Raw genomic sequence first — 135,570 nt, forward strand, 5'->3', positions numbered from 1 at the left:
GGGGAGCCGCCCCTCGCGGGTCTCAGGGCGCGAGAGAGACGGTGGCGGTGCACGAGACTCGGTGTCTTGTGGGCACTTGCCTTTGCTTGCCGGCATCGCCATTGGTGGCGTAGTGCAAGACGGTGATCGGAAGAGCCTCGGTGTCCCGTGGACGTAGGCGTTTATGCCGAACCACGTTACATGACCGTGTCTACTCGGGAGTTTGCATCTCTCTTGCACTTACCTCTTTACTTACCGCATTACGTTTCCGCACTTACTCTACCTTGCATTCCTTTACTTTCCTAGTTAGTTTGATTAGGATTAGCTAGGTTGCAAGTCTTTTTAGGGGTAAGTAGAGAGTAGCATAGATAAACCTTAGTCATAACTAGCATGCGTAGGACGTGTTAGGTTTATCTTATGCAAGTAGTTTGAGCCCTAGGTTAAAAAGCGATTAGCGACCCTATTCACCCCCTCCCCCTCTAGGGTCGGACACCCCGGTGATCCTTACACCCGGCCCAGCTCGCACGCGCCAGCCCAGCTCCACCCGCTCCCCTCGCCGCCTGCTGCCGCTGACCGCTGGGGCCCGCCCGTCAGCCCTAGCACTGTGCGCCTTTCTCCTTTCCCTCAACCACCCGCCGCGCCTCCTCTGCTTTTGCCGGGCGCCGCCTGCCCCGCTTGCTCTGCCGATGCCAGCAGCCGCGGCCGCCTGTCCCCGCTCCGCGCCAAGAGAGGGAAACCGCCCAACCGCACACCCTTGACAGCCTGCGTGCCCGCGCCGAACCCTAGCACCCGCGCCGCGCGGCCGGATGTGTGCCACGTGTCCCGGCGCGGACGCCGAAAATCACCGGCCGTCCGGCCTCGCCCAAGCCCGCGCAACCCTAGAACCCCTCTATATAACCCCCCAATCGGATGCTGCAAACCCTAGACGCCTCCCCCTTCTCCCCAATCGCCGCCGCCGCCGCCACCATCGAGAAACAGAGGAGGCGCTCCAAGCCAAGGAAGAGGGGGAGAAGCCAGGAGGAGAAGCAAGGAAGGGAAGGAGGAGCTTGACGCCGCCGTCACGCCAAGCAAGGAGGATCCGGCACCACGCACACGAAGAAGAGGAAGGAGCTCGACCACCGCCGCGCCAAGGGAGAAATTGAGGAGGAGCGCCACGACGCCGCGCCGTCGCCACGGACCTCCACCACGCCGGCGCCCCCGTACGACTCCGTCGGCGAAGCAGCGCTGCACGGCACTACTTCGAGTCGTCGCGGCTGCACCTCGCCACGGCACCGAGCCCTTCCTCCACGAGCCGCCGGTGAGCCATCGTCGCGCTGCCCTTTTCCGCCTCTGTTCTGCTGTCCGGCCGCCATACGCCGCCGATGAGCCTTCGTAGTAGCCCAGGTGCCCCCATCCCACCTTTTTCTGCAGGAGCTGAGCCCCGCCGGTGCTACCCTCGCGGTTCTGGCCGCCAGACCGCCGCGAACACATGAGCACGGCCGCTGCACGGACCGAGACCCCGCCTTTTGGCTTGGCCGCGAACACCGACCCGCCGCGGACCGTGCCCTGCCTTTCCCGAGCTCGCCTCGCTGCCGACCTAGCCATCTGGGCTCGACACCACCACGCCTAGACCTGCCTCGCCACGAGCCTGGTGGACGCGCCCACGAACACGACGCCACGTTCGCGACGTTGCCACCCCTTTCGAGCTTCCGTCGAACACCTGGGCGGCGTTCACACCTAGCACACACGCACACCTTGGCCACACACGCGCGAGCCGCACCGGATCTGGTCTGCCGCACCAGATCCGCCCTCCCGCTGACAGGTAGGACCCAGCTGTTAGCGGGCGGGATTACACTGTCCCGCGGGACCCGCCTGTAAGAGAGAGAGAAGGGAGAAAGAGAGAGTTGTTGGGTCATGGCCTTTGTTTCGGCCCGTCAAGCCGAGCCGCCCCGAGCCGGCCTGTGGAGCCGAGCCCAAGTCGATCTGCCAAGCCGAGCCGTGTCTGAGCCGGCCTGCGAGCTGTTTTATCTGAGCCGGCCCGTTCCTTTGAGCCCACCAGACCGAGCCAGACCCATCACCTTGAGCCGGCCTGCCATCCTTTTCAGCCCAGTAGACCAAGCCGCCACTCCCCTTTTTCCTTTTTACCCAACTGACACGCGGGTCCCACATGTCATCCTCTAGTGAGTGGCTGACTGGTGGGGCCACTGACACGTGGACCCCGCTGACCTGGACGTTGACCGTTGACTGGTCAATGTTGACCAGTCAACGCTGATGTCAGCAGGAACCGACCCTGCGCTGACGTCATGGTGACGTCAGCAGGACACGTGGCATTCTCCCGTCCTGCCACATGTCGGCCCTGTGTGTTTTCTTTTTCCGAAAATCATTTGTTAATTTCAAAATTATATTTAGGCTTCAAAATTTGATAATAAATTAACCGGAGCTCCGAAAATTATGAAACTAGTTTCATAATTTTTCTAAAATCATGATCTACCCGTTAGAGTAGGTTTTGGTGTGATTAGGATCTTATTTGGATACTTTTGTGCACTTTTGCACTTTGGCCCCTTAGTAATTCGTAATTGCGAATAGGCCCTTAGCGAGGAGGAGCTGATCGACGCCCCGGACGACCAGAGGACCCAGGAGGACGTCCCGGACAACGAGAAGACTCTGGAGATCTAGGACGACTACGAGAAGTCTCAGGTTCACGCCCATCTATGATTTGATTACCTATTAGGCATTGCTTGCTAGAACTGCTATCGCTTTATTACTGTTATGAGATGAACCTGCATAGCCAATTGTGTGCCCTTATTCCTTGAACTCCTAATATAAACCATGTTTGAATGGTTGATATGCTTGCATGTGTATGTGTGGGATTTCCTCGTGATATGATAGTCTTGGCGTGAGTGGAGATCCACCATATCAGGAGTTGGTGATTAGGGCTTTTAGCAGGGGCGAGCAAGTTGACTTTACTGGGGGTGTGTGTTGGGCACACCCTGCGAGCACCTGTTGCGGGTGCATGTTTGTGTCGTTGGACACGGTTGGACTTTTGAGGTGTTTTGTGGGCCTTACCTGTAATGGGTGCCAGTCGCGGACCGCTGTGGCGGATACGCATGAGGACGGAGATGCTCGCCCCGGCATATAAGGAACCAGTTGGTGTAACTATGATTAGTGGGACTTTGTGAGCGTGCACACCATTTATCCACTATGCGGGTGGATCCGGTCCGAGGCTAGTAAGCGTGGTGCCAAGCCTATAGGCGGATGTAGTATCGGTGCAGGGGGAGCAGGTGTGGACCTGACGTTCCCCGATTCGCGGGATTCATGGGAATCCTATTCTAGATGGCTTCACAATCCCGGGGTGACCTCTTGCGAGAGAACGCGCCCAAACCCAGGAAAGCAGGATGGTGCCATGGCTGCTAGTTCTTGTTCTTAGTAGACTGGTGTCTCGATGTCAGTCGGCTGGCCTCCGGCTGGCAGCGATTCGAGTGGGTACAGGTGTACAACTCCTACAGGGTGAAAACTATATGTATAGCCGCGTACTCGGTCATGTACATTCCTACTCTTCTGTTACTTTCATTAGTTAGTGTGACTTGATACTTTTCTACCTCCCTCTAGCCTACTTTCTTGCTTGGATAGCAGCTGAGGTGCGAGGAGAGGGAGTTCTCGCACCGACTTGGTTATCAGGGACTTGGGTGAGTCTCGGAGGTGTGAGTTGACCGGGAGTCTGGGATGCCAGAATAGAGTCCGGGATGCCGGAATGGCCCGCGTCAGGTGACTTGGCAGATGCTATACTTTGTTGGTGCTACGCATAGGAAACCCTAGCCTTATCCGTTGACTATTTCTTATACCATAATGCATCCACTTAAAGCTTGCATACGGATGGTGACGTGAACCTATCCCGTCCTTGGGGATAGTTTGGTAGATGCAGGATCCGACTCGAAGATCGATGATGATTTTGAAGGAAAGACTAAGGACGACTCATGCTTCGCTCAAGTTTGCATGTGGATGAAAGAAGACGTCTAGATGAAGGATGCCCAAGAAGTCTAGCTACCGCTTCCGTATTCTGGTTGTTCCCTTTTAGCCCAATGGGCTTGTACCAGATGATTTCGTACCACAATCCACTGGGTTATGTAATAATTAAACCTTTGTTGTGTTTTATCGCGAAGTATGACTGTGATATGTAATTGAAATGAGTTCTGTATGTGATAGCTACTGATCCAGGGACTATCACGACGATACAGGGAGTCGGGTTGTCCGTTCGACAACCCGGTTCGTTTCACTCCACCACGCGCGGGTGCTGGTCGGCCAGCACTGCGTGGCACCGGCGCCGGCACCCTCCTGCTCTGTCACCGTCCGAGCAGCGGCACCCTCCTATTCTTATTTTATTTATCTGTAAGAATGGTTTGTAAGGTATAATCATGTGTGAATTAATTAGTGTTATTACCTGGGCAACCAATCAGCAGAACCAAGCAAAAGGCATGGAGATGGAGATGCAATACGGAAGTGTCAGCCTCTGTGTTGTTCTGGCACTGATAAATAACAACTAACAAGGTATATAATATTCACAAACCAAAAATGTGAAAGCCATTAATTGTGAGGTAATTTATATGCATATATATATGAATCATATACACAGTCATTGCATGTGAAACTGTGTCCAGGTTACTTCAGTGCAAAATTGTGCAGAGAATAATGCAGCTGTGCTACTGCTTGTGCAGTTGAATAATAAGTTACAAAGCACATGAAAGAAAGAGGCAATAGATTATACTGTGACTAAAATAGAACTCATCTGATTCCTAGCAGCTTTCACTTCACTAAGAATTGCAATAGTATGGCCAGTAGCAGTTGAAGGTGGAACAACTTTGATCACCAGGACAAAATTAGAAAAGTAACATTCCATGGGATGGAAAATCAACGACGTTAATAAATCATAACAAAACCACAAATATCTCATGATATTCTGAACTGTAATGATACTTACAGAATGAAAAGCCTCCTTGATGTCATCCTGCGATGCATCCTAATCATATTGGCCTTTGCAATGTTGATGTTGTAGTTGAATTGCAGGGGCTGTTGCATTTACCACATAGCATCATATAAAAGCAGAAGTACTATTGTGTGATTTAAATTTAGTCAAATCATATACTATAATGAGATTAGTTAAGTTGGATGGCAGATGCTGTTGAGCTTCATTTGAAATGTGACATAAAATGGGTAATTCTATAGAAAGAAAAATACAAAAGAGTAAATGTCAGCCCCTTAACTATCTTCCCTGTTTATGGACCAGGATTGTCTTTTGTTTATACCTGAAGCTGCCTGACCTTGTGCAGTGATCATGCACTCAGTTCAGACTTGATGCAGTAAGCTTCTTTAGTTTGAGCTCCCTTGCAGAGAAAATATGTACATTCCTGCAGAGATATTAGGTGTACATCGGTTGTGAAAGGATCTTAAGATGCCTAGAGGGGGGTGAATAGGCAATCTGCAATTTAAAACACTTAACAAAAGGAGTCAGACACAGACTAGCCCGGATACTCCGGGTATATGCCCGGATACTCCGGGTTTGGTGGTCCGGAGTATCCGGAGCTATATCCGGAGTCTCCGGGTTTGAACAACCTGAACCGAACCTGCAAGAATCTCTGTATGAAAAGTAGATCGAGCTAGAGAATGAGTACCAGGGGTTCCTTAAGGTTGATATCCAACAAATAAAGTTCACTAGAAACTCGTGAGTGAGTAGATCGAGCTCAAACCCTAGAAAAGAAGTCTCACAAGCAAATGACAACGAAATTAAGTAAACTAAGACAAGGAGACAAGGATTTGTTTCTCGAAGTTCACACCCGAAGGTGCTACGTCTCCGTTGAGGAAGGATTCGAGAGACGGTGCTCAAGAACCCCTATGCTCCGCTCCCAAGGGCGAGATCACCTCTCAAGCCCAAGGTTACTTACTATGGATTCCTCGGTGAGGAATGGAGATTACAAACTTCTTGTGCAGCTCACAATCTTGGTTGAGCAATCACAAGCACGCCTAGCCGTCTAGGAGCACAAGGCTCCAAGAGTAACAAACTTGAATCCGCGGGCTTGACCAAAACCAAGCGCTCAAGAGATGGGAATGAGGCTCACTCGCTTGAATCCTTGCTCTTGCTTGCTTCTCACTCAAATCCCTCAAGGGAATCACTCAAGAATGGAGAAGGGAGAGTGAAGGAGCTCTTTTTGGCTTAGGTTTGAGTTCTGTTCGTTCAAAATGGCAAGAGAGAGGGCTGAAGGGGTATGGAGGGAGTATTTATAGTCTTCAGCCCAGAAATAGCCGTTGGGCGAAAGGGTACCCGGAGACTCCGGGTATATGCCCGGAGACTCCGGGCAACCCTGAGTTTTCAGCCCAGAAACAGCACCCGGACACTCCGGGCAATGGGGTCCGGAGTATCCGGCCCTATACCCGGAGTATCCGGGTCAGGCAGGGAAAAATCTTCGGTTTATGGCTCCTTTGAGTTGTTTTGTGGCTCATAAATGTTTGTATAGGTTCTCTTGAGCGCTAGATCTAAATCAAAACCCTTGAACCAAGTCCCTCTTGATAGTACGACGTTCCTATACTCAAATTTCAAAATCAAAATCTAATTTCTTGAGTAAACTTGAACTTCGCTTTTTCATTTTCTTTTCGAGGGTCGTATATCGTCACTTGATTCACCTATACATGTTCACCACCTGCACACATGCTCAATTACACGATTAAACGGACATGTGTTTTGTCATTAACCACCAAAACCCACTTTAGGGGCCTAGATCACTTTCAATCTCCCCCTTTTTGGTGATTGATGACAACTCACATGTAACTCATTTGATAATCATAAAGCGAAAAAACATCTAGCATATAAGAGCTCCCCCTAAATGTATGCCATTAATTTTGAATTTCAATTTTGACTTGACATGTCAACAATTGGCATATTTATCGAGAGAAACACAAAAGCTCTTATAAGTTTTACAGCGGGGTGAACAGGTGAGTGCCAAGAATATGTGTGATGCATATGACAAGTTATCCACTCAATAAAAAGTGTATCTGTCAGCTGGACCCGGAGACTCCGGGTATATGTCCAGAGACTCCGGTCAAGATATCCGGAGAATCCGGCCTGTAGCCCGGAGTATCCGGCCTTTCTGAACCAGAACACAGAAAAAACAGAAAAAACAGAAAATCCACAGCTCAAATATGTCACACACTAGCAGAAATTTCTTAAAAAATAACTCAAGTTCGACAGCTAAGCACAGAGTAGCACTCATTACAATGGATCTCACACCACATAGTCCTTATGAACGATCAAGAGAGTTTTAAAACGAAGTGGAAACGACATAAGTTCGATACAAAGGCTACACATGCCCAAATGAGTACATATATGGCATTTTCACTCCCCCTTTGTCATCAAGTGCCAAAAAGGGAATGAAAAGACGCAAGAAGTCCATCTACTCATCATTTTCATCTTGGGCGGCATCCTCGGAGGTATCCTCATCTTCATCGGAGTCGGGGTGCTCACGACAGCCTAAGGGCTCATCTTCTTCGGTCTCCTCATCCTCATCAAAGATCTCTTGGCTACTTGGAGGAGCACGGCGGGAGGAAGAAGTACGGCGACGAGGAGAACGGGGCTGACGACGAGCACGTGGAAGTGGAGCATGAGTAGCGGCAATAGAGGCCTCATCGGCGGCATCCCACTCAGCAAATGGATCATCAAAGTCCGGGAGCTCGCAGTGAGGATCCAAAGGAAGTCCCAAATGACCCCGAATCTCATTGATGGACCTTGAGTTCTCATGCACATCATTTGCAATATTTCTACACATTCCAAAAATGCTGCGGAGGGCCCTCTTCACAAAGGAATCATGATGACGGTGACGAGACGATGAAGAGGCACCCACAGAAGATGGAGCAGGATCATGTCTTGGATTTCTTGTTGCACCGGCATGAGCGGGAGGAAGAGGTGGTGCATCACCTGAGCGGGCACGCAAGTGGAGAGGCTCATGCTTAACTGTCTTCGGAAATGTGACCTTGGTCACCCTCTCTATCATATACATGATGTAAGGTGCAGCAGGAAGGGACTTCTTGGCTTCAATCATAGTCCTTCTTAGCTCATTCCAAATGAAGTCCATAATGCAAAAAGGTCTACCACTTGGCAAAGTCCGGGCTAGAAGATTCACTGCATAGTATCTAAGTGCCACCGGATCACCATCCTTTGCATCAATGGTTGCTCTAAAGAATTGATTCATTGCATAGTAAACCGGCAAGAGATGGTTTGCTTTTCCTTCTTGAGCACAAATAGGATTGTAGAACAAGGTGGGTACTTGATATGTCTTGAGTTGTTCCTCCACATGAATAGGATCTCTCTTCTCATCCTCAGTGCCAAGTCCAAGTAATCTAGAGAAGGTCATGTAATCCACTCCATATTTTACTCCTTCGGTGGTCCAATAAAATGCAATCTCATTTTCATCATAATATAAAGAAGAATGAAATTGACCAATGATCTCTTCATTCCAATCATAGCGAAAACCCATAATATCATAGAGACCTATCTCCTTGCACTTTGCCATAGCCTCATTAAAGAATGGATCCTTCATGTTCTCATAATATTTCCAATCCACGTACTTGCAATGAACAATGGGAGCACGAGACTTACGCATCACAACTGAAGAATAGAAATCTTCGTGAAGCTTGCACCAAAAGCGCCGCTCAAGACCTTCACTCTTGTCATATCTGTAAACTTTCTCTTTGCGTGCCTCCCTAAGTGCCACATCTTGCTTGTAATAGTTTCTTTCCATCTCTACTGTGAAACCAGGCACTATCCCAGGTCGATGAAGCCTTGGAATGTTAGGATAAGTGCGCTGCCCGGGAGGGTACTCAACTACCAAACGAGGAGGGGTCTTAGGACATATGTCATGAGCAATACCCTTGCTTGTTGGAGTTGGACGAGATGGAGGAGCTGCTGCTCGGCTTTGCAAAATGTAAGGAGCTTTCCTTGGCTCCTTAGAACTGCTCCCAGCGGGTTCCTTCCCGGCACGATGATGTGGACGCAACTCCCTTGGAGGATTTCGAGGAGCATCTTCCCTTTGAGTGTGAGGATCATGACGCCTCTTTTGTCTCCGTTGCTCTGCGTCCTCCAAGGACTCACCAGCGCGTGGCCTCACCATGCCTAGGTAGATAACAAAGATCAAGACCAGGCTGGATAGAATTTGGAAGAAAAAGATGTGCTGGTGGAGATCGAGTCCGGAGACTCCGAGTATATCCCCGGAGACTCCGGCCCAGAGGGTCCGGAGTATCCGGGTGTATATCCGGAGTATCCGGACAAGAGCACCTGAAACCCTAAATTTCAAGAATCTAAGAATTTGACCATGGGATTTGAATGAAACTAGAGAAGAATGTTCCTACACATGCTAGGAGGAGATGCCCTAAAGATTTTTCAAAGAAACCTACAACATTGGGAGATCGGGTGATCCGAAGTTCAAAAATACCTTTGAAACTGTTGAGAGCGCGGGAACTTCAAATCCAATGACTCCCCGGAGTTTCCGGAAGGGAGGAGAGTCTTCTTTCAAAGATTTACGAGTTCTTGATGCTTGGAAGAGTGGAATCGCCCCTAGGGCGTGAGTGGGAGAGTGGAGAGGAGAGGGGGCGGCGGCTGTGGTAAAAGGAGTGAATGTAACGGTTTACCCCGACCCCCTTCGGTATATATAGTAAAAACCAGATATCCGGAGTATCCGGCCCCAGGGCCGGAGTATCCGGATAGTCCGGAGTTTCCGGGCCCTGGGCCGGAGACTCTGGCTCCCCCTGAGACTCAGTAGAAAGAAGTTCAAAAGAACTTGATCTAGATGGATTTGGCTAAGATAGATTTTGAAGATCTAATGGTGTGAGAGAAATTACTCAACTTGAGATCAGCCAATAATCAAACAATGGAAACAATGATCTCAAGTGAGTAAAGTGAAGAACCAAGCCTTTTATAAACACAAAATCACCCAAATTTTTGAAAGTTTTTAAGAACTTTTCATTTTAATAATCACTTAATCTATGATCACTCAAGTGTATGCAGTAATTCAAGCTAGGTTACGAGAATCCAAGATGTTAAGTTCACTTCTCAAAGCACAAAACCTTGACTCATCTAGAGGCTTAGTAAAGATATCGGCAAGTTGCTCGTCGGTGCTTACATGTTGTAAAGCAATATCTCCCTTAGCCTCATGATCCCTCAAGAAGTGATGACGAATGTCTATGTGCTTTGTTCGGGAGTGTTGTACCGGGTTGTTTGCTAATTTGATTGCACTCTCATTGTCACAAAATAGAGGAATTGCATCAAAATGACAACCAAAGTCACTCAACGTTTGTCTCATCCACAAAAGTTGTGCACAACACGCACCGGCGGCGACATATTCGGCCTCCGCCGTGGACAAGGCTACCGAGTTTTGCTTCTTGGAGCTCCAAGCTACTAAAGACCGGCCAAGAAATTGACAAGTCCCCGTAGTGCTCTTTCGATCCACTTTGCAACCGGCATAATCCGAATTGGAATAGCCAAGTAAATCGAAAGATGAGCCCTTGGGATACCATAAACCAAGGTTAGGAGTGAAAACCAAATATCTTAGGATTCTCTTAACTGCCATCAAATGACATTCTTTCGGATTAGCTTGAAATCTTGCACACATGCACACACTAAGCATAATATCGGGCCTAGATGCACAAAGGTAAAGAAGGGATCCAATCATGGAGCGATATACCTTTTGATCCACGGCCTTGCCATCTTCATTTAGATCGAGATGCCCATTGGTTGGCATGGGTGTTTTGATGGGCTTGGCATTTTCCATATCAAACTTCTTGAGCATATCCTTGATGTACTTGGTTTGACTAATGAAAGTGCCATCCTTGAGTTGCTTGATTTGAAATCCGAGGAAGAAGGTCAACTCGCCCATCATAGACATCTCAAATTGCTTAGTCATAATCCTACTAAAATCATCGCACCAAGTTTTGTTAGTAGAGCCAAATATAATGTCATCGACATATATTTGGCACACAAATATATCTTTATCAACTTTGCGAGTGAAAAGAGTAGGATCGGCTTTGCCTATTTCAAAGCCTTTCCTTAAGAGAAAGTCCTTAAGGCATTCATACCATGCTCTAGGGGCTTGCTTGAGCCCATAGAGTGCCTTATGGAGCAAGTAGACGTGGTTTGGGAATTTTGGATCTTCAAAGCCCGGTGGTTGCTCAACATATACCAATTCGGAGATTGGTCCATTAAGGAAAGCACTCTTCACGTCCATTTGATATAGCTTAAAATCATGGTGAGTAGCATAGGCAAGCAAAACACGAATTGATTCAAGCCTAGCTACGGGAGCATAAGTCTCACCAAAATCCAAACCTTCTATTTGTGTGTAGCCTTGAGCAACCAACCTTGCTTTGTTTCTTGTCACCACGCCATGTTCATCTTGTTTGTTTCGAAAGACCCATTTGGTTCCAATGATATTTTGCTTGGGTCTTTCTACTAAGGACCAGACTTCATTCCGAGTGAAGTTGTTCAATTCCTCTTGCATAGCCATCACCCAATCCGAATCATCTAATGCTTCTTCCACCTTAAGAGGTTCCAAAGAAGAAACAAACGAGTAATGTTCACAAAAAGTAGCCAAACGAGATCGAGTGGTTACCCCTTTACTTATACTTCCAAGGATATTATCCACGGGATGATCCTTTTGAATTATGTGATGAACTCTTGGATGTGGAATGGAGGATTGATATTGGATTGGTTCAGCTTCTCTATCATCTTGAGACTGATCTTGATGTTGAATTGATGCCTCAGCTTGAGTGTCCCGGATACTCCGACCTGGAGTCCGGATACTCCGGTCAATATGTCCAGAGTCTCCGGCTTCATATCCGGAGTTTCCGGGTTTTGCAGCGGATGTAGAGGTAGATGGCCCTTGAAACATCAACACATCATCATCGTCATTGTCCACTTGTTCTTGAGGTTTTATTTCACCAATCGCCAACTTCTTGATAGCTTGACTTGATGATTCTTCCATTCCTACAACATTTTCAACTTGCTCCCCTTGAGAGCCATTAGATTCATCAAATGTCACGTCACACGCTATTTCAACACAACCGGAGGTTTTGTTGAAAACACGATAGCCATGAGCATTTGAGGCATAACCAAGAAGAAAACATTCATCAACTTTAGGTGCAAATTTAGAGTTCTTGGGCTTCTTGTTAAGAATGAAGCACTTACTTCCAAAAACTCTAAAGTAAGATACATTAGGCTTTTTACCAAGTAGGAGCTCGTATGCCGTCTTGTTCAAGATCTTGTGAAGATATAGGCGGTTGATTGCATGACATGCCGTGTTGATTGCTTCCGCCCAAAATTTATCCGAGATCTTGTACTCATCTAGCATTGTTCTTGCGGCCTCGATGAGAGTTCTATTTTTCCTCTCAACAATTCCATTTTGTTGAGGAGTGTATGGAACCGAAAATTCGTGACCAATGCCCTCTTCATCTAGAAATTCTTCTACATTAGTGTTCTTGAATTCGGTGCCGTTGTCACTTCTCACTTTCTTGATCTTAGTTTCAAATTCATTTTGAGCTCTTTTTGCAAACTTCTTGAAGGTCTCTTGCACTACACTTTTGTCATGCAAAAAGAATACCCAAGTGAAACGAGAATAATCATCAACAATGACAAGGCCATATTTGTTACCACCAATGCTAATGTACGCCACCGGGCCAAAGAGATCCATATGTAGAAGTTCAAATGGCTTGACGGTGGTGACGATGCTCTTTGATGGATGTGGAACACCAACTTGCTTCCCGGCTTGGCATGCACTACATACACGATCTTTCTCAAAAGAAACATTTGTTAGTCCTAGGATGTGATCCCCCTTTAGAAGTTTGTTGAGATTTCTCATCCCAACATGAGCTAGTCGGCGATGCCATAACCAACCCAAGCTAGACTTTGCTATCAAGCAAGCATCAAGTTGAGCCTTCTCTTGAGAAAAATCCACAAGATAGAGCTTTCCCTTGAGCACCCCCTTGAAAGCAACGGAGTCATCGCTTCTTCTAATGACGGTTACACCCTCGTTAGTGAACAAACAATTGAAGCCCGAATCACAAAGTTGTGAGATGGACAACAAATTGTAACCAAGTGACTCAACTAAAAGAACTTTTGAGAGAGTGAACTTTGAGTTTAGATTAATGTTACCGGTACCAAGCACTCTTCCCTTTTGATTTCCCGCAAAAGTAATGAAATGATCTCCACTTGATGCGGTTATTGTTTCGAACATACTCCTTTCTCCGGTCATATGATTTGTGCATCCACTATCAATCACCCAAGTTGATCCACCGGAGGAGTATCCCTACAAAACAAAATTACTCTTTTCTTTTAGGTACCCAACAATACTTGGGTCCTTTAATGTTAGTCACAAGAACTTTGGGCACCCATACATGCTTTTTCACTTTTGTGTTCCACGTACGGTGTCCTACAAACTTGGCAACCACTTTACCACGGTGGTTCCTTGTCAATACATAATCGGCATAAAAGGATACATGAGATGATTCTTGTTCCTTGATCTTAGTTGGGTTAGAGGCCTTGAACTTATCTTCTTTGAATGAGGATGCAACGATCTTAGCACCCTCATCACATGTTGTGCCTCTCTTGATGAAGTTGACATGACCATTTTCTTGAATTACATCATTTGTCTTATGAATGGGAGTGGTCATGTTCACTAGACCTCCTTGTGCACCCAAGGCGGTCTTGTTCTTGTTCTTGGTAAATGGAATGGCATGTGGAGTTCCTTGCCCATTCCTACCAAGTCCCTTACCCACTTCAAACCCAAACTTGCTCATGTATCTTGACCCAAATCCCTTGGTGTGTTTCTCAAATTCACCTACCTTGTAAAGGGAATTTTCTTTGGGACTTGAGTATGTGATGGAGCCTCTTCTTGCAACAAGTGAGTGAGTCTAGAGATTTCTTTCTTCATTGCATTCATCTCAACATGGTTAGTAGCACAAGTTTGAATATCAATATTAAAGCACCGTGCACATCCATTACTTGTAGAGGGACTAGATGAATTAGATGTCTCTTTAGTCTTAGAAGTACTTTCCCAAAGAGTATTAAATTGAATTTCAAGTGTCGTGTGATTAGCTTGTAAGCTTGTCATGCTCTCTTGAAGTTTCTCATTATCCTTCCTTAGGAAAGTGTTAGTGTCATTGACAAAAGAAAATTTTCTAGTCAAATCATCCACTTTTTCTTTTTCACTAGAGAGTGACTCTTTCAACTCAAGAAGAGTGCCATCCTTGACTTTGATTGAGTTCACAAGCATCTTATTTTCCTCCCTTTCATAGGCGAGGTCCTTTTCAAGAGCCTTGAATTTTTCTCTCTCAAGTCTAAGCAATTCTTCTTGTGTTTCAAGAGTCTCATCCGCTTCATCTAGTTTCATTACTAATTTCATCATTTTAGTTGCGGCCCCTTTACCATACTTCTTGACTAGTTTAGCAACTTCTATTTCATTATCCAATTCATCGTCCGATGAGTTTGGAGATGTTACCTTAGAGTTTTTAGCCATGAGGCACATGATAGGAGATTCATCTTCATCATCGGTGAGATCTTCAAACAAGCTTGGAGGATGTGGAGATGACGCCTTGAAAGCCATGATTGCAACATCTTCTTTCTCGGACTCACTTTCTTGTTGTGAATCCCATTCTTGACCAAGATGTGCTTCTCCGACTTGTTTCTTGTATCTTGATCTATCTCTCTTGAATGTGCTTTCTTTGGTGTCTTTGTTCTTCTTCTTCTCTTCCGAGCAATCGGCAATGAAATGCCCAACTTTGTTACACCCAAAACTTGGCCTATTAGACCTTCTTCTTGGCTCATACTTCTTATTCTTTCCAAAGTTTCTAAAGTTGCCTTTCCTTAATGCTCTTGTGAAGTTCTTGATAAAGAAAGCCATTTGCTCATCATTAAGCTCTTCATCATCATCACTACCAGCGCCTTCATTTTTTGAGGATTGGTTTGCCTTTTCTTTGTCTTTTGATTTAGCTTGAAGTGCCAACCCACTATTCTTGGCCGCTTGTTCTTGAAGCTCGGCTAGATCTTGGTTAATCTTGACTCTCTTTAATTGATCATGGTGAGCCTCAATTCTTCCAAGTACATTCTCGGCGGTGAAGTGCTTGAATCCTCTTTCGGCTCTAATCAAGCTAGGTAGAGTAACATCCCTAGCCATATACACGGTCAAGAGCTTGTCCACAATCTCACGGTCGCCCCACTTGTCACCACCAAGAGATTTGATTTGATTTGTGATTTTCTTCATGCGGTTGTACATCTCTTTCACACCTTCATCCTTCTTCATGGAGAACAAGCTCAATTCATCTTCTAAAGTTTTGATTCTTGATTCTCGTACTTTCCTTGATCCTTGATGGTTCACTAGGAGAGTGTCCCAAGCATCTTTGGCGGTTGGAGCATCCTCTATCTTGTCAAACTCTTCGGGACTCACGGATGTGTGTAGGATGTTCAATGCTTGGAAATTCCTTTGTAGCACATATGCTTGAACCGGGGTTGGAGTTTCATCTTCATCCGGAATTTCACAACCAACTTCCACAACTTTCCAAAAATCCTTGTGGATTGCATTCATATATCCGAACATCTTAGTCTTCCATTGATTATACCCGGTACCATCAAAGAAAGGTGGCTTGCCCATGTGAATTGATGCATTATGCTCACTAGGTAGAGAAAAAGTGTAATCATGAGCAACTCTTCTATAATCACCTTTGCCTTTTGACTTTGATGAGCTGCCCTTGTTTGAAGAGCGTGGGGCTCTTCTCTTGGAATCGGTGTCGGAGTCATCACTAGAGTCAATGATAACTCGGGAGCTAGTCTTTTTTCTTCCTTTGCTCCTTCTTCTTTTTCCTCCATGCCTTCCACTCCTCATAAGACATCTCATCATCGGATGTCTCTTCTTCACTTTCTACTCCACCATTCTTATTCTTTCCCTTCTTGTTGTTGTTGGATGGCTCTACATTCTTGTCTTTGTCTCTTTTATCACTAGGATCACATTTTTCACCTTCATTAACCGGAATCTCTTGATTCTTTTCATCATCCGACATCTTGACCTCTCCGGACGGTTAAGCCCTTTGAATGGAGAGCCAAGCTCTGATACCAATTGAAAGGATCTTAAGATGCCTAGAGGGGGGTGAATAGGCAATCTGTAATTTAAAACACTTAACAAAAGGAGTCAGACACAGACTAGCCCGGATACTCCGGGTATATGCCCGGATACTCCGGGTTTGGTGGTCCGGAGTATCCGGAGCTATATCCGGAGTCTCCGGGTTTGAACAACCTGAACCGAACCTGCAAGAATCTCTGTATGAAAAGTAGATCGAGCTAGAGAATGAGTACCAGGGGTTCCTTAAGGTTGATATCCAACAAATAAAGTTCACTAGAAACTCGTGAGTGAGTAGATCGAGCTCAAACCCTAGAAAAGAAGTCTCACAAGCAAATGACAACGAAATTAAGTAAACTAAGACAAGGAGACAAGGATTTGTTTCTCGAAGTTCACACCCGAAGGTGCTACGTCTCCATTGAGGAAGGATTCGAGAGACGGTGCTCAAGAACCCCTATGCTCCTCTCCCAAGGGTGAGATCACCTCTCAAGCCCAAGGTTACTTACTATGGATTCCTCGGTGAGGAATGGAGATTACAAACTTCTTGTGCAGCTCACAATCTTGGTTGAGCAATCACAAGCACGCCTAGCCGTCTAGGAGCACAAGGCTCCAAGAGTAACAAACTTGAATCCGCGGGCTTGACCAAAACCAAGCGCTCAAGAGATGGGAATGAGGCTCACTCGCTTGAATCCTTGCTCTTGCTTGCTTCTCACTCAAATCCCTCAAGGGAATCACTCAAGAATGGAGAAGGGAGAGTGAAGGAGCTCTTTTTGGCTTAGGTTTGAGTTCTGTTCGTTCAAAATGGCAAGAGAGAGGGCTGAAGGGGTATGGAGGGAGTATTTATAGTCTTCAGCCCAGAAATAGCCGTTGGGCGAAAGGGTACCCGGAGACTCCGGGTATATGCCCGGAGACTCCGGGCAACCCTGAGTTTTCAGCCCAGAAACAGCACCCGGACACTCCGGGCAATGGGGTCCGGAGTATCCGGCCCTATACCCGGAGTATCCGGGTCAGGCAGGGAAAAATCTTCGGTTTATGGCTCCTTTGAGTTGTTTTGTGGCTCACAAATGTTTGTATAGGTTCTCTTGAGCGCTAGATCTAAATCAAAACCCTTGAACCAAGTCCCTCTTGATAGTACGGCGTTCCTTTACTCAAATTTCAAAATCAAAATCTAATTTCTTGAGTAAACTTGAACTTCGCTTTTTCATTTCCTTTTCGAGGGTCGTATATCGTCACTTGATTCACCTATACATGTTCACCACCTGCACACATGCTCAATTACACGATTAAACGGACATGTGTTTTGTCATTAACCACCAAAACCCACTTTAGGGGCCTAGATCACTTTCAGGTTGGTTAGTGTTTGTTTGGTTTGGTAGATATCTAGAGAGGTGGTTGGCAGGACATGAACTATATATGAACTGTTTGAGAGTAGACAGTCTCATTCCAATCCTCTAGTTGCTAATCTACTTTCATAACCACATCAGCCGCCTGATCCCCAAATTCATATCTATCCTAAGTCCGTAACCTAAATTTGTGGCAAAGCTAGGCAATTATGCAAATCTACAGAGTACACCACACACCTGAGATTCAGACCAGCAGTCTACACAACAAGTTGTGGAGCAGCTTGGTTTGGCATCTCGGCAGGTGGCGGCGTCCGGCCTGCCGCGCACCCTGGCGTGGCCTCGCCTCGACCAAAGGGGGCACTGCTGGCGCCCCCCGCTCCGGGACGCGTTGCCCCGATCTCCCCTGGCGCCAGCAGGATTGGCAGCTTCTTTCCTCCCCCTCATAAGAGCATCTCCAAGAGTTTGCCATATTTTATTTAGCATATCTTGTGTTTTGCCAACTTCTAAAAAGATATGCCAAGTAAAAAAAGAACTTATCTCCAACAGTTTGGCATAATTCACTTGCCAAATCCAGATCTAACTTACATCAGGAACCCTGAGAGAGAAACAAAATTATATTTATGCCCTTCCACCTCTTGAAAACTTAAATCAGGAACCCTTCTCTGTTATTTATTTCTTTTTTCACCCTCCCACCTGACTAGAAACCACGATGCCAACCGCGCGCCGCGCGCGTATATTTATGCGCTGGAGGCTGGTTTTTCCCAAGTTGCCAAAAATTGCCAAGTCTTTTGCCAAACTGTTGGAGGAGTATTTTTAACGTTTTTGCCAAAAATCAAAGATAGCAACTCGATTTGCCAAACTGCTGGAGATGCTCTAAACAGGTTTGATTTCCCTCACACATCCATCCTCCAGATTATGTATCAGCTACAAATAATACATTTATCAGTACATAATAAAACAAGTATAGCATATAGATGAAAGTTATCCAGGTAAACGCAATGCATAAATGGCACCTTCAATATATAAGGATCATTTCATGGCCCTTTGTTTGATCCAAGATAACCACCCTTGTCACTACATGTGCATGAACCACCCAGGAATTCTGGCAACACAATGTATAAGCATGAACAAATGTCAAGAACTTAAGGTTGAAAATATCTAGAGAATGAGTTCAGATGAATGCCATCTCCACCTACCTCGAGTCTATTACTTCAAGAAGCTTGCTCTGGTAGTTAGTTCGAACCAAGAACCTACAGACAGAAGAAAGATATATATGTATGTTATAGCAAACAAATGACATCTAAGAATGGAACATAATTCCTGGCATTTACATGAATCTTGGATGACATTTTTGGGTCAATGAAGCCCTTCACACAGATCAACTTGAACCCACTGCCAGCATTCACGATAACACTATCAATTGAATACCATTAATGATAATACTATCACCTCAAGGATGGTGTCGGCTCCGAAGTCCTTCCTCCATTTCAGCATCTCCGCACCGAACTTCTTGGCTTTCAAAAACCTGTGATGAGACATTTGTCTGGCAAGTTTAGATCCTGGCATAGTGGCATTTACAAAAAAACAAAAAAACGATGCAATTTTCAGAAACCAAGAACACAGACCCTTTCTTCCCCCACATACCAGACATAGCGCGGGTAGGAGATAACCTTGCGACACAGATCTGAGTAGGAAGAAACGGAGCAGTGGCCCAAATCTCAGGGCCAAAAAGAGATTAAATAATGGAAATCCCCAAATCCCCAAAACCTAACCCGAAGATTGAAGAAATCCTCACTGTGCGCAGCAGTACGCGGCCAGGCACGGGCGAGCCGTGGAGCACTAGGGAGGCCGGAGGGGCCCGCTGGCCCGGTGCGCTCGAAGGCCCGGAGGGGGAGATGGAATCCCGGCAGCTGACCGCGGCATCGAGCTTGGAGGCGCCCACACTCGCAAGTGGGGCGTCAGGTGGCCGCAACCTCCGCGCGTCACGGCGGCCGCACCCGGCACGGTTGAAGGCGGTGGCGCCCCCACCTTCGCCGCCAGCGAAGGGCCTTGCCTCGGCTAGCTGCGCGGCGGCGGGATTCGGCCAGTTGCGGTTCCGCTGCCGGATCAACCTCAGCCGCCACCAAATCGACCTCCGCCACCGACGAATCGATCTCCGCAGCCTCCAAATCGAGCTCCACCTCCATCTCTCTGGCTTCCTATTTGGAGACCCGGAGGCCGGAGGTCGCTCCGTCCGCGGGGCCCGGCGTCCGGCTGAGGGGGCAACCGGTGCGCGTCAGGGCGGAGGGCGCCGCCGGCACGGCTGCGGCGGACCCGGAGGCCGGAGGCGGAGCATGGGGAGGCAACGCATGAGGCGAGGAGGTGCAGGACAGGTACCGTGTTGGGATGGGGAGGCGGCATCCGGGGGGCGAGGACGGAGCGGCGTCTGGGGTGGACCGGCGGCCAGGCGTCGCGGATCCGCCGGGACGGCGCGAACGGTGCGGAGCTGGGGACGCAGATCGGCGATGGGGCCGGCGCGGATCCGCCACGGACGGAGCGGCGGCACAGCTAGGGCGGAGTGACAGCAGCAGTGTCGCGAGGGCGCCAACGCCGTAACGAGGGCGGAGCGAGGACAGCAACCCGACGTTGCGCCGCGACTCCTGTTTTTTGCGATAGAAGAATCAGCGGAGATCGGGGAGGGGGTACCGTGTTGAGCGGGCAGGTGGGTAGACAGGCGAACGCTGCCAAAAAAACCGGCGGAGGGGGGCGCGGGATCGCGACTCAACGGGGATGCGCGATGATTTCAGTCTGCCATTCTCCCCTGTCAAACATTCGGTGTGTCCATGTGGGCCCAAAAATAGAACTTGTGAGGTGGGTATGTGAGCTAGTTTTGGTGAGAAGTGTTTTAATTTCTATGAATCCTTATAGTATAGATGCATGAACGAAATTGGAAACAAAAGAGGTTTGTGTGGCTAATGAGTAATCTTGTTGTACAAACAATGCTAACCCAGTTAATTAATATTTTATTCTATGTTCAAGATATCCACACGTAGGACATAAATATAGCTGTTAAATTACGCTTTAGATATGAGATCCGAATGCGTCCAAGTGTTCTGGTGGTGACACTATTGACAGGTACGTACGGCAGCCAATGCAAGTGGATATATAATATGTTACGGACTTGGACTAGACTCATTCCCGTTTTATTTGCTGGATCCTTTTAGTTTTGTGAGCGACGCTTTACTTTATATTTGGGGGTAGTTGTGATGATCCACAGGACTTGAAACAACAAACTAGTTCATACCCCAAGTCTTAATCAAAATATCTACCTTTTGTGTTACTCGCAAAGAAAAAAAAGAAGATGTATCCACCGTACCACTTGTGGACAAGAAGCCCAGTTTACTAATGCTACTTTTATCAGCCATGCATACTAAATGCAACATGAATGGATAATCTATCTTAGTTACTTTAATGTTTTTGCAATATTGCAATCTAGGCCTTGTAGATCCTCGATGCCACACAGACGTGACACAGAAGCATGCATGCAATTGATGATGCATGCATGCAGAGTGGATAAGAAGAGATAGGATCGAACAAGGAAGTGGCCCACGCACAAGGATCGGACACTGGTCACTTGGAGGAGGAAAAAAAAGCTACCTGTACTGCAAAGATTCGATGAGGAAGGGGACGTACACGCAGGCATATCATGCAGCGGATCGGATGCAGCAGGGATCTATCAACATCTTTTGAATGGGATGCAAATCGGTAACTTTGATGTACCTCCAACTTTATAGTACTATTTTTTCTAAATAAGATTTTATTTTGACGAACTAGTATAAATATTTAAATTATAAAGGATTGAAGGTGCACATAAAAATCATCCGAATATAGGCACTACCAGAAATCGGATATACGCCGAGTGTAATATATTTTGCCGAGGGCTTAAACACAGGTACTCGGCAACGAGCTCATTTGCCAAGTGCACGAAATAATACACTCAGCGAACGAGTGTCTAAAGCGGAGCACTCGGCAAAGAAGAGGAATCCGGTAGTGAGAGAACGACTAACGAGTCACTCCTACCAATGTAAGATCGAATCGGTGCAGGCTACTCCACTATATGCAGAATCAATATATATAGTTGAGTATATTATTGCGTTTCTCCATTCCAAATTATACAGCATTTGTTGTACATCTAAATATGTGTTATGTTTAGATACATATACATGTACACATACGTTCGATTGACGGTGTCCACATATGTGTACGTGTGGGGGTTCTGGCCGGGATTAAAGATGCACAAATCAAAGAGTGTTTGACTAATTAATGTAGTAATAGTGGCATATTGTTATACAAATTAAAGAGAGAGGGAGGGGCTTGGCGATGGAGAGCAAGATTAAGCAATTTGAGTAGACAGCGAATGGGTTAATCAGGACAGGATTATTGCAGCTAGCAGAGATGTGTGTGTGAGAGAGATGGTCAGGGGTATGGTTACGTGTGCTCACGTACGCCTCTCATGCAGGCGCCCAAAGAGATCATCGATCGACCCCCTGCGGCCACAACTCTGTGGTCGCCACCTCCTTGCATACATTTGCTACATCGACAGCTTATAATACGTACTAGTAATTTACTTAGAGCAAGGTTTATGATACAACCTGCTGTCGGCAGTAACAAAGGCCATGTCAGCCTAGCCCGTGTTTAGATGCAAAAACCAAAATTCCAAAAAAAAAATTCCGGCACCTGCATGGAGATTTAAATCTAGACGAAATAAAAAACGCATTGCGACTGCTGTCTGTAAATGGCGAGACGAATCTAACGAACCTAATTAGACTGTAATTAGATGCTAAATTGCTACAGTAATGCTACAGTAAATGACCTCTAATGACAGATTAATTAGGCTCATTAGATTCGTCTCGCGATTTACAGACGAGTTCTGTAATTATTTTTGTGATTAGTCTATATTTAGTACTTCAAATATAGAAAGATGTTTTTTCAAAAATTTTACATCGCGCAACCAAACAGGGCCCTAGTGGTGGTGGCAGGTCCCGCCATCTTTAATGCTCTCTATGCAATATGAACCCGTGTGAGAGCCTATCCGTCCACTTTTTTGTCGGTGATTCGCTCGATTATTTCTCTCTTCTATTTTCTCTCTCTCCCACGTTGGATTCCACTGGCTCAATGCCACTTATAATACTTCTCTTACTATGTTAGTCATATTTTCTTCTATTATATTAGTTCTCTTCAACTTAAACCAAGAGTAGTACAAGTCTTTCCCCTTATACTCCCTCCATCTATTTATATAAGATGCACACGCATATCAAAATTCAAACTTTGCAATTTTTGACTAATAATTTTACTATTTTTTACAATGTAAACTTTATATGACTGGATTTATAATCAAATATATTTTACCATGATTATAAGTTTGTAACCAAGTGATATAATATATGACAAATGAATGATCAAAGTGTTACTTGAAAGAGAGTGTCATGTTATACTATACTTTATAAAAATAGGAGGGAGTAAGTGGTAAAAGGCTAAAAGCCACCACTCTACGTGCCGAAATAAAGAATAATCTTGTCGATGTCATCCGCACCAAATAAGTCAGTGACCATATATGATGATGGAATAAAGCATTCAATGGTTTCCCATTCTTTTCTCCGCGGATATTTCGTCTTCGACTGTACTCGTGCTGATTTATTTGGACACTTACAATACACTACGGGTGGCACAATATAATACACAAGTTTCTTTCCTTTTTACTCCTCTCTCCTCCTCCTCCTATCAGTTAATAACATTGTGGTGAAATTAAGTATGGGTAAGTAACATAGCATTTTCCATACCGATATCTGTTATTTCTGAACTTTAGAGATAGTGAAAATTCGATTCATGCCACCACAACTCCGTGAAATTGGGTTTCACGTTGAAAATCATGCCACTCAATGGCATCGATTTCAACATGAAATCAAAAATCGTGAAATTGTAGTGGCATGGATCCAAATGACCCTTCGAGATAACACTTTAATAGCCGACATAGTCCGTTAGTTAGCCTATAATTTATTCGCAGGACATGTAGGCAAAAAAAAAAGGAGAACAGAAGAGGCGGCGTAGACTGCACACTAGACCACCTGGTTATTCTTCCTTTTTGATGCTGTGTACGCACGTGCCACAAACTGGACCACACGTTCAGATGTTGATGCAGTACTGATGCTCCCATTGATTATTCGCACCTTCCAAATGAAGTCAAATAGGGCAGGAAAACAAAACTTTCAAACTGACAACAAATCAATTATTCTCTACTGAAAACAAGTGTCTAAAATCTGCAATAAATAAACGTAGGTTATGCGGGTAGTTCTAAATTATAAACTATTTTTAAATTTCTTAGAGATATAGTTATTTTTGCTATATATCTGGATATACCGTAAATCTATATAGTAAAAACTATATATATAGATCTAGAAATTTAAAACGAACTATAATTTGAAAAGAAAGGACACTAACAAATTTGAACAAACTTAAACTACGGAGATTTATAACAAACTAATTACTTCAATTTCAAAATTGATTAGCTTGTTCTAAACGAACGGAAAGGATCGGACGTACACATCCACTATATCATTAATGTGTATTGAAAAAATGATCTGATCAAAAAAACTAAGGCCTTGTTTAGTTGCGCTGTATAAATTTTTTGAAGTACTAAACATAGACTAATTAAAAAATGAATTACAGAACTCGTCTGTAAATCGCGAGATGAATTTAATGAGCCTAATTAATCTATCATTAGAGGTTGTTTACTGCAGCATTAATGTAGAAATTTAGTGTCTAATTATGGTCTAATTAGGTTCATTAGATTTGCCTCGCGATTTACAAGCAAACTGTGCAATGCGTTTTTTATTTCGTCTAGATTTAAGTCTCCATGCAGGTGCCGGAATTTTTTTTGGAATTTTGAACTTTGCAACTAAACAAGGGCTAAGGCCTAGTTTAGATCTAAAAATTTTTTGACTAGAAATATCACATCGAATGTTTGGATACATGCATGGAACATTGAATATGGACAAAATAAAAAATCAATTGCACAGTTCGCGTGTAAATTGCGAGACGAATCTTTTGAGTCTAATTGCACCATGATTTGATAATGTGATGCTACAGTAAATATTTGCTACTGATGGATTAATTAGATTTAATAAATTCGTTTCATTGTTTATTACAGATGGAATTTGTAATTGTTTTGTTATTAGTATACATTTACCACTTTAATGCGTGTCTAAATACTCCCATCTAAACTGTAGGCAATAGCTAGGCCCTGTTTGGCTCCCAGACTTTTTTCATAAGTCCCTATCACATCAAAAAGAATCTTAATATTTTATAGTATTAAATAAAATTTGTTTATAAATGTTTTTAACAACTGAGTGCTAATTCGCGAGACGAATCTAATGAGCCTAATTAATTCATAATTTGCTACATTGATACTACAGTAACCATTCGCTAATCATAGATTAATATACCTCATTAGATTCGTCTCGCAGTTTAGCCCCAGAGTTCTGCGGTTAGTTTTATAATTAATATTTATTTAATACTTTTAAATACTAAAAAGTTCCAGTGACTTAAAAAAATCCCTGGAACCAAAACAGGGCCCTAGTCGTTCTGTTTATAATAATCAATATAAACAGCATTCATATTCCCGATATAAACAGCATTCATTTTCTCCTCCGCGGTGAGTAGAGATCGATATCATCAATTCATCATCCAGCTAGCGGGGCCAGCCGACCGCGAATCTTTCCACCCTGCTGGGCGGACACGAGCTCTGTTTGCCCATCGGGCGGTCCAGATGGTGCCACGTGTCCGAAATCCAGCCGTCGACGCCGCACCGGCGCACCCGAAAGGCCCACGCTCGCTTTATCCGTTACGGCGTCCCCCACTTCGCCTTCCTCCTGCCCTCCGGCCATGGAAGCCTTCGCCGGCGCCGCCCCCGCGGCCGGCGTCTTCGCGGGCTCCGGAGCCGCCGCGTCGCGCCCCTTCTTCCTCCGCCGGCGCGGCGGCGCCTCTCGCTCCGGCCCCGCCGGACGGCTGCGCCTCCTCCGGGTGCCGCCGCCGCGCGTAGGCGGGGACGGAGGGGACCTGCCGCCGCTGGACAAGTGGGACAAGATGGAGCTGGATTTCGGCCGCTTCCTCGGAGAGGACCCCAAGCTCACCCTCGCAAAGGTCGCCCCATTTCTATGTATTTCTAGTGCTAATCATCCCATGCCTAGATAATACTATGATGAGTAGGATAAAAATGTCGTCTTCTGCACCCTTTCGGTAGAAATTCGTGCTGGGATTTCACATTGGCACATTTTTTCAGTAAAAGGATCGTTTCTAGCATGGTCGCAGCGGCATTTATTTGCGGTTTAGCACTCTAACTTAGCCGTGGCCCGTGGCTGCGATTGCTTCATAGTTCATACCTTCAGTTATTACCTTGGTAGTAATTATGAAACCATGCCAATCCTATAAAATACTCTGTGCCATGCGTGGCTACTGCTTCTGACATGTTGTGCGTGATGCTATCTGATGTACACCATGACACAACCCACTTGATATTGTGTTTGGAATGCATGATTTATATTGCTTCATTTTTTTTCTATCTACAAACAATTAGCATGACTTGTATGTCTCGTGATCATTATTTCAGATTCTGGTTAAGAAGTCAGACCCAGATGCCTCATCCCTCGATGTAGAGAAACTGATTGCCACTAAAAAGGACAAGTTAGATGATATTTTGAGGGAGTTCTTGGATGCTAATAAGAAGGATCAGGCTTTCAAAACACCGGAAAGTGTATCCCCAATGAATACGAGACAACCGGCAATAAGCAAGCCAGTTGAAGGCAAGAGTTCTTTGAATATTTCAAGGCCTGTGATGGGAAAACCGAAACAAGACGGGCCTCCGTTGACTTTACTGCGACCAGCAGGAAGCAAACCGAAGCAAGACGAGCCTTCTCTGTCTCAGACCAATTGGGAGACCTTGTCACGGCCAATTGGGAGCAAGCCAATAGTACGGGGCACTCCGGTACAAGATAGTTGGCCTAGCAAAGAGAGTTTAGCTGCTGCAACAAATAACAGTGAAGTGGGGAGCCTCCCAAGAACAACTGATGTGGATGTCACCTTGCGGAAACCCACCGTGCATCACAGTGAGAGTGAGGATGATGATTTGAAGTCAAAGCTGAAAATGAAGCCAAACATTAACCTGAAAATGAGGAAAGATATGAATGAGGACTTAACAAACATTTCTCTTCTTCAAAAGCCAGATGTTACAAAAGATGATGTTACAAAAGATATCGCTAATCCAGACCAGGACCATGCCTCCGCTAGTGCTGCCACTATTTCTGCTGCAGAGGATAGCCGCGATTTTGAGCTTGAAACTAATGGTGAATCGCAATGCCCCCAAATTTGTGACCCAAAAAGCAAACTGTTCTTTTTTTTTCTCTCGAACACGCAAACTATTCCTTGGAAGCTCATGCTGTAAATATGTTCGAAATTTCAGGTCTTGGCGCAAAATTAGTGATTGAAAACGTTCATGAACCATCTGGGCTTGATGACGATTCTAGTGCAGGTAAGGAAGGCATGAGGAAGCTGTAATTTGTTTCTTTTCAACTATCACGCTAATATAATGTTGGTGTTTTCAAGGACTACAGCCATCCAGTCAAACTGTCATTCAAGAAACTAATAATTCTCCTGGTTCAGTGGATAACCAATCAGCTACTAGCAACAATTTCTCTATGCAGGCTTTCTTACAAGGAAAACCTAAAAGGTACTTTTCTTCTGGAACTGGGACAATGCAATTATATTTTAGCATATAACTTTTACCAATTGATATCTGCATCCTTATTTGAAGCTCACATGGAAATATTACTGACATGCTAGTTAAAAAGTAGGGATTTTTACAGTGGTTGTGAAAGATCTGTTCCATTCCTGTATTTTCTCGTCATGGTATTCACGTGCTTTTCATTACAAAATTATCTAATACACATGCATTTTGCTATTTTTGTGCTAATATCCTAAAACCTTACTTATTTTATGAACTTCCTTACCATGTTTCATGCACATTTTATTCTTTACTCCGCACCGAGACTTGCAGTTGCATGACTAGATAGGTGGTTATGACATGTGCACATGTATTATTTTGGTAACATTTTAAGAACATTCCATTGTTCCATGCTCTTTTGCTTTTTGAAATATCGTATCGTGAAGGTTTATGCATGCTGTCACCTAACTAACATGCTGGTTATTACTTTGTAGAGAAAATCTATCTGCTGAAATATTGCCATCTCCAGTTGATGAAAAGATGAATGCTACTGATAATAGGAATTATGTTGATGATGGGGGAAATGTCTTACCATCAAAACTTGAGGTAATTTACTGATATTTTAGCTTCAGTATCTCAAGGTTTTTCAGAACACCCCAAAACTTGTTAGAGTGGATGTAGCTTCAGTGATGTGATGAGATGTTCTCCATATAGGGTTGTACTTGTATACTTGACATTTATATGAATCTTAAGTTACTGAGTCACTAATGCAGGACATCACCGAGAGTGACTGGACTAGGTTAGAGCATTATGCAAGTACTGGGGAAAAAGTTGAGGTGGAGCTGATAAATTGCAGTCCAAAGGGATTTGTTGTAAGTTTTTAGCTCGTTTTTGAATATTCGCCTATTTTATCAAACTATTGCATTGTTCTTGTCTGAGCTCTGTTACGACTTCCTTGCTAGGTGTCACTTGACTCACTGATAGGTTTCTTGCCATACCGTAATCTTGCTACAAAATGGAAATTCTTAGCTTTTGAGACTTGGTTAAGAAGGAAGGGTGGTGATCCTTCCTTGTACAAGCAGAGTCTGGGATTAGAGGATGGTTATGAGATTCATGACAGTAACATAGAACCTGAATCTAGCTCAGTCTCAGAAGTAGCTGGTGAGGATCAAGAATCTCTTCCATCTAAGCCGAAGTTTGAAGATCCTCTTCGGGCATACAACCAAGAGAAATCCAAGTTTTTGTCTTCATTTATTGGTCAAGTATGCATCCGGATTTACTGTCTTATCTTTCTGTTGCATCTTTATTATTGTACTTAACACTGTTGTTTCGCAGAGACTCCGAGTGTCAGTTGTCCTGGCTGACAGAAACTCAAAGAAGATATTTTTCTCTATGAAGCCAAAAGAGAGTGAAGAATTGATTCAGAAGAAGAAAACTCTGATGGTACTTTTCTCCTAACATAAAAATAAATTTAGCATAAAAAGTTTAAATTATCTAAGTGCAAAGCACTGATATCTAACAGCAAGTAGCAGGGGAATCGATAAGTCTTGTATGGAATATATAACTCTTTCAGTCTGTGTGCAGTACGAGCTCATGACTCGAATCCATAACATCTTTGTAATCCTACTTGTAGCTGAAATGGAAATACGCTCTCTCTATTACTCTAATTGGTTTGCACGGTATTCACTATTCACTACTGCCTTATTATGCAGGCTAAGCTTAATGTTGGAGATATTGTTCAATGCACTATCAAGCGATTTGTTTACTTTGGGATATTTGTCGAGGTAGGTCCAGTTCCATCTTCCATCTGTCATTGTATGATTTTTCATGAAGTATTGGCAGCTGACTATTTCGTTCAAAGGTTGAAGGGGTTCCTGCATTGATTCAGCAATGGGAAGTATCTTGGGATGATACCTTAGATCCAGCAGTTTCTTACAAAATTAGTCAGGTAGGCAATTTGCAGTTGTGATGCTCCCATTATTGATCTTCTCCCTCTTTTAGTTGCTGGACTATTGGTACTGTGAGATGATGAATATACTGCGAATATTGGATGATATGTATTGAGCCTCGTAGACTATTTATATAGTATATGGTGGCTTGGATCTCAAGCAATCGTATGTCAACATATTTTATTGTTTAGGGGGGATTACACTTGTTTTCTAGTACAAGTCGCTACCAGTTTTGCTATGACTTTTTACAGTGATTACAAATTTATAATCAATAATCAATCCTAACAAATTCTATCCCCTACCATAACAGCAGGATCCTATCGGATCTCTTCCATATGCTCTAATAGGTACTGCAGATCAATATCTTTTGCTTGGAAAAGATATGATTATGTTGACAAAATGTTAGAGAAGCCCTTATAGATTGTCATCTATTTTCCTTCTGATTTTATCTTTCTACCTTCAACTCTCACAGAAACACTCTATTCTTTTTCAATACTGCTAAAACGCTCATAATATTATAGTTCTTGAGATACATTTTTTTTCATTTGCAGGTTGTGGATGCTAAAGTTATTCAACTGGACTATAATAATAACCGCATATTTTTGTCACTTAAAGATGTAAAGGTACTGGGCTTATCCCTTTATCTCTTAAGTTTTCAGCATGTTAAATTTGTGATTTTCAGAATTTCTTTTGTTAATTCTTGCCCCTTCCTGTGCTATGCAGCCAAATCCATCGGTAGGTGCTTTGGAAGCAGTCATTGGTGAGGACTTATCACTAGGTGGAGCTCTTGAACCTGTACAAGCAGATTTTGAGGTTTGCACGATCTCATCTTTCATTAAACATGGTTTAAATAATGAATATTTTTAAGGGTGTGGAGTTCTGTCTTGCAAAAGCATAGTGTGTACCATGAGAACCAAGCCTTCGTGCAATGGTACACTTTATTCCATCTCCGCTGATGGGGCCTGTATCGCATGTGTGCACACCACACATGGGGTTTGTGTTGTCCTAGGGACATGTCTGTGTTAAGAGTCCATGAAGAACTTGGAGTGCTCTACCTGAATTCAATTCGGTATTTTAAGCTTGGGATCTTCCTACTTATGATTTTGGGGTCTTAGAATCATAGTCCCTTTTCCTTAAAAAACAGAATCGTAGTCCTTTTTTGGTTGTCTTTGATCAAAGTCACATGTTCATTTCAGAGATATGTAAATATTTGTTGAGTGTACCAATGCCTAGATAATTCGGGTCCTGCAATGGTTGTGTACATGTATCAAGTATAAGGCCTTGTACTGATCTACTTTTGTTCGTTTCATGTTTCCTGGTCTTCATTAAGTGCCTTGTTCTGCAATGTGGACTCACCCTTTTATGTACGATTTGAATATTTCTAGTGGCCTGAGGTGGATGCCCTTATGGAGGAGATGCGAAAAATAGAGGATGTAAGAGATGTTTATAAAGGACGATTCTTCCAAAGCCCAGGGTTAGCTCCAACCTTTCAGGTATAAGATCCGCAACTTGGTTATTGGGATCCCTCCACTGAAATCTTTTATTCCCTAAATAAATAGATTTCTCTTGCCAGGTTTACATGGCACCTGTGGTTGGTCCGAAATACAAGCTGCTCGCACGGTATGGGAACAATGTGCAAGAGGTATGGACTTTTAAGTTCACAAGCAGGTTCAATGAACATAATTGCTAAGTATAGACAATGTTATCCTAAACGCTAAATGGTAAACAGTCGGCCACCCTTTGTTTAGCGTTTAGGCTGTTTAAACGGCGTTTAGACAGAGTTAAACGGTTTAAACGATTTGGCATGGTAACACTAAAATATACATATTTTATGTACGTAAATATCAAATATGCTAAAATATACATATTTTATGTACGTAAATGTCAAATATGATATAATGTCAAATATGCACATGTAAAAATTAACTATTCTACCAAATAATCTTTTTGGAAGATATCTAAATCCTGAGACATTTCATATACTTACGATGCTAATTAGTTCGATATTGATTGTGGTAGTTGTAATCCTCCTATAGACTAAATTATAAATTAAATGGTCATTTAGCTCATTTAATCACGTTTAACTCGAATCTAATTAGGCGGTTTAGACGGTTTAAATAAACGGTCAAACTGTTTAATTCACCGTTTAGGGTCTAAACAATACGGGTGACCACCGTTTAGGCGCTGTTTAAACGGACTAAATGGCTGTTTAGGCAAACAGAGAGTATAGATTGAATACAATATCGCTTTTTTTTTTCATTTGCTTCTATTTTTTCTGCGCAGGTAATGGTGGAGACGACACTGGACAAAGAGCGGTTGAAGGAGGCTATTTTGACGTGCACAAATAGGGTTAGCTGATTAGCTAGGATCTCGGTGCTGCACATTGGACGGGATCCTTGAGCAGATTATCTTGAGAGTCATTTTAATTTGTTTTTGCTTTCTCTTCCTTTTTTCCCCTGCTGTTTCTGGGAGGACTGGCAAAGGTCTGTGCAGAAATACTGTGGCTGTTAGGGATGAAAACGGTCGGAAATGGTCGGCGAAAGACACCACCACTTTTACTTTCATATTTTTTTATCGGAAACGAAAGCGGTACGGTATTTTCGGAAACGAAAGCGGTACGGTATTTTCGGAAACGAAAACGGCGCCGATATTCCGGTAATTTCGAAAACGGAAATATACGGTCGAGAACACATTGATAACGGTCGAAACCTATTAAAATGGTATTTAAAAAACGATAAACATATCAAACAATAGAGCATAACATTAACAATATGACTTGATACATCTCATATGCAAGTAGTGAAGATTCAATTAAGATATTAATCCAAATATCGAATCAATCTGTGATAACTGACACATAGTAGTATGCACGATAGTATGACACAAAGTTGCACACAGTATACGTGACAAAGTCATACATGATCATTAACCAAATTCAAATAGGGACTTAAACATATACTAGCATGCCATTAAGAATAGTACTAGTGCAGGGCCGCAGGCTGCCTATGCCTATAGCTGAACCTCAGACATATCATCATCATCACTTGCCACATAATCATCATTGACTAGTTCTGAAAATTTATCCTACAAATATAAAAATATATTAGTACTCATATTATCATAACAAAGTACAAAACCAATAGCCAATAATGGAATGAGAAGAACCAACCTCACGGGGGGTCACTGCCTCACTGGGTCAGGGAGTGGGGAGTGGGGGATTTTGAGGTTAGGGTTAACTTGAAAGGCTGGGCCAGCAGGAAGCCTGCGAGCTATTGGGCCGAGAAAATATGTGTTGGGCTAGGTTTCAAATACGGTAGGATCCCTAAAATACGGTAATACCGGCGGTAAATTACCGCATAAATACGGTAATTTTCGAAAACGGTCGGTAGAGACTGAAATCATTTTCGCTTTCAGTTTCGGATAAAAATACCATTTTCGTTTTTGTATTTTCGGTAGCTGTTTTCATTTTCATTTACACCATAATCTCGGTAAAATCTCGAAAACGGTTCCCGGTAATCGAAAATTTTCGTTTTTGTTTTGAACCCTAGTGGCTGTACAGAATGCGTTTCATTCTAGGCTACATTAAATTGATATTCTCTTGTGATTGACTTACTGATGTAGGTTGATTTGTTGAGACTTTCCACGGGATCTTACGAGTTTGATGGGCAGCGGCGATCTTGTGAAAACTAACAAATGTAAAAAAAAAACTTGAAATCTTTCTCAATAATCATACCTAGAGTTTTTTTTTCTAAAAAGAAACTTTGAAAAGTGAAAAATTCTAGGTCATTTTTATCAAAGGATTGTAATGAGCAGAACATATATAGTTGCAAGCAGATAATTGGCACCGCCATCGCGGCCGGTTTTGCACTTGCCCCCAGCACCAGAACAAAGCGTCCTTCGGATGGGGGCAACGAGCTTCGGATTTTTTTTTTCTTGACGAACCTACGGAACACACCACAAACTAGATATGTCTTATCCGATCATACAACATAAAAATAGAAAATAAGATTGTTCCTACTAGGATCCTACTAGGTCGTTGTAGGCGTCCAGGCTTCTTCTTCTTCTTCTTCTTCTTCTTCTTCTTCTTCTTCTTCTTCTTCTTCTTCTTCTTCTTCTTCTGTACAGCGAAGATACACAGATGTCCTGTGTATTCGAGAAAAAAAATTATACTTCAGTCAACTTCAGACTGCTAATATAATCCAACAACATATGAAAGAAGGTATTGACAAGTCTATCGTTCACAAACATGTTGCCCATCTTTCACTATATATTAATGTAGCCTGGAGGCTACATTACTGTTCTGGTTGGAGAAATAGGTAGGATGCTCTCCCACTACTGAAATGATAACAAAGATTTTTTTTTTGAAAATCGATGACAAAGATTAAATTGATAAACAACCTGCATATGTATGCAGCAACAAATATGCAACCAGATGCAAAAATCTACTATATATGAAGTAGTTTCCTAAAAAAAACTATTAAGTAGCTAGGTGGTGGTAGATAAAATTAAGCCAGCAGCAATGCAATACAATGTTACCTTGCGGGATGGGCGTACTTGGAGAACTCACAATGGAGGAAGGGCATGGGAAGGCCGGACCTGACATTGGTCAAGTACTCGTTCTCAGTTCCAACGTCCTCAAACCCATTGGTATACTGACAACACGACTCGACGGTCCCTGTGTTCATGTCGATGGCGACCAGCCACATCTTCTTCATCACGTACACGAAGTCGGTGACGATGAAGTGCACGACATGTGGCCTGTCGATGTTCACCTGAGGGAACATGAGGATCTCGCGTGGGAGGCGCTCCGGGGGGTTGCCGGCCGACGACCAGAGCTCGCCGGAGGTGAACATGCAGTCCTTGCTCCACAACACCTTGCTGCCTGCAGCTAGAGTCTTGCTGTTCCACACCATGCCGTCGTCTAAAGCGAGGGTGTGGCAGGTGACGGTGAAGCCTGTGCCAGGCTTGAGCGCCCCATAGCCAATGCCATCGTAGCGGGCCACATCGACGAACTTGAGCGCCCGGCCGGCGTCGATGGCGGACAAGCCACGGTACAGCCAGCTGCACGCTCTGCTGCGGTTGGGAGTGGCAGCGAAATTGTCGAGAGGGAACCGGAGGAAGAAGACGGTGGGGTTGGGATCCGCGAACACGTCGCAGAAGAGGATGCCTCGGTAGTAGTCGACCCAGCACAGCCAGCGGCCGACGGGGACGACGGCATCGGTCTGCCAGAGGCAGAGCTGCCAGATGTCGTCGGCGTCGCTGCAGAGGATGGGCACACGCATGGACCTCCATGTGCCAGGTTCTTCACGGCCAGCTGATTTCAGCAGATAGATGTCGGCAGTCGGCACAGACCTCGGAGATGCTGGTCTTGAAAAGGTGCAGCTCTGCCACGGCGAACTCTTGCTGTTCTTGGCCTCCTCGGCACAGGAGGCCCATGGATTTGACCGCCAGCAGGCCCCGCTTGGCTGGGGCTGCTTCCTTGGAACGACGACCACGACCTCGGTGGGGGGTCATCAAGTCCAAGTGCGGCAAGGTACAAGGGAGGAGCGGTATGAGCGAGAAAGGGTTGTCGATGTTGGAGGTGTCGCCGGCGTCGTAGATGAAGAACTCCTGCGCCGTGCCTTGAGGACTGGAGTGGGTACCGACGCGGAGCAGGGCGAGGTGGCGGTGGGTCCCCACGATGGCAAAGGGCAGCTCTTTCCTTGGAAAGTCCGGCAGCTGCGCGAAGACGTGGGAGATGAGCGGGGGCTCCGCCAAGGAGAAGGCGAAGCGGAAGAAGGCGCCCCAGGAGGTGAAGCCGCACGCCCCGATGGGCGCATTGACCTCGTCCGGGAAAGACTTGTCCTTGTCTCTGCGGAGGACGACGGTCTCCAGCCTCACCCAACTGGGGAAGCCGGCGGCGGCGGACATGGCGCGGCGACTTTGAAACAGATTGCGAGATCAGGGAGCGCCGATCCGGCGGCTTCCAGATTGCAGAGATATAGAGGGAGGAGGAGGAGGCGGCGGCGAGCGCTGGTCGGACAGATTCCAGAGAACAAAGCGGATTTCGAGTGTCTTTTGAGTCCTACTACAACTAGTCAAATTCAAATCTAGGCCTATGCATCCACCATCCAAATTCTGGATGCTCCCTAGCAAACCATTTCAAACAAATGTCACAACAACGCAATTTTTTTTTTTTTGTTGTTGAAGCAAATGGCAGGAGCTCTGCCTTTCAATTAAGAGTGGAGTAGTAGAGCAGTAGTACTTGAGCAGCAGCTAGTAGTAAGCCAGTAATGTGATGTAACTCATCCATCGTCGATAAATACAATTCAAGTGTGTAGTAGTAGAGTAGGACATGGGTATGAGACATAGTCCTATATAGGACTGACACAGTAACGACGACGACGTGGTAACCAGCAGCAAAGACGACACTGCTAGCTGCTGGCTCGTATCGCCTGTCTGTCTTATTGCTCGCTCGATATATAAGCTAGCAGAGGACGGACTCAACAACAACAACTCCATCGTACAACTATTGCCTTTGTCTGCAGATGGATCGATCACATGCTTGGCTTGACGTTGAGGCGGGTGGCGATCTTCTTCCCCAGCGACGCGTCGCACTGCATGATGCATGACGCACAAAATTCAGAATAATTCAGATGGAAGAAGGAGAAGAAGAATAACTGCATCATCCATCTATTATTACAAAGCATACCTTTGAGAGCAGGTCGATCCAGATGGATCTGAGCTCCTGGCTGACCTTGGGGTGTCCCAGCGAGTCGGCGAACCTCCTGACGAACCTCTCCTGCCTGTCGGCGTCCCACGAGCGGTACCTCTCCCCGGGCTGCTGGAAGTCGTTGGGCTTCCTGATGGTGGCCTTCTCCCTCCTCCCCGCCAGCGGCCTCGCCGGCACCGGCACCGGCGGCGCCTGCCGCAGCGGCGCGTGCCTCGACGGGTAGTAGTCCACCTCCTCGTCCCGGTGCATGAAGTTCATGGCGCCGTCGTAGTGGTTGTTGTGGTGCGCGCAGCGCGGCGCGTTCACGGGCAGCATCAGGTAGTTGGGCCCCAGCCGGTAGCGCTGCGTGTCGGCGTACGCGAACACCCGGCACTGCAGCATCTTGTCGTCCGAGTAGTAGATCCCGGGCACCACCAGCCCGGGGCCGAAGGCCAGCTGCTCGTTCTCGTTGAAGAAGTTGTCCACGTTCCGGTCCAGCACCAGCCGCCCCACCGGCCGCAGCGGGAGCAGGTCCTCGGGCCACGTCTTGGTGTCGTCCAGCGGGTCGAAGTCGTACCGGTCCTCCGTGTCCGGGTCCATCACCTGCACCAGCAGCTGCCACTCGGGGAAGCTGCCGGCGGCGATGGAGTCGTACAGGTCCTGCGTCGCGTGGCTGTGGTTGCGCCCGCCGACGAGCGCCGCCTCCTCGTCGGTGAGGATGCAGCGCACCCCGCAGGCGGGCTTCCAGTGGAACTTGACGTAGCTGGCCTTGCCGGCGGCGCTGACGAAGGTGTAGGTGTTGACGCCGAAGCCCTCCATGTGGCGGTAGTCGGCGGGCACGCCGACGTCGTCGAAGAGGAAGAAGAAGGTGTGGAGGCTCTCCGGGTGGTGCGAGAGGAAGTCGAAGACGCGCCAGTACTCCTGCACGTGCGACCGCGGGTTGGGCTTGAAGGCGTGGATCACGTCGGGGAACTTGATGCCGTCGCGGATGAAGAAGACGGGGAAGTTGTTGCCCAGCAGGTCCCAGTTGCCCTCCCGGGTGTAGAACTTGACGGCGAACCCGCGCGGGTCGCGGATCGTCTCCGGGCTGCCGCGCTCGTGGATCACCGTGGAGAAGCGGACGATCACCGGCGTGCGGGCGCCGGGGGCGCGGAGGAAGTCGGCGCAGGTGAGGTCCGACACGTCGTGGGTGCACTCGAAGAAGCCCTTGGCGGAGGCGCCGCGCGCGTGGACCACGCGCTCCGGGATGCGCTCGCGGGCGAAGTGGGCCACCTTCTCGATCAGGTGGTAGTCCTCCAGCAGGATCGGCCCGCGCGGGCCCACCGTCAGGGCCTCGTTGTCGTTCCACACCGGCGCGCCGGCGTTCGTCGTCGTCACGCCGCCGTCGTGCGCGCTCGACGGCCGGAACTGCATGCCGCCGTATGCAATGCAACCATCGATTAGCTAGTATACAATTATTATTCCATTTCTACTAAATACTACTACTAGCTAGAGTCCTAGAGATTAATAATTATTAGTTAATACGAAAAAGAAACAGGCCTGGATGCATGGCTTGTACCTTGGTTGGATCCATGGCTAGTGGGACTGCAGCAGGAGAGGAGAGGAGAGGAGTGTGCCTTGCTCACTCTCCCAGCTGCCGGCCGCTTAAATAGCGGCGAGGCGAGCGGTGCCGCCACCTCCCGGTGAGCTCGCCGGCAGCCGCCAGCACCCACCGCCAGGCGGGCCCGGGAGGACCGGACGAACCAGGCCCGAGAAGACGGAGTGGATGATGAGGTGGCGCGGGCCTACCCACGTGTGGAAAACCCGTGCTACGGTGTCCGTGGCGCGCTAGCTAGGTGCGCTGCATCTTGGATCATCTGGCGAGTGGGCCCCCGCGAAATCTGGATGGGATAAGATCAGGGGTGGTAAAGGGCTAACATTTTGAACTAGAAAATCTAAGGATCGGGCCCTAAAAGGGCCGGATTCTAAACATATATATTTTTGAACTAAAAAATTTAAAGGCTTTATTGGGCTGTGAAGAGGCCATTAGGGTCATGGCCCATTACCACCCCTAGATAAGATAGATGATCACATCGCCGGTGATGACCCAAAAATCCGTTGGTTATCCGCCATGTGTGGCGATACAATTAGCGTAGGAGCACGCGATTAGGCGAGGGGATGCTTGCTGGGTTAGTTAGTGCGTTGATGACTCACTAATGTTGAAGTTTGCAACTTTATTATTAAATTAAACCATACTTTAACTCTTGGGGGAACAAGGACGATTAATTGTACTATAGGATTTTTATTTGCACCAATGGCAAGATGCTTGCACCGGCCACAAAAATCAAACTTACTGTTGTTGATTTTGTCGATCAGATTGAGCAAGATTAATAATATAGTTGAATGCTGACCATTTGAATATTTATAGCCTATCTCTCAGTTTACTCGTACACTAGTTAGTTATTCACTGTGAATATATAGCCTCCTTGTCTTTCTCGTAAAATTTCTTAAGCTCCATCTCAGTATTCGGCTTGCTACCTTACAACATGTTATGATATTTGCCCTTAAAGTTAACTGCTGATTGTTTGTACCCAACTCAAGGATCAAGGAGGATAGGACGTTACGCCCTTTTGCTGTGCGTGTGGTGTGGTGTCACTTCACTCACTGCTAAGAGAGCGGTGCGAGTCGCAAGCTGTACTGCTGAAGGTACAAGCCCCCACCCCACCCCAATGCATGGTAATAATGTTTGGTTAATATCCTTTCCGAGGAGATTAACTAGCTACTACTACGAGTACATTTGATGCAACAGCAACCATATGCATGACCAGGCCAAGTGAGCTGAGCCGGAAGGCGAAGGCAGAAGCTAACGCAAAACACTTGCGGCATGCTGCCAAGATCTGAATTTTGTTTGTTTTTTTTCTTTTTGGCCAAGATCTGAAGAAAAACATGAATGCGTCTTCTCATATATGCATGCACATCATCAATAATGCTGTACTGGTTGGCAGGATTGGGAGGGCCTGTCGCTGCTGATTGGGAGGGCCTGTACTGCTTTTTTTTTGGGGTTGCGGCTAAGAGCAGAGCGGAGGCAGAGTCTGCACGCACGAGCTTGACTAGCAGCAGTGTGATGTGGAGGCAGAGGTAGCTAGGGACGTGAGATTATTCGTGTCCGTCCGGTACGTGACAAGGATCGGATCGGATGGGGATCCGATGGGAGTAGTCCGTGTACTAGTGAATGAAAAGGGATAAGGTGAAAATATCTCGCTCGATCGTCATATTTGCATTATTGGGAATGGGCGGACCACCTGACGACCATCCATCCCGGCCGGCAGGCGGTGGTACCCTCCACATGCATACTCCTACACTGGCCTGCAGCTAAGCTAGTATATATCTCGAACCTGGATCGACGACGACGTACTGCGTATACGTTGCTCAAGATTTATATTTCTCTTCAATTCGATCGTTCCCGGCATTCGCCGGTATATTCTGTATATTGTCTAGGTCGAGCGCGCGCGCTCTCTCTCTCTGGTCTTGTTGTTTGGTTTGTTCTTGTGCTAGGAATAGTAACATTTTGACCGCTAATTACGGTGTCGAACAAAGCCAGTTTACAAAATCAGCTTCACAGCCCCTGCGCTAGGAACCCTGAAGAATTTAATGAGACCTTTCACCGCGTGATTAGAGGATAGTTGTTGTACGTAGCATCACTGTATCCAATCATCGGCTAATTACAGTCATTAGATTCATCGCGAAAAGTTACACTCATCCCTAAAGAGGTTTCGCAAATAAATTTTATTTAGCACTCCATGCATATGAGATTCTTCTCTCGGGAACGTGCGCGCTAGGTCCCTATTAATTCCTACACCACAACGCTAGCACTAGCGGCATATGCATTTCGTCCCCAGTTGAGTAGCAAGCAGTCAATACATACGCATCATGCAATGTGTTGCTTCGCGATCCATCCGTCCGTCGTCCTTGTATAGTCCAAATATCCAAGCTATCTAATCTACGTGCACACAGGCATGGCTCGCTCGGTGACGGCTACTATACCTCAGTGGCCACAATGACCGTTGCGACTCCTGGCAACCGTCCGATCCGTGCACCAGCGGTCTGGATCCAAGATCATCGTCTACGTCCCAGTCCTTGGAAGATTGAGCGCACGGACAAACCTGTCTCTACTTCACAAAAAAGACAGGCCTGGTCGCTCGTCTTATTAGCAGACTATCTAGCTAGCCGTAGTCTTCGATCACTCCCTACGAGCGAGGTTTTACTATTTCTCTTCTCGTGCTCATCTCTCACAGTCGATCGCAAGATAGATTTGCGTCTCGGAATCAACAACCAGCTAGTACATCATTTAGAGACTTTACAATTTGGCACTTGAGTGGTGAGTGAAACACAACATCGGAAATCCGATGCAATTAATTCAGCAGAGTTCTTCTTTGGGGCAGTACAAATAAGCAGAGTTGTGTAGGTTTTTTTTTTTTTTTTTTTTTTGAGGAGGGCAAAGTTGTGTAGGATGGTAGGAGTCAGAAAGGAATGAAAGTATTGGGCCTAGAAGACATCATCTGCCAGCCCAGTGCTACAGAAAAAACCAATCTACATATGGGCCATCCGAGCGGGTGGCCGTTTGCTTACGCCAATTCTACACATCTTCTGAAAGGTAGGAAGTCCATCCATCTTTCAATATTTGAAGATATGTGCGCACTTTTAGGACCATCCAATCCGGCTCCTTCCTCCGCCAAGCGCCGACTGCTCCTGAGACGGTGCCACGCTGGCGTCCGCCGCTGTTGAGGTGTGTTAGAGCTCAAGTTTGGAGGTTCTCCGGTGCCCGCCGGCTTAGAAGAAGGTTCAGGGTGGCTGGTTGGTCCGGCGGTGGGGTCTATGATGGGCTGGACGGACCGAGACGGCAGCAGTGGGAGGAGCAGATTCTCACTACTCATCACTTCATAAGGATGTTCCAACTTATTAATCCTCTAAACTTTTCGAATTGATCATCTAATTTTTCAGATTCAGTAGCCAATTCGTGCTCATACAGAAATCACCTTTTGGTTTGTCAAATTCAGTTTTCAAAGAAAACAGAAAACGGCACAGAACCTCATTTGCAATTCAATTCAATGCTGAACACGAATTCGGGCCCGGGCTGTGTTCAGAGCAATCAGCTTTACTTTCTACCACATCACCATTCAATCCAGATTCATAAAGTAGCACTAGCTACTTAACAAGCAGAGCAGAGGCAACAAAAGATAAATTCCGAAGCATCTTCTTTTCTTCACATAAATTCTGATTCGAATCCGCTATAACAACAAGAAAAATCACAAGGAAGTAAAAAACAGAGTTCTACACCCAGAAGACTAGAGACAGAGCAGCGATGCACCCATTCAGAGGAAGAAAGATTGGTCTCCGTAACTTTCCCGCCGGCCCCGAGAGTCATTCATATGTCCCCCCCTCCTAAACACCATTACAAAATTTGGCTTTCCAGAACCATCTACAGCTCATCATGGTCGTCATCGACGCCACCCTCACCATCAGCGCCACCACCTGGGGCGCCGCCTGACCTCTGGTACACGGCCGAGATGATGGGGTTGCACACGGCCTCCACCTCCTTGAGCTTCTCCTCGTAGTCCTCCTTCTCGGCCGACTGGTTGTCGTCCAGCCACTCGAGGGCCTCCTTGAGGGCTTCCTCCACCTTCTCCTTCTCCTCACTCTCCAGCTTGTCAGCCAGCTTGTCCTTGTCACCGATCGTGTTCTTCATGTTGTACACGTACGTCTCAAGCTGGTTCCGGGCGTCGATCTTCTCCTTCACCTTCTTGTCCTCCTCTGCGAACTCCTCAGCCTCCCGGACCATGCGGTCAATCTCCTCCTGGCTCAGGCGGCCCTTCTCGTTGGTGATCGTGATCTTCTCTGACTTGCCAGTGCCCTTGTCCTCGGCCTTCACGTTCAGGATACCGTTGGCATCAACCTCGAAGGTCACCTCAATCTGGGGTGTGCCCCTGCAAAACTCACATACCATCAGCGGTCAGACAACACTGGACTGGACATTCATTCACTAGGTTAAACACACAGACTATTATCTCTTTTCTGGATAGCAGTAACGCACCTGGGAGCTGGTGGAATGCCAGAGAGGTCGAACTTGCCGAGAAGGCGGCAGTCCTTGGTCATGCTGCGCTCACCCTCAAAGACCTGCAGAGACGCAGATAAAGCAGGTTACCACCTATAGGACACAGCTCATAGTAGAGTTTCCAGCAGAGACAAAGCAGGCTGCTCGTCATTACCTGGATGGAGACAGTTGTCTGCTGATCCTGGTAGGTCGTGAACACCTGAGACTTCTTGGTGGGGATGACAGTGTTCCTGGGGATCAACTTGGTCATGACTCCTCCAACAGTCTCAATACCAAGGGTCAGGGGAGCAACATCAAGGAGAAGGATATCTGCACAAAAGGCAAAAACCGCAATTGTGTAAGCAGGATGATCACTAATTAACTGAAAACTCTGCTAGCAGCCGGAAAGAGAGCACAGAAAGATGAGACAAACCTTTGGTCTCATCACCACCCTCGCCGCTCAAGATGCTTCCCTGCACCGCAGCACCGTAGGCAACAGCCTCATCAGGGTTCACACCCTTGTTTGGCTCCTTGCCATCAAAGTAGTCCCGCAGGAGCTGCTGGACCTTTGGAATCCTGGTGCTTCCACCAACAAGGACAATCTCGTGGATCTGGCTCTTCTCAAGGCCAGCATCCTCCATGGCCTTCTTGACAGGGCCCATGGTCTTGCGGAACAGATCATTGTTGAGCTCCTCAAACCTGGCACGGGTCAGCGGCTCCGAGAAATCGGTCCCGTCGAAGAGGGACTCAATCTCAACACGGACCTGGTGCTGGTTGCTGAGGGCTCTCTTGGCACGCTCAGCTTCCCTCCTCAGCTTTCCAAGAGCACGGTTGTCCTTGCTGATGTCCTTGCTGTACTTCTTCTTGATCAACTTGATGAAGTACTCCATGATCCTCTGGTCAAAGTCCTCGCCTGAAGAGATGATACAACTCAGCATCAGTCATGCCAACAACAATACATGTTCACAGTAAATAAATGTGCTAATAGATTACTCATGTAATAACTCACAGAGCTGAAGCAATGAATGTCGATGCAGACCAGATTGAATGTAAATACCACATTTATGATTGATTAATTCATCCCAAAGCAGAACATGTATCATAATAAATTTAAATGCAAACAGCTTGTATATAATTACAATGATGTCTGAATCATAGCCAGATAGGTTCTGAAAGAAGCCTATGAATGTATGTCATTATCATGATTTAATAGTACTCAGCAGCTTTATATTTCGCTACATGTACTGGGATAGTCAGCTGACTTAATGACAAAAAAAGAAAAAACATTTCACTCACCTCCAAGATGGGTGTCACCGTTGGTGGCAAGCACCTCAAACACACCGTTGTCAATGGTCAAGACGCTGACATCGAAAGTACCACCACCAAGGTCAAAGACAAGGATGTTCTTCTCGCCACCCTTCTTGTCCAAACCGTAGGCAATAGCAGCAGCAGTTGGCTCATTGATGATCCTAGCAACATTGAGGCCGGCAATGACACCAGCATCCTTGGTTGCCTGCCTCTGTGCATCGTTGAAGTACGCTGAAAACAAGGAACAGAAAGATGTAAGCCACAGCATTGACATAACAACCACTACAGGTAACCAGTAGAATGGTTACTAACCAGGAACAGTGACGACAGCGTCATTGATCTTCTTGCCAAGGTATGCCTCAGCAGTATCCTTCATCTTGCCAAGAATCATGGCACTGATCTCCTCAGGGCTGAAGACCTTATTCTCTCCATCCTTTATCTTGACCTGAATGTAGGGCTTACCATCCTTGTTAACGATCTTGTAGGGAACAAGTTTCATGTCCCTCTGGACTTCCTTGTCCTCAAACCTGAACAATTGGCATTTTAGTCAGGACACTTGACAACAACAGTAAGAAATGCATTAAAAAGGCTGTGGGAGAGATGTATTACTTTCTTCCGATGAGACGCTTGACGTCAAAGATGGTCCTCTCAGGGTTGACAGCTGCCTGGTTCTTGGCAGCCTCACCGATGAGCCTCTCGCTATCGGTGAAGGCAACCCATGAGGGTGTGATACGGTTACCCTGGTCATTGGCGATGATCTCGACATGACCGTTCTTGTAGACACCGACACAGGAGTAGGTGGTACCGAGATCAATACCGATCACAGTCCCAAGCTTCTTGGTCTCCTCCTTTGCAACTGAGAATGCAAACAGGGATCCTGCACATAGAACAAGAATGATTAAGTGACATTGACCATGCGGTTGCTCTGAACGTTACCAGAACACATACAGCAGCTACAACTGAAATGTAGTTGTGGGGCTTGTGGCGACACTGACATCAGTAAGGAGCCAATGCAGACACATCCCAACTACTCCACTGAAACTGAATGTTCAACTATGGGGAGGAACTAGCCAGTTATATTTAACCCAATTCCAATCATATGCCCTTGGATGTTTAGGACATGAGATGAAAATCACACAGTTTGCTTCATACACTTGCATTACAGCACAAACTCTTTGTTATACCATGATCCCGATCAAGCCAATCACAAGATCGAGGCACCAGTGCAATTACATGTAATCAAACCGCTAGCTACTGTGAGAGCCCAGTCAAAGCCAGTGCATCGAGTGTTACAGAACAAAAAATCCGCATTCACTATACCCATTCGGCCATTCCTCGCGGAACAGAACTACCTACAAGTATTAGATCAAGGCGGTACCAGAAACAAGGTTATAAACCCTAGATCGCATGAACAGGCTAGAGGGTCCTATCAATTGTCAAACTGAGCACCCAGTCCCGAGTGACCAGCTTTTCTGATCCACCAGCCTCACTACCAATCATATTCATATCTCCTCAATTCATCACCCAATCCATTCGTATGTAAACATGGCAGATCGAGTCCAGAGCACCAGTAAATCTAACCCAACCACAGATCCTTATAGTAAACAAAACAAACGAACACGCAAAACCCCCCGGAGAAACCGCAAGGGGGGGACGAGACGAGATCGCGTACCTGCGAGCAGGACGGCGAGCAGGAACGCGGATCCGCGAACCCGATCCATGGCCTCACCACGACCAGCTGCAGCACCAACGCGGCTCCCTCTCCTCTGGAAGCTTCTCCGCTCTTCGAGGGGGTGGCTTTCGATCCTTGGTTTCGAACTGACGACGAGTCTCCGATGGGGGAAAGAGAGACAGAGGAGGCGCGGATTATAAAGTGGGCTGCCGTGAACGGGGCTCGGGATCTCGTCGCGCCCGTCGCGCTGGCCGGGACGTCATGCCTCCGACCTGGGCCAATAGGAGCGCGACGCGTGGAAGCCCGAGCCAATCGCGTGGCCTCTGTGCTGGGGGCGCCGCGGCCGTCCGTGCAGCGCATCCGACGGCCGGGATGGGCCTTCCCGCGCGGAGCTGTGGGATTGGTTGGGGTCGCGTGGCAGGCCGCCTCGCACGGTGGACTCGGAATGGTCGGGACGCGAGAGAGGCGTGCCGCGTGGCTCGTGCGCCCACCGGGCAGTTGACATGTGGGCCCACCCCTAATGGTTCTTCTCAGGCACTTTTTGTGTTTTTTTTTTCTGAACAAAAAAATCGATAGAGCGGTTGGAAAATTCTAAGATGCTCCTTGATCTCGCAAAAAAAAAAACTCTCAGGGGAAGGACTAAACCAAAAAAATCAACATCCTCATAATACTCCCTCTATATTGTAAAGGAAGTCGTTTAGAACATCAACACGGTCTTCAAAAACAACTTTGACTACTATCTTTTTACTATAAAATATTTATAAAATATAGTCAATATATATTTTTACAAAACTACATTTCAAAATGAATCTACTTACATCACTTTTATACGTCAAACCCAATTTGACGTAGCCAGGGGCATCATCGTCCAAAACATCAGCCAAGCCACAGAACGACTTCTATTTGTCAACATCTCCCTCCCTCCAGAACGACTTCTATTTCGATATGGAGGGAGTATCTATACAAATACAATGCATGCAGCAAGGAGAAATACTGGTGCATGGTGATAGATCATGACTCAGTATCAGCCTCGGGGCAGGAGAAATTCTTCCCAAGTTCTTCACAACTACCAAGTACCAAATGACTCGAACAAGAAAACACACAATTGAAAAGCCAGAATCTTTCAATAGACGGCAGAAACCAACATTCTTCCAACAAACATAGCTCAGATCAGACTTTCCATTTAAAAAAGCAATGGTCAAAATACACTACTGCCACAAAATACAACGGAGATAACAAGTTCCCTATAAAACTCGAGCGCTCCTGTACTAAACTACTAATATTAGATCAGCTGCAGTACACGCACCACCAAACTTTACATGCCCTAAAATATACCCATGTACAGAACAGTGTGACACCTTCCCAACATAGCAAAAGACGCCGCGGGGCTACTGAGCTGAATCATCACCACCCGATAGCAACCAGCTTAGATACTCTGCCCCATCTTCCAATGATGATGCCTCGCCAAGAATCGTCACCCTCTTGCGTGTCAATGTCTCCACCGACAGTGCTTTCCTCTTCCGTCCACCTCTCGGCCGCAAGCGCAGCTGCTCGTCCGTCTCCACAAAGTCTCCCTGCATGTGGTAGCTTGTTACTGACAAGTTCGCATGATTTGATCACAGGACAAAAGGAGCATTATGCTCCAAATAGACAATTCAACGGCTTCTAGTTTTGTCTATGAGAACAAAAGCATTACCTCTAAGGACTAGAGTAAAGTGGCAAAGGCTATCTATTAGTTTGAAAATTACAAAAGTCAGGTAGTGGCACTAACCTCAACGTATACGTGTGCGCTGGATTTCTCATGGTTGTCCCTGACGTGCTTGTAGGTGAACGCCTTGCCGCACCCAGCAACTCGGCATGTGAAAGGTTTCAGTTGGTCATGGCATGCTTTCATATGCTTAGTCAGATTTGATTTCTGCAAAAGAACACATGAACATTTCAGTTCAAAATCTGCAAAACAGTTAAGTATTGGATTGGAAGGAGACATCGCCAGGTACACTTGAGAATCTATAGAATATTGCTTACACTGGAAAAGGAGTGGTCACAACCATCAAAGGTGCATTTGATCCTTTCACCGGAGGCTAACTCGTCATGGGCTTGTAGGTGCCGCTTGATGTTCTTCTTCAGGTGCTTTTTCCCACATATCTCACACTGAACATGCTGATGGCAAGATTGGTTATGAGCCCTCAGGGATTCAACATTTGTGAACATCTTCATGCAGCCCGGTTCACAGCACACTACCTCAGTATAGTTCAATTTGACTGCAAGAAAAACATCACATAAAAACACTCAAATTTGGAGATACCAAAAGCTGTAAAAAAATTGCACAGTCCTGATGAACATAGCAGCAAATAAGTTTCAGTCAATTCAATTTAATATCCTAATTATATTTCTGGTAGTATTGACATACTACTGACATACCATGTGACTCCTCATGTTTCTTCAACTTTGAGAGATACTTGAAAGCCTTGTTACAGCCCTCCTCTTTGCAAATAAACTGCTGGTTGCTCTTAGTGACATTTTCATCCTCATGGAATTCCTTAACATGCCGTTGCATATTTGCCTTGATACTGAATCTCCTATCACAACCGTCCACAGTGCAACCGAACAACTTGCCCTGATGCTTAAGCATGTGTCTATTCAAGTGATCTTTCCTTTTATAGCTGAAGGGGCAGTCTTCGAGTGGGCAAATGAAAAGTCTCTACAATAAAAGCAAGAATATGGGTTAAGAACAAAATATTTCCATTCTGGTATGTTTACAACTGTGTTAGATGCTTCAAACATTTTAACCAATCGATTATCTAAAACAACCCAGAATCGTAAACACTATTGGATTATGAAGAGGGAACCACACAGGAACTGTTAGTAACATCATTTCACTGTAGTTGTTAAAACCGAATAACATCATGTTCGCAAAAAAAGAAACGGTGTAACACAGAAATAGAAGAAAAATACTACTATACAAGGACTATTGTCACCATAGCTAGCTGAGAACCAAAGAAGAATGGCCCTAGCTTTCTGAGATGACATTTTAATATTGGATCCTCAAGCATCTTCTTAAAGCTCCCATAAGGAAACCTATGAAGACATGGCAGAAGGGAGGATATTCCACCCTTATCTCCAGAGAATCCATATACCACCTAGTACTTAAAGCACGAGACCAAGTTCAGCACTTCACTTCGGTACATTGTTTTTTCCTTGCATGGTGACTGGGTAAAGGAGTATTGTCACCATAGCGAGCTGAGAACCAATGAAGAATGGCCCCAGCTTTCTGAGGTGACATTTTAATATTGGATCTCAAGTATCTTCTGGACTCCATGAGGAAGCCTGTGAAGACATAGCAGACTGGAAGGGCGATATTTCCAGCCTTATCTCCAAAGGATCCATATGCATCTAATCTTTGCAGTACTAAAGTGCTTAATGTCAAGGAACAAAATTCAACACCATAACGAGCTAAAGAAGCCTGTTTTGCGAAGGCCCAAGATTTCTGAGATGATATTTTGATGTTGGATTGCCAGATTGCTAGAGGCCCCCAAAGTTATAGGCCCAAATAAATAAATAGAGGATAAGGAAACAAAGGAGGAAATGAACTCCCAAATTCACTGAATTCATCCACAACAAAAGGTGCAATGCAAATTAGCACTGCCAACCATAAAACTATCATGTGTGTTAAGAGCGAGAAATAATTCCTTCATTAGAAATTAAGGGATGCAGTGTCTATCCAATGAGCACCATGGTAAAAACAAAAGGAAATTTTGTACAAGGACAAACCTACTCAATGAGCGTGAAGGAGGCAATCTTGTTGAAGCTTCACAGGTGGTCATCCCAACCTGTTACTAGTTCAGACAAGACAAAAAATTGCCTCATCGCATTTTGGAGTTCTTTAAATGGGATCCAATGCTTCACGCTGTTAACTATCTATATCCTGCAAAACAACTGTATTTAGTGAATCATATAGTAAAAAAAACAATGCTACAGTCAGCCTCATAAATGCATAGAATATGTTTAAAGCATGTTTTTTATTAAATATAAAATCTGACATGTTTCGGTCCATATTGGACATTGAGATGATGAAGATCAAATACCAACCTCATTTGAGTGACTTTGCATGTGCTGCTTCAGATGAGCCGGTTTCTGGAAACAAGCTCCGCACTCTAGGCACCTATGTTCCTCCTCACAAACAATCTTTTCCCCATTTGAGTTGTAAGTTTCTGATTTTTCCAGTTCATCCTGCAGATAAATTTTGGGGAAAACTCTGGAATTATTGCAATGCTCCAAAACAATGATAATGTAGCTGGACAAGTGGGCATCATGATACAAGAATTATTCCAAACTTTGCAAGGCAGCCATTACAAAGTTAAATGGTGTTAATATAGCTAGCTCAAGAGAACAAACTGATACAAGACTACAAACAAGATAAACATATGGATATCAATACAGCCATTATCAAGGATAAAGGCACAGGCACATGCATCTAATATATCACAGAATGCTTGTACCTTATGATGTGCAACCATGTGAGCTTGGATCAGGCATTTCTTTGACCTGACAATAGTGCAAAACTCACACTTGTAGCACCTTATATCCTTGAAACCCTTCTGTCCAACACTAGCATCTCCATCGATCTCATCTCCAGAACACATCTAACATTAACAGAATCACAATTAAAAAAAGGTGACATGCATAATCATGCATCATAATGTAGGAAGAAGCCAAATGAAACATTTCCATATAGAGAATACTCCATCCCAAATTATAGGTCATTTTGGCTTTCATACATAGCTTCCTCTTTGCACCTGATATACACTATGTCTACATACATAGTAAAAATTATGCATCTAGAAAACGGAAAACGACCTATTGGAACGGAGGGAGTACAATGCAGTAAAATAAACAAGCTCATTAAATACAGTTATTACAAATTCATAAACTAAAGGACATGCTATTTAGAAGAAATTTCTCTGAAACTTTGTGTTTGAAATAAAAAATGTAAAAGCAATCCCACCATATTTATAATAATGCCTTGCCATCAATTTACAAGCATTGAATGCCTACAATTTTGATCTAGAGTCACATGGAGACAAATCAATAAGCTCCCAGTTACAATAAGATTATCAAATTCGATTTAGGAACAAAAAGGCTATTTCGTGGGATGACCCATATGAATCAATCACACTAGAAAAGGACAGTATATGAATCTAGAATCTATATAATTATTTCTCCATCAACAAAGATGGATGAACCATGTGTTCCCATGAGAACTGCCTATTCATGTACTCCAAGGTTTCATAAATTTCCCTTCGAGCATCGTGTGTCTTGTCCTCTACCAAGAATTCATGGACAACACCATCAACTTCTATCCAACTACACCCTGGCTTTTTGAAGATCTTCCTAGTCAACATTTGCTGCCTTATCTCTCGAGCTTCTATCCATTTATTTGATGAGGCATACATATTCCAAAGAAGCACATAAACCCCATCATCCCCTGGTTCTCTCTTCATAATTTCCTTTCCAGCAATCTCAGCCAACCTATCATTGCGATGAACCAGGGACGCACTAAGAAGTGACCTCCATATAACAATATCAGGTTCCACATTCATATCAACTATTAGAGCTTCTGCTTCCTCTAGCAGCCCTCCCCGTCCTAACAGATCAATCATGCATCCATAGTGCTCAAGCTGGGGGTCAATACTGTACATTTCACGCATTGTGCCAAACAACTCTCTACCTTCTTCTATTAGTCCAGCATGGCTGCACGCAGACAAAACAGAAACAAATGTTACACTGTTCGGAACTACGCTAGATCTAAGCATGTCCCGAAAGAGCTCAAGAGCTTTCCTCCCATCTCCCTGGACAGTGAAACATGAGATCATAGTAGTCCACGTGTAAGCATCCTTTGATTGAACTTCTTGGAATACGGAAAATGCCATCTCAATGCTTCCACTCTTTGCATACATATCCATCAGAGCATTGCTAACAATTATGTTTGAGCTAGCATTACATTTTGTTCCATATCCATGAATGATTCGTCCTAGATCCAGAGCACCAATGTCAGCACAAGCTGAGAATACGCCTACAACTGTGACATGTGTAGGGCGATGACCCTCCAGTACCATCCTACCAAAAAGCTCAAGGGCCCGTACAGGCAACCTGCCTTGTACATGACCCGTGATCAGTGCTGTCCAAGCGACTACGCTCTTCACGGGCATCTGATCAAAGAATGATAATGCCAAATCCAAACCAGCACACTTTATGTAACCATGCAGCATGCTACCCCAAGTGATCTCATCTTTCAGAAACATTCTATCAAACACGAGTAGCGCGGACTCAAACTTCCCACACCGACTATACATATCAACCAACGCATTTCCAACTACCACTTCATAGTCCAATCCAAGCCGGAAAATCATGCCGTGCACTGCCCTACCAACCTGCTGGTCACCAGCCCCACCAGAGGCCGACAGGGCACCGACAACAGCAAAGCCGTCAGGGCGGTGATGACCATCGGCAACAACACGCGAGAACAGGGATACAGCCGCGCGGTGGTGCTCTAACCGGATGTGGAGGGACATGAGGCTGGTAAAGGAGACAAGGTCCGGGCGGGGGATCTCATCAAACAGCTTGCGAGCATCAGCTGCACGGCCAAAGTCAGCATAACAGCGGAAGATTTTGCAGGAAACGGGCTGGTGTTGTGGGTGGAGACCCTGGGCAACGGCCTGGGCGTGGATTTTCTGGAGCTCCCTGAGCGTTTTGCACTGGGAGAGAAGGTGGTGGCAAATGCTTCTATTCATCTACCTCCCTCCCTCTACTCGAGGCAGAGGCGGAACCAGTATAATACCATATGTTAGGGGATTGGGTGTTTGATCTCGAGCAGCAGGATGGGAAAGGAGGGGAATAGGCAAGCATACCCCTGTCGGATGTTCGCCGCCGGCGAAGCGCCCGTCGCTCGACGAACAACGGGTGGGAAGGGAGGGTGCGGCTGATTCGAGCTAGGGGAGCGTGGAAGGCGGCGCACGGGAAGCTGAGAAGGACTCCGCTCGCCTGATCGCCTCTTCGCTTGCAGTGAGAATGGAGTGGCGGCGGCGGTAGGGAGGGGGGAGGCTATTGTATTGTATAAGGAACGTGGTTGGTCGCCTCGAAACCCTAGAGATCACAGATGGGCCTAGGCCAATTTGAGCCGAAAGCCCACCTTACAACCCACCCTTCTCGTATGACTGACAGCTGGGCCCCACTTATGATTCCCTCTTGCAAGCATGAAGCCCACTAGCCCAGCGGCTACTACCTCGCGCTGGCCACTCCTCCCTTCTTGCCTTCACGGGCGTTGCTCGGCGTGTCCGTACACCGGCGGCGACAGGCGGCGTCCTCTGAACAAGTATAGTAACAAAAACCTCTCTCTTATCTTTCCTGTTTGCTACTGCCGATACTTGTCATTTAGCTGAGCGCGTTTGTATTCGAGACGCCGGTACTAATCACTAGGGAAAATCTTAGAAAACCTAGAAACTCTTGCACTTTTCCCTTGGCCTTGCCAGCAGATGTTGCTTCGCATTGGTCATCATTCATCAAATCCTCGGTTTCGATCAGATAAGGTATAAGGTGCTACTCAAGGCGCACATTACATATATGCAATTTGATTGTACACAGCAGTGTTCTCCCCATTCCACAATTGGGGAAAATTATTCTGTATTTACAACAGCGTGTGGCTGATAACTACAGTTAACCTCATTACCAAAATCGAAGAAGAACAACAAGGGGTATTCACATATGGCCAGTAGCTACCATTAACCTCGCTACAAAAATCGAGTAAGAAGGATAATTTACACAAGGACTGCCTGCCAATTTACACAACTACCATTAACGAACCACACTTTAGGGAGCTTGTTTTGCTAGGAACGCGTCTACCTTCTCATTCACATCTGAAGCCAAGAACCTTATGCACATTGGTGGAGTGACATTGTAGATCCCCAGCAATGAGTCCGGTATTGCAAATATCCCTTCGCCACATATCAGTCCGGATGCCACTACCGACGCAAGAATATTCGCATCTTCGGCGTCGACCTTGTTCCACGCTAGAAGTATTAAACTGCCAACGCACATATCTATGGATGTGGTAGGATGTATGAGAAATGCCACTGATATTGCTGCAACGCTTGGGATATAGTGCTGGATACGCCAATTCTTATGTAGGGCGACCTCCCTAATAGCACTTGTGGCTATTGCTAAAAAGAAAACGGGTATGCTGAGTGCAATGGAATACTTTGGTAGTTCGACGAAGCCTCCAGCACCGACCAAGGCTATGATGTGGTAGACCCTGGCAAACGGTGCTGGGTAGCTTCCTGTGGAGTCATTTAGGTAGCAATGATAGAACACCCAGAAAAGAATTGGGTTGATGATGCAGCCTATCGCTGTTCCAATCGCCTGAGCCAGGAACATGGACCTTGGCGAGGTGAGTGTGAGATAGCCAGTCTTGAGATCTTGCATGAAGTCCCCAGCTGTGCTGATGATTAGCGTCATGATTACACAAATCACAAGACCACCAATCACCCCACCCTTTGCAGCAGTGATCCAGAACCCAAATATCATGATCACAATCTTTGCATACTGATTGTAGAGGTTTAGGTCTGTGATACCAGTACCATAGGCATTGCAGAATGCCAGGAGAGGGGCAACTATGTAAGCAACGATGATGTGCTGATATTTTAGCTGGAAATAGATGTGTGGAATTGCAATTGTAGAAATGATTGCCAGTATAGTGTAGCCAATGATGGCATAGGAGAAGGGAATGTTATCTTTGAGAAATATATGTGTCCTGCGGCGATCATCAAAGCTAAGGGCAGTGCGTCTTATGGCATCCACACTCCTGAAGGCAATGGTTGTTGCTGCTAGCTGTTGTTGTTTACTACGTAAATTCCTCATTGCTTTGAATGGTATGAGGAGAAGCTGGAATAAACCATCCCCAAGCATCATTGCTAGGGAGATCAGCACCTGTTCCACATTAATGAATTGGGATGACCATAAGTAAGCATTTAAGGCAAAATCCTAACAGGAAACTGAACTAATTTGTTGTCAAATTGTTAACAATGTTATTTATGTTGCTAAGCATGTGTGAAAAATGTAGCATGATTACCTTGTACCCGTAGATGCCCATCATACTGCTTTCCTTGTATTCTGAATTGTACCATACTCCTTTCTTGGATTCAATGTAGGGCAACATGATTCCCGAGGAGAGGATGCTACCAGCAAGCATGGAAATACTTACCACTGTTGGGCAGATCATTCCAACACCAACGTAAGTTGCGGAAAAATTAAAGTAGAAGCTGCAAGGATATAAAACAATCTCATGATTAATTAGATTTTTCATGCAGATATAATTGCTAGTTTTCTGGTAACATCAAATTCGATTTTACCCCCCCCCCCCTCATATATTTTTTTAATTGTTTACCTATCCCTTACCCTCTGTGGTATGCTTTGAGTCCAAATGTTGGGATCGAAGCAAGTCCACAGTTAGGTCCACCTGTGTAGAACCATTGAAAAATGTTCCAGCACAGACTTCCTGCGAAGGATTGAAGCATGACAGACACTTGCCTCCTGGACTCAAAAAGTGCTGAAATGTAAGTGATTTAGTAATATGTTTACAAGTTTGTTAGCCAAATTATAGCAGTCATTAATGTCTCACCTTGCTTGCTGAACTCCTTGGGGGGTATGGAAGCTGTTGATGAGGTGTGCTGTAGCTGTGCCAGTTGCATATGTTAGCCGATGGCGGATGATCATGGTCTAGGAACACGCAAAAGAAAAGAAAACAGGAACACATTTAGAGGGGACAGAGGAGCCCAAATGCCGAATTTATTACCTTGCTTGCGTTTACTTGTTAACTGAATGATACTGATTTGATTATTGTGTATGAGCTAATATGGTAGCTGACATTACCTTCCTCATCGGAATAATGGCAAACAAGCCAACAAAGCTTATGAGTAAATAGAAGACTATCAATTTTCCTAGACTTGGTGCACTGATGTTTATGTCGTCCTTTCCAGCTTTGATCTCCATTGCTTCTCTTGGACTCATTGAGAGCAAGAACGATCCAAAACCACCTGATAACATGCTAGCATAGAGGTGAGCCATGATCACACCCAATTATTTTAGTTAATGATGACTGCATTGATGGAGAAATTGTTACAAGCTGCCATCTAGATTTTCATATGCATTTATATACTCACCACTGGACACCATGCTGGCACACGCAACCACACATGTCTGGATGATGGTGTTCTCCTGGCGGGTGAATGGCTCATGGAACACATCGAATCTCCATAATATGTGCGTCCATATCTTAAGGAGAAATAGACTTAGCATGGCTGCTGGGATGTTGAGAGATGGCACCACCCCAGTCATGAAGACAAGATTCATGCCCACACTACTTAAGATGGTGCCAAGTAATATGCTTGCCACCACTGATCGCACGGTGATCTGCTCGGTCCATGCTCGAACCGGCTCTCCTTCAAATGCGCGCTCTGTTGATGGGCCCTCCCTTGGATCACCAACTGGCTCCATGCTTTATCCCTTTCCTCTCTCCAACAAATTGCATATGACAACTTGTCAGAGAGAGTTGAGGGCTGCGTGTAAGGGTGGAAGATTGTCCTCAGACGCCGATTGTTCAAGCTGATCTTCAGAATTTTGATTGGCTAAAAAGGTTTGGCTCTTTATAGAGAAAACAAGGTCGCAGGTTGGGTTGTTGCAGCTGGTGGCATTGAGGGACAATTCTAACCATACAATGTTGTGGAAATTAGAAGGTAATTAACGGACACGGCAGGGTGGCTATAGGAGATATTTCAATTTAATCGTGCCTCACATGCTCCACTCTATTTCCTTGCTATTTTTAGTAGTGATCCATTCATTCTTGTCATTTTCTTTGCATGGTTAGTTTGTTGCGCTTTGTTTTGTCACGTGATGCTAATAATAATCTTGTTTTGATGTGTGTTACAGATAAGTCCCTCGAAGAAACAAAACACAACTGTGATAAAAGGCAAGCTAAAGATAGTTTCAAGGCAGCAAATGTGGTTACCCTATACTTAGAAGGAACAGTGCTCCTTAATTAACTACCATGCTCCCTATAAAAGCCTTCTCTCCCCTTCTCTCCCATTGCATCCAGCATTTGATTATGTGTGTATGTCTTGGTTAAAACCAAGACATACACACAGAATCGAACAAATAGTTAAAGCTTATTGTTCCATCAAATGCAACTAATCGGTCCCCCACAATGGAGCATGTCAATGATCCCCAGGAAGGTATCTCAACAGAACGCGCCTTTGAGGCAGATCCTATCCCATCGCTGTCGGAGACCATCACCCTACGGTCATTGGTGCTTAGCCTCATCCTTGGTGCATCCCTCAGCGCCGTCGCCATGAAGATCAGCCTAAACTCAGGCTTCCTCCCACCGCTCACCATTCCGGCCGGCCTCATTGGTTTTTACCTCTCCCGTGCATTGATCCGTGTTCTTGATTATTTTGAGGTGGCACACCTGCCATTCACCCGCCAGGAGAACACCGTCATACAAACCTGTGTCGCCGCCTGCTCCGCCATTACATTTAGTGGTATATGTTTATATGCCAGCATGCAAATTTTTTGTCACTATATTCTATCATGTGATATCCTGTTACGTGGGTTGTAGGTTGTAACATGCTTCGCTAATTTCATTTTCAGGTGGGTTTGGAACGTACATCCTCGCGATGGGCAAGGAAGCAGCTGGAGGGGATATCGGGGATGGGAAGAATATTGTCGAGCCAAGCATTGGCCGGTTGATCACTTTCCTCTTCCTCGTCAGTTTCTCTGGAATGTTCATCCTCATGCCCTTGAGGAAGGTCATGATCATTCGTCACGGGTTGACATACCCTAGTGGCATGGCCACGGCACAACTTATCAATAGCTTCCATACCCCTCAAGGCGCCAACAACGCAAGGCACGTATCATCAGCTAGCTGAATGAACACAAAACGAGTAAATCCATTTGTTGGATCGAAAATTTACTTATTTATGTGCTTGCTCTTACAGGCAGCAAGTGCACATTCTGTTCAGATCATTGGGGGGAACCATATTCTGGAACGCATTCCAGTGGTTTTTCACTGCTGCAAAGGGCTGCGGCTTCAGAGCCTTCCCCGTGTTTGGCCTTGAGGCATATAAGCATGGGTACGTAGCAAGGCTATCAACCAGCTAATGATCCATTTTCGCATCGCAAATGTATGGAATTAATGATTATTGTACTTTCAATTTCATTGATCAGATTCTACTTCGACTTCTGCATGACCAATATCGCAATCGGCATGCTATGCCCATACATAATCACTGTCTCCTTGTTCATCGGGAGTGTTATCTCATGGGGGATCGTTTCGCCATACATTGCAGCAAAGGAGGGTATCTGGTACACTACTGAACTTAGCACGGCAACCCTCGGCAACATGAGGGGCTATAAGGTCTTCATTGGAGTGTCCATGATACTCGCCGATGGCCTCTTCAACTTCCTGTCCATCATGCTCTGCACATTGTGCGCCATGTACAAGAGGCGCAGGCAGCCAATGCAAGGACAAGATGGCAGTGATGGTGATAGTGACATGCAGTTGCCGTTCCACAGCCTCAATGCTGCTGAGCAGCAGAAGACGATGCAGAGCTTCGACGACCGGCGCAGGGCGCAGGTGTTTGTCCGGGACCATATACCAAACGGGGTCAGCATTCTCTGCTACATCCTCCTGTCAGCGCTCTGCGTCGTCGCCATCCCCTACCTCTACCCGCAGATAAGGCCCCACCATGTCGCCCTCATCTACCTGGCTGCTCCGGTCTTCGCCTTCTGCGACGCCTATGGCTTTGGCGTGACCGACATGAACCTGTCGAGTACCTACGGCAAGCTGGCTATGCTCCTCGTTGGCTCGGTGGTGGGCTGTGACAATGGCGGTGTGATCGCTGGCCTCGTCTCTTGCGGGATCGTGATGGCAACCATGTGTAACAGCAACAACCTGATGCAGGAACTCAAGACAGGGTATCTAACCCTGACCTCGCCGCGCGCTGTGTTCATCAGCCAGGCGATCGGCACTGGGCTCGGGTGCGTCATCAACCCGGTCATGTTCTGGGCCTTCTACAAGGCGCAGGACGGCGACACCAACCTCTTCGACGCGCCCTACGCCCGGGTGTACCGCGGCATCGCCATGCTGAGCGCCGGCGGGAAGGGGCTGCCCCTGCACAGCCTGTGGCTCTGCAAGCTCTTCTTTGCGCTGGCGCTGGCGCTGAGCGTGTTCCGGGATGTGGCCTCACGGAAGCAGTGGCGCGTGGCGCCATACATGCCGAGCACCATCTGCGTGGCTATCGCCTTCGTGGTGCCGGCACGCATGCCCATCGACATGTTCCTGGGCAGCCTGGTGATGTACCTGTGGAGGCGCGCCGACTCCGGCAAGGCGCTGACGTTCTCGGCGGCGGTGGCGTCGGGGCTGATCTGCGGGGATGGGCTCGGGAACCTGCTGTCGTCGATGGTGGCGCTGACGCACGCAACGGCGCCCATGTGCATCAAGTTCGTGTCGAGCAGCGAAAACGTCAAGCTGGACGCCTTCCTGGCTACACTGACTAGGACATGACATAGCTTCTTCTTGTTGGGATCTTTGTAAATTTTCCGTAGGGGGCGTAGTTTGCCGTGTTGTATCCACTTGTAATTGAGTTAATTTCAGTCTGAATTTACAAGTGAATACAATTTTAAATCTCTGTGTCCGAGCACTGTGTTTGGTTCGCTGACAATAGAATTAGAGTTTTGCTATAAGCAATGTAGTATGGTAGTAGTCAAATCTATCTATTATATTATTAAAGGAGTGTTAAAAGAAGTTACCACGTTCGCCGAGAGGATCTAGAAATTCCCACATTAATCTAAAAAATAGAAGAATTTGCACCGTTGGATTTTATGAAGATCTAACGGTTCAAACTAACTCAAGAATTCATATCAAATACAATTAATAAATAGCTAATTTCGGATTTAAAAAATTAAGGAAAATTAAGACATGGCAAAGAGTCCATGCTGAATACTATTAGTAAATAGTTTAATTCGGAATTAAAAAAAGGAAATTAGGGCTTAATCAAAGAGTCCATGTTGAATACAATTACTAAATAGGAAAATTCTGAATTATCAAATTAAAAAAATAGCATTACCACTAGATAAAAATTAATATTAGCTGAATAGCTAAATTTAAAATTAAAAGTATAAATTCTATTAGATTATTAAAGGAGTGTTAAAATAAGCCATCACGTTCGCCGAGAGGGTCCAGAAATTCCCACATTAATCTAAAAAAAAGGAAGAATTTGCACCGTTGGATTTTATGAAGATCTAACGGTTCAAACTAACTCAAGAATTCATATCAAATACGATTAATAAATAGCTAATTTCGGATTTACAAAATTAAGGAAAATGAAGACATGGCAAAGAGTCCATGCTGAATGCTATTAGTAAATAGTTTAATTCGGAATTAAAAAAGGAAATTAGGGCTTAATCAAAGAGTCCATGTTGAATACAATTACTAAATAGAAAAATTCTGAATTATCAAATTAAAAAAATAGCATTACCACTAGATAAAAATTAAAATTAGCTGAATAGCTAAATTTAAAATTAAAAGTATAAATTATATTATATTATTAAAGGAGTGTTAAAAGAAGCCACCACGTTCGCCGAGAGGATCTAGAAATTCCCACATTAATCTAAAAAAGAGAAGAATTTGCACCGTTGGATTTTATAAAGATCTAACGGTTCAAACTAACTCAAGAATTCATATCAAATATGATTAATAAATAGCTAATTTCGGATTTAAAAAATTAAGGAAAATTAAGACATGGCAAAGAGTCCATGCTAAGTACTATTAGTAAATAGTTTAATTCGGAATTAAAAAATAAGGAAATTAGGGCTTAATCAAAGAGTCCATGTTGAATACAATTACTAAATAGGAAAATCCTGAATTATCAAATTAAAAAAATAGCATTACCACTAGATAAAATTTAATATTAGCTGAATAGCTAAATTTAAAATTAAAAGTATAAATTCTATTATATTATTAAAGGAGTGTTAAAACAAAATCATCACGTTCGTCGAGAGGGTCTAGAAATTCCAACGTTATTCTATGAATGTCTAACTGTTGTCAGTTGACTAATTTTTTTAGTATGTCATATTGTTAGTACCTGTTAAAAGTTTTGCAAACGGATTATGGGTTCTGGAAGATTGAAGAAGAGGAGGGCATGGGTAATACGTGAGCTTGATGGAAAAACATATATTTTAGAATCAATTTGGACTGTTAATACCTCTTTTCAAAGAGATAATGTTGACTTGAATTCCTAGCAATTATTGGTAGCTAGCAGCACGGTGGTCGCAGGCAACAAGCTGGCAGAGGGAGCCTCCGACGCGATGTGCCCCCGGTGTGGTGGCACTGCCCCGACGTGAAGGGATGTTGAAGATGGATGGACGGACGATTTCGTGATAATGATGGAGCAAAGAAACGCGATGAGATGTCAAATACGATTAATAAATAGCTAATTTCGAATTTAAAAAATTAAAAAAAAAAGACATGACAAAGAGTCCATACCAAATACGATTAGTAAATATAGCTTAATTTGGAATTAAAAAAATAAGAAAATTAGGACTTAACCAAAGAGTCCATGTTGAATACAATTACTAAATAAGCAAATTTGGAATTATAAAATTAAAAAAATTGGCATTGGCACACGACAAAAAAAATATTATTAGCCAAATAGCTAAATTAAAAATTAAAAGTATAAAAAAATTGGCATAAAATATGATTAATAAATAGATAAATGCAAGAACTAGAATAAAAAATTATTGTTGATATGTGTAGTGATTATGAATCATATTAAGAAGAAAAATAGCTAAATAAATAGTATCAAATGCAATAATAAAAATCCAAGTTTGAGTTTCATGGCAAATAAAGTTAATAAATACTCCAAATTAACGAAGATCTAAATAGTATTTGTGTATAGGATTTACACCGTTCGATTTAATGAAGATCTAACGATCTAAATTGGACAAAAGAGTCCATGTCCAATTTAATGAGATGCAATATTTTAAACTACCAAAAAGTGTTTGTATCCAATTAAAGTTAAATATAGGGTCCGCATGACATAAAAACTCATGTTACCATCTATGTCTTGCATTAACCTTCCTTAAAGATGCAAAAAAATGGCAGCAGCATAAGCGTGACAACACGACCATAGTTGTATTGTATTGGTACTATTGAAAGAGATAATTGCTTTGAAAAATCTTTGGAATGCCCAGCACTACGACGCGACCATAGTCTTTGCCCGAGATTCCGAATCACAACTTTTTGAGTCTCAAGAACGTCCTTCAGTACATGCAGCTTCATGAAGCACACTGGATTCTACTCAAAATCATTGCCGAACTCAATCAATCCATTTCTTCTGGAGCAACCAAACGTCAAGATAGGGACGAAAAAATAATGATGATGCGCAGAGTTTCACATATTGCAATCTATTGCAAGACCATTGGCACCTTATGATTGTAAGTGTGGGCCAATGAATACGCAGATGAATTAATGTGAGAGAAATATCCGCTAAAGAATCAATGCTTTCTCCAAACAAGAACTATCATCATAAATATTGCATATTCTTGAACAACTTTAGTTATACAAACTAATCTGATGGTGGTCAACAAAGAATTATGATTCTATGGGCATATAATAGTTCCATACAAGTAATAATCACTGGGATAAAGGGTAAAGCACCGAAACCTACAAATAAATGTGACTATTATTAGCTCAATCTAAATAGATGCATGGGAAAAATCCGGGAGTTAGTCATGTGAGGTATCAAATAGCATAGATAATTATTAACATTATTACCCTCATCTAATCTTCTATAAGTACACACTAGGCATGGAACACAAATGTAATCGATAGCTCTAAAGAAGTATAGAGAAAGAGAAGAGAAAAAGATAAAGAAGCACCAAGATTGAACGGGTAAGGAATGTAGAAAAAGGAGAATAGAAAAAGAAGGCAGGAAAAATGAGAAAATGAGGGCAAAAGAAAAGGACAAAAGTGAATTTATTGGTTTAGTCTATAAATAATATCATTAGAATGAGAAAAATATTAAATTATAGCCATGTCCTGTTGGACATTTGACATCTTTCATATATTCATGAAAAAATAGAAGAAGCGGTTCTACCGAACGGTTTTCAAAACAGCTCTATATCCATAAAAAAAGCTTCTCCATCAAAGAAGCCACAACTGAAATTATTTTAGCCACAGATACAGGCCTGAAGCCCTGCTAATCTATCTCAAAGTCGATTGCCTACAGTACAAAATCAAATGATTCAAACAAATGTACGTTGTCGATGCTCCTCTTCGCTCAGAAAAAAAAACCCTGAGGCACAATACTAAACAGGAAACTTCTCCATTAGATGCATCGGATGCGATACACACTAATCGATTTCAAATATACCGAGGAACAAAATAGAAGATAGAGAAATCAATAAAAATTGCTAGAGAAAATGAAAAATAAAGAAAAGAGTTAGAAACAACAACAAAGATATATATGGAACTATCTATCACCGAGATGACAAAACTCTAAAGTAGACCAATATATGCAGTCATATGGGCTAAAAACAAATAAATTGTGCAGTAACCAAAGTGGGAAAAATAATAATAGATTCGGTTAAATAAAAAATTTAAAACACATATGCATTAATATAGCATGCATATATATAAGTTTTGCATAACATTTATTTACCAAAGCCAGCAGGAGGCCTCAACTTATTTTTTAACATAACTTTTTTTTTGTCTAATCCATGATCATTTTTATTTCGCTCCGATGATGAGTCAGGTCTAGATCTGCTAGATGCTACTTAAGTGCTCTAACAACTACACTAGATATATTTTCGCTAAATATTAATCAAAATATTGCAAGATACAAATCGAACTCCAACATCTAAGTTACAGATTGTTGGCAAACATAACTATCAAATACATATAAGTATATTTCATAATTATAAAAAACTTTATATGAATACAATTATGTACAATTTGCTCCGTATTCAAGGTGATCCAAAATTGAATTCAATCCTCAAATTTAGATTTTGCAGGTTTAAGTACTAAAATATGCAACTATAATATAGAATAAAGCAACATAAAAAGTGATGATTGATATGAACTCCTATGCATAGAAAGCTGCAAGTAGTATAATATTCAACAAGAGCAAATGAGAGGCAAATAAATTACAAAATACATCTCTTCTGTCAATGTAAATATTTTTAAAGAATTAAATAAAAAACTAGCTACCGGCGCTATTAGCGCGGGCCACCTTGCTAGTTAAGTTAAGGTGTGGTTTGAATGTAAAGTTTTCACTCTCTTTTCAATTGGAGTTCTTTCTGTAAAGATTACATAATGAAATACCATGGCTATCTAGAACACACAAGTTGGCTGCTTTATTGTCTCGTCTCCAAACAACAGAATCTCTTTGAAAAAAGAATAGTGGAATTGAAATGGCACTGCATGCAATTTATTTCAAGCAGAGAACCTGAATATGCACCGTTCCGGCTAGAATTGACTTGGTAGAGAGACAATGCAAGTTAATTTCTCGAGATTTCATTTCATACAGTAATAATGCTGTTTTACAAGGATCGACCGATCAAGAACCACGCACCTTCTACACTTAGCAAATAAATCAGACAGCAAAATGAAGAAGAAAGTACTACATGCTGTACGTTTCTGTCACCCTACACGACGACTTAGCAATCTGAAGAAGAAAGTAGAAATAATAATCTGAAGAAGAAGAAGAAATCACTATGTAATAATGTTAAGTACTATGTAAGAGTAGCGATGCATGCATGGTGAATTATATATATTATGTTGCCGCCGGGTTGCGCAGCGTCCAGAGGAACTCCTCCACCTGGTAGTTGGTCTCGGCGGAGAAGACCCTGAGGCACATGGGCGGGTTGATGTTGAGCAGCGACAGGATGGAGGACGGCAGCGACCAGATGCCGTCGCCGCAGATGAGCCCCGACGCGACGGCCGGCGCGAACATGTGGGCGCGGACGCGGTCCGACTTGCTCCACAGGTAGAGCACCACGCTCCCCACGCACATGTCGATGGTGAAGAAGGAGCCCAGGAAGAAGGGCACCGCCATGCCCAGCGCGCTGGGGATGTAGTCCTGCAGCCACCACCCGCGCGCCTTGGCCACCTCCTTGAGCGCGCAGATGGCGATGGCCAGGAGGAAGAAGGCGAGGCAGAAGCGGAGGCAGTACTTGGGCAGCTGGTTCCACCCGTTGACGCCCAGCAGCGCGATGCCCCGGTAGATCTTGGCGTAGGGCGCCGGGTAGCCCTCCTCCAGGCCGATGTCGTAGGCCTTGTAGAAGATCCAGAACACGACGGGACTGATGATGCAGCCCAGCCCGGTGCCCATCACCTGGCTCACGAACATGGAGCGCGGCGAGGTGAGCGTCAGGTACCCCGTCTTGAAGTCCTGGATGAGGTCGGAGGCGGTGGAGACGATGCCCATCATCAGCCCGCAGGCGGCGAGCCCGGCCACCACGCCGCCGTCCTGGGACCCGATGCTGGCGCCGAAGATGAAGATGGCCAGCTTGCCGTAGCTGCTGGAGAGGGACCAGTCGGTGAGCCCCGTGCCGTAGGCGTTGCAGAAGGCGAACACGGGGGCCACCACGTAGGCCCACACCACGTGCTTGGGCTTGAGCTGCCGGAAGATGTGGGGGATGGCCACCACGGAGATGGCGGCCAGGAGGACGTAGGCGCCGGTGGCGATGGAGGTGGGGATCTGGTCCTTGAGGAACACCTAAGTGTATTGGATTGGATTGGAACAATTCAGACAAACATTGGATGGATTCAGATCGACAACCAGAATGCATGGCAGAAAACAAAACAACCAAGCAACCAGCAGCACCTGCGTCCTCCGGCGGTCGTCGAAGCTCAGCACCTGCCGCTCGTTGATGTCCACGCCGGCGAACGGCTTGGCCGCCGCCTCCGCCGGCTTGGTCCGCTTCAGGTACATGTCGTAGGTGGTCCGCACCAGGATGACGAGGAAGTTGAAGAGCCCGTCGCCGATGATCATGGCGATGGAGATGAAGATCTGGTAGCCGTTGAGGCCGTGCAGGCTGCTCCGGGGCAGCTTGGCGTCGTACCAGAGCCCCCGCTTGCTCTCGATGTAGGGCCACATGAGCCCCCACGACACGACGGACCCCAGCAGCAGCGAGAAGTTGATGATGTAGGGGCAGATCATCCCCACGCCCACGTACGTGGCCGAGAAGTCGAAGAAGAAGCGCCGCCGGTAGGCCTCCATGCCGAAGGTGGGGAAGGAGCTGAAGCCGCACCCGGGCCCCGCCGAGTAGAACCACTGGAAGAGCGACCACAGGAAGCTGCCGGCGAAGGACTTGAAGAGGATGGAGACCTGCTGCTTGGCCTGGATCGCCCCCTGCGGCGTGTGGAAGCTGTTGATCAGGTGCGCCGTCGCGGACCCGCTGGGGTAGGTCAGCTTGTAGCTGATGATCATGATCTTGCGCAGCGGCACGATGGAGAAGAGCCCCACGAAGCTGACGAGGAAGAGGAAGGCGATGATCCGCCCCAGCGACGGCTCCTCCACGTTGATGCTCGTCTTGGCCTCGTCGAAGCCCTCGGCGATCTGCTTGCTCATGCCAAGGATGTAGGTGCCGAACCCGCCTGCCGCATAGGCATGCACATATAGATATCATATATGCAAATATTTGTACATATATATACATATATATATATATATATATGAACAACAACAACCACCGAGCTAGGCACCGACCGCTGAATGCGATGCTTGAGCAGGAGATTACGCAGGTCTGCACGACGGTGTTCTCCTGGCGCGTGAAGGGCTTGGGGAAGATGCCGCAGCGCTCCAGCGCGCTGGTCCACGTCTTCATGAGGAAGAAGGCCAGCAGGCCCGCCGACATGTTGAGCGACGGCACGATGCCGGACGTGAGGTTGAGCTTCATGACGATGAAGCTCAGGAAGAGCCCCAGCGCCGTGCTCACCACCAGCGACCGCACCGTGATCTGCTCCGACCACGCCGGCAGCTTCTCCCTCTCGAACGCCTTCTCCGTCGACAGCGCCTCCCGCACCGCCGCCTCCGACGACGACGACCCCTCCGCCGCCATCGACCACCGCGCCCTTCCGACCAGCTGCAGCTAGCTAGCTAGCTACGCAATTTGATCTGATGATGATGCCAATGCCGTGCCGTTGGTGACACCGGCCGGCCGGACCGGACGATCGAAGAAAGCGGAGGAGCGCCGAGATCAGAGAAAGGCAATTGCATGCAGAGGACCGGACGTTTAGAGGTGGAGTTAATAATGAGTGGCTGGGAGCAATTGTCTGTCTCTAATTTCTTTCCAGAGTGATGAGATGCTTGCAAGGCACAACGACACTAATCTGCAACTCCTCTTCTCATTCTTCCATGTGGTTTTCATTATTATTTTTTCTTTTTTGCAATAGTCAAGAGTTTCTTGTGGCCACTTTCCATGGCGAGTAATAAGCGGATGGTCGTAATGCAATCTCGCCCACTGCATGCCTATACTTCAGTGATGGGGTTGCTAATTTTAGCAGGGTCAATGGCTTCGTGCCGAGTCGCTAGCGACGACAAATCATAATTATTATGTTCTAATAAAACTTTAAACACTTAACTAATTAGCCAGCAAGGTTTCGTGGTGTAGTTGGTTATCACGTCAGTCTAACACACTGAAGGTCTCCGGTTCGAGTCCGGGCGAAGCCAGATTTTTTATTTTTTCCCCCCTCTCCGAAACATTATCTTCCAGCCCGAGCCTGAAACAGCCATCCAGGCTTCAGCTACACAACCTACAAAGAACTCTACGCGAATGCATTTTCCCCAATGCAGGAATACAGCATGCACTTGCAGATTATTACGGCAAATGATGCTAGTTAGCTACAAAAGTCAAAAGAACACGGTATATATATTACATTTACATCAGCTGCAAAATGTCCAACACTTATGTTCGAGTAATCTTCTCCGCTGCCATATACAGATATAAGTAACACAACTGATAGCTGATAGGTACGCGCACACCTCTTCTGAATAAGCAAACGCCGTCCTCAAATCAGGCAGTGATGTTGCACCTTGGACACACCACCACAAGATTAAAGCAAAACCTTCAATCAATCATCGTCCTTGAACTCCCTGATTATTAGCCAGTAAAAAATGAAAATTGTTACACATCTCATCTCCATTACGTTATCAAAGTTTCCCCTAGTATGCTTAGATTACATTCATTTTTTGGAACATCATTTAGACACAACTTCATTTTTTTTAAAAAAAAAACTTGATATAGGATTCTTTCGATTTTTATGGACAAGGATCGAAGGAAAAAAAGGGAAATCTCCCACATGACAGGTTCTGTATCATTCACTCAAAAAATATGGGCTATCTGAGAGAAGCAAATGTTCCACCTCTAAACGAGGGACCTCATCCCATGCACGATTTCATCCTTGTGACAGAAACGTATGGATTCATCTAATTTAGACGTGCAAAACATGATTTTCATTTTGGTAATTCCATGATGGTGCCCACATTTTGTGAACACGAGCGATGAGGTTATCAATTATAAAAGGAAACAGAGATGCTTAATTACAACACGAGCAATGAGGTTATCAATTATAAAAAGGAAACAGAGATGCTTAATTACATGCATAAACTTTGGATAAGAGCATATTACCTGCGGTCAAGTTAGCGTGGTTGGATCCCAGAGCCTTGGCATGTGGTGCATGTCAAAGAGCCGATGCCCTCACAGTTGACACACTTTGATTCTTCAGTCTCGCCTGCGCCAAGTACTACAGTAACAATGCCCTTTCCGGCGCAAAACCTGCATACCTCTGGAAAATCAACGGTTTTATGTTCAATGTTCTGGACTGATAGATGCTATTCCAAATAAAAATGAAGAGAATCAATCCAGTTACAAGCTAGTACTGTATACTGTGTGTATTGTAGCAATCAATCCCTGCCCTGCCCAAGAAATCATCTATTTCTTTCCATGCATCATGATTAGTTCACTGAAGCTCGTGAATTTATGGTTCAAGGCTTTCATTGATATAGCGATTTCAACCTTATTTCCTCATAAAGTCAAAGGAAAACACTGCTTTCTTAGGGCCACCATTTTTAAGTATGGTCATGAGGATAGAGGGACACACACTGGTATTTGGGAAACATGAAAATTCAGGTAATGTTAACCACGCATAACATTGTGCTGTACCACTCAGCTGCATGCGTAAAGCCAATACCACTAACCATATACATATATGTTTGAAATGAAAAACAGAAGAAAGGAGGAAAGTGGAGGCATCAATTTTAAGGTTGGGGCATAATAATCATGACATACGCGCGCCAGAGCCGCTGCAGGGGAAGCACGGCTGCGTATTCTCCCTCTTTGACTGCATGCATAAAAAAAACCAAGGCATCAAAGACTGACTTTTCACTAAATATTTTATACAGAACATGAGCAGTTGGAAGAATCGAGCTTGGATCTTCAGTTGCAGCCAACTATGATCTACGCTGCTAGTAAGTGCTAACTGTCAATTCTAAATCGATGAGTGAGAAGAGAACTGACGGCATTGTCGATCTGGGTCTCGTAGAAGACGGGGACACCTATCCCGACGGCGATGCTGACGACGCCCACCGATATGGCCACAATCTGGATGGAGCCACCAAGAAAGAAATCAGACAGGCATGGTTGATCTGGGTAGGCAGGCACTGACTGATGCCATGGGCAATGCAGTGCTCCCCTTCATGTACCGTGTTCTGGTCGAGGTCAATGGCCCGGATGCGAGGGTACGGTACCCTCCGTCGCCGGGGCGGCGCCGCCACGTTGCACGGCGGGGAAGGAGCGGAGGAGAGGAAGGAGGAGGAGTGGAGCGTGGTGAGCGGCGAGGAAGAGGTGGCCGCCATGGCTGGCTGCTGCGCTGCGTCGGCTGCGGCGCGGCGGTCTGGATGGCTTTGGGCCCGGAGGACATCCCGAGCGGGAGGCGGAGGAGCATTTTGCACCGCATGTTTTTTTTCCCCCATCCTTCCTCCTGGGCTGTGGCTGTGGATGACGAGGGGGACACGACACGCATGCTCTGCCTCTGCTGGGCGACGTGGCTTCACGGCCAGCTACCAAGTGGGGCCCCGCGCCTTCGCCGCCTCGCGCGTGCGGGAGCTCCGCCGTGGCCCGTGGCGGGCGGACCGGCCGGCGGAAGGGGCGGGCGGCGCGCGGTGTCAGCGGCGTTGTCAGCAGCACGGAAACCCATACTAGTACTACTCCGTACAAGCATTTCTGGATGTCATTACAAGTCTCACTCACTTGCACAAAGTAGTACAGTTTACTGTCCTGGTTAACAGTTACATTTAACTAGGCAGGCATCGCGTATTTCAAAACTGCAGCATCATATTTCTAATTAACACTAGAACAGAAAACCTGACCTTTAAGCCTTCAACAGAAGGTGATACCTTTAGGACAATGCCACTAGCAGGCTACAAATTACCAGACATCTCTCGTGAATACAAGCAGCAGGGCATCGGCTATCTAGTCACATGGAGTCGTCAGTGCTGTCACCTCTTGAATCTTCACCAGATGGGTTCTATCATCTCTTGGATCTTCACCAGATGGGTTCCAAGTCGGCTTACGTGTATATAAGCTCAGTCTTCTGATTCTTCGTCGTCCGTGGAATCCGGTTCGTCGGGACGTATATACTGCTGCATGTATTCTTCCTCAATCGTCTCTTTGAGCAAACTTAATCTCTGGATGATTACCGGGTCGCTCATCGTCCTCGCATCCACAAAATCCGTCTCCTCCTTGTTGAGGTGGTATGAATCGAGCATCATTTTGATCCATTTGTGGAGCTCATTGGGAGTTCTGCATGCAAGCAACAGATCAATAATGCCAAATAAGCCATGTCTACAGTCTGAGTCTGACTGACGCATGGAAAATATCTGATCACACCAAGCGCCCTAGCCCTCAGCTCAAACAAAAAGTAAATTGGTACCCATTTATTTAGCAGATTAGAGTCGTGCCTAGCTCAACAGCTTGTTTTCTAACATATGATGAATTCACTTTATATATTCTGGCTTCCAAATTTCAGTCACGTACACAAGTATGAACATTGTTCCACAAATCATTACGTGGATTTTACTTAGCAAATCTGGCACAACATGTAGTCCAAACAATGTTTCACTCAACCAGTTAGCATGCATAGTGAACAGTGCTAGACATTTACTTTTCATGGATAGATAGGAATCCAGAAAAACAGTCAAGCATCTAGGCACTCCTGAAGGATAACTACTTGAGCAAACAAAAAGGGGAAATGTCAGCAAGAAGCCAAGAACAGTGGATTATCAAGAAAATTCTTCTGCTTTACTTTCAGTCCTTGATCCATTACTCTGATGACCAACTTCATGGTAACACATCACAAAACCTGATGAACTATTAATATATGAAGGTATTTAGGTAACATAATTGCCTATGCAGATTCATGCAGCCAATGTTAATATTATACATATCCATTAATTATTAAAAGAGTTGTCTGTTGCATGGGAGTATTTTGTGTTCAACAGATGGGTAATGATTAGACAAGTCCTGTCATTACTTAAATAACATTACCTTAGAGTTTGGTGGAGCAAGTTACCTGAAGATCCTTGATTTTATGGATAAACTAAGCATGGATCAATCCAATAACTTCAAATGATAGTTTAAATAAGGAATCAGAGAAAATCTATATCTATGGAAAAAATAATGTCATATCATGAAATAGTTTTGCAGGTCACGAAATCAATAGAACTAAATCTTCTTTGCCAATAAATTCTTACGTGTAAAGAGCATCTTCATCCTTGGCTTCTCGCTCGTCTCCTGGAGAGAAAGCAGTTGCAAGAGCACCAAATCTCTCTTCAGGATCTTCAATATTCAGCAGATACTTAATAAGCTTCATTTCTGGAGGTGAGATGCTCTTGAGGCTTTCCTTCGTAGTTATATAAATATGGTACATTATGTCCTTGACCTGCACCATTCATATGAATAAGAAAAGGTTATCTGCATGTTTTAGCCACTAATTTTGTACAAGTATATACATTTATCTCTTCAAAATCTTATCATATACTTACTACATCGTATAATCAGAGTGCAAAACTTAGGTCACAGTTTTATACAACATGTCGGTGATTAGGAAGTCAAATATGAAATGGAAATAAAGCCCACCTAACTGATTCTGGAAATCCCATAGCACGTAATCATGCAATGATGTAAGGAAAAATTTTATATAGGTACTGGGAAAATAATCCTGACATTGCAGACAACAATTCTACGCGATTAAAAAGGGAGATGTGGGGTACTAGTTGAGTCATCAAAGCCAACTCTAACCATTTGTATTTTACCACACTTGATCCTGTTTACATTTTTTTTATAATTGATAGGTAATAATTATCCAGCCAAGGAAGCTCAAGCGCTGCCTCATCAGAACTGAACATGTATAATGATGAAGTATATGGTGACAGACAATAGAAGTCAAATATTAAGCATTCACCAATATTCAAGTTTTACATAGAACTAAGAATAAGAATACTGTATCATCGAAAGTATGGAAAAATAAAAATGAAAATTCATGTAAATTTATCGAATAATAAAGCATGGTGGTATTACATACAATCTCAATATGCCAAACTGCTAGTATTTTATTGTTCCTCTACGTAATACCATATCCTATGTTTTTCACTGCTCAATGCTTCATTTCTGGTAAAGCAAAAAAATCAAGAAATCAATTAGATGACTATATTTCTAGCCTCAATGGTTTACCCTGCTTGATAATGGGCCAATCAATGCCAATATACCAATTCTTATATATTTCACTAAGACCAACCTTATCCTTCATAGTCGTAGAGTCTTTTGCGGCCGCCCAAGCTCTGTTAATGAGGAGAATTAATGAGGAATCAAGTTCTTTAGCCTTAGCTAAGCTTTTGATCTTGTCACAGGCATCCTCTAGTGAAGAAGAATTCAGTATATCGTCGAACTTTGACTGAGCAGATTCAATATCCAACTGTTCCAGTGTGCAATCGTACGCATGGATTGCAGATAGACATTTAGCCCCAAGCCTGGCAACTCCTGCATAATATTGAGAGCTAATCAGCCCATAAGATAAAAAGCAATATCCAGAACAATAACTACAGTGCAATTCATGTGTTCACCAATTCACACCAAAAGAAGATAGCAATAACTAGACTGATATGTTCAATATAACATGTTGACCGGGTCAACATACCATCCAGATGAAGCAAAAGAGAAGACTAAATAAAGATAACCTAAATATAACTTCTATGTTGTGCATGTAACCTTTTCATCCACATCTTGAGATCTATTTGGAATTGAACTAGAAATCATGCTCCATGTTCTCAGGAAGCAACAGTTTCTTAAGCTTAGGCTGTTTCAATATCCTTATCAAAGTGTGAATATTTGCTACTGGTTAATCACCTTGTTAAAAAATGACAGATGGTAGACAGTTACCATCTCTCTCATCAAGGCCATTATAAGCATTCACAAGGAAATTAAGATGGCGAAAGAACTCCCCAGTGAAATCCTTTCGTCGTCTTGCAACGATAGCATTAATATCAGCAGGGTTATCTCTGAGCTCAGTGAAGAGTTCCATGTGCTTCTCTATTTCACCATCAATCTGAAAATATAATTAAAAGATGAAGAATGTTACAAAATTATGAGATAATGGACCTACGCATTTCTATTGTTTGGTTAGAAATCTACAGTAATGCTATCTAATCTAAATAGCTGAAATTCCAGAAATTGGCAGTAACAAAGATTATGTTTTTTTAGGGCAGTAACAAAGATTATGTTGAGAATCGTCAAAACACACTGGTTGAAGGTGCATAAAGAGACCAAATAAGGACTTACCTTCTTGACTTTTCTAGCAAGTACAACCAACTTCTGCTTCAATGAAGAATCAGTCTCCATATCTATGCGCACTTGACAACGCTTGTAGAAGTGCTTTCTATACTTTTGCCACTCATCTCTAAACACCAATACTTTTCTCCAGTCCTTTGTTTCCGGTTTCTTGTGCATGAAGAACTCAATGAACTTGTCACAGATTTCAGTCATCGTGTACCCCATTGCAACTTCAGATTCAATTTGGTCTTCTGCTTTAGCAGTACTTGGAGCAGCTACACAGCCTGCAATTACATGTTTCTCATGATGTAAGGCATACTTTTCTAAGTTACATTATGTTAGCCTGAGCATCCACAGCACACAGAGCGAGGGGTATATGACCAAGGAGATCAAACGTGTTATTGCAAAAGTCAGCTTCAAGTATTTTTGGAACAAGGAAAAGATAAAAATCCAACTCAGCATAGGTCCACTTGACAAGCATACATAGTACCCAAAAAAAATGCTCACAGAACTACAGTAAGTTGAGTTCATACTCTGTTTATTCTTAGTTTTCTTCTAGTTCTTATTATAATCGCTTACTCCCACAAAAGCAAATGACGGGCGCAACCGATTCAGTGGGCACTTTTCATCTTTGAAAAAAAGATTCAGGGGGCACCTTACCCACAAGCAGAACCCAAAGCTTAGTGATGACTTGAAAAGAAGAGAGCAAGAAAGGGATTCGTGCCTTACGTGGTGGTTGTGGTGGCGCTGCTGCGGCGAGACGGCCGCGGCGGCTCCTCGCCGTGGCAATGGATGGGGAGGCGGCGGCGGCGGAGGAGGAGGAAGAGAGAGGCCGCGAGAGGGCCTCGGCCGTAGGCGCCGGCGAGGGGCGGGGAGCGCAGCAGAGGAGAACGCTCTGGTTCGTCGTCATCGCGGGAGTCTTTAATCTGTATGCACAACAGCGCAGCCTCGTCACATATGCAAGCAAATATATGAAATTTACAGCTATGTATCACTAAATGTATGAATTAACGGGTAAAATTAACATGCTGCAAACTGGGCAACGGATTTGGGACCTTTAGCATCTTGTAATTCACAAATTCAGCAGAAAAATATCAATCAACAATCAAAGCAGGCGGAATGGTAGTTACCTGCAGGCGGAACGGCGAGCGTGCGGCTGCGCAAGGGTGGCCGCCCCTGTCCCTGCGCGCCCCCTGCGGCTGCGCAAGGGTGGCCGACCGCCCCCTGTGGCCTGGCGCAGGGGTGGCAGAGCAGGCCCTGCGCCCCGCGCGCGGGTGGCCGCTCGCCCCCTCGCCCCGGCGCTCGGGTGGGCGGGCGCCCCTCCGGCTGCGGCCCGGCGCGTGGGGGTGGCCGGAGATCTGCGGCCGGCGGCGGCGGCCGGCGAACTGGTGGCCGGCGGCGGGGGGGTAGGGTTTCGGGGATGGGGGCGGGCGCCGGGCGGAGCAGAGAGGGTTTGGGCTGAGGAACGAGTCACGGTGAGGGGTCAGAAACGAGAGTTAGGATAAGGGGCAATGCGGTCATTTCCAATATTCGAACCCACCTGTCAGAGCTCCTACCCGTTAAAAATGGACGAAAAGACACTGAGATAAACAAAACTTTGTATTTAGACATACAAGTGCGACTCAATTTTTTAAAAACATAAAAGTCGAGAACACTTTACATAAGGACAAACAGATTAAAGACTCTCGTCGCGGAGAGCGGCGGCGGCTGGCTGGCTGGCGGGCCACCGCGGGAGCTGGAGACTGTTGCAAAGAGCGAGCGCAACCGGAGCTTACGGTAGAATGGTTAGATTGGGGATGGAAGCGATGAGGTGGGGTCATCACGTCAGTCTAACACACTCAAGGAGTGAATCCGAGTTTTTTCTTCTTCTTTTTTCTGGATTTTAAGTTCTCAAGATGCAACAAGCCCACAAGTTTTACATTACTCATTTACTTCCACTCTTCTCAACCAATCCCTGCTCCACTGGTCTACTATAGTCTCAACAGTACTGAAAGGAGCCATAGTTTTTTTTTTTTTGAAATAATGCCATACTAGGTTTTATCCGACGGGACAGTGCCGATTATTCATGTGAATTGATTATTCGGCAAGTATGCACATCACATTACTCCCTTCGTATATAAAAGGAAATATCGTTCTTCATAAGATTTGGATCAAACATTAGAAATATAAATTCTAAGTTATTGAGTTTGTAAAAGTGAAAGCCATATAAACAGATTTGTTTTACAAAGCATTTTTCATAAAAATATGCTGATATCATTTTTCAATAAATATTTTTATAAAAATAAGCAGTTAAAATTATAATTTGGAGATTGTATCACTATTCTAACACATCTTCTATTTTCTATACGAGGGATTAGTGCCTAGGAAAGATGCCTAGGAAACTCACGTGCGTGCATGGTGCATCTCCATTATTGTTCCCTAAATGACGTCATTTTTCCGCATGCTTTTAGCACCATTTCACCTGCTATATGGCCACACTATATTTTCAGCTAATCAAAACTGCAGCTTGGACTAAATTAAGTTGAGCGTGATAGATACCAACATCAGGTTCGGTGCTACTCCCTCCATCCCAAAATAAATGTAATTCTAGGACTGAATACGTAAATCAAGGCTAGGTGCAAATTACCAAATTGTTTCTTGTCTTTTGTAAGAAAAATCTAGACATCAATTTGTCTTTTGTATGAGAAGTTTTTGAAAACTCCTGTCTTTTATGGTTGCTTAGTCAAAGTTGTATTTTTTGTGGGACAAAATTTGAACATAGAATTGTATTTTTTTTTTTGGACGGAGGGAGTAGTAAATTCGATTGGGTATCAGTGTTGTCGTGTTGGCAACATTAATTCGACAAATCTTTGGATCTAGCAAACATAATGGAGTTGCCACGGTGGGGGGAAAATTCGACAAATGTCGTGTGGGTAGGTGCGTACAGTAACAGTGCCAGCGGAGCCTGGATTGATGATGTTAGGAGAATTTAATAATCCTCCATGGACGACACGAGGGAGGCAGGTCCGACAAGAACGCCACAGCTGGGGTCGCCGTCTCGTGTCCGTCGCGGCAGCGCAGATCGCCATCTCGCTCCACCCACCACTGCACAGTAAACCACCACCACCAGTCCACAGTCCACACGACGCCGGCGCGGCCTCCTCCCTCCTGAAAGATTCGATTCGTGTCTCTTCCCTCCTCCTCCCACATGGCCGGCGACCTGCGCCACCGCCGCGCGTCGGCGGAGGACGGTGGCGAGGGCGCCCCCTCAGCCGGGGAGGAGGCCGCCGCCAACGGCAAGGATGGGGCGGGGGAGCCGAGGGGGAAGAGGGAGGCGCTGGGGTGGCTCGAGTGGGGCCGCGGCTGGATGGCCATCGTCGGGGAGTTCTTCTTCCAGCGCATCGCCGCCAGCCACCTCGCCAACCCGCTCGAGCTGCCCCCGCTCGAGGGCGTCTCCATCATCGTCACCGGCGCCACCAGCGGCATCGGACTCGAGATCGCAAGGTCTCTCTTTCCTTCCTCTTCTTCGTGTTGCTGGATCTTTTATCCGACCATTGCGGTTTGCCTGCTGCCTGCAGGATTGTAGGGCTGTTTCTTCAATTCGAATGGATAATAACGTATTCAAGAGCAGATCCTGTTTAGTGTGTCTTTCTCAGTCCTTTTGCTGATATAACAAGGAGAGAGAGGCTATAAAACAAAAGTAACATTTTTGCCTATTCGTTGATGTATACGGAAAACAAGCATCCACGGCACGGCTCGATGCACGATGTCTTTCCGTTCACGTGAAAATTGACTTCTGTGCCAACAAAAAATTAATTGAAGTATACTATTTTTAGTATATACATATACATGTCTCCTCATTTTTAGTAGCTTAAAATGTTCTGTTGTGTTGATTCAAAACTTTGTTTTGATCTAATCAGTCAATTATGGAAAAAACAATATATCAACTCCAAGATGTCTCTGTTTACTCGCCTCCATTGTATATTGGAGAAACCAGTCTTCTTGCCAGCTCACATTTTCCTTTAATCAGTGGGAATTTTGAAGTGAAGTTGTCTCTGTACGAAACTATAGATCAGCAAGCAGGCTCCACTGTGAGAAGCTTGCATCTTGCTCTGAAGATGATACTAATCTGGATCCTTTTACCTTCATCATTATAACAGACAACTCACACAGGCTGGGGCACACGTCGTGATGGCAGTTAGGAGACCCAAGGTGGCACAAGAGTTGATTCAGAAATGGCAGAATGAAAGTTCAGAAACAGGAACTCCACTAAATGCTGAGGTAATTTTCAATATGCTTGCTAGATGGTCCTGGTTGATGCATGAGGGCTTTTAACATGCTAAGTATATTTTGTACTGTGTACCCTGATTGTTGCGTGCAAGGCATATTACTATTCTTTTTTCAATCTGATGTAACATAAATTTGAGCTTCTGATTTTGTTGGTTTAAGATGTATGCGCTTAACCACTTATGCTGCCCAATTGAAAAAAATTAGTTACGCTTCTATATCTATGCTCACACTGGACATCTATAATCAATCACAAGATATGCATATCTTTATTGTTGATTAATGAATGCACATTTATAACTTTGCTAGGCATAATTTTTTATTTGGTTTATCTGCAAGGTATTTTTTCTATACTTATCTGCAAGGTATTTGATATTTCTTAAACATTACTCTTTAAGGTAATGGAGCTTGACCTGCTTTCCCTCGATTCGGTTGTCAAATTTGCTGACGCTTGGAATGCTCGTATGGCACCTCTACACGTGTTGATCAACAATGCTGGAATCTTCGCTATAGGAGGTCTGCTTAATTACAAACCCAATCCTTTGGGTGTTGACCTTCTAGGGTTTGTTTAAGCAGAGATGCTGTATTTAAGTTGTACTAGAGGTAATCAACTCTTTCGCTTTCATGTAGAGCCACAGCGTTTTTCAAAGGATGGTCACGAAGAGCACATGCAAGTAAACCATCTTGCACCTGCATTACTGGCGATGTTGCTTATACCTTCCCTTCTCCGAGGTTCTCCCAGCAGAATTGTTAATGTCAATTCAATTGTGAGTTCTGTTCTCTCACCAATTCTGCTCTAGTGTGCAATTTTCTACCATGAATGCAATCAACTATTTTTCCAAGTCCAAAGATTTTGCATTCTGATGTCGATTTGGAATCAAGTATGTTGCAATTGTACAGTTTTTATTTTGACAATTAGCAGCATCTGACATGGATGTCCCCAATTACAGATGCACACTGTAGGCTTTGTTGATGCTGAGGATATGAACTTGAGAAAGCGGAAATATAGAAGTTGGCTGGGATATTCAAATAGCAAGTTGGCACAGGTACCATATTTGTCATAGATTGCTACTAAAATGCTGTTCCCTTTTATTTTTCAATTGTTTTTTCTTCTGTTCTATTGGAACAATACACTAACCTATACATGCATGTGTGCTATTTCATGTTAGTTAGGTCTGAACTATTCTTTGTTTCACTCTCAGATAAAATTTAGCAGCATGCTTCATAAGAGAATCCCTGCAGAAGCTGGCATCAACGTTATTTGCGCTTCTCCTGGGATTGTCGACACGAATGTTGTGAGTTCCATTTCCATTTTTTTCTCTAATCATTTGTTCTATTTCTCGAGGTGAATTTTTATAACATGTCTGCTACCTAACATTCACGTTTTGAGAAATATATAAAGGGTTGGAAGTTAACCCTTATGATTAATTGAACACAATGACAGATGAAGAAACACCTTAATTAAAAGGTGCATATATTGCGGGATAAGTGGTTCACATGTACAACGTATCAACCCATTCTTCTTTCCTTTTGTCTGTTTGTTCGCTAAAAGTTGGTGCTCATCACATGACACAGGCAAGAGATCTTCCTAAGGTTGTTGTAGCTGCCTATCATTTGATTCCCTACTTCATATTTGATGCTCAAGAAGGTAAAGTATTGAAATTCTGTTGCCGTAGTTTATCATTTAACAACCTGTGCATCTTCTGATAACACAAATATTACATCTCTATGCAATTCAGGTTCTAGGAGTACAATATTTGCAGCATCTGACCCCCAAGTTCTGGAATACTGTGAGATGCTGAAGTCTGAAGACTGGCCTGTTTGCGCTTGCATTTCATACGATTGTAATCCAATGAATGCATCTGAAGAGGCACACAACCTTGAAACTTCGCAGTTGGTTTGGGAGAAAACACTTGAGATGATTGGCCTTCCGCCAGATGCCCTGGAAAAGCTCATCGCTGGGGAATCCGTTCAGTGCCGTTATGGACAACATGAGGCATAGCAGATATCACATAGATCCAAATCGAGAAGTGGTGGTTTGTTCCTGTTCTTGATTAGAGCGCCTTTGTTATATCATTCTGATCCTGAATTTGGAGGGGGAAAACAGAGGAAGCGGGAAAAGAAAACTGAGTTTGTCAACAGTTATGCAAGTTTGCTCTAGTTTGAGGTCACGGGAGTTTTTTCTTTTGAGCAAATTGGATATTGTAAACAGTTGTAGAAATAGACTCCCCCTATTATTTGTGATCACTTATCAATGATAGTGCTAAAGAGATGCATATTAAGAGTTGTTCTTCCCTTTGCAGAGCTTTTTTTTTTTTTGCCGGTGAGCTCATTCCTAGTGCAAACATATTTTCTGGATCAGCTGTATGTGCATAAGCTGAGATCCAGAAATGGTTTATCTTATCACATTATTTTTATTCCGCTGTGCGTGAGCTCTGTGCTCACACGCTAACTCTGACGAGAACTAGCACGCAAATACAAAAATTGCTGACGCTCAAGTCGGAACCTTAGAAAACAAAGATCAGACAGACAGCTTTAGGAGATCATGCTCGCAGATGGTGAGACGAGACAAGGTCGCAATGGAATATTTGCAACTAAGAGGGTTAAGATCCATATTAATTACAGGCATCACCCTTCAATGGAACAAGTGTTTATAACTGCTGGAAATAACAGTAACAGCAAAATCATGACCGGAGTTGAAGACTTCTTTCCTCTCCAGGGATCTACAGACACTCTGATTTGCCGCCAATGGATGAGACAGCACCATGAGTCAGCATTATGCACTAGATGCAGCTAAGCATTTGGTGGCCAGAGCTTCGGATCTTGAGTTGTGTCCACCACAGTCGGAGGCAGCCACTGCCACATCGCCATCCCAGGGAACGCTGCGGGGATTGGAGCGCTTTTATTGGTTGGAGCCTGCTGTGGTGGTACAAATGGAGCAAAAGCAGCAGGATGGTATGCGGCTGGATGAGGGACATGGGAAACATATCCTGTAGGAGGTGCACTCATTGCTTTAACTTGCTGCTCCAGCCTCTCCTTTTCTGCCTTCAGTCTCACTTTCTCTTCTCGGAGCTCATTCTTCTCCTCCTGGAAAAACAATATATGATTTTGTAATTGAAACGTACAGATTGGTTGGCTCGTAGGCTCTATATAGAGGTATGGAAGGTCAAACCAGTGATAACTGAACTTGCATATTAATTATAGCATATCTAGAAACTTAATTCATGGACCAAGCAATGGCTGCAGGATAAACAAAATGGGCAGGACTTAGTAGAACAAGTTTGCCTGCTTGGACCAAGCAATAGTATGTATAAGCAGAACAACAAAAATATCATGCATTTTCACCACACAACACAATTTTAAAAGACATGAAGAATGCGGAGGGCATCAAATGTTCTGAAATCCAGAGGAATATTTTTAAGAAGCATCAGCTGTATGAGGTACCTTCAGGTCCTTGATATTCTCTCGCAGCTTCTCATTTGATTCTTTAAGCTTTTCTGCCTCACCTCTAAGTTGTGCCAACATACGGGTTGCATCACTTAAGATATTTGCTTTATCCAACTTAGCTTGCTTACCAGGATTCATAACCGAACTTAATTCCAGAAATCTGCAGGTCAAAATAATAGATCAGAACTAGTTATATGCAAGTATGCACACCCTTTCTTCTAGAACTATGGCTGAGAGGTGTAGTTTCACTTTCACGGTACCTGTCATTCAGCCTGTCCCTCCTCATTTTTTCACGACAAGCTTTGGATTTCGGACCAGATGAAGATGGTTCATCTCTAGGCCTGCACAAAATCGAAGTAGTTATGTTAAACAAGCGGATAAAAAAATACTAATCAGATGCTATGTTGGTAGTGGTAGTTATAACACTGGCAAGCATAAGAATTAAGAAATAAAAAAAAAAGTTGTAGCATTATGCTATTGGGTGAGTATCTGGCAAGATTTGCATGCTTGTTATAAACCCTAAAGTCTCGAGTTACCCAGTTGGAGAATTGAACCAATGAAGTGGAAGGGCAAGAGGCCCAAATACATCCACACGCATTAAAGAAAATGATACACTTACCAGAATTCAGCTAAATACAAAAAATACTTGAAAATCAGAAATAAGGGTAAGGGTATGAAGCCATACCTTTTCCCTAAATTAGATTGCTCAAAGCCACAAGCATCTACACTGAATCCATCAATCCCAAGTCTGCCACAATTGCAAATTAAGTATAGAATACAGCAACAGAAAATATAAACAGAACATGTGCAAGTGCAGTGCAGCTACTCAAGTATCTGATAAAAGATTCTGCTGCTTATATTTCAGTTGAAAGATAGAAAACAAACATCTATGTTCATAATTATACAAATCCTTTCCATATATTATATAATGCAGGATGAACATCGGAACAGCCTATCCCAGCTAGCACACAAACGCTGATTGCTTCAAGGATCCCTAGCAACAGGGGCGGACCCAGCACAGAACATGGGTGCACACATGCACACCCGATAATTCATGCAAACGGAATCGAAGTTAGTAGGTAATATACTGTAACTGGATTCAGATCCGAATACAAATAGTTTTGTTAGGGTTTGGGGTGCTCTGTCTCGCACAGCAGAAGGAAGAGAAGGGGCGGGCATACATGGAGGATGCGCTCATCGCCGGCAAAGGGCTGGGCGAAGACAGGACAAATGGCGCCGCCGCTCGCCCAATCGTCGCCGCCGGGGAGGAGGGAGTCCGAGAGAAGGGAAAGTTTTTTTTTGTCAGCTTTGAGAAAAACAGAGGGAGGAGATGAACCTGAGCGGCTGAGCCTGAGCGGGAGCCGGTCAATGAGCCGAGCTCGAGCGAGCCTGCCAGCTAAAGCTGGAGGATCCCGAGCCGAGCTTGATCTAAGCATGTTTGGTACGAAGTATTGTAACAGAAAAATTAAATAAAAAGATTTATTAAGAAAGTTTCCTGGTTTAGGTGTTTGAAACGGAGAAATACTGATTTCCATCTTTAAGAAAAGTTTTTGTTCCTTCATAAAATGCCGAATCGGTGCAGTCAGCCTAAAATCTCGTCAATTTGAATAGTAACACATGGGAGCTTTAGAAATAAGAATAAGAATAATTAGAAATGGATGAGAAGTGATATGATTATTATGGAAGAAAGAAAGGAAGAAAGAAGGAGGATATTTCAGAAAGAAATATATAAACTTATGTCTTAGCATGTAAACCTAGTTTAATTAGTTCGTTAGCATTTGCGAAGGTTTCATATTTTCCTACGATCTAAACGACCTAAACTTTCCATTCCCGTGTTTTGAAATTTTCTAGTTTTCCACGTTTTACTCCATATCATTCCTGCATTCTTCCCCGTTCCTCTATTTTGCATTCCTATGTTCCAAACAAATTCTTAACTTTTATAAAAACCACAACACAACAATATTGATTGTAGATAGGAAGACACGTAGTACAATTTTCATGGCATTAAATGTTATACCACATCAACAAATTTGATGACATGGCAGGATCACAACGAGGAGAGATAAGGGAGAGTTTTATAGATGTGAGAGAAGTTTCATCTCATACCACTCATCTGGTTCGGTTACCAAGTTCATAGTCTTCTTAATAGTGCAATGAAACTATACAATGGGATTGACCTAAAAAACAAATTTAGTTTGATAAATAAATGGAAAGAGAAGCATATTTGAATATTTAACTTTATCCCCTCTATTTTCTTTTGATAGTCCTATCTCGAAAATTGAATTATTCTGTTTTGATAGTTGCATACAAATTGATATCTTGGGAATAGTACGGATGGTCATTTGAATCCCGTGCAAAGTGATTTCTCTTGAAAAAAAATATCAGTGTAAGTATACGATAACATCGAAAACGAATAGTCGTAATTAACGAGATAATAAACAAGATTTTTCTTTAATCTCCATACCAAGATGAAATAAAACTATCAAAATTTAATAGAGGAAGTATTATTTTGTACCTATTTTAGCTTGTGCAACACAGTAGCTGGCTAGCTAATGCAAGACTCGCCACCAGCTATATTATATTAGCTTTGAATGGTTGAAAATTTAATTAATAAGGGTATCAGGGTGCATGCACATGCCACACAAAATTGAAATACTCGAGCTTCATCGAATACTGCAATATCGGATCTTGGAGCTCGCGAGCTAGGTCCAAGCTTGGCTTGATTCTAAATAATATTGGTTCAGATTTGTATGCTTATCTCAGACTATCTGTTGATAGTTATATCAAAAAAGAGAAAAACATGTTGTAGAAGTATAATAAGTACTAAGTTAACACTTTATACTTTCTCATATATAGAGAGTAATGTAAAAATTGTAAAATAGGAAAGTAACGTGACTTACTACTTTTGACTCTGCATGTGGAAGAAACACGCGCTCCGGACGGATATGGGTAAGATAAACTACACTATCGGACACAGAAGTTGAGAACGTATCCGGGGTTACCGTCCATTAGGGTGTTAACTGTTACCAATTTTAATTACATTTAAATTTATGCATAAAAAATTATTCAAAAATATGAATGGATAGAGCATATAAGCATCTACTATCATGCAAAGTTTGAGATTGAATAAAAATTTGTGCAAGAAAAAACAAAAAAAAGAAACTTGCACTTAAATAGTTGCGGGTTCAACTGTTCATCACAGACCCGTAACGCGCTACTATTTATAGGCTGATTTCTCTTTTTTGTTTCTCATTGTACAAATTTCAGTTGCATCTCAAATTTTGCATGATGGTAGATGCTTGTATGCTGTATCCATTTATATTTTTGTGGAAATTTTATAAATATAAACTAAATGTAATTAAAGTTGGTAACTCCACAGAAGTTGCAGCAGCCACGAGGATTGGCCATGTGGCCAGCACACAGGCAGCAGACTTTCACAGACTTGACAGTGGAAGTTTTTTTATTTTTATATTTTTCAATATTATTTTTTACAAAAATATATTTTTGTTTTTGAAATTTACAGGAATATACTCCGGCCGCCCGGCTACCGGGCGGTCGGCATCCGGTCGCCCTGCTGCGGGGCGGCAGGGGTTTTTCTGCAAAAATTTTCGTGGAAAATTTGCGCGCCAGCCCTTGGTGGACCGGTCGCCCGGCAGAGGTGCGGCCGGCCCCCCAAGCCGCCCGGCAGTGGGGCGGCGGGTCCTGGCCGCCCGCCAGCGGGTGACCGGCTCCCCACCCTTATATAAGGGTTGGCTGGTCCCCCCACCCCTCATTTGCATCATTAAAATTCCAGAAACCAAGAAAAGAAAGGGAGGGAGGGAGAGAGGCGAAGCCCTGTCGGATTTTCGAGCCGGCGACTGCAGGTAACCAAAATTCTTCTACGCTTTACAAATAGATTATGTTGTAATTATTTTTGTTGACACAGTAGATTAACAATCAATTTAATATCATTATTGTGTGGACAGATATGTCACCATAATGAACTTGAAAACAAAACTTGCTCGACATATCTGGTCACACAATAATGATATTAAACTGATTGCTAATCTACTGTGTCAACAAAAATAATTACAACATAATCTATTTGTAAAGCGTAGAAGAATTTTGGTTACCTGCAGTCGCCGGCTCGAAAATCCGGCAGGGCTTCGCCTCCCTCCCTCCCTCCTCTCTTTCTTTTTTCTGGATTTTTAGTGAGGCAAATGAGGGGTGGGGTGGCAGCCAAACCCTTATATAGCGGAGGAGGAGGCGGCCGCCCCGCTGCCGGGCGACCGGTCCTCCAGGGACCCAGGCGCAAATTTTCCACGAAACTTTTTGCAGAAAAACCCCTGCCGCCCGACAGCGGGGCGGCTGGGTATATTCCTGCAAATTTCGAAAACAAAAATATATTTTTGTAAAAAACGAAATTGAAAAATATAAAAATAAAAAAACCGCCTTGACAGTGATATCCCGTGGGGGGCTGGTCCTAACCCCTGTCTAATGATGGATTTCATCCCCTCCCTTTCCTGAACTTCGTTGGGCTATTTACCAGAGCCCAATATCTTTCTTTTCAAAAAAAGAGCCCATTATCTTCGGTTGCTTTTTGGGCTGCTACTTCTTGCAGTGGGCCAAATCAGGTCTGACATGACATGCAAACCACCTGATGCCCTTAATTTTACACTTCCCCCCTTTCTTTCCGAGGGAACAGATGCCCTTGCAGGTCATCAGACTAGCACAAAAAACAGAGCTGACTTTTCTAACAGTGATCATATGTTCAGTATTTTGTGCATTCCATACAGTGATTTGAATTTTTTTAAAATAGTTATACACAAAATGTGATCTTGCTATTCAACTCTCGAGGAATTCTTCATTTTGCTTATCCATTGAGATTGCTTCTAGAATCACCTATATTATATATGCCTATATTTGTTGGGTCCACAAAGAGCACAAGCATAAACCATGGGTGAATATAAAAATTTGGATGATATACTGATATGGTTTGAATTTACACTTGAAGATGCTTAGGCCTTCAGCATACACAATCTATACCATCCTCAGAGAATGGCAGCAGCACTGGGGCCTAATCTGCTGGGAGCCATGATTATTCGGCTGGTAAAAATGCGAGCAACTTCCTGGCCTTGGACTTTCGTTCTTCCAACCAAATATGTTTGCACCTCCACTTGATGCATGTCTTCAAGCACTGCACACACTGAGATGAGAGACCACAGAGGCTGATTGGCATCCAGCTCCACTCACCCTCAAGAAATTGCCGTCAGTCCAAGTGCTGTATGCAGATTCCCTTTTCTGCATGCCTCTGCTTTATACCCCTCCAATTCCACAAAACAAATGTTCTATGGATGGATGGAAATATGGAATGGAACTGATGGATTCCCCTCCTTTTTATCACCAACTACAAGAGTGCAAGGGCTTGCAAACACCTTGAAATGTACCTATTGTTGGGGTACTACTCACACTAGATGCACCATCCATCATCACTGCCTAATTACGTCTCGTCATCGCAAAAAAAAACTTTTATTCTGAATTGATAAAAAGAGTGTCCACTAATGAAGAGCTATATCTAATATTCTATGTAGATTGAGTGCTTTAATTTCCTAAATATTTTTCTTGAACTGCGTACTAAGCTTATGAGGCTCTATCTGTGGCACAGTGCCTTATAGGAAAAATGCGGACAGAGATGTAAATATACACAAGTAGCTTTTTTTTCTTCAGAATCATACAATGGAATTCTAGATGTAATATTTCATAAAGTAACTGTCACACTTTGAAGGCAGTCCATACATTTTAGTTTATAGGAAATCAAGAAAATAAAAGCATAGGTACAGTAGATTGTGAAGTGACCAAGAAGATTTGTAATCCTCTGATATCTCTGCCTCTCAAGCCCTAACAACAAGTGGATTCCACCACCTCCACCGCCTCCATATTTTATGCCTACACAAATGGTTGACATGCTGTGAGCCGTTGCTTCTGATCCAATGCTCATCATGAGATTAAAGAAAGCTAATCCCTGGATGCCAAGCAAAAGACGCCACCATCTCACCTCCTAATGAGCACAAAAAGAGAACACACCACCACAGAGATGTATATTAATTAAATGCACATAAAAATAAACTCCATGTATACCTCATCCCTACATGGCAACAGTGATGTGGCTGACCCTAAAAAATCATGCTACTTTTTAACCATATCCTAAAAAAACATCTTTTTGCAGTGGTGTTTTGCACACAGCCCTTTGATATGATGATGATGACTTTTGCAAATCTATGGGTGGTCACTCATTAAAATATTAGAAAGGAGGCCGGAAATTATTTGTTGAGTGGGAAATAAATATGCATCGGATGGTTAAAAAGCAGGGATTTTACCTAAAGGTTAACAACAAGTGCAGCTTTCTTGAGGCCAAATGGTGATAAGTAACCGCCATTTTACCGTCGTGAGTTGGTCAGCTACAAAGCATGCCTTTTTTATTTTCTGAGTAGTCGTGAAGCATGCCTTTTGGTCTTGTGATCCAATAACCTGAAACTGACTTGTGCAGCACTAGAACAAGATGGCTGCTCATAGATCTTGTTGCTCCTAAAGACGGAGCCTGAGTGCAGTTCAAGCGCTGCTCATGGCAATGCAAATCTGGTCTTATACTATTTTACATATCGCCATACGCTCATTCATGTTCTACTTTTTAATTGGCAGTCCATTTTGAACCTTTTTACCTTGAAGCTCTTGTTGTTTAAATTTTGCAAATGGTGGGTCGGCTTTCACAGACCATAACACATCATTTGAACATTGAAAATATTCATGGATTTTATATTGTGATGTACGCATTTCATTCATAAGCTTAAAAATTAATTTGTTTTGGTCAATCAGCAAGAAGCGTGTATCAATTACTCAAGACTTCTGACTTTGAAGTTCATTCATTTTGTTTATCATTTGAATAGAGCTGGAACATTTGCCCGTCCACAGTTCTTCAAGCACCGAAAGTCCATTGCAATAGTCCTTGAATTGCAAGCAAGCCATCTTGGTTGCTTCAGCAAGCAACCTTTTACCTGATCTTCCTAAAAAAAATTAAAGGAAAGGTTTGGACTTCTGACCTTTCACTGGTTCAAAAAAAAAAAAAACAATCTAGATAATTGTTAATCGCATCAAATGGTTTCTGCTCCGTGAGCATGACAATTATACAATCTCTAGAACAAATTAAAACGGGAGCTGATGTTTCTAGTGATAACATTGCTGATCTTTTTTTTTAAAAAAAAGATAAATTTAGGAACGTGATTAACTATGAACAGCCCAGTGCAAAAAGTATAAAGAACCTCGTTACCAACTCCATACAATTCAATGCATCTACTCCTACATGTTCCCTTGACTTTTATTCAGAGGTCAAACACAAAATAAACTATTCTTAGGTTTCATCTGAACTAGAAGCTCTTGGCTTATACCACAAACAATTAGACCGACATGGAAACACGCTCGATTGCAGATAAACCTGTGTCAAGATCATGCCATCTGACCTCTTGCAGATATATAATCATATATACACGCAATGACAAAGGCTGCTAACTAACCTTTTGTAATATAACAAATGCCATCGTCTCTGCCAGTTGTTCTCTGTCGGTGGTTTGCTTGTTCCACCGATAAACAATAAAAGAGGAAACCCTGCACTTTAAAATATGAGAAGAGCCAAAAAATAAAGTTACGATTGAGGTAAATCTAGCATCCAAACATAACTGATTGGCCTCAACCAAGCAAGTTCAAATATGAGAGCAAGTTCAAAAAGAGGGGAGATCGACGACTCACCCGGACAGATCCAGACTTGATGCCACTGCGGCTGACCCGGACAGAACCAGAGTAGATCTCACTGCTCTGACCAACATTCTTCACGGTCGTCTTCTTCATTGGACCGACAGTGACGGTAGCCGTGGCCGACTAAGGCAATGGGGGCGGCGAAGGCAACGCCGAGAGGGGTTTTTACATATTTATCATTATAACGGATGGCATCCATCCGATTCGCACTCTTATGATGACATCTACAAATTTGTCATTCTTGTTTTTTGCACGTTTTTCATTTTTACCTAATTTGCCTATGTGGCACGCGGCGTGACAGGCTGGCACGCCACAATGGCATGACACTCTTAAGATGTTTCATTAGATAGCAAATTTTTAATTCAAAATGCTTTCGCAATTCGTTTGCACAAAAGCTTGCAGATGATCTGTCGTACCTACAATATGGACACAAAAACATCTTCCAATAAAAAATTATTCAATACAAAAGTTACTCATAATTTCAAAATTTATAGCTTTATTATATAATATAATTCCAAATTCAAAATGCTTTTACAATCCATCCGCATAAAAGTTTGAAGTAAAAAATACTCAAAACTTTAAAATATAAAGCTTTGCTACATAACAAAGTTAAATAATATTCTACTTAAACAGTAGCATCACGATAATAGACAGTTCAAAATATATATTACACATTATTAGAACTTGTACGACAAGGAAACCTATGGTCCACGACAACTCTTGAATTTGATAGATAATTAGTATTTGTAATCAACAAAAAATATATACATACATTAACAAGTTATATACCATGTATTATTACAACTTGTATGAAAAGGGAACCTATGGTCCACGACAACTCTTGAGTTTGATGGATAATTAGCATTTTCAATCATACAAAAAATATATACATACATTGACAAGTTCCCCACTTGGGAACCCAACTGCCGTGCCACAGGTTTTCTAATCTAATTTGAATAGCAGATCATCAATGAGGTTGATTGGCTCAATGACACCTGGCTCGTTAACACCATTAAGACCATTGAATATGGTTTTATGTGGCACAACTTTGTTCTGATGCCAACTGATCTATGCTATCCTTTTGGGGTTCCTGGATAAATTTATTATATGCTTATTAGGAAGATTCTGACAACTGAAATTGTGTCATAAACCAATCTTTGGAGTTAAAAAGGATGTGCGTGCTTCACTTGCTTTTTCTGACATGCATTTCATTGTTCTGCTTAGATCTACAATCTGTAAAAAAATCATTCCAATTTTAAAACAATTTATGTAGCTTAACTACTAGGGCTTACCCAGTGCTTAAACTCCCACACATTGTGGGGTTTGGTGACGGGAGTTTCACTTGTTGCAAGGACACTGATCCAAACCAACGCATAAGTGGAGATGTTCACCACTGTTCCAGGACTGCCATTATATGAGTAGCCTAGTCTATCATATTTTTCATTAGGAACACTGATGACATATACCACCTGTTATGATACTTGCTGGTCCCCTGGTCGTATGGGGTTATTTACAGTTTGGGATTTCTAACTCATAATTCTTTGTTGACCTATGCAACAGGGTGAGAAAATTCATAACTCATATTTATTTACGGTCAGGGGGGCGGCCGGTGGCCATTTTATCTTTTATTATTTTTTCTGTTTTTGTTTTGTTTCTTTTTCCTTTTTTTGGTTTTTATTTTTTACAAAAAAGAAGTTTCTAAATATTTTGCACAATATAAATGTTCCATAAAAATTTTTGAACAATATTCCGCATAATGTCTCAAAAAAATGTTATACAATAATATTTCGAGAAAAGTGTTCTAGATAATGTTCCAGAACAACATTTGCGAACATTTGATTTGTACCAAAAATGTTCCTACCTATTTGATTTTTGTTCCAAAAAATATTTCTAAAAAAATATCCAGAAAAATCTTCCGGAATATTCGGTTGTCCCAAAAAATATTATGGAAAATATTACATAACATTTAATTTTGTCCCAAAAAAATATTCTAGAATATTGTTACAGAATATTTATTTTTAAAATGAAATATTATTTTCCTTCTTATAGTGGGCCCATTTAGGACATCCTATGGATAGGAGGTCCGGGGGCAGGGCGGGATGGAGAAAAGAGGAGGGAAGGAGAAAATGAGAATGGGTTTAGCCCAAACTATAGGTTTCTAAATATTTTAAATCTTTTCAAACAAGAATACCAATACAATATCTCAATGGATGCATCATTTATAGACTATATTTATTTAAGTTAAAAATATGTTTTGAAATCATATTTTAAAGTTGATAAAAAGATTTAAAATTATCATAAAATTCTAAAATTATGGATGAAAGGGCCGGTGTATTCACCAAGAGACTATGAGACAACTGAGACTGACTGGAACTTCGCTTCCGACCCGTCGATGGAGATCTAGGTGTTTCAATAATCAGAGTAAGGGTAGAATGACAGCCTCTGTGTAGCGGGCATGAGTAGCACAAATTTCATGTGTCACAATTGTAGTATCAATGTGATACCTACAACGTGGTTAAAGTCATAGGAAAATGTAGGCCATTACCAAGGTTCTAGATAGTCGGTTATAGCCACTGTTATAGCCTGCTAAATTAAGGGTTATTTAGCTAGCTAAATCATAAATTCAGTTTTTATTTATAGTTAATTTGGTATTAAACTTTGTCATTTACAAAATTTAGTATTTGATGTAACAAGACGTACTTCAGTACACGAATTTTTATTGATTTCATGTTTATATGCAAGATTACTCATAGATTTATGCATGATGTTGAAGTATAAATGCGTAATTGTGAGAAGCTTTTACAAGATTAAAGATTATGCATGATGTTTATATGTAATACTCTAGAAATTTGATACTTGTACGGTTAGATAAATACGAGAAAAATTCTAGAGTTAGATATTTGTAAAGAAGTGTGTAGAAAAAGGACACATGACAAAACTATATGAGCCATGGAGTTCTATAAATAGGGGTACTTCCCTCCCGTCTTGTCATACCATGGCATAAGAGGTCTCAAGTAGGAGATGACAAAATTGACATGTAGTGTAGTAGTGTCATGGTAGGGTAGACACATAAAAAGTGCAAGAGTCTTGCGTTACACAACGTGGTTAAAGTCATATGAAAATATAGGACTTTAACCATTTACCTAAAAAAGAAAAAAGGGACTCTTTAACCCAAAGAAAATAGGGACTCCAACTCATAGGAAAATATAGGACTACATATTTCATTAGGAAGAAGGGGAGTACAACAAACAACACAACCACTCGACCAAGATACCCGGGCTCCAACTCATAGAGAAGTGTGGGACTTACTCCAACTTAGAGAAAAGCTGCAATTAGAGAATCCACACTCAGGCTACATGTTAACCTGTAATGATCATAGTACATTGATAGTGCAGAGGCCACAAGCAATGATCATAGTACATCAATTAACAAATCCGGCCAAAGTTGTTCATTACATCGATATATATGGTACCATGCTGAATAGCAATAAGCAAAAATAAAAGAGATTATAACCTTAACTGATATGAGATGAGCCCAACACACCCGCAGTTCCACCAAAATTAGATTTGTTGGACTTGGATAGCAACAGCAATGGACGCGCGCTGCTTGGCCCCCTAGATCGTCTACGGCACGCAGGGACCGTGGCGGCCCGTGACTGCCCCACGGAGGGGATCCAGCCACCACGTGTGGCACCGCTTGTGGAACTGGGTCGTTGCCCAAAGATATCGCCCGCCCCAGGCGGAGGGGATATAGGAGAGGGTAGGTGGTTGTGTTGCGGCCCAGGCATTCAGCCGGGTGTCCTGTGCAGGGATGACCTGTTATGTCTGATCTGGTGCAACCAAAGGTTCCCACACCGACACCGACATAAAAAATGCATCGGTGGCTAGCTAAACCGCAGCTGGTGCAATGTAACTCTAAGCATACACCTAGTTTCAACTTCCGCTTTCATGGCATATAGAAAGAGACATATATCATGCAATTGAAGTACTCGATTTTCAACTAGAAGTTTTTCATCCGGATTTGCCAACACTACCGTGAGAGATTTTTCATCACGTCATGCTTCCTCCAGTACTTCTATTTCCAGAACCAGATTCAAACGTTTGGTTACATTTTGAACTATCAGCCCCTTCAAATTCTTTCTTGACAACAAGTTTATCAGTGAGCTGCTGTGTACTGCATGATTGCTACCGCAAGCAAACATCTTCAATCTTCCTTAGACCAACAATCTTTTCAATCCATTTAATCCATGAGTATCTTTAACCATAATTGAACTTCCACATGTTTCAAAGCTCTAATAATATGCCATGCTGCATTAATCTTGTCCTGCTGACCACCTTCACCAACAACATTGTAACATAGAGAATGTATTTTTTGGGCAGTCTGAAACATGCTGCACATTCTTTTGAGCTACAATATTGTAAAAGATTGCCCATGTTGAATTAGAAGCAATCACAAGCAACAATCAACAAAAACAAAAAAGAAGGCAAGATAACTAGGCAGCAACAATCGAAAGTGTAAAAAAACATTAACTTACCCAATCTTTTCGGTGATGAGGTCCCATCCTTCACACTGAATATTGGGTCTCTGTTCAATATATGACCCCACTTCCCCAGCATACTCTTTCTCATGATCTTGTTAATCAGATCTAATATATTTTCTGATTAACAAGATCAAGAGCAAGAGTATGCTATTAAACATGTCTTTGTGGACATTTTCTTTTCTCATAAGGCTATTAACAAACATCATACTTTCTCTCGGTACCAACCGGCACATCAGTTCTTCAAAGTAACCCCTCATAAATTTCATGAAGTCATACAACTTCTGCAATGGATCTTTATTGTCATAGACCAACTCGCCTCTCAGGACTCTACTAATAGTATCACAGTTAGTACAAACTTCCAATGATAGTATTGGCATTTTAATTGCTCTCTTTAGAAGAAGGCACATTGCACGTGCCTCTGCCTGAATAAATGGATTGCACTCAATTTCATCGAGTACCTCACACCAAATTACCTCTTCACCTTTCTATATTATTACACTAAGTCTTCCCTTATTAGTATTCGTGTTAAATGACGCATCAGATCCCCCTTTGTGAAAAGGTTTAAGGTTAGGTGGCAATCTAAGACCATGGTCATACAATGTATGAGTAACAGATGTGCATGTGTTTTCCCTGTCGGGCGACACAATGGCATGTTCCTTAGAGAGAAAGTCCAGGAAGGGGTGCTCACCCTTTGTTGGCGCGCGCGCGCGCGCACACACACACACACAGAGAGAGAGAGAGAGAGAGAGAGAGAGAGAGTTATACGCCAAATCATAGGCAGTCAAGATTGTTGGACTTTCATTATCTTGTTATAGTATGTGTATAGCCCTCGGCTTTTCCTGTCACGAAGGGAAAAGGGAGGAAGGAGACCCCTAACCCTTACTGCTGGTTCCAACGAGGCATAGACCTTCTGAAGATTATCCACATTTAAAAAATTCTCACAGGTTTGTTTGTCTTTTGCAATTGTGTGAATAACATTTCCCTCCTTGATTGTCCCGAAACCGAAAGGGTCAGTCCTAATTGCACTCTCTTCAGATGGGCCCATGAGGTCAAGAGGATGGTCAAGTGGAGGAGGAAGCTCACAAAGTACACCTGGGCGTGTGGTTAAGAAACATCTATGTGGTTGCACCCTCGAGTGCCTCATCCATCTATGTGACACCAAATGAACATGTCATTCAAATAGAGAAGCTTCCTCAATTCTTTTAGCTGAATATCCCTGCAAAAAGTGAAATAGGAAGCTATTCGATAAATCTCACAAACAAAAATAATGAGCAACTTCTCTTAACAGAGGTATATTACATCCCAAGGTTACTCATGAAGGTTCAGAGGACACCCAATAGGCTCCACAAAATTATACTGCAAACATGTAAGCCTATGTGTCTTTCAATCAGTATGGCGAATCCACCTTGGTTATGGCATGCAAGGCTTGGACATCTTAATTTTCAGGCTCAGATTTGTGAAGGATATATATTGCAAAACAAGCTAGAGGCAATGGTTGAAAAAGAAATTGCACACGAGCCAAAGGAAACTGTATAGTTGTAAAGATATCACGAACTGACAGAGGAGGTGAATTCTTGTCAAGGGACTTTACAAAAATTTGTGAAAATGAACGTATTCAGTGGCACCATACACCCCATAACATATTGGTGTCGTGGGGAGGAGGAATCACACTGTTCTAGCAACGACAAGGAGCTTACTCAAGACCATGATAGTTCCTAGTGAATTGTGGGGAGAAGCCATCTGTTTATATACTAAACAGAGTACCTACCAATGCACTAAAAGAGGCAACACCCTACAAAGCTTGGACCGGGAAAAAGCCGCACCTTGGCCACCTTAAATTTTTTGGGTGCACTGCATATATGAAGATACCAGTAATCTAATGGTACATTTAGGGGTGGGGCCTGGGAGCCAGGCTTACCACCTCTATGATCCCGAATGGAGAAAGTTATCCATCAGCCGGGATGTAGTGTTTGACAAGAACAAAAAAAATGGAGCTTGCGCCTTGATAAAAATGAGAATGGACATGCAGTCAATTCAAGTGAATATTGCCGCATCATTGATAATATCTGGTACTTAACACCAGACCTAGCATACTCCGTGGGAATAGATATATGGAAAATCCCAAGAAATTCATCTTCAAGGGGTCAAACACCCATCCAGAATGTAAATCGGTGAAAACCCCTAAAGATGAGTTTTGAGTCATCCAGAATTGATTGAGTGCGTTTGTTGCGAAAAGTTCAAACTTCCGAAAACCCCCAAACATGAGTTTTGGGTCCTCTGGAGTGGATTTGGTGTGTCCTTGCGAAAAATTCAACTGTAGGCCTTTTGGTGCATAGGTGGGTGTCGGGCCCACATCACAACATTGCCCGTCCGAAATGTAAACTTCCAAAGACCCCCAAAAGAACTAGAAAAGTGACTCAATAACAATTGCCTACTATTATTTGTTTCACAAATCAGTGTGTTGGTTGCTCCTCTCTAATCATATTTAAAACGTTCAATGGTCATCAAGACAATGAAATTTGGCTGGAGCTTCACGGTAAGCAGACTTTTGATTTCTTGAGGTCCACTCAATGGGAACCTCTAGGCGAGGTTCCGAATAAGAAACTCTTCAAGAGCAACTTATCAAGTGAAAACTGTCACAGTTTTTGACGGTAGCATTTTCTCCGGTTTAAGTCAAATGAAATCAGCCAGTATAACTAGTGGATTAGTAGTTTACTGCTAATAAAATACCACTAGTTCGCGGGTAATTTCGTTAGCTAACTACTTTCTACTTGGAGCCGTGATGCGCGGTAGACTTGCTGACTTCGCTTGTCCACCAGCGCTGTCCTCATCTGCTCATCTCAGTGTTGACTTTGCCAACCCTTTCCTCCAGTGAAAGCCCTCCGTTTCATGATCAACGGCCGATGCTACTCCAGGTCTCCAGCCCAAGCCCAGGCAAGACAAGATGCCTGCGCCTGCTGTAGGCTTGACTGCCACGTGTCACCCTTCCGCAGCCGTTGACCTCAATCAGGCCCCCTTAATCACCGGCTACAGGAGGTCTCCCTCCAGCTGCCATTATATATAAACTAACAAGAAATTGTACAAGCAAAGAGGAAGATGATGGCACACTGAACGATGAGTCTTCTTGTGCATTGTGTAAGCTGCAGCGTCCAAATGCATCCAGCAAAGTGAGCCAACACAGACCAAAGCAAGCACTCAACAAATATACTAAAATTTTGCTAAAGAGGGGTCACAAATCATGACACCTATACTACTTTACAAAGTCACTTAGACACTTACCTGAAGAATTAGGACAAGCCAGGGGTGTACTGGCAGCAGTATTAAACTTGAGCTGCAGAGTCAAACCTCCTCCCCTTCTCCCTCCTTTCTCTGGCTGGCCTCTAGCTGCTCTCTGTTCCTCTCTTTCTCTCTCGGTCTCTCCTACTTCCCGCAAGGGAACAAGAAGAGCAAGCAAGATTGAAGAACAGGAGCAAACAGAGCTTAGACCATGATCCCAAGATGTGAATTCTTGGCGCTTCCTTATTCTACGATCATGAGCTAGCTGCCAACGCCTGATCTGATCGATCACCAACCACCCACCACCTTGTCTTGTCTCGACTCGAGGCATGGCCTGGTGGAGCAGGAGCAGGGCACTGATACTAGTGCTCGTCTGGTCTGCGATCCTCTTGTCGCGGCCCGGGAACGGCGCCGCGCAGCAGCCGCGGCGCTGCGGCGCCGGCGACCTCGCCGCGCTGCGCGGGTTCTCGGCCGGCCTCGACGCCGCGGTGGACGGCTGGCCGATCGCCAACGCGTCCGACGACGGGTGCTGCGACTGGCCCGGCGTGCTCTGCGATGAGGCGCCCGGGGGGAGCGCCGCCGTCGTCGGGCTGGTGCTGCCCAACCGGACGCTGCGGGGGGAGGTGGCCGCGTCGCTCGCCGGCATCGCCGCGCTCCGGGTGCTGAACCTCTCCAGCAACGCGCTCCGGGGCGCGATCCCGCCGGGGCTGCTCCGGCTCCGGAGCCTCGAGGTGCTCGACGTCAGCGCCAACGCGCTCGCCGGCGGGTTGGGACCCGCGGCGGTGATCAAGCTCCCGGCGCTACGCGTGTTCAACGTCTCGGGCAACGCGTTCAACGGCAGCCACCCGGTGCTCCCCGGCGCCGGCAACCTGACGGAGTACGACGTGTCGGGCAACAGCTTCGGGGGGCCCGTCGACGCCGCCGCCCTGTGCGCCGAGTCTCCGGCGGTGCGCGTCCTGCGGCTCTCGATGAACAGGCTCTCCGGCGCGTTCCCCGTGGGGTTCGGGCAATGCCAATCGCTCGCCGAGCTCTCGCTCGACGGCAACGGCATCGGCGGCGCTCTCCCCGACGACCTCTTCGGCGTCGCGTCGCTACAGCTCCTCAGCCTCCACACCAACTCCATCTCCGGCTTCCTGTCGCCTCGCCTGCGCAACCTCAGCAGCATCGTCCGCCTCGACCTCTCCTTTAACGCCTTCTCGGGGCCGCTCCCCGACGTGTTCGACGCGCTCACCGGCCTCCAGGAGCTCTCGGCGCCCTCCAACAAGCTCTCCGGCGAGCTCCCCGCCACGCTCTCGCGGTGCCGCCGGCTCCGCGTGCTGAACATCCGGAACAACTCCTTCGTCGGGGACATCGGCCTAGACTTCCGCGCTCTCAAGAACCTGGTGTACCTCGACCTCGGCGTGAACAGCTTCACAGGCCCCATCCCGGCGAGCCTTCCCGAGTGCAGGGGCATGACCGCGCTCAACCTCGGCCGGAACAAGCTCGCCGGTGAGATACCGCCGTCGTTCGCCAACTTCTCCTCGCTCTCCTTCCTCTCGCTCACCGGCAACAGCTTCTCCAACGTCTCGTCGGCGCTGCGGACGCTACAGAGTCTCCCCAACCTGACGAGCCTGGTGCTCACCAAGAACTTCCACGGCGGCGAGGAGATGCCATCGGACGATGCCGGCATCGCCGGTTTCCCCAGCATTCAGGTGCTGGTCATCGCCAACTGCGAACTGCACGGCGCGATTCCGTCGTGGATCGCCGGACTTGGGAAGCTGAGGGTGCTCGACCTGTCGTGGAACCGGCTCGCCGGCCCAATCCCGCCGTGGCTTGGGCAATTGGACCGCCTCTTCTACCTCGACGTATCGAACAATTCCCTCCAGGGAGAGATACCGGGCAGCCTGACGCGGATGCCGGGGTTCGTTGCCGGCGGCACTCACGGCGGCGACGAGGCGCAGGTGCAGGACTTCCCGTTCTTCATGCGCCGGAACACGTCGGTGCAGGGGCGGCAGTACAACCAGGTGGACAGCTTCCCGCCGTCCCTGGTGCTGAGCCACAACAACCTCACCGGCGGCGTGCCGGCTGCTCTGGGGGCCTTGACCAAGCTGCACATCGTTGACCTGAGCTGCAACAGGCTGTCAGGTCCCATCCCGCCGGAGCTGTCGGGGATGACGAGCCTCGAGTCGCTGGACCTGTCACACAACTCGCTCTCCGGCCCCATCCCGGCGTCGCTCACGCGGCTCAGCTTCCTCTCCTACTTCGACGTATCGAACAACAACCTCTCCGGCGAGGTCCCCGTCGGCGGGCAGTTCTCCACCTTCTCCCGCGGGGACTTCGAGGGGAACCCCTTCCTGTGCGGCATCCACGTCGCGCGGTGCGCGCGGAAGGACCCGCCGCAGGAGCAGGAGGATGACAAGGATCCGAGCACCAGCGCCGGCGTCGTGGCGGCGATCAGCGTCGGCACGGCGCTGCTCCTCGCCGTGGCCGCGGCCGTGACGTGGCGGGTGTGGTCGAGGCGGCAGGAGGACAACGCCCGGGTGGCGGCGGACGACGACAGCGGGAGCCTCGAGTCGGCGGCGAAGTCGACGCTGGTGCTGCTCTTCCCGGCCGAGGACGGCGACGGCGACGCCGGCGAGCGGACGATGACGCTGGAGGACGTGATGAAGGCGACGTGCAACTTCGACGAGTCCCGCATCGTGGGGTGCGGCGGCTTCGGGATGGTGTACCGCGCGACGCTGCCCGACGGGCGCGAGGCGGCGGTGAAGCGCCTCTCCGGCGACCTGTGGCAGGTGGAGCGCGAGTTCCGCGCGGAGGTGGAGACGCTGTCTTGCGTCCGGCACCGGAACCTGGTGCCGCTGCAGGGCTACTGCCGCGCCGGCAAGGACCGGCTGCTCATCTACCCGTACATGGAGAACGGCAGCCTGGACCAGTGGCTCCACGAGCGGCCGGGCGCGCTGCCGTGGCCGGCGCGTCTCGGCGTCGCGCGCGGCGCGGCGCGCGGGCTGGCGCACCTGCACGCCTCGTCGGAGCCGCGCGTCCTCCACCGCGACATCAAGTCGAGCAACATCCTCCTGGACGCGCGCCTGGAGCCGCGGCTGGCCGACTTCGGCCTGGCCCGGCTGGTGCTCCCGGCGGAGACGCACGTGACGACGGACCTGGTGGGCACGCTCGGGTACATCCCGCCGGAGTACGGGCACTCGTCGGTGGCGACCTACCGCGGCGACGTGTACAGCCTGGGCGTGGTGCTGCTGGAGCTCGTGACGGGGCGGCGGCCGGTGGACATGGCGCGGCCCGCGGGCGGGGGGCGGGACGTGACGTCGTGGGCGGTGCGGATGCGGCGGGAGGGGAGGGGCGGGGAGGTGGTCGACGCGGGCGTCGGCGAGCGGAGGCACCGGGAGGAGGCGGGCAGGGTGCTGGACGTGGCGTGCGCCTGCGTCAGCGCCAACCCCAAGGCGCGGCCGTCGGCGCAGCAGGTGGTGGAGTGGCTCGACGCCATCGCCGCCGACGCCTCGGCCTCGCCGCCGGCGGACACCGACCACGGCGTGAACAATTGTGACTGGAGATGAAAAATTGTAATGCATTTGGAGATGCGTGCACTTGGAAAAACTAAAGTTTTGGAGTACACAACATGATCGTACTCACTAACTGCTGACACTGTAACATGAGTATAGTATATATCATATATACCATGTATAGCATAGTGTGATTGATCAGGGGTGTTTGGTTGCTAACTACACTTTGCCACACCTAACCTTAGGCAAGTTTGATCAAGTTGGTAGGTGTTTGGTTGGTAACAAGTTTAGACAAGATTTTTTTGGGCTCCACATGTCATAGACAAGAAAAAGGGTGGCAAGATTCCCTTAGGCAAGAAAAAGTGTGGTGGTCAAATTCTTTGCCACACTTGCATAATCTTAAGTGTGGCAAAGTGTGGTAGGCAACCAAACAACCCTTGAATCTTGAAACCACACCTGTATGAGTGCGAATCAACATCAGCTGCTATTCATAAGAGGTATAGATGGCTCTGGGTCCGGTGGACGCATGAGCCACAGCACGAAAAAAATCCAATTCTAACCTAGCCTGGCCATGAATAATAGGGTCAGTGCTAACCCGACCTGATGGATAGGGTCATGTCTGACCCGGGACCTTGACCCATAGTGCCGGTCCGGACACGACACGACTAACATGTCTAACTTGATAATGCACGACTAATTTAGTACCTGGAACAATTTGGTAGGTTAGTGGCCCATACTTTTCCACCCAACCCTAAATCCCTAATGCCCATCTCCCTCTCGAAAAAATGGGGTACGTCCCGGGCGCACGGCAGCCCGTGTGCGCCCTTGTGCCAGATTGTTGCCATCTGACCTCTGTGCGCGCATCTAACAGCCTGGGCGCCCGCACAGCCAGCTCGGCTGTTCTAATGAGCCGGTTCACCGGTCACTATCCGATCCATGTGAATCGCATATGGTACAGGGGCGCACCCGGGCTGCCGTGCGCCCGGGGCGTACCCTTCTATTTCCCCCTCCCTCGCACTGGCTCACTCCCTCCACAATCCACTCCATCCACCCAGCCGCCACACTCTCTTGTCTCTCTCGCGCACGTGCAGGGGAGGGCTGGCGAGCGGCGGCGGCCGGTGGGCAGACGTGGGCCGTCGAGCGGAGGCGGCTGGCAGCGACGATGTGCGGACGGCTATTGACAGCGACGACACGTGCTGGCGGACGACGGGCATGGGGCAATACGATATGTTCGGGCCGACCATGCCATCACGCCGACACGTCTTCGTCACGTCCCTGGGCCGCGGCGGTGGCACGGCACGGCTCGCCGACCGCGCCAAACCGTGCCGTGGCTAATCGGGTTAGTGTCGTCTGGGCTAGACGGCCCATCTGGCCATTTATATGGCTGCCTGATGAGCCTGAACCTGCAGAAATGCAGAATCCTCTTCCTACCGGCCTGATCGTCTCCTGCGCTGCAACCTACAAAATTTGCACCAGTAGACAGGCAGATGGTAAGGTAACTGTCACAGAACAGTCCAAATAATACCGATCAAGTGCACTATTAACCATTTAACTTAATCCTCTGATACTGCACTTCACCAGTACACTCAGACTGCCTGCTTTAACCAGGATCGATTGCACAGGAACTCTCGCCAAAAGACGAGCACAGGTGATTACAAGCAACAAAAGTTTTCAAATTTAACTTACAACCAGAGTTAAACAAAAGTCTCCAGATTAAATTACAATAAAGTTTTACAAGCCAGAGTTACATTTCGATTACAGAGTTTAAACGCAGCGGAAAAATACAAACAATTTGAAATAAGCTTCAAAATACAGTACGATAAATAACGTCGATGACCAAAAGACGAACTTCACATCTTGCCCAATGATGTGAGGCTCACCTGCCTTCACTTCACGGAGAAGACGGAACCCACTCAACCGTCCAACCTGGAGGAAGAGGCTGACCACTCCAGGACGCACTGATTTCCTCGAAGTCTTCCGGAATACAACCTGCTCAGAAGGGTTACAACCAAACCCTGAGTATTCTAATACTCAGCAAGGCTTACCCGTCTATGGGTATACTTAGCCCATTATCTAGACATGCAAAGCTTTTTGGCTCTGGAGTTCTTTTGCTGAAAGGCTGCTAGAAGTGAATCCTTACTTTCAATATTTTAGCTCCATTTAGTATACCAAGTATTAACTAAATTCGCCTAATCATCTAGAGCACGCATGGTGGAACAGATTATCCTTCAGAACTCACAAACCAACTTTTTTCCATTCCGTTTTCAATTCACTTTGTTACTACGATGTGACGCAGTGACCAAGGTTCTCTTAACCGAGGGAGACGGCGAATCGATCCGATTTAACCTTGCAAGGTGGACCTAACTCACACGACACATGTAACCCCTGTCGGGCCATGCGCGTCAACTGTTTCCACATTACCACGGCATCTGAACTACGCCTGCTAAAACCCAGGTGATGGGCCCCTCGCAGTGAACTCCCGGAGAACCCGGAGGCGGCATCCTATCCAACACCCGCCAACTCCCACGCCCAGCGTAGCATGACGGAATTCAAATCACCGCTGTAACGTGGTACACAGCTTACCGGTTTCGACTACCTCCTACTTCCGGTATGTGGTTAGTACTGTTCAAACTCGGTCATCAGGGCCAACAACGGTACGGTCCTCAATCGACACAGGCGGAAGTTCATTTTCTCATCTATACCAACTCATTCCCGCCCGGTCTCCAATTCTTTTTACTCATCAACGTATTTCCAAGCCAAAGCTAAGGGATCAAGATCCTAAACTCGCGAGTGACAGTGATCACTCGACTTCTACCGAAAACCTATTTAACAAAGCATTTCTATCGACACCTGCATACTAGTATAGGCCCACGGTACCTAGGAAAAACATGCATACTACGGTTTCATTCAACTCCTAGAACATAAATGCACAATACTTAAATAAAGCATTGAATAATTTAAATTATGGTTATGCTCCGGGGCTTGCCTTGCAAGTCAGCGGGGTTAGCGATTTCTTCAGGTGCGTGCTCGACTGCGTCCTCCTGCTGTTCTCCCGCTTGCGGCTCCTGGATCGGCTCGGCAACCAGCTCGTAAGGCGACTTCGGTGTCAGCGGCTACACGAGGAAAAATATGCCATGCATGAGATTCACGAAAAGATACAATGCAATGCAGCACGCGCAACTAGAGTTATAAACAAAACCGATAAACAACACTTTCAAAACTACGGTCCAACGGAATGGTGTAGTGCTGAGATGGGGTTTCGGTTGCTAATTCCTTTTAGCCTGAAGTGTTTCCTTCAAAACATCAACTACTAAGTTTGCTTAGGGCAGCACGGAGTAAGACAGGAGTTTGTTTTGTTGAGGTTACACATGCATGAAACAATAATCAAATAACCACACTTATAAAAGAAAAGTGTAGCTAGGAGCCAAATAAAAGCAAGGACTCGACATGCAGATATGATCAAGCCATAAGAAGTTACCAAAATAACATGATTTTGATAAGCATGCCACATAAATTTTTCCAACATTTATTGACGACAGAAAGTATTTATTTTAACCCTAGAAAAGAAATCAAACACTAATAGATCCACAAAAATGTACATAGGCTATGCACCTGAACCTTTTTCAGTGGACTACACATTCAAAGATTAATCTACTAAATAAATTTCATAATTTTTAGAGCAACGGAACAACCGGTATTAAATAAACTAGTTTAAACACAAAACATAATTTAAGCAGGGGCAAAATTGATATTTTTCATGCATGAGTATTTTTCTACTGAAGATCTTGATTTTAGAAACCTAACAAAATTTGTTTGGCATTTTTCGCATTTTTCTGTGAATTTCTAGGCAATTTAGAATTACCAGCCGAAATAATTGAAAGAAAAATATAAAAGAGAGGGGGCTGACAGCTGGGCCCCACTTGCCAGGGACCCAGCCCGCCCCCCACTCCTCTGTTTTGCGCCGCATGGCCCAGAGCCATGGCCGGCGGCGCATCTGGGTGGCCCGCGGCGGCGCACGGCACCGGCCCCCGCCGGCGGCTGTCGGCCAGCGACACGGCCGCCGCCAGGGCGGCCTGCAGAGCCGCGGGACGCGCGCCAGGCGGCTAGGGCGCGTGCGGGGCAGCGCGGGGGCGTGCGCAGGGCGGGGGCGCGCGGCGGTGCGCGGCCGTTCTGGCCGGTGCAGCACAGGGCGGCGGAGGGAGCGGGCGGCGCAAGCTTCAGGGATGCCCAGCGGCCTCGGGGCGCGCGGTGGTGGCGTACAGGGATGCGCAGAGGGGGGTGGCGGCGTGCGCGCTCGGCGGGCGGCGCGTTCGCGGCGGCGCGGCGATGATTCGGCGGCGGCCGCCGCGGATTCGGTTGGGGAAGAGGTCGGGGAGTAGGATTAGGCCGCGGGGAAGCTCACCGGGGGTTCGTTTTGCGCGAAGGAAGGCCGGAAGGGGGTCGTCGATGTGAGGGGCGAAGCTCGGAGCGGAGCTTGACGGAGGTCGGCAATGGCGGCCGCGTTCTGGAGCTCGGTGATAGGCCGATTCGGCCGGGAATCAACTCAATCAGGCACTGGATGAGGCGGAGGAGGTGGAGGGCAAGGTGAATCGGGGTTCGGGAGGATCGGGGCACGAGGAACGACGGCCGGCGCCGAGGATGACGAACTAGGGTTCGCTCGGTGCTGCTCGCTCGAGCTCGGCTCGTCGTGCACTGAGGAGGAGAAAGGAGGATTGGGACGGCACGGGAAGCTTCGAGGCGTCCGCAAGAGGAGAAGAGCGGCGTCGGGCGCGATTGCCGACGCGTGGACGCGCTCTCCGGCGACCACAGCGGCGGTATGGGCGTCGGGGCACAGTATCGAGCACAGGAAGGGCACTGATTGCTCGTTTAAATGATTCTAGCCCGAGCTTGACCAGTTGAAACTCAAATTTTCATATAGGAACTTGAAATTTGGCCAAAATAAAAGTTGTAGAGGAAGGAAAGATCTACAACTTTCGTTTTGGGCGAAAATTGATTTGAAGCTCGGATCGGTGACAAAAACGAGATCGAAACCGATTAAACGATGTTTACTAAACAGACTCGATTAGCGCTAACGACGAATTGAAAACCACGATTAGCGAGATAATTCGTGATTAGCGAGCACGATTAACACAGGGGTGTTACAGTAACATTCAGACTCCGAGGCAGGCAGCTAAACTAAATAAACATAGTAATGTCAGTTTATATAAGCTAAACATCAGGACGAAGTAATGTCAAATGGATGGACACTATCGAGGTATATCCGCCGAGTCCGATCGTCCTGCTCCTCTACAAGATCGATCGGGATCGAGAGGAAAAGAGGCTTGAGTTGGTTTGTCTCGAGGTCGATCGGATTCGACGGCGCCAACCGATCCATCTGGGATGTCGTGTCCGAAGCGCGCCCGGGTCGCCACGGCCCCGTGGGCGTCGCTGCCGGAGGATCTGGTGCAGCTGATTGGCTGGCGGGTGCTCTCCGGCGACCTGCTAGACTACGTCCGCTTCCGCGCCGTCTGCGCCCACTGGAGCCGGAGCGCCACCCACCCTGGCGGCCGGGGCCTCCTCGACCCGCGCTTCCACCCGCGCCGCTGGATGCTGCTGCCCGAGGGCCACGGCCTCTACCCCGGCCACCCCGCGCTCGGCGGCCACGGCCTCTACCCCGGCCACCCCGCGCTCGGCGGCCACGCGCGCTTCCTCAACCTATCCACGGGCGCGCTCACCCGCCTCCACCTCCCCCTCTTCCACGACCACGTCCTCCTCGGCTGCACCGACGGCCTCTTGCTGCTGCTGCGGCACCGCGACCCGGGGGACACCGCCGTCCGCCTCCTGCACCCCTTCACCGGCGATATCGCCGAGCTCCCGCCGCTCTCCTCCCTCCTGCCGCAGATGGAGCACTACGGCAACATGACCGAGGATCGCAAGCGCCACACGCTCCGTGGCTTCCTCTCGGGGGAAGGTTTTAAATCTCCAGCTATAGCTTCCATTATCTCCGGCTATAGCTGTTTTAGAAAGATTTAGCTAAGTTTTTTCATGTATAATTTAGCTCTTAGCTGCCGCTATAGCCCGCTATAGGCTATTTTTGGACATAGATAGCTAAATGACTTAACCCGCTATTTAAAACATTACTAGGGAGTCAGCGCCGCCGTCACCGTTGGTCCCGCCACCGCCGGGGCCATCACCGTCATGCTGGCTCTCGAAATCAAACAGCTTGTGGCACACGCCACTACCGGCGACCAGCGGTGGACTCTCTCGGCCGGCAGGCTCCCGTGTCTGCTGGGACCAACCGTGTCTTTCCATGGCAACCTGTACGCGGTGACGCCCAAGTCTGCTCAGAGGAACAGCGTGTGCATCTGGCAAATTGATGCTCCCCAACCGGATGCCGCAGAAGGTCGACGTCGACGGTCTCTTCTGCCATCGAGGATCATCGCCCACTGCCCACTGGCTGCAACTGAAGGCGCTGTCAACCTGGTCGAATGCGGCTCGGAGCTCATGCTTGTTGGCTTCAGTGATGCGAAACCTACAGGCCTGGTTGTTTACAGAGTCGCCGACCTCATCAGTGGAAGGGTCGTTTCCATAACCGACATTGGAGAGCATGCTCTGTTCCTTGGGCAACGGCCCTTGTATGCATCACAGAACAAGGGGCTCCCTTCTGTTGTGGCAAACTCTATCACCTGCAGGTATAGAGTGACGAAGAACAATCCACTCAGGGGAGGACGTGCTTCGCGAAGTACTGAACAATACCATATAGGTACCGGCTGCGGCACCTGGTCTCCAGCCATTGATGGAGACATTTCATGCTGGGATAGACCTCCGGCAAGCCCTTACATGCTCATCCATCATATTTTTACCTGTTGTGTAACACTCAGCTACTAATTCACTACAGTTAAGCTAATTAAGGTCATTAGTTTCGGACCTAAATAGGGAATCATAAGTTAGCAATCTTTTTGTCAGTCTGGCCCGACCGGTCTGACCGGTATGGGCGACCGGTCTGACCGGTCTGAACCGAGTTGGTGGTTTTGAGCTCCACAACATTTAAATCTCTCCCTCACTCTCACAACAGCACGCACTCTCTCTGTCTCTCTCGCCCAGCTCCCTCTCCCTCACTCTCCAGTGCCCTCCCCTCTCTCCCAAACCCTTCTTCTCAAATCCCTCACCCCAAATCAAATCCAAGGCGTGAGAAGCTTCAAATCGGAGTCAAGGATCGTCCCTGGCATGAACTCTTTCCCGGGGTGAGGTGGAATCCAAGTTCTTCCTGGGGGAGGAGCCCTTTTAAGGTAAACAAGTGAGAGTTGAGTTGATCTCCTTTTCTAGGTGGTTATGAGTGCATCCCTTTGGTCAAATACCTCTAGTTAGATCCATGAACTAAAGCCTAGAAGGGAATGAGAGTTTGAAGGTTAGTGTACTCATATAAGGTATGTCACCTAGGGTTGGGTAAATCCATCATTTAGAGGGATTTCGTCGATTTCCTTTGGTCAAGATCACCTTTATGCATCCCTGAACCTAGCTCTGGAAAGTATTTGGAATTTGGTGGACTAGTTTAACCGCGACATGGACTCCAGCTTGTGATCTGGGTGGGACCGGTCTGACCGGTCGAAGTGACCGGTCTGACCAGTGGCGTGGTTGAGTATCAAGAACTGGTCTGACCGGTATGAGGCACCGGTCTAACCGGTGTGTCAGAGACAGAAAGGGTTCAGTCTGGGGTAGTTAGTGTAATCAGTCAGAAATTGTTTTGGGTATTAGGTTAAATATAATTTTTGCAATCACACATGCATTTTCTCATATCATATGCATATGCACACGTGTAGCGGCCGCGGCGGAGGTTTCCTTGAGTTTACTTATGCATCTATTACTTGTGCATTACGTATAGAAATTGGTTGAAACCCTAGTTGCATGATCTCTAGGTTTCCTTGAGTTTATACTAGTATGATAGGACGATAGTAATGCTATGCTTAAGAGTTCGCGGTAGAAGTCGAGTGACTTCTTGTCACTCGCGAGAGATAGAATATATAGAAGTCGAGTAATCGCGAGAGATAGAATATATAGAAGTCGAGTAATTTCTAGTTACTCGCGAGACATAGGTTATGTCTACCTATGTTACAGTACTTGAGTATTGAAATGGATATGGAGATGTGAGACCGGGCGGGGATAATGTATAGGTATGACCGCAGGACAGGGTTCCTGGGTGCCTTAGCCCCGTCTGAGTCGATTAAGGACCGGTCGTTGTCGGCAGTGCTGATCGGGGATTGAATTGTACTAACCACATGCCGGGAGTAGGAGGTAGTCGAAACCGGTAAGCCGAGTACTGCCTTGCTTCGAAAGTACAGAACTTCTACCCACCCCTTAGGGCGAGTCGAGTGGCCGCGGAGAATCGGGATGCATATGTTTACTTTTGGTGATCTCTCGTAGGGCTCGGCTGACTATATGCAGGTGGGGCGGTTCTGTAGTTCGAGGTAGGGAGGGGAATGGTTGGCATGTATAGTCCGACGGGGCAAATGCGTGCCGTGTTGGTTAGGTCCACCTTGCAAGGTTAAATCGGATCGATTCGCCGTGTCTCGCGGTTATGAGGGCCTTGATCTCTTTGTTGCATCGTAGCAACATGTTAGAATGTGATTTATGTATATTTATATAAAATATTGAGTACATTGAATTTTTTTGCTTGCACCACCATGATTGCTATAGTGGGTCTATGCAAATATTAGAAGAGAGCTCATTTATATAAAACCTAGAGCTAAAATAATGAAAGTAAGGAAACTACTTTAGTCGCTCTTTCTGTAAAAATAACCACCAGCCAAAAGCCTTGCATGTCTAGTTATGTAGGCTAAGTTATACCCACTGGTCGGGTAAGCCTTCCTGAGTATTAGAATACTCAGGGTTTGTTGCCACATTTATTATTACAGGACACCCGGACGTCGACTTCTGCCTCTGTTGTGTCAAGTTCATCCGCCGGGATGCAGAGGGGTGGCAGGTCGAGGAGCGGGACCCTTAGGTTAGGGCGCTGTCGAGTTGTACACTTGTGGGCTGAGTGTGCAGCCCTTCTGTTTTGCGTAGACCGGTCTAACTGGTCCGTGGAACCGGTCTGACCGGTGGAGTTGGCAGCGTGGTGCCGACCGGTTCGACTGGTTGGGTGGACCGGTCCGACTGGTCGGGGGTGGATCAGAATTGATGTAAGCTAGAGTAGTTGTAGGATCTTTGTTTTCGACTTTTATGTCTATGTAAGTGATAATCTTGTAAATTATTTATGTATTTGAACTCAGCTTGTAAACATAATGTTACGTGTCGTGATCGCTATTGTATTTTTAAGTAATGTGTCGTGCTTGTACCATCTGCGCCCGCCTTCGCGTGGGACTACCGGTGTTGTTTCGATCGGGCCGTGGGTTGAGAAAGGATCGCCAAATTAAGCTGTTAAGCTAATGCGCCCGATGTGTTCAAATGACTGCCATTACGCTTAATTAGAGTTTTAATTTGGCGGTTCCGTCACATGTTGCCACCACGGTTATTGGTAAGTTGATGACCATGTCCATGCCATTTTTTTCTCATCATCTAAATATGTAAGAGATGTTGTATGAAAATTTCCCTTGTGAAGCTAATGCTTTGGAAATTTTTTCCCTGTTTGCAAAGCTAATGCTTCCTGGTCCTATGTTTTCATCAGGAGTAAAGGTCTCATATTCCACAATAAAATCAAGCCTGATTGGCCAGTGAAGCCAAATCTGTGGATTTGTGGTAAGTCCTGATTCCAACGCAGCTCGATCATCTCCCTTTTCTTTTGCTGTTGGTGGCCGTCTATTCCCAAATCACAGACATTGCAGTAATACTTATAGTGTTCCCGTGGTATGATATTGCCTGTAGCAAATATCACTAACCCGGCCATTATGGTAGTAGATGATGTGGTATGGCTTGTCTCTTTCATGCCTAGATGCTTGTTCTCATCAAAATTTACTAGTTTCTTTAATTTTTGAACATACTAGCAGAATGCTTTGCGATGCTACAGACAACAAAACATTAGATGCTCCATAAACCTTTGACACCAATTTTCTAACATATTTTCATATTTTGACTTCAATCGTGTATTTGGTCTCAACTCTCAAATAGTATATGTTGTTTCTGAAAATAAAATTCCAACCAAAAATACTTGGAACATTTGTCGATTCCCAACACACTGTTGGAGTATAGATTGGTTTGGTTTACTTAGTGGACATTTGTTTGTCTTGTTAGCGTTTACATCTGTTTACTGTATTATCTTATTGACTTAGCCTTTTCTGTTTTCTCTCAGTTCGTTTGTTCTCTTCTCCACTCTTTGTTTTGTGCCCTCTGCTTTCTCACTCAGTAAGTGCTGCATTTTCAGAAACTTGTGTTGACATCTCTGTTATTTTTCATATTCCAGGGCTGATGGATTGATGCTTTCTCATGGTACCTCAGAGAGGATTGTCAGAGGACGAAGACTTGCAAACTTATTGAAGTGTTGGCACACTTATTTATAATTTGATAATGTATCTGCATCACTGCAGGTTTATTTATGTTCTCCCCATGTTCAGGTAGTACAATGTTTTGTCTGAGTTATTTGAAATAAATAAATGAATGAATAAAAAGGTGGCATATGTCGTTATTTTTTGCTGGCACGTGCTGAAGGCTCAACGGCATGTACAACGGTCGTCTATTTGCCATCTCTGTGCTGGTGTTTTTGCAGATAACCCCTCTGTTGGGCGAGTAGACGGTCGCCTCGTGAGGCAACGGCGGGGGCTTGTGCTCCGAGGGCTTGGGGACGGCTCCGACTGCGTTGTACGGCACTGCTTCGTCTCGACGACGCCCGCTCGGATCCGCTGCTCCCCGCTTCTGCGCACGCGCAATCTTTGGATGGCGGCAAAGCTCTTGCGCCCTTTTATCCATCCCCTTCCCCTCCTCCAAATCCCACCCACAAACTGCAGCGGAGGCGAAGCAGGAGAACTTGGGGCTGGATCAGCAATCCGCAGCGGCAGTGTGGAAGCTCCTAGCTGTGTCCGCGGCGTGCGAGCAGAAGGCGGTGACGGCGCTGGAGGCGTAGGGCGGGAAGACCGCGACGATGCCGCCTGGGCGGAGCGAGCGACAGCGGCGTGGGACCGGAAGCCCGCGACGGCGCAGGGAAGTCCGCGAGTCATTCACGCTGCTCGAGCTGCCTCACGGGCTTACTAAGCACAGCCAAGGGAGAACCTTGGCATTGGTATGTCATGAACTCATGATTGCTCCCACGTCGAATCTCTATTTAAGCTCTGGATCAGGCGCTCAGCTGTTGTGTTGCGCAGCAGCAGCTGTTCGTTGTATTGTTATTGTTTTTTTTTTTGTCAAATCCAATCGACTGGGAAAACAATTGAAACTTGATTGTTGCTCCATAAGCAGTTAACTGTCAAAGCATCGATGAAAGCAGCCAGTTCCACTGAAATGAGTAAGATGGATTCAGTTTCAGATGTATGCAGGTATAACCATGAGAAGGAAAGAACAACTTGACCGTGTGTTTCAGATAGACGTATCAATCATTATTGTGTATCCAGAAATATGTATTTTTAAGATAGCACAAACCATCATAATGTTACATGCTATCCTGGTTTTGTGAACTGTCAAGTTACATGCTGCAGTGCCTAATCCTTTGGAATGATTCCTTGCAGTAGCCTGACACGGAGCTTGAATGAGCAAAGGAGCTTGATGGCAGTACCTGTTTTTGTGAAGCCTTCCAGATTCTTGAGATGGCAGTGCATGTTTTTGTGAAATGTTTTTAAGACGGCAGTACCTGTTCTTGTGAAGTATTCCGAAATCTTGAGATGGCAGGATAACTGTATATGTGAAATATTTCAGTTAATCTTGAGATGGTAGTACCTGTTTTGTGAATTTAATTTTGTGAATGTTTAAGTTAGAAACCTTCAAATGCGAAATATTTGAATATATTGTTCATTATTCTCTCATGTATGCAACACAATGGCTACAAAGATCAAATTATGCACTAGATCACCATAATTTATGTGTCAAATGATGAATTAAATATCTTGTAGATAGCTAAACAGACGACCCTTGTACAAGCTGTGTTTTTAACTGTCTGTATGTGTGTATGTGTTAAATAGACAGCAGCTGTCTAAACTATTGTACATGTCCTTAGGCTTCGTCATCTCAAGTCACTAGTGATTGTAAGGCCAGACTAAGACTTCGAGGCAGGCAGCTAAACTAGACATAGGTGGTATTTGTTTCATGGGTCTTTTCCATAAGTCCCTGGGTCTTATGAGTCTAAAAACCCAAACAGGAGGGTTTAAAAGACTCTAAAAGATGGTTGTAGTCTAAAGAATAAAAAAGACCCTCTTGAGGAGTTTTTTGGGTCTTTTAGACCCAGTTTCTAGCATACCCTTGCGGGCCCCACCCCTCCCCCCACCCGTTTCCCCCCTCCTCTGCGCCTCCTCCCTGCAGCAAGCCGCCAGCGCCGCCGACCGCCGCCGACGCCGCCCGAGCAAGCCGCCCGCACCCGCGCAAGGGCCCCGCCCGTGCAAGGTCTCGCCACCGCCCCCCGAACCCTAGATCCACGCCGCCGCCCCCGCCCCCGCCCGCGCAAGGTCTCGCCGCCGCCGCCGCCCGCGCAAGGCCCCGCCGCCGGCGAATCGACCCGCTCCGGCTCCCCCTCCTGCTACTCCTCCTCCCCGTCGAACCGGCGGCCGCGGCGCGCGGAACGGCGGCGGCGCGCACGTCACTCGGCGGCGTCGGCAGCAGCTATGGCGGCCTCTTCCTTGCGCTCCGCGACGATTGCGGCGGCGGCGTGCTCGGCGGCCTCGAGAAGGAAGCTGCCGCCCTCGTCGTCGAGCAGATCCGAAGCCATGGCCTTGGAGCGCTACTGGGGGCCGTGGCCGAGCTCGGCACGCCGCCGGGGCCGGGCCACTCGCCGCAAGGAGCTCTGCTGCCGGTGTTCCGCGCGAGGGAGGAAGGGCGCCGAAGTCCGCCGCAGCTGCCCCGCCGCGGCCGCCGCTCGGAGGAGGGTGGCGCAGGGGAGCCACCGCCGCCAGCCAAGGAGGGAGCGAAGGGACCGATGCAGCCGGACGAGGAGAGGGAGGGGCAATTTTGTACTTTGACAGCTTCATTTAATGATCTTTAGACCCTCTAGTCTCTGAAACCAAACAGGGTGGGTCTAAAAGTTTTAGCCCAGGGACTTAAACTAGCCCAGGGACTTTTAGAAACCAAACAGGGTCATAGTATAAATTAGTAATGTCAGTTTAAGCTAATCATCAGGACGAAGTAATGTAATGTCAAATGGGGAATTTTCAGCATGTACATAGTGCAGGCCAGCCACTGACGTGGCTTGTTGGGCTTTTCTTATTGGGCCGGCCTAAGACTGCCGCGGCTGGCCTGCTTAGACTAGTGTCAATCAATGCTAAGACGCCGACGTCACGTCGCCGAGGATTCTCAGCTCCTGTCCTAGAAAATCCTTTGTATACGGCGGCTGTGGTCGCTCGTTCCATGGAGATAGAAGATGACACTGTAGATGTGTGTGGAGATGTTGCTAATCTGCAGAGTTTTACATCCATCTGCAATGATTCCGTTATTCGCTATATTCGTTTGGCTGTGGCTAATGACTGGTGTTGATTTGTTATGAGAGAACAGTATTGCTAACTGACTGATAGCTGGTGGCCGGTATTGATTTAGTATGAAAGAACAATACTGTTGCTGGTTGGCTCACAAGCCAAACGAACACAACGTTTGTAGGCCCGCGGACAGTCTTCTTCCCACCAATACCATCATTCCTGGTCCTGAATGAAGGAACGTCAGACAGAATTGCACACTATCGCGACTAGCACGCCCAAACAGAAACAGGTGGGGGCCCAAATTTGGCCACTAATCTACTGTACTAAAAACCTGCAGACTAAGCAAGATCAGAAGCTTTGATAAATTGATAATCTTCTAGTGACTCATCTGGTTGCTCACATGCTGTGAAGCGAGCGAGGACCCGAACAAGAGCAGCAGCATGGTGTTGCGGCGGGGGCCCACCGTGCAGCGACCCTTACCTCCATGTGGGTCAGGGCATGCGCAGGGGCGCTCTGGCCTCTGGGTGAGAAAAGAGGCGGCTGGCGCGAGGAACGATGACGAGGAGAGAGAGAAGGCGAGGTGGCCGTTGCCGGTGAGGTAATCACCACCTCACGTCTCCTCCGGTAGCCCCACTGCATTGACCATCTTGCCCTCCGGTGCTCCTTCCCTTCCCCGGTGCGGCCAGTGGCATCCTCCGTGAATTCTTGCAAAGAGAGGAGGCCAAAAGGGTAATCCTGGAGCCCGTCAAAAGGCAGTCAAAAGTACACACTCCCGAGCTGGAGTACACATTTAACTCACCTCATCACTGCCTTGATCTCCCCTCTCTCTCTCTCTCTCTCTCCCCGCACTCCCACACGGCCACACCTCATCAGCCAGGCGCCACCACCACCCACACAGCCCCTCCACGCCGCCGCGGCCGCAGATCTCCGTCCGTGGCCGCCGCCTCCGCCGGGCCACCGCCATGGAGTACGAGCGCATTGAGAAGCCGTTCCCCACCCAGGCACGAACCCACCTCTCCGAGTCCCTGCTGCAGCCGCCTTTCCTCAGATTCTCCGTGCTCTTTCGGTTCGGTGGCGAGTAATGCGAGCCGCCGCTGACACGTTGTGTGCCCCCCTGTGTGTGTTGTTGCCTGTGACCTGCAGGGCGGCGGGTTCTCGCCCAAGCGCCTGCGCGCGATGCTGCTGGGGGTGGACAAGCGCCGCAAGGGCCACGACGCGGAGGAGGAAGAGGACGCCGGCGCCGGAGACGACGACGTGCCCAGGGCCTCCGTTAGATCCGACGCCGACGCGCGCGGTGGGCATTCTGCTCCCTCCTCTTTCCCCCCTCCCCTTGCTCGATTGGGGTCGCGGGATGGGATTTGCCCAGTTCTCTGCCCAATTGGGTCCTGCATTGCTTGCTTTCTGACATTGGATTTGGTGCTCAATGCATGGCCAAAATTTGGCCAACACGCTTCACATCATACGTACTAGTATTTTCCCCCCTCAAAAGATGGATATAGACAACCCTCTTTTTCTATCAATGGAGCTCCGTGTGTGCTGTACCCAAAAGGGGTAGGCGTTTGGTGGTTTGTTTGTGACTGGCCGATGGGTAGGAAGGGGCCAAATGCAGTTCCAAACTGCACTTCAGTTATTGTGGCCTTCTTTTGGGTCGTTGCTGAGCATTTTATTTTCGTTGTTCAATTGAGTTTATGCCGGCAGTAGAGGTCAACAATCTTATGTTTGTCCAACTAACTTTCTGGTTTTCAGTTACAAGTGCAATAGCCATATGCATCAGGGGGTAGCTGCACTGAAAGTCTTCTGACAACGATAGCCTGAATCTTTAGCCGATTTCAGAGTGTGAAACTGTGTGACCGTCTTCTTATGTAGGTGGAGGTACCATTTGTGAGGAATACAAGGACGTAGATGTGGTCAGCACCATCTCAGAATCTTCAACCTCACTCGAGACAGGGGGTGGGCACCGTTCCAGAGATACCCACTCCATGGGCTCGAGGGTAAGGGTGCCCGAAGAAGATTCGTGTGATTCTGAGAGTGTGGCCTCCAACTTTGAATTCCACAAGGAACGAGGTACCTCTGCTCGGTCACCAGCAGCATCAGTTGTTCCTCCCTTCTCAAAGCCTGCTCCATCAAAGTGGGATGATGCGCAGAAATGGATAGCCAGCCCAACAACAAACCGTCCTAGCAGGGCTGCTGGTGGGGCAGCACCCAGGAAGATGGAGAAGCCTAGCTCTGGCATGGGGAGATTGCCAGCAACGAAGGTTGTGTTGGAGGCCACAGAGGAGATAGATACTAAGAGGATTGACCCAAGCCAAGAGAAGAGGGAAATTGGGTGGCAGAAAGCAGTAAATTGGGCTCCACCTGATCCCTATCCAGAAGCAGAGCCTTGTTCAAAGACTACAATTGCTGCAGAAAGTACAATAGTTGATTCAGCTGGTTAGTATTGTGCCTTTTTTTTTCATCTTGCCTCAGCTCTACTCCTTCCACAATTAATTTGTGATGCCTTGTGTGTTGGTGATCAATCCCTTCACTGGGCGTCTTTTTCTTTTCTTTCTGTCATTCATCTAACTGGAAAAGAAAAGGGAATCATTGATAGGTGCAATATTTTGTGAATGACTGCAGTTAGTTTTGATTGTAATGAGTCATCCACCACGCTTCAAAGCGCAACAGCATGCATACCTCCTCCATCAACAGTTCGGTCAGTATCAATGAGGGATATGGGTACTGAAATGACTCCTATTGCAAGCCAAGAACCATCCCGGACGGGAACACCGGTGAGAGCAACAAGTCCAAATTGTTCTCGGCCAACAACTCCACGAAGGACATTAGGCCCCAATGCAATTGGTGCTGTTATCAGCCATGGAGAATGTAGCAATACCGAATTAAGTGAACAGGCATTACAAACAAAAACTAGGAGGGAGATAATGCTTCTTGGCACGCAGCTTGGTAAGACAAACATTGCAGCATGGGCAAGCAAGAAGGAAGAGGAAAAGGACGCATCACTTTCACTGAAAACAGTGCCCATGGACCAATCAACACAGAACATAACTGAAGTCCGTGCAGCTGCATGGGAGGAGGCAGAGAAGGCCAAATACTTAGCCAGGTGCTTATATCTAAGTGCCTTCTATCTGCATTTTTAAATTCTTTGGTTGGTGAGTGACTTGATTAATATGCTGTCCCTTTTTCTTTTCCAGGTTCAAACGAGAAGAGATCAAGATCCAAGCATGGGAGGATCATCAAAAGGCCAAAATTGAAGCTGAAATGAGAAAAATCGAAGTAAGCAGCTTGGATCCTGTTGGTTTTTCCTTTAGCTGAGATGTGTTTTCCTGCCCCTTTGCAATTTTTGGAATCCTTATTTTATTTCTCATACCTAGCTCGTCAAAAGCGCATGTGCGTATATGAGATAATCCCTACATGGGAAGTTGTTCAGCAGTTGAATAGCAAAGCTTGACAAAAATACTAGTCACAGGGGAGTTTGCATATATTGTAGGGAACTCTAGAGCATAGCACCTCCTCCAGCTATTATTTACTGAATTAAATGCATATCATTGCCCTTTATGGTTACCTCTCAATTTGCTGAGGATGCAACTATTTAATTATCTGGCCACTGTTCACTGGCAAGCAGAATATAAAGATCACAGTTATCAAGACAAATAAGTAGAATATCACCGTAGTCACAGAACAAAAATTAGCCCAAGACAACACTTGGAACCAAGGCAGAAATTTTTCTCTTGCATTAGAATAACAGTTGGTATTAGCATATTTGTCCTTCCATTTAATCTTGGATGCGACATAGCAACAAGGCATTTTGGATAGAACATAGCAGTACAAGTATATCTTGTTCCATTCAGATATAGTATGGTAGGTTCACTAGCTTATTCAAGTTTGTTATTCTGCTGCCTTTATTCTCTTGCCTCTATATGCCAGCGATGTTTCAGAACATATAAAACCAAATGTTGCAAAATTCAGTTTTTCTTAACAACATTTTCATGGATGTTGCATTGTTCATATCAATGAAGTAGTCATGGTTTTCATGTTCCTGAAGGTTGAAGTGGAGAGGATGCGTGCCCGTGCTCAAGACAAGTTGATGACCCAGCTCGCATCAGCAAGGCACAATGCAGACGAGAAGCGTGCTGCTGCGGAGCTGAAAAGGAACCGTGCGGCAGCAAGGACAGCCGAACAGGCAGAGCACATCAGGAGAACGGGCCGAGTGCCGCCCTCCTTTGGCTGCTGGACCTGGTGCTCGTAGGAAGCAATCTAGCGCCTCTCCTCCCTCTGCCCCTGTGAAGCATCTCGCCTGTTACTGTCTACTAGTGAAATGAATATCGAATGTCTTGTAGGATCTTCCTTTTGGATTGGTTCAGTAGATATGTGACAGAAGAAGAGTGAATCAGCTGTAACTATATATATAAGATGTGTGCCTTATCATGGCGTTTGTGCTGTGCAGTTACTGTCAGAGTCACAGATGTCTCGGAATCACTGTTAAGTGAAGTTCAGAATCCAGGCTCAATTTGAAGAGGCTTGAATTGCAGGACGTTCTATTTGTGCTCGTATATATGGTATATGGTATATTCATCACAGGCTTGCTCTTCAGTTGGATTCACTGAACGGAGGCCATTTTGTGCAGAATTTTAAACAAAAAGCAATGATATTCGTAAACAAATGGAACGAACAAGGTTCCGTTAACATATCATGACTGGGGTTCTTGCCAGAACAGATCAAGATAATGCGAACACTGCTGAACAATAAGAAAGTCCAGGGCATCTTCATCTGGAATGTTTTTGTTGATGTCTCGTAGCCAGGGACTGCTCATAAGATTTGCGAGTTTCTTGCATTCTGTGCTGTGTAGTTCACGGCACTTGCCACAGATGTGGTTCAGAATCAGGCTCAGCTTGGATTCAACTCCAAATGAGATCCTCCGAGGATGAAGCTGTGATCCTCCAAGGATGAAGCTGCTTCATGTTCATACCAGCAGTTAACACATAGATGTAGCACGGCTACTTTTATGAGAAGTCCAAAGAACAGGAAAGCAACATCATCAAAGGCCCTTTTTTGTTGAGAGTTACAAAGATGAATCATTAGGAAATAAGTTACATACTGATCTTGAGTTGTCGCCTGATGTGACAAGATATAAGGCAGCTAGGGGAAACTGACGGACCAACTGAACAAGGCACGGCCATGTCATGACAATAGCAAAAGCAGCTAGAGGCAGCTACTCGAACTTCTTGATGAGGGAGAGGTCGTTGAGCATCTTCTCGATCTTCTCGTCGCCTTGGTCGCCGACGAACCTGCCCCCGGACTTGAGGGAAGGGACGAGCGCGGTGGCCTCGCCGCTGGTGTCGGGGCAGAGGTTGCCGATGGTGCAGAGCTCGAACTCGGCGAGGCCGTAGCGGCTGAGCGTCTCGCGGACCTGGCGCACGGCGTCGGGGTTCTTGTAGCGGCTGAAGCGCTTCACGTACTGCAGCGACTTCTCGAACACCTGCGACACCTGCGACGAGGGGTCCGAGTCCGACGCGTGCTGCTGGATCTGCTCGAACTTGTGCTCCAGGATGATGGCCACCTCGCAGTTCATCAGGCACTTGGCCTTGAGGAACTCTGCGTCGCCATGGCAGCGGCTCAGTTTCATTCAAATCACGGCGGCGGTAATAAAGCGACACGCCGTCCGGCGAGACGGAAGAGCGGCGAAACCCTAGCCGCCAGGAACCGGGCGGTCGGGGGGTAACAGTGGGGAGAGGAGGAAGGAGGGCGAACCTTCTCCGATCTTGAGCTCGGCGGCGTTCTCCTCCTCCTCGCCGGACATCTTGCTGCTTCCGAACGGAGCGAGATCGCTGGAGACGACGACGGAGTTGGGGATTGCTGCTGCCTGCGATTGGACTCGACTCGATTCAACAACGGAAGGGATTGGTGGGGGAAGCGCGGCGATGGCGGCGGCGAAGCGGGCTATTGGACTGGCCCGGATCGGATCTAATCCACCAGACACTCTTGGGCATGGTGGGCCTCAAACTGGGCCGCCGGCGAAGACGAAATGACCATTTGTATAGACCGAATAAGTTGGCTCGTTTCCCAAGGCACACAGCAATCGGGGGTGTAGCTCATATGGTAGAGCGCTCGCTTCGCATGCGAGAGGCACGGGGTTCGATTCCCCGCACCTCCATTTCCGCGGTTTTTTTCCTTTTGTCTTCTAGTGGCTGGGCTCCGCCTGTTGCTAGTTCAAAGAAACTGGGAAGCAGGAGGCATAAAATTGTATCCTGATGGTCTGAATTACCATTCGATTCTCATGCACATCAACTTCAAATACGAGCAAGTTTAATAGAGGAGTTGTAATTAATGAGATAAGAAGTAAGATCTTTCTTTTTGGCCATCGTAGGAGCAAGTTTAAGAGCATGTTCAATAATAGAGTCTGTTATTGTCTCTTAAATTTACAAGAGCCACATCTCATACAATAAGTTGTCTCTCATTTTGGTCCCTTCCAATGGGCTAATAATCACTTTCTGTTTCTTTCTCTCTCTCCACTTCATTTACTCTCATTGTCTAGAGACGTGTGAAGAACGTCTCTTGCATAAGAGCCTCTTCTCCAACTTTTTATTTTTCTCTCTCTGCCACATAAGCAAACAAAGTGCTATAAGCCACTTGTTGCACTTGCTCTAATAAGCTTGTCTATTGGACAAGTTCATAGTATCACGTAGAGACATCACAACAGACAAGTCATACAATAGCTTTAGTTTGGCTCTACACAAGTTCCAGGAGTGTGTTCCAAACTTGATCATCAACAGTAAACATCAACTTTGTAGATACATATGTTACTCGTAGCAAGATAAAAAGAGAAACACATGATGACACGATGAGGTGTTTCTTTGCTCGCAACATTCAAACCAAATGACAATCGCGCTTAGAAATCAAGCATGATGTGGATGGGTTAAAGCAAATCAACAATAGTAAAGTTCCGTAGTCAAATAGGATGGCCATTGCACAACCAGGTCCACACGGCATCAAGCTGACTAAGGACACACAAAAGCTAAACTGTTGAAGAAACAAACTTGGTCTGCAATGCAACATAAACTTGATCAACAATAGAAGGCTGTCACATATGCAGCAATTACACCAACAATACTTGCTGAGGAAGAACCACCCGGTTGAAACATTTTCAATTCTTATAAAAATTATTAAAGATAGTTGTATACTTAACACAGATGGAAAAGCAACATTACATACTGAAACAAATGCGTCATCTCAATCATGAGCTTACCTTTGAGCATGACACAAGCAAGGAACAAGCATCATAGGTACTTAGCATTCACCTGAAAGAAATTGTTGAATTTATTAATGATGTAAGATAAGCCATAAAGCAAATGCAATGCAAGAAAAAGGTATTACATCCATGGGTAATTATTTTTTCTAGTGCCAAACTTCTTCCAAATATTTTCAATTAAATCTATTTTCAGTTGGGTATGTGTTTCATGATGACAGATATTGCCTCTTCTACGTAACATTTCAGAGAACATGGAGCCATCACCCTTCTTTAATTCGGGAGGTAGAACAATTGATGACCCCCTCTCCCCCTGCTCATTCAAGTCAATAGAAAATTTGACCATCTCCTGCTCATCTTCAACTACCATATTGTGGAGTATGACTCCTGGATGGGAACATTTTTAAATGCAAAACAACAAAAATAAAATGAAAAGAAGTGAGAAGTTTTTACCTAATTATCTTGGTTATCTAGCATGCATATGCACCTGTGTTAGACGTGGTTAAGTCTGGCCGATTCAAGCTTGTCACTTGAAGCACGTGTTTAGATCTCTAACATCTCACTTCGACTTTCAGCTGTGCCCTGAATTTCTGTAAGTTTGTTGAGGACATGATCCACATGAGATGGATCGGGCGATGTGGTTTTAGCCATCGTCCCTTTGCCTTTGCCACTGCGTTTCCTCCTTAGCTTTCTTGTTCCCTATTGGACGATCATCATCAGATTGTGCAGGGGCTGGCATGTGCTCGATCCGCATTAGTCCCCTCGTCATCCGCATTGTCCCGAGCGTACCTACAAAGAACAGTACTTAATGATCAGTTGTAGTTACCCGTGGCCTCGTCATGCTAGGGATAATGGGGTTGATGTGGGGAGAAGCTCAATCGACTCGTGGAGAAGGGGTGTAGTTTTAGGAGAAGATTTGGCGCGCGGAATCACTGGAACTGACACCAACTATCGTGCCTGGAATTGGGGGAAAATCGGCTGCAGCGCATGGATTATTCCCATCCCGTGCTCGACCTCGGCTCCAGAATTTGCTCACATGGTTTGGCTATTAGCCAAGTGACGTGCGCATATTGTACCTGCTCTGCTCTACCAAGATAAAACAGGAAGAGAGTAACATAAAAAAAAAGAGCTGACCCAGATACTCGTGCACGCGGAGGAGAGAGAACAGGGAGGAGAATGTGCATCTGCCAACAGAGATATTATTTGTAGCCTCCAGTGCCTGTGGGGCTAGACGTGCAACAGAATCTGGGAATACTAGGCGAGACAAACCGGGAGAAAAGAGGAATTTGAAGCTAAATAAAATGAGGCTTTTCCCTACAAGCCACTAGAAAAGTTGGCAATCCCTCATCAATCACCGGAAAAGTTGCTGTGCATCAGATGCCATCGGTTCATTTTCTTTTTTCCGTTTCCCTCCGCGCCACTGCCGTCCAATTTGGATCAAACGGCATGCAACGGCAGATCGCACTGACCATCCTACCGCGTCTGTTTGGATCTCCTTGTTAAAGTTTAGCACCTTTAGATCCATCAAGTCTCACTAAAATCGAGTAAAAAAAGGTTTTGCTAAAATCTTGCTAAATTTTATTTGGATAGCAAAAGGAGCTTTAGTCAAGCTGTAAGGAACATGGCACCATTTATGCAATTTCAAGTAATTTTGGTGATCGAATGACAACACAATACTTGGACTAATATGATTGTTAAGATGATCATTCTCAGGCTTTTAGGTTTAAGTGATGACAAAGAGGAAGAGAAGATAGGCGTAGCAAGGCCCGAATGGCCGCCCCTACGGGGGTTCCGCTACCCGGTTAGCGGACGGGGGTCGAGGGGGAGCCGCCCCTCGCGGATCTCAGGGCAGCGCCCTGAAAGCTCTTCGGATCAAGAGCACCGGAAGAATCGATGCCTAAGCATCGGTGCATCCGACGCTTGTCGGAAGAACCGGCGCTATGAAGTTTGGTGCAGAAGGGAATCGAAGCCAAGTCAGCCTATAGTCACCGGTTGAACCGACGGGTCAAAAAGGGAGCATCGGTGCATTGGGCGTCCTATGTTCCAGAGACGATGTCAAGACCCAGGAGAAGATTCTTCAGCACCGGTTGAACCGTAGAAGCATCGGTGCATACCATCGGTGTAATGACGTCAGCTGTCAGGAGAAGATTCTTAAGCACCGGATGAACCGGTGATGCATCGGAACAAAGCATCGGTTCAACCGGTGGTCACTGCATCAGCTGTCAGGACTTCAACGGCTACTTCGGTTTATGAGTGACTGGAAGAACCGACGCTACCCCTGCCAGAGGCATCGGTTCTTCCGGTGATACGCAGAATTTCAGCTGACCGTTGGAGCAACGGCTACAAGACTTGGTGGCCTATATATATGCCTCACCCCGGCCATTTGAAGTGTGCTGGAGTTACTGGACATCCCATACACACCCAAGAACATCTCCAACCACCATAGAGCTTCATTGTACATCATATAGGCTTAAGCACACTTGTGAGAGTGCTTAGTGCTTGTAATAGGGATTAGTTCTTGCAAGAGCTCCCTTGAGAGAAGTCTTGCTGCGGCAAGCAACTTGTGATCCGTCGTGTGACCCTCCGTCTTGCACTTATCTCTTTACTTACCGTATTACATTTCCGCATTTACTCTATCTTGCATGCCTTTACTTTCCTAGTTAGTTTGATTAGGATTGGCTATAGGCTGCAAGTTTTTAGGGGTAAGTAGAGAGTAGCATAGATAAATCTTAGTCATAACTAGCATGTGTAGGACGTGTTAGGTTTATCTTATGCAATTAGATTGAGCCCTAGGGTAAAAAGCGATTAGCGACCCTATTCACCCCCTCCCCCTCTAGGGTCGGATACCCCGGTGATCCTTACACAAGCATCTCCAAGAGTTTGGCAAATCGAGTTGCCATTTTTGATTTTTGGCAAAAACATTAAAAATATTCCTCCAACAGCTTGGCAAAAGACTTGGCAATTTTTGGCAACTTGGGGAAAAACCAGCCTCCAGCGCGTAAATATACGCGCGCGGCGCGCGGTTGGCATCGTGTTTTCTAGTCAGGTGGGAGGGTAAAAAAAGAAATAAATAACAGAGAAGGGTTCCTGATTTAAGTTTTCAAGAGGTGGAAGGGCATAAATATAATTTTATTTCTCTCTCAGGGTTCCTGATGTAAGTTAGATCTGGATTTGGCAAGTGAATTATGCCAAACTGTTGGAGATAAGCTCTTTTTTTACTTGGCATATCTTTTTAGAAGTTGACAAAACACAAGATATGCCAAATAAAATATGGCAAACTCTTGGAGATGCTCGCCAGCCAAAAATTGCTAAAACTTGCTAAAGATGAGCAAAGTCCAAAATACCCTCTCAATAACTCCACCGCCAGCCTAGGGGGAAGGAATCAAAGCCCAGGTGGAGGGTCGGTGCAGAGAATTAGATGTTAGAAGAGTTTATCAAAGAAATCCAAACAAGTTTAGCGATTTAAGAGCATCTCCAAAAGTTTACCATATCCTACTTAGCTCTCAAAACTATTTGCCAAGTAAAAAACAGTTCGATCTCCAATAGTTTGCTATTTCAGACTTGACAAAATGAAAAAAAACAGCAATAGGCAGCATGCAAGCAAGGAGAAGATTTTATTTTTGTGGTCAGTACACAACATGCAAGTAGGGAGAGGATTTGCCAAGCTTTTTTCAAATTGCCATATATGCACGGTGAGGGAAGGTTTTTACCAAGTTGCCATATTTTGCCAAGTCATTTGCCAAACTGTTGGAGGGGTGTTTTAAGCGTTTTTGTCAAAAATCAAGGATGCCAACTCTATTTAGCAAACTGTTGGAGATGCTCTAAGTTTTAGTTTGCTAGAAAAAAGCTCCAAACTTTAGTTGGAGGGGTGAAGCTAAGCCCGTCCGCAATGGTTAGCTATTTAGCTAACTAGATCTGATGTGACAATAAAAAAAGTAGGAGAGAGAATAGTCACTAGCAACGAGTAAATAGCTAATTTATTTCACGTAGTCCAAAAATATATGAGAAAAACATGTGAGTCTAATAGTATAAATTAGTTTTTTATTTTTCTCTCTCATTTCTACATCAACAGATTAAATAGCTAAATAGCTAGTATAGTACTAAGTATTACTATTGCGAATACCCTTAGCGTGTGAAAAGAGAGCAGCGTGCAGCCCCCTAGGTTCGTGAACTTGCGGGGGCAGCAGGTAGTCTTTTTTTTTAATAAAAGAAATGGGGTAGGGTAGCATGCCAGATTGGGAAAGGACGGTCATCACGACTTCACGAGTCACGACAGTTCCCGCGTGTACCAAAGGCGCTGTTTGGTTTCCTATCATACTTATCGCGCACACAATTTCCGAAAAAAAAATCTCACATACATGAAGTACTAAACGAAGTTTATTTGTAAAACTTTTTTACGGATGGGTGTAATTTTTCACGATGAATCTAATGATAGTAGTTAATCGATGATTGGCTACAGTGATGCTACAGTAACCATCTTCTAATCGTGCGGTCAAAGGCCTCATTAGGTTCGTCTCGCGAAGTAGCGTAGGGTTGTAGAGTTAGTTTTGTAAATTACCTTTATTTAGTACCCCTAATTATTGGTCAAAATTTTTGTGCTACTTGTGCTAAACCAAACCAAACAAGGCCAAAACCGATCCGCGTTCCGATTTGAAACCACGCACCATGCTCAGCTCGTGGTCGAGGACCTCGCTGTGCCACACTCACAACCTGAAGCCCTAAAAGCATCTAGGCATGTAGATGCTAAATGGTAAGTTTCGGTAATTAGTAATAATATTTATGACTAACGTGTGTTTTGAAGGAATTATCGTTAATCTGTTAAAGTCGCAAATGAAATGAGACCCCTCAAAATTAACGTTTAATGACACAGACTCAAATCGTCAAGGTTAAGGACCTTTCTAAACTCAAGTGTCACAAAAAGATGAAGGACACTTGATTTAGTATATGTTTTATAGTTTTTAGTTCGTGACCGTACTATAAAGAGGGGTTCGAAGTTAGTAGCTTGACCATTCAAAGAGTTGGTCTTAGATTTCATGCACACTTGCTCAAGTTCAACTCAAGGCTTTGCTATGAAACTCAGAAAAACACTAGGAAGCAGAAAGAATCGACGTTCAAATCAATTCCAAAACAGAAACAGGAAAATTCAGTGGGGTCGGATAATCCGACGCCCCTAGGGTCAGATTATCCGGGCAAAGAAGCCGGATTATCCGACGCGTTGAAATGTCTGGTCGGATTTTGAGTAGTAGCATTCTGCAGAGAGCATGTTTTCAAGGGCCGAAAATTGTCTATGGGATCGGATTATCCGACGCTAGGCAAAATGAAGGTCGGACAAAGACTCGGGTGATTCTGCAGAGAGTATGTTTTTCAGGCTGAAATTTTCTCTTCATGTTCGGATGATCCGACGTATGGTTCTCTAGAGCGTCGGACTAATCATCAGTAGCAATGATTAAATGCCGTTATTTGGAATTCAAATTGGCAGTTGCACCGGATGATCCGACGCATCAACTCTCAAAGCGTCGGACTAATTGGTCGGGTGAATGACATCAGCACTGGTTTAAATTTTAACGGCTAAAATGGAAAACGCAGTGGGGTCGGATGATCCGACGCCCTTATCTGGAGCTGGGTCGGTTTATCCGACGTTACCAACTTTTTTCAGAAAATTGGTAACGACCACTAGCTGATCTTTTGCATATATAAGGGGGTTCCTCGGGTCATTTGAGCTGCCTTTTGAACCCTTGAGATCAACACATTGAGATCAACCAATTCATCAAGAATTTCAATCCTTGGAAGAGTGTAAGTGTGCTAGAACCTTAGGGCCAACTTAGTGATAGTCAAGTAAAGGCTTAGGACTTGTTACTCTTGGTGTTTGACGACACCTAGACAGTCTTGGTGATCGAAGGCTCTTGGTGAGCTCTTGGAGTTTGTGGGAGCCCCAAGAAGAAGGATTTGTATACGGTCTGAAGCCCGCCGTTCCGGAGATGGAGAAGGGGTATTCTTAGTGAGTACTTGCTCTTCGTGATGCAAGGGAGTTTAACTCTTTGTGGGTGCTCCAACGTGGATTAAGGGGGAGCGTCAACTCCTCGATACCACAGGAAAAAAATCCGGTTGTCTCTTGTCCATTCTCTTTTACATTCAAGCAATTTCCTTAAGCGTTTTCAGTTCTTGCTCTTTGCTTGCTTGTTTGAGACTATGACTTGCTATTGATAGTTTGCTTCAATTGGGCTACCCTTTGCATGATAGTTTGATCCTTCTAGGAATATGGCTTTGTTAGTGTGCTTATCTACCTAAATTCATCATGTTAGTGTGCTTTAGATCCTAAGTCTTTGAACTTTAGATTTGAGCAACACTAGTGGTAGGCTAAGGACAGATAGAAATTGAAAAAGTCCCAATTCAACCCCCCTTCTTTGGCCATGATCTTTTCAATTGGTATCAGAGCTTAGGCTCTCCTTTTAGGGTCCAACAACCTAGACAAATGGCCCCCGGGGGTAGTAGTGGACCTCCCAAGTTCGATGGGCGGAATTTCGCCTATTAGGAGGCTCGGATGGAGAGCTACATTGAAGCTCAGTCCATCGAAACTTGGGAAGTCACCTCTAAGCCGATTGGTGGTACTCCTACGGAGTCACAAGTTAAGTATAATGCTAGAGCAAAAAATTATTTGTTTGAGGCCATAAGCGAAGAAGTGTTTGCCCGTGTCTGTAGCAAGGCTACCGCTCACGAAATATGGCTTGAGCTTGATAAGATACATAATGGTTCTAAAAAGGTTCGTGAAGAGAAGTATCAAGTTCTAAAAGAAAAACTCAATGATTTCAAGATGCTTTCTAATGAACTTGTGGAACAAATGTATTCTAGGTTTAACGTGTTTGTTGAGGACATTAACATGCTTGAGATTTCTTCTTTGTCTAGCAGCAATGTCATCCGAAAGATCCTCCATTCACTTCACAAGCCAAAATACAACATTGTCACATCTCTCCTCTATAAGAAGGATCTCAACACTCTAGAGGTGGGCGAAGTTGTAGGGAGGATCCGGCCGCATGAGATGTTTCTCATGGGGGAAATTGAACCTCCTCAAGCCAAAGGTGATCTTGCTCTCAAGGCCAAAGGCGAACACAAGTCAAACAAGAAAAGCAAGGGCAAGGCACCTATATCAAGTTCAAGTGAAGTTAGTGATAGACTCAAATGATGAGGAAGGTGATGAAGACACTAAGCTTGCTCTTCTCATGAGGAAGACCACAAAGCTAATGTCAAAGTTGAACAAGAAGGGGTATAATTTCGACCCCAAGAAAAACAAGTTCCGGTCAAGAAAGCCCAAAGATGCCCTCAAGAAGATATGCTATGTTTGTGGCAAATATGGTCATCTCTCATATGATTGCCCTTAAGAATCCAACAAAAAGCAAAATGAGGACAATCAACCAAGGCACAAGAAGGACCATGACAAGAAAGAATACAAGAAGAAGAGGTCCTTCAAGAAGAAAGAGCAAATCAAAACGTTCCTTGGGGAGTGGATCACCGACGGCGAGACCTCAAGCGACGACGACGACGATGATGATAACACCAAGAACGTCGTCGTTGGGATCACCATCCATGAACGTGAACCACCGCTACCTCCACCACCCATGTGCCTCATGGCTAGAGGTAACGCCAAGGTGAATTCTGATGACTCTTGTTCTAGTGATGATGATAGTGATAATGAGTTGTCTCCTAGAGATCTTAAGTTGCTCCTAAATAAATACAATGACATGATCAAAAAGCTAAAATCTAAACTCAAGTGTTTAAAAAATATGCATGTTGAGCTTAAGACATCGCATGATGAGTTACTTATTAGACACAATAAGGTAGTAGAGACTCATGAAAAATGTGTTGTATCTAGCAAGCAACTTAGAGAGGATCATGATAAGTTACTTGTTAAGCACAATGAACTAGTTGAAAAACATGATGAAGTAGTTGTGCTCAATAAGTCGCTTGAATCATCCAACAAGAAGTTTAAGCTTGATTATGCTAATCTAAACTCAAAATATCAAGAACTTGAGTTTGCTTTTGATCCTAGTGATGATGAGCTTGAAACCCTAAAAACCAAAAACATCAATGCATCAACTTCTTGTGAAACACATATGGAGGCTCCCAAATCTTTCACTAATCATGATATCCCTAGTTCTTCCAAAACTAACCATGATAGGGAAAAAAACTTGAGGAGGAGCTCCAAAGCTTGGCCAAGTGCATGTTCAATGTGATAAGAGGAGAATACTTGCACAAAGAGATTCTCTTCAACAATACAAGGCAGTATGAAACAAAGGGTCTTGGATCCTTTCCCAAGCCACCGGAGAATTGCCCAAGATCTCCGGAGCTCAAGGATTGCTTCAATAAGGAAGTAGTCTTCTACTGTCAACATTGCCAAGATGTTGGACATCACACAAGGGAGTGTCCTATTCCTACTCGCCCTCTTCCTACCTTGCCTTTCAACTATAAGTCTCAATTTAACAATCATCACTTTTTGTTGAGCAAGCATAAGAATGGCAAGGTGAAGGCCAAGTTCATTGGCACACAAGAGAAGAAAAAGCTACCTCGCCAACTATAGATTCCCAAAGTCTTAGTTACTCACATCAAAGGACCCAAAATTGCTTGGGTTCCCAAACCTCAAGAGTAATTCATTTATGTGTAGGTGAACTACAAAGCCGGTGGAAAGCATTGGGTGCTAGATAGCGGATGTACACAATACATGACCGGCTATGTAAAGATGTTCACCTCACTAGATGAAGAAGTGGGCGATCACGAACATGTCACCTTTGGTGATAATTCTAAAGGGAAAGTGGTAGGTTTGGGTAAGATTGCTATTTCCAAAGATCTCTCAATTTCAAACGTGCTGCTTGTTGAGTCGGTAAGCTTTAATTTGCTTTCAATTGCACAACTTTGTGATTTGGGTTTGATTTGTACCTTTAGTGATAGTGGTGTAGTTGTTACAAGCAAGGAGGACAAGAGTTTGATCTTCAAAGGCTTCCGGCATGGTAATATCTACCTTGTGGATTTTTCATCTAATGATGCTAGTTTTGCTACTTGTCTCTTTTCAAAGAACTCAATGGGATGGCTTTGGCATCGACGGATTGCTCACATTGGGATGAGTCAGCTAAAGAAGGCAATCAAACGAGGTATGGTGGTTGTTGTGAAGGATGTTATTTTAGACAAAAATAAGTTGTGTAGTACTTGTCAAGTTGGGAAATAATTTGCATCATCACATCCCATGATGGCATACCTATCCACATCAAGGTGCTTAGAGATACTACACATAGACTTATTTGGACCAACCACCTACAAGAGCCTTGGAGGTAATTTTTATTGCCTAGTCATTGTTGATGATTACTCTAGATATACTTGGACATTTTTTCTAGAGGACAAGAGCAAAACCGTCGGGATTTTCAAGATATTCATCAAGCAAGCCCAAAATGAGTTCGAGTCAAGTGTAGTCAAGGTTCGGAGTGACAATGGCTCCGAGTTTCGGAATACTCAAGTTGAGGAGCTATGCAACGACATCGGCATCAAGCATGAATTCTCTTCAACCTATACCCCTCAACAAAATGGGGTAGTAGAGAGAAAGAACAAGACCTTAATCACCCTTGCAAGAGCAATGCTAGATGACTATGGGATCTCGCAAAGATTTTGGATGGAGGCTATCAACACCGCTTGCCATGCATCTAATCGGGTGTACCTTCACAAGTTTTTGAAGAAGACCCCTTATGAACTTTTTGTTGGGAGGAAGCCTAGCATCTCCTACTTCCGAGTTTTTGGATGCTAATACTACATTTTCAAGAAGAGGAAGCACCTAGGTAAGTTCGAGAGTAGGTGTGACGTTGGCTTTTTAGTTGGTTATTCATCAAACTCCAAAGCATATCGAGTATTCAATAATGCCTCCCGCATGATTGAAGAAACTTGTGATGTGGAGTTTGATGAGACTAATGGCTTCCAAGGGGAAGTTTTTGCTTGTGATGATGTAGGTGATGAACCACTACAGGAAGTCATCAAGAACATTGCCATTGGACAAGTCAAGCCAAAGGAGGAGGATGAAAAGATCACTACACCATCCACTCAAGATGGAGACCCTTCCAAGGATGACTCCAAGAATGAAGAAGAAGCTTCACCAACAATCCATCATGATGAGTCATCTGATGAAAAAGATGAAGCTCCACAACCTCCTCCTCAAGATGTCCAAGATGAGCAAGTGGTTCAAGAACAACTCCACTTTGATGACACCCACATCACAAGTGAACAAGCCCAAGCTCAAACATAAAACGTCGAACCACAAGAAGATTCATCATCTCAACCACAAAAGAGGCTAACAAGGACTTCAAGGAACTATCCCATTGACTTGGTCATGGGTGATCCTATGGGTGGTACAAGAACTCGTAGACGTCAATATGCTTCTTTTTGTGAACATTACTCGTTTGTTTCTTGCTTAGAGCCCTCACATGTAGAAGAAGCTCTTGAGGACCCGGATTGGGTGATGGCAATACAAGAAGAGCTCAACAACTTCACCCACAATAAAGTTTGGGTTCTTGAAGAACGTCCTCAAGACAAGAATATCATCGGCACCAAGTGGGTCTTCCGCAACAAACAAGATGAGCATGGAGTAGTGGTTCGAAACAAGGCAAGACTTGTGGCTAAGGGCTTCGCACAAGTTGAAGGGTTGGACTTCGGAGAGACATTCGCCCCCGTTGCAAGACTTGAAGCCATCCGTATCCTTCTAGCGTACGCTTCACATCACAATATGAAACTCTTTCAAATGGATGTGAAGAGTGCGTTCTTAAATGGCTTCATTAATGAGTTGGTTTATGTTGAATAACCTCCTGGGTTTGAGGACTCTAGATATTCTAATCATGTTTATAGATTGCACAAGGCGCTCTACGGGCTGAAGCAAGCACCTAGAGCTTGGTATGAACATCTTCGTGACTTCCTCATCAACAAGGGCTTCAAAATCGGGAGGGTGGACACTACTCTATTCACCAAGATCATCAACCAAGAACTCTTTGTATGCTAAATCTATGTTGATGATATCATATTTGGTTCAACTGACCCTACTCTTTGCAAAGAATTTAGAGACATGATGGCTAGGGAATTCGAGATGTCTATGATCGGTGAGATCAACTTCTTCCTCGGTTTTCAAGTCAAGCAATTGAAGGAATGGATTTTCATCCATCAAGAAAAGTATAGAAGAGATATTCTCAAGAAGTTCAAGATGGATGATTGTAAGCTGATCAAGACTCCAATGCCAACTAATGGGCATCTCGACCTTGATGAGGGAGGTAAATCGGTAGACCAAACTCTTTATCGTTTTATGATTGGGTCGCTTCTTTACCTAACCGCATCTAGGCCCGATATCATGTTTAGCATTTGCATGTGCACTCGTTTCCAAGCTAATCTCAAGGAATCTCACCTAAGTGCCATGAAGCGGATCCTTAGATATCTCAAGCACACACCTAGCATAGGTTTGTGGTACCCCAAAGGTGCTAGCTTTACACTCTTAGGGTACTCGGATTCGGACTTTGCCAGATGTCGGGTTGATCGTAAGAGTACTTCGGGTGGGTGCCACTTGCTAGGGCATTCTTTGGTCTCTTGGTCCTCGAAGAAGCAAAATTCCGTGGCCTTGTCCACCGCGGAGGCGGAATATATTGCCGCCGGAGCTTGTTGTGCTCAAATCCTCTACATGAAGCAAAGTCTCTTGGACTATGGTGTGGAACTAGATAGTATCCCTCTCCTTTGTGATAACGAGAGTGCCGTAGAAATTGCTAACAACCCGGTTCAATACTCTAGCACAAAGCACATAGATATTCGCCATCACTTCCTAAGAGGTCATGTGGCAAGGAATGACATATCACTTTGTGGTGTTCATTCCGAAGATCAATTGGCGGATATCTTCACCAAACCCCTAGATGAGAGCACCTTTTGTAGGTTGCGAAGTGAGCTTAACGTTTTAGATGCTTCTAATGTCATGTAATTGCCTTGTCATATAGTTGCATCTCATATGTACATATTAGGGGCTTGTCTAACCTTGTCAAGATAGTGATGAACATGGATTTTGCATGAGCCGGTGGACCTCTTGTTTCGCTCATGGCATGAAGAAAGGTTCATCATGAAGAAACTTGCCGAGAGTTCAAACTTGACAAGATAGATTTAAATTTTTTGCAATGCATTCTTCTTGTCATATAGTTTGCATTCATGTTTAATACTTGTCTTGCATAGCATTGCATTGCATTGCGTTAGTGGCATCACAAAGGAGAAATCACGCTTAGAGAATGTCATACATGCTCAATATGTTTTGACAACTCAACAAGAGTGATAAGATAAATGTTGTGCTTTCATGCCTATTGAGTCATGTCCTAGCGAACTTAAAGGTTCAATCTCTAAGCTCATAGGCAAATGACTCATAGATTCTCCTTTTTAAGCTCTTAATCGCTTGGATCTTCATTTGCCTAAGTTATGTAAAAGCTTTTTGAGCATCTATAGGTATGAGTGTTTGAGGGGTGAGGTTGTCACTCAAAAATGGTCCAAATTGAGTGTTTATTGTTTTGGTTTTTTGAGATTTGGATCAGAAGTAGAGGCTTAGTTCAGCGCAAAATTTCCTTAAGGGACGGATAATCCGACGCTTTGCACTTTCACCCGTCGGATCATCCGATGCCTTCATCATTTCTGTTATGTGCCTTCTGTCTTCTTTAGTCCGACTCCTTTCTGTTCAGACCGTCGGATCATCCGTGTTCTTCGGACGGATTATCCGACGCCACCCCCGTCGGACTATTTGGTCGCCAGTGTTTGACTTGATTTGAATTCAGTCAAAATTACTCCGACGCCTTGTGCTTCACTACGTCGGTTTATCCGACGCTTCCAAAGTTTGCGGGCCCAAGCTGTCAGTTGTACTTATCATTTCTGTGGCCCCCCGCTGGTCGGTTTCTTCTTCTTTCTCTCAACCACCCGTACGCCGCCGCTCCGCGTGACTCCCACGCGCCGCTGCTTCACCGCGCCTCCACCTGCGCGCCGCCACACCTCCGCGCCGCCGCAGTCGCGCCGCCGCAGCACCCACTCCGCTCCACCACCATTCGCCGCCGCAGAGCCACGCAGTCATAAACCTAGCGCCACCACCGCCGCCTTGCGCCGCCGCCGCTGCCGCGCTCTGCCGCTGCTGAAGCTTTGCACCGCCGCCCAAGGTCACTATCGTCAGCAGTACGCAGCCCAGAGCCCGAAAATCGAACCTCATTGTTCGCCTTCTTCCACCTCGAGCACCGCCCACAAGGTGTTCGGTCGATGGCCTAAAGGGCAATTTTTCTCCGTTCTTGCTGCGATCTCTCCAGGATCTAAGTGGTATGATCATTTCTCGCTGTTACATGTGTTTTACCTCTCCTAGATCACCTCTTTGACACATGTTAACGTATCCTTATCCTACACTTTAGAGCACAACTATTGTATAGGAGTGCACCTACACTTTTTACACATCCTTTTCATACTCCTTTGCAATTATCTTGGCATCCACTCTCACTTGCTCCTATACTTATTGCAAATCACTAGAAGCAAGTCCTTTCATCCACTAGAGGTCATACTTAGGCTCAATCGGCTCCATGCTTTGCTTAGGGTCTTCTCGTCTCTAGAATATGATCTTGTATTATTATATAGCCCTGTCTTATTCTATTATCTTCCACCGTATCTCTTTGAACAGATGGCAGGTGACAGAAAGGGCAAGGCCAAGGTCGACGAGCAGCCTAAGAAGAAGAAGCGGTCTCGTGAGGAGCGAGATTGGGAGCGTGCTCACGCAGCTGTAGATGCTGCAGACCGCCCTCAGAGGCCGTTCCAGATCAGAGAGTCCCGGGCAGCTACTCAGGGGGAGTCGAAGCTAGATGCAGAGGCACCACCAGGCACTCTGACTTTGCGTCGTTCTGCGTGTACCGTGGTGGCCTAGCTCAGACCCCACCTGATCGTGGTGGTCCTCGCGCCCGTGGTGGACGCCCTCCGAGGCTTGCAGGCCATACTCAGCCACAGTCAGATACAGCCGGACAGACAGAGGATCAGCCTGAGAGTGAGGCAGAGGATCAGTCTGGGGATAGGCCGTCAGTGTATCTAATCGACATCCGTGAGTTTCCAGTGGCCAAGGTGAAGAGGTTGAGGTATGTGGATGAGCAGACTTGGTTCCCCGAGCAGCGGGAGAGACATGCAGACCAGTACTTCCACACACTCCTTCAGGAGTCCTTCTACCACGGGTACCTGCAGCTTGGGATACAGATGAGTGAGCACAGGATGCTTCACTGGGGAGCTTTGAGAGTAGCAGCCGGGGGAGTGCCCATTGTCACATTCTTTGAGAGATACCCCGGTTTGCCAGAGCTTCTAGCTGAGAGGCGTCAGTACGTCCAGGAGTGGGTGTGTGTCTTCTACGCCACCCTGTTCATTGGAGAGGATAGGAAATACATCATGTTCATGTTCAACAAGAAGATGTGGCGCTTGAACAGACAAAGCTTGGCGAAGTACCTCGGTGTCACACTGTCAGATGAGCCGTACTCTCTACACTTCCACACTTACGGTGATGCCGAGCCACCACGTCGCTCGAAGGAGACGATGTTCCCCTCCGACGAGGATGTCAGTATCTTGTTCCAGCAGTCGTTCCTCCCAGGCACTCCCAGGGTTCTAGGACGGCTCACTCCAGTGGCCTTGTTGACACCGTTTTTTGACACGTGTCAAGGAAAGTGATTTTTGTGAAGAGAAGGTGGCCGATTTGGAAGAAACCAAAAGATGCACAGTGTTAGAATCGGCCGATGGAGTCCGTCCGATGGACCAGGGGAATATGACGTGAAGATGCTGATCCGTTGGCTCTGGTATCCGGCCGATTGAGAAGTTGCCGATGAAGTCAAGGAAGAAGAAGAGGATCCGGACTCTACGAAAATCTTGATGATTTGGTTGTAATATTTTAGTTAGTTTATCTTTTAAATAGTCTTTTCTTTAGGGTCAAGTAATGTTTGCTGTAATCGGCTAGGACTTGATAACGCTAGGCTATAAATATGAGTTGTAAGGGACCGGAAAACTTGATACACATCCAATACAACAAACTTTACAATTCCTTTGCACTTTTTCGGCGATTTTGCCTTTTCTCTTCTTTTTTCGACGAATTCTTTCAAGTTGATCAAGGACGTCTCACATTCGAGCGACTTGATTTGCTGGTGAGT

General features: G+C 45.5%; 18 protein-coding genes, 1 long non-coding RNA gene and 2 other non-coding genes across 32 annotated transcripts; 9 read left to right on the forward strand and 12 right to left on the reverse strand.

Moving 5' to 3' along the window:
* Window positions 1-18,308: 18,308 nt before the first annotated feature.
* On the reverse strand, window positions 18,309-19,162 carry LOC120653892. Of its 4 annotated transcripts, none has more exons than XR_005666886.1 (5): window positions 19,063-19,139; window positions 18,769-18,962; window positions 18,634-18,687; window positions 18,451-18,539; window positions 18,309-18,361 (listed from the first exon to the last, which is right to left on the reverse strand). It is a non-coding gene; the product is annotated as an uncharacterized LOC120653892 (long non-coding RNA). The 4 variants fall into 4 exon arrangements; XR_005666885.1 differs by having other exon boundaries at window positions 18,887-18,962; window positions 19,063-19,130; XR_005666883.1 differs by having other exon boundaries at window positions 18,769-19,162.
* A 6,147-nt stretch (window positions 19,163-25,309) lies between these two features.
* Window positions 25,310-31,747, forward strand: LOC120654418. Its single transcript, XM_039931943.1, has 15 exons — window positions 25,310-25,615; window positions 26,082-26,814; window positions 26,931-26,999; window positions 27,074-27,197; window positions 27,686-27,797; window positions 27,965-28,063; window positions 28,154-28,453; window positions 28,527-28,634; window positions 28,904-28,975; window positions 29,053-29,139; window positions 29,692-29,763; window positions 29,864-29,953; window positions 30,526-30,633; window positions 30,714-30,782; window positions 31,424-31,747. Exons 1-15 carry the CDS (start codon window positions 25,358-25,360, stop codon window positions 31,496-31,498), a joined length of 2,376 nt encoding a protein of 791 aa, XP_039787877.1. The 5' UTR covers window positions 25,310-25,357; the 3' UTR covers window positions 31,499-31,747.
* A 1,340-nt stretch (window positions 31,748-33,087) lies between these two features.
* Window positions 33,088-34,446, reverse strand: LOC120654422. The gene is made up of 2 exons (XM_039931946.1): window positions 33,677-34,446; window positions 33,088-33,283 (listed from the first exon to the last, which is right to left on the reverse strand). The coding sequence occupies exons 1-2, from the start codon at window positions 34,420-34,422 to the stop codon at window positions 33,169-33,171; spliced, it is 861 nt and encodes a 286-aa protein (XP_039787880.1). The 5' UTR covers window positions 34,423-34,446; the 3' UTR covers window positions 33,088-33,168.
* A 956-nt stretch (window positions 34,447-35,402) lies between these two features.
* On the reverse strand, window positions 35,403-37,541 carry LOC120654421 (catalase isozyme 3). Its single transcript, XM_039931945.1, has 4 exons — window positions 37,390-37,541; window positions 35,832-37,238; window positions 35,649-35,736; window positions 35,403-35,606 (listed from the first exon to the last, which is right to left on the reverse strand). Exons 1-3 carry the CDS (start codon window positions 37,402-37,404, stop codon window positions 35,677-35,679), a joined length of 1,482 nt encoding a protein of 493 aa, XP_039787879.1. The 5' UTR covers window positions 37,405-37,541; the 3' UTR covers window positions 35,403-35,606; window positions 35,649-35,676.
* A 3,502-nt stretch (window positions 37,542-41,043) lies between these two features.
* On the reverse strand, window positions 41,044-45,103 carry LOC120654419 (heat shock 70 kDa protein BIP1). Its single transcript, XM_039931944.1, has 8 exons — window positions 44,882-45,103; window positions 43,819-44,086; window positions 43,522-43,736; window positions 43,198-43,440; window positions 42,335-42,814; window positions 42,077-42,231; window positions 41,902-41,984; window positions 41,044-41,794 (listed from the first exon to the last, which is right to left on the reverse strand). Exons 1-8 carry the CDS (start codon window positions 44,928-44,930, stop codon window positions 41,290-41,292), a joined length of 1,998 nt encoding a protein of 665 aa, XP_039787878.1. The 5' UTR covers window positions 44,931-45,103; the 3' UTR covers window positions 41,044-41,289.
* Window positions 45,104-46,030: 927 nt separating this feature from the next.
* Window positions 46,031-52,030, reverse strand: LOC120654425 (transcription factor IIIA-like). The gene is made up of 7 exons (XM_039931956.1): window positions 51,790-52,030; window positions 49,381-49,524; window positions 48,971-49,111; window positions 47,303-47,582; window positions 46,907-47,142; window positions 46,653-46,796; window positions 46,031-46,455 (listed from the first exon to the last, which is right to left on the reverse strand). The coding sequence occupies exons 2-7, from the start codon at window positions 49,522-49,524 to the stop codon at window positions 46,270-46,272; spliced, it is 1,131 nt and encodes a 376-aa protein (XP_039787890.1). The 5' UTR covers window positions 51,790-52,030; the 3' UTR covers window positions 46,031-46,269.
* Window positions 49,863-51,842, reverse strand: LOC120654424 (pentatricopeptide repeat-containing protein At2g22410, mitochondrial-like). Its single transcript, XM_039931955.1, has 2 exons — window positions 51,720-51,842; window positions 49,863-51,676 (listed from the first exon to the last, which is right to left on the reverse strand). Exon 2 carries the CDS (start codon window positions 51,670-51,672, stop codon window positions 50,095-50,097), a length of 1,578 nt encoding a protein of 525 aa, XP_039787889.1. The 5' UTR covers window positions 51,673-51,676; window positions 51,720-51,842; the 3' UTR covers window positions 49,863-50,094.
* A 69-nt stretch (window positions 52,031-52,099) lies between the features above and the next one.
* Window positions 52,100-58,623, forward strand: LOC120654423 (probable metal-nicotianamine transporter YSL7). 7 transcript variants are annotated; one of them, XM_039931949.1, is made up of 7 exons: window positions 52,100-52,253; window positions 54,085-54,489; window positions 54,913-55,668; window positions 55,862-56,469; window positions 56,579-56,834; window positions 56,926-57,060; window positions 57,155-58,623. In XM_039931949.1, exons 4-7 carry the CDS (start codon window positions 56,136-56,138, stop codon window positions 58,491-58,493), a joined length of 2,064 nt encoding a protein of 687 aa, XP_039787883.1. In that variant the 5' UTR covers window positions 52,100-52,253; window positions 54,085-54,489; window positions 54,913-55,668; window positions 55,862-56,135; the 3' UTR covers window positions 58,494-58,623. The 7 variants fall into 7 exon arrangements, with proteins under 7 accessions (XP_039787883.1, XP_039787886.1, XP_039787881.1 ...); XM_039931952.1 differs by having other exon boundaries at window positions 54,913-54,991; window positions 56,579-56,838; window positions 56,930-57,060; XM_039931947.1 differs by having other exon boundaries at window positions 54,913-54,991.
* LOC120654278 (probable metal-nicotianamine transporter YSL18) lies at window positions 52,748-54,925 on the reverse strand. The gene is made up of 5 exons (XM_039931788.1): window positions 54,806-54,925; window positions 54,555-54,652; window positions 54,006-54,195; window positions 53,316-53,863; window positions 52,748-52,961 (listed from the first exon to the last, which is right to left on the reverse strand). The coding sequence occupies exons 1-5, from the start codon at window positions 54,923-54,925 to the stop codon at window positions 52,748-52,750; spliced, it is 1,170 nt and encodes a 389-aa protein (XP_039787722.1).
* A 4,922-nt stretch (window positions 58,624-63,545) lies between the features above and the next one.
* LOC120654279 (probable metal-nicotianamine transporter YSL8) lies at window positions 63,546-66,052 on the reverse strand. The gene is made up of 3 exons (XM_039931789.1): window positions 65,701-66,052; window positions 64,816-65,588; window positions 63,546-64,707 (listed from the first exon to the last, which is right to left on the reverse strand). Exons 1-3 carry the CDS (start codon window positions 66,050-66,052, stop codon window positions 63,763-63,765), a joined length of 2,070 nt encoding a protein of 689 aa, XP_039787723.1. The 3' UTR covers window positions 63,546-63,762.
* Window positions 66,053-66,589: 537 nt separating this feature from the next.
* Window positions 66,590-66,663, forward strand: TRNAV-AAC. The gene has a single exon. It is a non-coding gene; the product is annotated as a tRNA-Val (tRNA).
* Window positions 66,664-66,781: 118 nt separating this feature from the next.
* LOC120654430 (protein SPA, chloroplastic-like) lies at window positions 66,782-68,932 on the reverse strand. The gene is made up of 5 exons (XM_039931962.1): window positions 68,695-68,932; window positions 68,510-68,593; window positions 68,282-68,333; window positions 67,622-67,778; window positions 66,782-67,086 (listed from the first exon to the last, which is right to left on the reverse strand). Exons 1-4 carry the CDS (start codon window positions 68,845-68,847, stop codon window positions 67,633-67,635), a joined length of 435 nt encoding a protein of 144 aa, XP_039787896.1. The 5' UTR covers window positions 68,848-68,932; the 3' UTR covers window positions 66,782-67,086; window positions 67,622-67,632.
* A 271-nt stretch (window positions 68,933-69,203) lies between these two features.
* LOC120654426 (uncharacterized protein At4g37920-like) lies at window positions 69,204-74,255 on the reverse strand. 2 transcript variants are annotated; one of them, XM_039931957.1, is made up of 7 exons: window positions 73,948-74,255; window positions 73,547-73,743; window positions 72,827-73,101; window positions 72,428-72,593; window positions 71,787-72,028; window positions 70,744-70,931; window positions 69,204-69,793 (listed from the first exon to the last, which is right to left on the reverse strand). In XM_039931957.1, exons 2-7 carry the CDS (start codon window positions 73,725-73,727, stop codon window positions 69,577-69,579), a joined length of 1,269 nt encoding a protein of 422 aa, XP_039787891.1. In that variant the 5' UTR covers window positions 73,728-73,743; window positions 73,948-74,255; the 3' UTR covers window positions 69,204-69,576. The 2 variants fall into 2 exon arrangements, with proteins under 2 accessions (XP_039787891.1, XP_039787892.1); XM_039931958.1 differs by having other exon boundaries at window positions 73,542-73,743; window positions 73,948-74,195.
* Window positions 74,256-75,832: 1,577 nt separating this feature from the next.
* LOC120654428 (dehydrogenase/reductase SDR family member FEY-like) lies at window positions 75,833-79,385 on the forward strand. Its single transcript, XM_039931959.1, has 8 exons — window positions 75,833-76,300; window positions 76,957-77,077; window positions 77,482-77,599; window positions 77,714-77,850; window positions 78,034-78,129; window positions 78,286-78,378; window positions 78,659-78,731; window positions 78,823-79,385. Exons 1-8 carry the CDS (start codon window positions 76,005-76,007, stop codon window positions 79,083-79,085), a joined length of 1,197 nt encoding a protein of 398 aa, XP_039787893.1. The 5' UTR covers window positions 75,833-76,004; the 3' UTR covers window positions 79,086-79,385.
* A 257-nt stretch (window positions 79,386-79,642) lies between these two features.
* On the reverse strand, window positions 79,643-81,944 carry LOC120654429 (transcription factor ILR3-like). Its single transcript, XM_039931960.1, has 5 exons — window positions 81,712-81,944; window positions 81,216-81,278; window positions 80,791-80,871; window positions 80,528-80,690; window positions 79,643-80,170 (listed from the first exon to the last, which is right to left on the reverse strand). Exons 1-5 carry the CDS (start codon window positions 81,726-81,728, stop codon window positions 79,877-79,879), a joined length of 618 nt encoding a protein of 205 aa, XP_039787894.1. The 5' UTR covers window positions 81,729-81,944; the 3' UTR covers window positions 79,643-79,876.
* A 14,010-nt stretch (window positions 81,945-95,954) lies between these two features.
* LOC120654431 (phytosulfokine receptor 1-like) lies at window positions 95,955-99,806 on the forward strand. Its single transcript, XM_039931963.1, has one exon. It carries the CDS (start codon window positions 96,461-96,463, stop codon window positions 99,677-99,679), a length of 3,219 nt encoding a protein of 1,072 aa, XP_039787897.1. The 5' UTR covers window positions 95,955-96,460; the 3' UTR covers window positions 99,680-99,806.
* A 5,198-nt stretch (window positions 99,807-105,004) lies between these two features.
* Window positions 105,005-106,492, forward strand: LOC120654280. The gene is made up of 2 exons (XM_039931791.1): window positions 105,005-105,557; window positions 105,753-106,492. Exons 1-2 carry the CDS (start codon window positions 105,005-105,007, stop codon window positions 106,490-106,492), a joined length of 1,293 nt encoding a protein of 430 aa, XP_039787725.1.
* A 3,569-nt stretch (window positions 106,493-110,061) lies between these two features.
* Window positions 110,062-111,553, forward strand: LOC120653893. Of its 2 annotated transcripts, XM_039931569.1 has the most exons (3): window positions 110,062-110,813; window positions 110,990-111,066; window positions 111,256-111,553. In XM_039931569.1, exons 1-3 carry the CDS (start codon window positions 110,676-110,678, stop codon window positions 111,353-111,355), a joined length of 315 nt encoding a protein of 104 aa, XP_039787503.1. In that variant the 5' UTR covers window positions 110,062-110,675; the 3' UTR covers window positions 111,356-111,553. The 2 variants fall into 2 exon arrangements, 1 of the variants encoding a protein (XP_039787503.1); XR_005666887.1 differs by lacking the exon at window positions 110,990-111,066 and having other exon boundaries at window positions 110,065-110,813.
* Window positions 111,554-113,972: 2,419 nt separating this feature from the next.
* LOC120654432 lies at window positions 113,973-117,665 on the forward strand. Its single transcript, XM_039931964.1, has 6 exons — window positions 113,973-114,146; window positions 114,289-114,439; window positions 115,012-115,575; window positions 115,762-116,242; window positions 116,334-116,415; window positions 117,185-117,665. Exons 1-6 carry the CDS (start codon window positions 114,108-114,110, stop codon window positions 117,386-117,388), a joined length of 1,521 nt encoding a protein of 506 aa, XP_039787898.1. The 5' UTR covers window positions 113,973-114,107; the 3' UTR covers window positions 117,389-117,665.
* Window positions 117,666-118,114: 449 nt separating this feature from the next.
* LOC120654433 (DNA-directed RNA polymerase II subunit 4-like) lies at window positions 118,115-119,146 on the reverse strand. The gene is made up of 2 exons (XM_039931965.1): window positions 118,891-119,146; window positions 118,115-118,734 (listed from the first exon to the last, which is right to left on the reverse strand). The coding sequence occupies exons 1-2, from the start codon at window positions 118,937-118,939 to the stop codon at window positions 118,352-118,354; spliced, it is 432 nt and encodes a 143-aa protein (XP_039787899.1). The 5' UTR covers window positions 118,940-119,146; the 3' UTR covers window positions 118,115-118,351.
* A 74-nt stretch (window positions 119,147-119,220) lies between these two features.
* On the forward strand, window positions 119,221-119,293 carry TRNAA-CGC. Its single transcript has one exon. It is a non-coding gene; the product is annotated as a tRNA-Ala (tRNA).
* The last annotated feature ends 16,277 nt before the right edge of the window (window positions 119,294-135,570 follow it).

This window comes from Panicum virgatum, chromosome 1N, assembly GCF_016808335.1.
Source record: "Panicum virgatum strain AP13 chromosome 1N, P.virgatum_v5, whole genome shotgun sequence".
Lineage (NCBI taxonomy): Eukaryota > Viridiplantae > Streptophyta > Magnoliopsida > Poales > Poaceae > Panicum > Panicum virgatum.

Coding starts and splice junctions, on each gene's coding strand:
- LOC120654278 (XM_039931788.1), bottom strand. CDS start 54,925: ATGGAGATCAAAGCTGGAAAGGACGACATAAACATCAGTGCACCAAGT. Junction 54,196..54,554: donor CAAGGAGTTCAGCAAGCAAG/GTGAGACATTAA, acceptor ATATCCTTGCAG/CTTCTACTTTAATTTTTCCG. Junction 53,864..54,005: donor TGGGCATCTACGGGTACAAG/GTAATCATGCTA, acceptor AATGTGGAACAG/GTGCTGATCTCCCTAGCAAT.
- LOC120654421 (XM_039931945.1), bottom strand. Junction 35,737..35,831: donor GGATCGACCTGCTCTCAAAG/GTATGCTTTGTA, acceptor TGCATCATGCAG/TGCGACGCGTCGCTGGGGAA.
- LOC120654430 (XM_039931962.1), bottom strand. CDS start 68,847: ATGGCGGCCACCTCTTCCTCGCCGCTCACCACGCTCCACTCCTCCTCC. Junction 68,334..68,509: donor AGACCCAGATCGACAATGCC/GTCAGTTCTCTT, acceptor TTATGCATGCAG/TCAAAGAGGGAGAATACGCA. Junction 67,779..68,281: donor CTGCAGCGGCTCTGGCGCGC/GTATGTCATGAT, acceptor TTGATTTTCCAG/AGGTATGCAGGTTTTGCGCC.
- LOC120654425 (XM_039931956.1), bottom strand. CDS start 49,524: ATGTGTTCTGGAGATGAGATCGATGGAGATGCTAGTGTTGGACAGAAG. Junction 49,112..49,380: donor ACATGGTTGCACATCATAAG/GTACAAGCATTC, acceptor ATTTATCTGCAG/GATGAACTGGAAAAATCAGA. Junction 46,797..46,906: donor GTGACCACTCCTTTTCCAGT/GTAAGCAATATT, acceptor GTTCTTTTGCAG/AAATCAAATCTGACTAAGCA.
- LOC120654423 (XM_039931951.1), top strand. CDS start 56,136: ATGGAGCATGTCAATGATCCCCAGGAAGGTATCTCAACAGAACGCGCC. Junction 56,470..56,578: donor CTCCGCCATTACATTTAGTG/GTATATGTTTAT, acceptor TTTCATTTTCAG/GTGGGTTTGGAACGTACATC. Junction 57,061..57,154: donor CTTGAGGCATATAAGCATGG/GTACGTAGCAAG, acceptor TTCATTGATCAG/ATTCTACTTCGACTTCTGCA.
- LOC120654422 (XM_039931946.1), bottom strand. CDS start 34,422: ATGCGTGTGCCCATCCTCTGCAGCGACGCCGACGACATCTGGCAGCTC. Junction 33,284..33,676: donor AAGTACGCCCATCCCGCAAG/GTAACATTGTAT, acceptor TCGAATACACAG/GACATCTGTGTATCTTCGCT.
- LOC120654426 (XM_039931957.1), bottom strand. CDS start 73,727: ATGACGACGAACCAGAGCGTTCTCCTCTGCTGCGCTCCCCGCCCCTCG. Junction 70,932..71,786: donor CTACGACTATGAAGGATAAG/GTTGGTCTTAGT, acceptor TGAATGGTGCAG/GTCAAGGACATAATGTACCA. Junction 69,794..70,743: donor GATGAAGATGCTCTTTACAC/GTAAGAATTTAT, acceptor GCTTGCATGCAG/AACTCCCAATGAGCTCCACA.
- LOC120654418 (XM_039931943.1), top strand. CDS start 25,358: ATGGAAGCCTTCGCCGGCGCCGCCCCCGCGGCCGGCGTCTTCGCGGGC. Junction 28,454..28,526: donor TGTCTTCATTTATTGGTCAA/GTATGCATCCGG, acceptor GTTGTTTCGCAG/AGACTCCGAGTGTCAGTTGT. Junction 29,764..29,863: donor TGTCACTTAAAGATGTAAAG/GTACTGGGCTTA, acceptor TGTGCTATGCAG/CCAAATCCATCGGTAGGTGC.
- LOC120654280 (XM_039931791.1), top strand. CDS start 105,005: ATGTCGTGTCCGAAGCGCGCCCGGGTCGCCACGGCCCCGTGGGCGTCG. Junction 105,558..105,752: donor CAAGCGCCACACGCTCCGTG/GCTTCCTCTCGG, acceptor ATTACTAGGGAG/TCAGCGCCGCCGTCACCGTT.
- LOC120654433 (XM_039931965.1), bottom strand. CDS start 118,939: ATGTCCGGCGAGGAGGAGGAGAACGCCGCCGAGCTCAAGATCGGAGAA. Junction 118,735..118,890: donor CGAGCTCAAGATCGGAGAAG/GTTCGCCCTCCT, acceptor ATGGCGACGCAG/AGTTCCTCAAGGCCAAGTGC.
- LOC120653893 (XM_039931569.1), top strand. CDS start 110,676: ATGCCGCCTGGGCGGAGCGAGCGACAGCGGCGTGGGACCGGAAGCCCG. Junction 110,814..110,989: donor AAGGGAGAACCTTGGCATTG/GTATGTCATGAA, acceptor CTCCATAAGCAG/TTAACTGTCAAAGCATCGAT. Junction 111,067..111,255: donor TCAGTTTCAGATGTATGCAG/GTATAACCATGA, acceptor GATTCCTTGCAG/TAGCCTGACACGGAGCTTGA.
- LOC120654424 (XM_039931955.1), bottom strand. CDS start 51,672: ATGAATAGAAGCATTTGCCACCACCTTCTCTCCCAGTGCAAAACGCTC.
- LOC120654419 (XM_039931944.1), bottom strand. CDS start 44,930: ATGGATCGGGTTCGCGGATCCGCGTTCCTGCTCGCCGTCCTGCTCGCA. Junction 44,087..44,881: donor GCTCGCCGTCCTGCTCGCAG/GTACGCGATCTC, acceptor TTCTATGTGCAG/GATCCCTGTTTGCATTCTCA. Junction 41,985..42,076: donor AGACAACTGTCTCCATCCAG/GTAATGACGAGC, acceptor GCGTCTCTGCAG/GTCTTTGAGGGTGAGCGCAG.
- LOC120654432 (XM_039931964.1), top strand. CDS start 114,108: ATGGAGTACGAGCGCATTGAGAAGCCGTTCCCCACCCAG. Junction 116,243..116,333: donor AAGGCCAAATACTTAGCCAG/GTGCTTATATCT, acceptor TTTCTTTTCCAG/GTTCAAACGAGAAGAGATCA. Junction 116,416..117,184: donor CTGAAATGAGAAAAATCGAA/GTAAGCAGCTTG, acceptor ATGTTCCTGAAG/GTTGAAGTGGAGAGGATGCG.
- LOC120654279 (XM_039931789.1), bottom strand. CDS start 66,052: ATGGCGGCGGAGGGGTCGTCGTCGTCGGAGGCGGCGGTGCGGGAGGCG. Junction 65,589..65,700: donor CTCAAGCATCGCATTCAGCG/GTCGGTGCCTAG, acceptor CCTATGCGGCAG/GCGGGTTCGGCACCTACATC. Junction 64,708..64,815: donor ACGACCGCCGGAGGACGCAG/GTGCTGCTGGTT, acceptor CAATACACTTAG/GTGTTCCTCAAGGACCAGAT.
- LOC120654431 (XM_039931963.1), top strand. CDS start 96,461: ATGGCCTGGTGGAGCAGGAGCAGGGCACTGATACTAGTGCTCGTCTGG.
- LOC120654428 (XM_039931959.1), top strand. CDS start 76,005: ATGGCCGGCGACCTGCGCCACCGCCGCGCGTCGGCGGAGGACGGTGGC. Junction 78,130..78,285: donor CAAATAGCAAGTTGGCACAG/GTACCATATTTG, acceptor TTTCACTCTCAG/ATAAAATTTAGCAGCATGCT. Junction 78,379..78,658: donor GGATTGTCGACACGAATGTT/GTGAGTTCCATT, acceptor CACATGACACAG/GCAAGAGATCTTCCTAAGGT.
- LOC120654429 (XM_039931960.1), bottom strand. Junction 80,872..81,215: donor CAATCTAATTTAGGGAAAAG/GTATGGCTTCAT, acceptor GATTTTGTGCAG/GCCTAGAGATGAACCATCTT. Junction 80,691..80,790: donor AGGGACAGGCTGAATGACAG/GTACCGTGAAAG, acceptor TTTGACCTGCAG/ATTTCTGGAATTAAGTTCGG.